The sequence below is a fragment of the Eupeodes corollae genome, chromosome 1 (genome assembly GCF_945859685.1).
Source record: "Eupeodes corollae chromosome 1, idEupCoro1.1, whole genome shotgun sequence".
In the NCBI taxonomy this organism is placed as follows: domain Eukaryota; kingdom Metazoa; phylum Arthropoda; class Insecta; order Diptera; family Syrphidae; genus Eupeodes; species Eupeodes corollae.
Window position 1 is genome coordinate 165,016,641 of NC_079147.1, and position 144,179 is coordinate 165,160,819.

The 144,179-nt window shown below is 34.6% G+C and overlaps 3 protein-coding genes and 1 non-coding gene across 5 annotated transcripts in view; 3 read left to right on the plus strand and 1 right to left on the minus strand.

The window, feature by feature from the left end:
• The first annotated feature begins 2,393 nt into the window (after positions 1 to 2,393).
• On the plus strand, positions 2,394 to 68,717 carry LOC129942552 (tachykinins). 2 transcript variants are annotated; one of them, XM_056051546.1, is made up of 6 exons: positions 2,394 to 2,577; positions 47,959 to 48,087; positions 48,157 to 48,239; positions 48,311 to 48,788; positions 48,892 to 49,147; positions 68,288 to 68,717. In XM_056051546.1, the coding sequence occupies exons 2-6, from the start codon at positions 47,971 to 47,973 to the stop codon at positions 68,308 to 68,310; spliced, it is 957 nt and encodes a 318-aa protein (XP_055907521.1). In that variant the 5' UTR covers positions 2,394 to 2,577; positions 47,959 to 47,970; the 3' UTR covers positions 68,311 to 68,717. The 2 variants fall into 2 exon arrangements, with proteins under 2 accessions (XP_055907521.1, XP_055907522.1); XM_056051547.1 differs by having other exon boundaries at positions 48,925 to 49,147; positions 68,288 to 68,706.
• A 20,661-nt stretch (positions 68,718 to 89,378) lies between these two features.
• On the plus strand, positions 89,379 to 90,944 carry LOC129940472 (uncharacterized). The gene is made up of 4 exons (XM_056048817.1): positions 89,379 to 89,487; positions 89,541 to 89,840; positions 89,896 to 90,078; positions 90,236 to 90,944. The coding sequence occupies exons 1-4, from the start codon at positions 89,407 to 89,409 to the stop codon at positions 90,761 to 90,763; spliced, it is 1,092 nt and encodes a 363-aa protein (XP_055904792.1). The 5' UTR covers positions 89,379 to 89,406; the 3' UTR covers positions 90,764 to 90,944.
• Positions 90,945 to 94,975: 4,031 nt separating this feature from the next.
• Trnal-aag (transfer RNA leucine (anticodon AAG)) lies at positions 94,976 to 95,057 on the plus strand. The gene has a single exon. It is a non-coding gene; the product is annotated as a tRNA-Leu (tRNA).
• A 6,852-nt stretch (positions 95,058 to 101,909) lies between these two features.
• The window catches only part of LOC129940731 (terminal uridylyltransferase Tailor), a 42,645-nt gene continuing 375 nt past the window's right edge, over positions 101,910 to 144,179 (minus strand). The window contains exons 2-8 of the mRNA XM_056049168.1: positions 144,018 to 144,179; positions 143,813 to 143,954; positions 118,460 to 118,684; positions 118,158 to 118,403; positions 117,919 to 118,089; positions 102,287 to 102,488; positions 101,910 to 102,218 (exon numbers count right to left, since the gene is read on the minus strand). The exon at positions 144,018 to 144,179 is cut by the window's right edge and continues 78 nt beyond it. Coding sequence (XP_055905143.1) covers positions 101,999 to 102,218; positions 102,287 to 102,488; positions 117,919 to 118,089; positions 118,158 to 118,403; positions 118,460 to 118,684; positions 143,813 to 143,954; positions 144,018 to 144,179 — 1,368 coding nt within the window. The 3' untranslated portion in view covers positions 101,910 to 101,998. The remainder of the gene's footprint in view (positions 102,219 to 102,286; positions 102,489 to 117,918; positions 118,090 to 118,157; positions 118,404 to 118,459; positions 118,685 to 143,812; positions 143,955 to 144,017) is intronic.

Here is a 144,179-nt window from a genome sequence, read left to right on the forward strand (position 1 = left end):
GGAAAAACGTTATTATGACGTTCAAGTGTAAAAACACAGTGGCTATCGCTTATGATCTGTAAAATGTTTTTTCGCTGCCGAAAGCAAATTTTTCGAGGTTCTTTTATAGGCGTAAATATGTATATAATTTGACTAGATTATGCCAAAATAATAAAACTACCTACTCCGGAATTTGGCACGAAACGCTAAGCGGCCGGTCTGGAAATGACATAGCATCTGATCTCACTATTATTTTGGAAAAAGTTCTGGAAGATCTTCTGGAAACAAAAAGCATTATTTTGTGGTCCGATGTTTCTGCAAAATAAGAACAGAATATTATCCTTAGCCATTGTAATACCAGTATTGAGTACTATAAGACAAAACAAAGTGAGGTTTTTCAAACGGTTAGAATCGCTAAAACTATGAGAGGTTCAAAGTGTAATATCGTTCCTTCTGTCGTACAAAGTGTTTTCAACATAAAGCTAACAAAGAAAAAGAAAGAAATTTTATTTCTATTATTTATTTTTATATTATCGCCTTAAGCTAATATTAATTTTTATATTTAAAACGAAACAAATTACAGACTGTTTCTTATTAAGTTAATATAATAATACATACAAATATAAAATAATTTCTCCTTTATTTTTTGTTTAAAAAAATTATTCAACGCTTTGTTGAGAAATAAATCTTTTATTTGTGAAATAAAGTGTTTCAAAATTTTGTTGTCTCCTTTTATAGTACCCTTCAAAGAACCTAATGAAATCTGGTTTGAGTAGTGAAATTTTTATTGTTCAATTTAATACAAAATACCTCTGGTTTCCTTTAATATCCTTGTTAATTTCTATCTTGTTCAATATTAGGTTTTTTTGTTCAATATCCACCAATTTTATCAACTTATCTTCACTTCATATAACTTTGTTCAATATCCAAAATGACATCTGTTTGGATTTTTATTTATCGTTATTTTAGAACAGAAGAAACTATAAATTTGTAAATTGTTTTTAAAACAAAATTGTTAAGACTTCAGAAAAACATCACTTCTAAAAACAAATTTGGTAAAATAAACAGAAGTTTTCGATATGGACTTTAAAAATCGATATCCCAACATTTTGAAATATAGACATAGAACAAGATAGAACTCAGGTGACGAATAGTCCAATTGAACACCCATGTATTTCACAACAGTCTTTGATTCGATGGGGAGATCATCCGAGGATATTATTTGTAAGTTTTTTAAATTTCGTCTTACATTTGAATTTCCGCGTCTTATTGGGCTGTGTAACATTATGGTTTCACACTTAGTGTTGTTTATTTTAAGCTTCCAAGGAAGAAGGATTGCAGCTGGAAATTTAATGGTCTATATTTGAAAGAGACTTATTTTTATTATTCGAAGTACATTCTAAGCTTTCTAATAACTCGAGATATTATTTGAGCAAGTTATTGGATATAACGCAATATTGGTTTATGATTTCGATAGGAATATGTTTTAAGACAATTTTGGGATTGCTATCTAAACCACTCGTCAATTTTGGTGCTAGGAAGTTCTCTAGCATAAATTGACTCAAAGCAAGATCCTATAAGATTGAGTTTATCTACTTCAACATCTACGATAAAAGGTTCAAACTAGTGGTTGCGATGATAATAGTATTTTACCAATGTTGCATGGTTTAAGACTTTTACATTTCTCAAGTTAGATTTTAACCTTACCAGCTCTGCACTTTGGAAATTTTCTTGAAACTGGCGACGTATTCTGTTTATTTAAGTAATTAAAAAGGTTTTATGTTTTTGTAGTGTATTCACGGCTTAAATAACATTCCATGCTGTTCTTTGATTTAATTTTCGAAATTCACGACTCCCATAGCTTGTCCCACTCAGCCCTGATTGTGTTGTAGAGCATAACCAAAAACATTGCATTAATAATTTTTAATCCAAGTAAATTTTCCAAAATTTAAGATTTGAATACTTTTCAAATGTTCACTGTACCAGTACCTACTCTTCCTTTCAACAGGTGTTTCACTAAGTAAGTGGGCGCAAAGAAAACCTTAAAATCCATCAATAACAAAGAAATACTTCAATCGTAGTGAGTAATAAGTCTTCAATGAAAAATTAAATAATGTTTAGTTGATTTTTCTTCTACTGCGCAAGTCAAAACTCATTCATATCTTATTTTTACTATGTGCAGGATTCTGGATGTAAAGCACTAATATAAAAGCCCATTCTTGGTTATCTTTCCCCAAAAAAGCATAGGTTTTTAGTTTTCAGAAAAAACTGCAGCATTTTGTGCCGTATTTATCCCGTGTCAAATTGGTTCCAATAGTCAGTTGTTGCATTGAAACCGGCATATCAACATCTCCTTAAGAAAAGTTGGAAATATAAAATAAAATAAAACGTATCAAACGAAATTAAGTTAAAGTTAATACAATGAATAATTGAAAAGAAAAGTGAATATAATATTGAAAATACAAATATTGTGTTGTATTTAAGTTGTAGAAAAATAAAATTTTATAAGTTGGTGTTAAAAGTTCAAATTTTCAACTTAAAGTGAAGACATTATTTTATTCAATTAAAATAACGATCTGTTTTATTTGTTTGTATAAGGTGAGTTAAGATTATTTTAATTTGAAAGTAATATAAGCTCAGAATCTTTCAAAATAGAAATGTTCAGTGCTATTTATTTTTTTAAATATTCTAATTTTGTAAGGCTTTAACAATTTTTTTTAGAAATTATTTTTTCTTTACTGCGAAACATTTTCAAAATGCAAAAAATCATTTCAAAACCGTTGTTTTCTGAATCTGAATTATACGTACAAATGGAAGATTAGTGATGTCAAAAAACTACAAAATTTAATTGATAGAAAAATGACTTTGTTCATATTATTCGTTGGAAATATTTGAACAACATCCCATAGGATGTTATTGTAATGTGTGCGATTTGTCAAATTAAAAATTTTGAAATTTCTCGACGTCCCTAGAGTCGAAATAAAAGATTTTTAGAAAGATGTCTGTGCGTGCGTGTGTACGTATGTTCGTACGTCCGTCCGTACGTACGTTTGCGACGTTTTTTCTTCCTTCAAGAACAAAAACAGATATCGACTTCAAATAAATTTCCTTATAGAGATAATAAGGTAAAAAGATGCAGAAAGGGCTCTCAAGAAAATTTGGTGGGTGGTTTTTTTATCACAGCAGTTTAAAAAAAAGGTGAACATTTTGGTTAACCCAAAATATCTCACGAATCAATGACGTTAGAGACTTGAATTAAATTTTATATTATACCAAACCAGTATATTTTTGGAAAAAAATCCACTTAACTGTTTTTTTATTAAATCGGAAAACTGAAAAAAATGTCACCTCTTAAATTCTACGAATAAAAATGATTTCATCTCCAAAACAATTTGGTGCAACGAAAAAAACTGTTTTTTACATCTCGTAATACGTCGAGAAAAATCATATTAATAGTGTTTTTAGAAAAAAAATAAAAACCTAATACAAATTATTAAAAGTTGGTAAAAATTGATTTTCAGCTCAAATATCTTTTCCAAACTTTCAGATATTGGCCTTAAACTACTTTTATCTTTTTAAAAATGTTGTTTTCAACAATCAATAAAATTTTGAGAAAAATCTACTAGACAATTTTTGTACAAAAAATAAAAAACTAAACAAAAAAAAACAATACTAAAACTTGGTAAAAATTTACTTGCGACTCAAATAGCTTTTCATAAATTAAAAATATTGTCTTCAAACTTTAAAAATATTGTCTTCAAACTTATTTTATTTCACAGAAAATACTGTTTGCGATATTCAGTATTTTTTTTATAAAAATCCAACAGTCCGTTTTTTCATAAGAAAAATAAAATCTACAAAAAATAGTACACAAATTTGGTAAAAATTGATGTTCGGTTCTTGATATCTCCCAAATTAATTAGATTCGTCTAATTTGTAATAATTTACGAAATGCTACTTTTATTGGTAAAAATTTGTCTATTTAACAAATATATATTTTCATTTTTCTTTATATGAAAAATATTGTTGGTAATTTTAAATTTTTAAGAACAATTCAACTTACAACTTTTTTAACCCAACACGAAAACCTCCAAACTTTTAAACAAGACAAATCGACAGACGGGATGGGCAGTTATCAGTGTGGGTCGCATCCCAGCCTCTTTTTTAACTATAAATACTTTTATTTTTAATTTAATTTAGGACTAATTGGTGCACAATATTTTTGGTTGACTTGTCTTTTGCTAACACAAATAGGTTCGACGGTTTTCCTACACGTGAACATGCCTCATAAAGCTGTCCATTAAAAAAGCATGGATTTTCCAAATCTTAGCCACAAATCGACATTGTTTGGCTTTATTATTATTTATAGACCTGGAAAAAGTTGAACAAATTGGGAATTGTAACCTTCTGAAGGGTATGGTAGAATCTGACGGTTTAATTTGAATACGTGACAACAGGACCACTTTTCTTTTAAACTTTCTAGTTAAAGTGGTTGCTTCGAGAATATTTCCGGCGAGCTTTTTTATGAACGAACGTGTAATCGAGGTGAATTTAAATTACGCAGGAAAATTAAAGGTGAACCAATATTTAATCGAATGATTATGTGATGGCATTCCAATTAGAACTAGTGAATTTAAAAACTCAATTGGAAAATTTACTGTCGACTGATTTAAAAACATCAAATCGTCTAGTAACAATTGTTGTATCTGGAAGTTAATTGCACCAATATCCACTTTTTTGGCTCCAAAATAGCATGATGACTAACCCAATTATGATTCAAGTAATAACTCTGTACAAATAGATGTGAGCTATCCTATCTTTCAATTTGGATCAAACTGCACACGGTGTAAAAATTTAATGAAAATCGGTTAAGTAAGTTAGGAATCCAAAACATTTCTAAAATTTGGTAAAATTGATTTTCGATTTAAATAACTTTTCAAAAACAAAAATACATCCTCTTCAGTAAAATTTGTATAAATATCCAATCCAAATAGGAAGTGAAAAACATATTTTATTGTTTTTGAGACGTTAAGACATTCCTTTAAATAAAGAAAAAGGGAAACGAAGGAGTTTGATACAATGATTTATTTTTATTATATCGAAAAATATACCTGCAAACAATGTCTTTCTATAATATCCTTCAATCGTAATGTATAATTTTGTGGAGGTGTGCGTAATTCCAAAATCATCAATGAAACTCTGCAACTCTTCTTTTTTAAATCCTTCAGAATAATATATTGCTTTCTTAAACAATAAATATGCTGTATTGGAATTTAGAACGAAAAGCCTTTTTGATAACCAAAAAGAATGTTTACTTCCATCAATATAACTGGAAGATATTGTTTTATTCAAAAAATCAAGAAACAGAAAGAATCGAGGGTATAAGTTAAGAATTTCATGAAATAAATAAGCCCACTACCAGCATAACTAGAGGTTTAGTGCTTAAGGTATTTTTCCCAAAAAAAACAAATGTATAAAGAAGCACTGGGCTTCATTGCTAAAGATGATTTTTGATAAACATTACGGCCAGTTTCAAGGTTTCATCTGCAATTGGGTGAGGTTTCGAGCTGGTAGGCTGGCTACCAGATGTCATTTTAAGTGTTATAATATTAGTTGCATATTTGGAAATAACGTACAACGCTTTAAAATTGTTAATTTGTATGCTTACGCTTTTAGAACTTCTTATAAAACAACTATTTCCTTTCCCAATTGAATTGAATGCTTAACTTGAAGCTAACATGGTTTTCTTAGACTAGAGATTGACCGAGGAATCAATACATTTTGTACATACATATGTGGGTTATACGAAATCATTCGATCTAGCAAACCGCTAGCAGGTACATGTAAATTACGGTACAAGAATTACAAATTAAATATGCTTAAAGGAATGCTTGTAGAAAGTAAAATCTCTATAACTTAAACAAGCTTTAATAATATTGTTCTCCAAAATTAACTTCAAAATTGTTAATTCAAAAGCAGCCACTTGACCTGCATTAAGCGATGATAAAATTTGAAAAGTACGTGGAAGAGTTAAATTTCTTGATGCTTCTACATCGTCCAACAAAGCTGCTGAAGCTGATGGCTTCGCTGCTGATTGTTTTAAAGTAGCTGGCAATGACTTGCGCCAACTGCAGCGGCATGAGCAGTCTCCTAAACATCGCATATAAGATCCTTTCTGCCGTATTATGCGAAAGGTCTCACAGATGCATTTCATGACAAACAAAGACAAAGCACAATCTTTCAAAAGTGCATCCAATTACACGGATACGCTAATGATACTGACATAATTGGAAGATCAAAGCGTGATGTCAGTGGATCGTTCTTGAGCATTGCGACAATTACACGCTGCCATCAAAAACGAACAATGAACGACAACTTCTTGGACAAAACATCGCTATAGGCAGCTATAACTTTGAATTATTTAAGGACTTTGTCTATTTAGGAACCGCTATAAATTGAGATTACGGCAGCAGCATTAAAATCAAACAAAGAATAACTCTTGCAAATCGCTGCTTCCTTGTCCTCCTTCGAGCAACTAGAATCACCATCTATAAGATGCTCACCATCCCTGTTCTTATTTATGGCCCTGAGACCTGGTGCCTGGACTCTATCAAAAAAGATGAAAGCCCCCTACGAGGCTTCGAAAGAAAAATTCTTCATGAGATTTTTGACGATGAGGAGAAGATACAATGACAAACTGACCTGGTTAAAAGAATAAATGTCCAACGACTTAAATGTAGGTCGAATGTACACGAAAATGAGGTTGATCAACTATAAAACAATTTCCTTTCAACAATGAATATAAAAATGAAAATAATATAATATATTTTACATAGTGTAAACACTAGAAGACGAGCGCTAGGTTTACTTCATATACCGATGATGTACAACAACTACGAAAAAAGACGACTAAAACTATACAACTATTAACCACTTACTTCTAGGTGATTTTAATTTACCACACATTGACTGGATTCCATCCGAAGACGTAACCTGCCTTGAAGCCTCTCCTTCTTCTTCACAAATGGAAGTATCTCTTCTCGATAAAGTCCTTCTTACTGACTTAAGCCTAGTACATACTTCCTCGTGAAGTGAACGTTCGCCAGTGGAGAAAGTGAACTTTTGACATTGCTCACTGGTACACACTTGTGAGTACACGTTGTGAACATGAACAAACCAAATGTCAAAGCTTCACTAACAGTTCCCGTACATTTTGCACGTGAATTGCCCGTGAACGAAAACTCTCCACTTTGTTCTCCACTCAGCTTCACGAGCAAGTTCACGGGTGAACCAAAAACTGAAATTTGTATGGGTTCACGAGATGGTTCACAAGTATGTACTAGGCTTTACAGCAAACAAGCTGTATTAAAAACTCAAAAAATCGAATTCTCCTTTTAAGTCTTTTCTTCTGACGTTATTAGTACTCTTGTTCTAGAATATAGATCAGTAATTACTAAAATTGACAAATATCACCCCCCTTTGGACATTTTTTTTGACTTAAGTAATCACCTTACTAATCACAGTAATTCTTTTGATTGCTTATATAATTTTGATTTCAGAAGAGCCAATTTCCAGCAGTTATCTGAAGATTTAACCATTTCTGGAATTGCTGATACACTAGCATTTTCTAACATTGACGAAGCAGTTTCAACTTTTTATAGGATCCTTAATTATTGTTTTGAAAAAAATGTACCGATAAAAAATAAAGAAATACAAACTTTAGCCATCCTTGGTACAGGAAAGAATTGCGTTTACTACGTAACAAAAGAAATAAAGCATAGAAAACGTATCTCAAAACTGTGTCTCAAGTCCAACTTCTCTTTTTATGTTGAACTCTTTAACCAATTTAAATCTCTTTTTATTTTTTATATGCTTGCACCTCTTTGAAAGAGAATCTTAAAAAACTTTGGAATTTTGTAAACTCAAAGAAAAAATCAGATGGCTTTCCAGTTAACTTCATTTACAAGAACCTTTCGTTAGATAAAACTTTTGATATCTGTAACGCTTTCACAACGAATTTCCGTCAGTCATTTGTTAATAGCCCTCAAGAAGTTGATGAAGTATATTTTCATAATCTTCACACTTTTTTGCAAACTAGCTGTAGTCACATACCTGTGCTACAGAGTACGGCCCTTGATCTTTTATCTGCGTTGAATGATGACTGCTCAGCTGGTCCTGATGGTATTCCCCCGATAGTACTAAAAAAGTGTAGTAATGCTTTAGTTGAACCCCTTACGTTTTTATTCAAACTTTCTCTAAAAACAGGCAAATTTCCCAGTATGTGGAAGAAGTCATTTCTAACACCAATTTTAAAGAAAGGTAACAAGTCGGATATAAGCAACTACAGGCCCATTGCAAAGCTTTCTTGCATTCCTAAAGTATTTGAACAAATTGTTTGTGAAAGCGTAGCATATTTTAGTAAAAATATCATTTGCGAACAGCAACATGGTTTTGTGAAAAAAGATCAACCGTTACTACTCTCCTTACATTCTTAAACATATGTTAAATCGCCTAAGAACAAGGTTATGAAGTTGACTGTGTATACACTGACTTTTCTAAAGCTTTTGACCAACTTAGCCACGGAATTATTTTATTTAAACTTAAGACTCTTGGTTCACCATTTTTCTTAGCTTGGATTAAGTCATACCCTAAAAACAGATCCTACGAGGTAAAATTTAGAAATTGTCATTCTGAACCTTTTGTTGCTCAATCTGGTGTTCGCCAGGGAAGCCATCTTGGCCCTTTTCTGTTCATCCTGTCTATTAACGATGTATCGTCATGTATACGCTCAAGTGAACTTCTCATTTTTGCTGACGATATGAAGATTTTCAAAATAATAAAGTCCACCCATGATCGTATTCTTTTACAAGCCGTGTGGGAAAAATAGCCTTTTACTCAACCCTTTAAATGCCAGACTATAACTTTCACTAAAAAACTAATCAGTAACGTATTTGACTACTGTATATCACAGCAAAAATCTGTCGTGTCTCCACATTTAAAGATTTAGGTGTACATTTCTGTTCCAACTTAGAGTTTACACATCACATTAATTTTATTGTTAATAGGCAAGTTCTATGCTTGGTTTTATAAAACGCTGGACAAAGGAGTTCAATGATCCATATGTCACCCTTTCTTTTTATGATTGCCTTGTTCGTCCTCATCTTGAATATGCTTCGCAGGTATGGACTCCCTATTACGAAATTCATAGAAAACGTATTGAATCAATTCAGCATAATTTCATTCGCTTTGCCCTAAAAGGTCTTCCTTGGGAAGACCCCTATGATCTGCCTCTCTATGAACATCGTATTCTTCTTCTCCAAATGCAATCTCTCCATCAAAGGCGTGTTAATAATGACTTAGTATTTTTTCATCAACTCATTAATGGTGAAATTGATGCACCTTATTTGCTATCTTGTGTACATTTGAATTACCGGGGCGGAACTCATCACCTGCGCACATTTGATTTTATACATATTGACTTCCATACAACTAACTATGGGAAGAATGAAGTTTTAAGTCGAATGAGCAATTTATATAACTTAAACTGTTCATCGATGGATTTAAATTCAAATAAGGTGGGATACAATCGTTTCTGATCGTAGTTTGACGCTTGCTATAAGCTTACTACTTTCTGAAATTCTGAACCGTATACAAAAAACAACTACCTACAAGCCTTACATTCATATATTCGCAACTTTAAAAAATGTGAAATGAAATTAAAATTGTTTTATTTGAATTAATTTTAAACACCATGCACTAAAGAAGTAAATTAAAAATGTTTAACATATCATTTTCTATTAAATTACATTTAACATTTTTTACATGTACTGTCTCTTGTGAAAAATTGACAAATCCTCCAAGAGTAGTTCTTGTCATGAAAAGTGTTTTTTCAAATTAGCCGTGCGAATTTTGCTTAAAATAATAGGTCTTCTCCATCCCTGACAACAGTACCCGCAAATAGGAATGGTCGAGAGTTGTATGTCAATAGGCCCTAGTTCTCAACGGACTGTAGCGCCACCTTATTTATTAATTTTTAACTGTTTACCCACCTTCAGATAAGCAGGAGCTTCGTAGATAACACAAATTTTCTTGTAAAATTTTTAAACATGAGTAAATACGTATTTCAAAAAAAAAATCTGTATCAAACTCAAGAGTCCTCACAGCAGGACGATTATAACAGCGACTCTAAAAAATCGTCGAAGCGCTCGAAACTTTTCCCGGACTTCCGTCCCATCCATCATTTCGCCAAGACGAACAATTTTACCATTTGCAAATGTTGTGCTATAACGGTCCAAGATGCGTTGAAAGAAAAGACTGTAAAATCACAGCCAATTTGATAGTAAAAAAGTTCAGATGTCCCTTTGAATGTTATCCTAAATGATATCAAGTTTAATTTATTAAATTTTTTTTTATTTTGCTAATTTGAAAAAAGTTATGGACCATTTTTAGAGTTTGATCGAGTCCGATTTGTTTGTAATTTTAAGTATTTTCTGGTTGTTCATCAACATTTTCGAGTGATATTGATTTTTCTGGCTTTTTTGAAGTCCTTCCAAGTAAGATTTGAAACAGATAGCAGTAAACCTTTCAATGAAAAATAATAAAACAAATCTTTTCCAGCTCTATTTTTCAGTTGCAATTGCAAAGTTTTGAAAAAAGTTTATGATAAGACATCCAAAGAACATGTATTCAAAAATTGTTGTTATGTTTTATTATTTCAATTAAAGCATTTTATTTTACATTCACAAAACAATATGTAATATGATTTATGAATTGTTTTCAATTTGGTTTCATTATGAACAACTTCTGAATTGTTTTTGTTTAGGCATCTTAATACGAGTAACTTATGACTTGCAATTAAAACATAAACCATTTACGATTAAAACTTTATTTGAAAGTGGCTGAATCTTACTCTTGAATTTAACCTGTGAGACAAAGTTTTTTTTTTAATTGAAAACAAAAACAAAAATTAAGGACCTATTTTTGTACCTGATTAAAGTTAATGATGATGTGAACGTTATTCATTTAAATAATTGCATAATTTCACGAACACAGCCACCGTTTAAGGCAAAAGACAAGGAAATGTAAATATAAAGATTATAATTTTGGAAATCTGCTCAAATGCACTAATACTGAAAATAATTTTTCAAATAATGACAGCTTTCATTTAATTCCTAAATTTTTATAAACACTCATAAAAAGAGCCTGAAAAGCCTTTTTGAAATCAATATCTTTGCTCGTTCAACTTACACTTGAGTCAAAAACAATTTCTTATCAGGTTTTAGGTTGATTTTCGAATTTTGTTAAAAATGATGTCAGTTGATTTTTTCTAAAAAAAATCAACTAAAAATTACCAACAATATTTTGCATATGATGAAATAGTTTGAATTCAAAATCTATTTTTGATAACGAGATTTTTAATAAAAAAAAAATTAACACATAATAAAGTAATTTTTTGTCAATACCTTTTTTCACAAGATATCGAGAATCGACTATCAATTTTTACCAATTTTGCGTACTTTTGTAGATCTTTGGTAGGTAGAAATGGCGATCTCAAGGCAACCTAGCCTGAGATCCAATTAGCGCTGTAGTGCGCCGTTTTGATACTAAAAACTCGTTTGACCTTTGATTGAAAGGGAAAGATTTATAGAGAAGCTTCATAGCGATTATGTTAGAGCCATTTTGTCACATTGAGAAAAAAGATTGGGTCTCTAATCTTTGTCTTAGATTGCTCATCAAGTTCTTGAAAAAATGCTTTTCCAAAGTATTTCACTCTAGTGTTTGCCAAAGCAGGACATTTGCAGAGGAAATGGATTATCGTTTCACTTTCTCTTTGGTCACTGGCTATGTCTTGGGTTGGCCTGCAAAGAAGATCGTTTGTACGGGTTTTATTATAGGTGGCCCATATCTTCCTAGATATAATGCAGTTGGGTAAATTGCTCCACCTTCGGTTTGATTCAGTTTGGTAGATAGAAAAGATTTTACCCTTCATATCACCAAGAGGAATGTTAACCATTTCCGCAAATGAGCTATGAAGGGCCGATCCTTGCCTGACTAGCTCGTCAGCCCGTTCATTTCCTGCGATACCACTATGACACGGAACCCAGATCAGGGTGACACCGAGGTTAATATTCAGGCTCGCAAGCTCATCGCGACATTGCTGGACCAATTAAGATGAGGATATGGCCGAGTTAATGGCTTTGACAACTGCTTGACTGTCTGTAAAGATAGCTACATTTCGGTTTTGGTTTGGGTTTTGTTTAAGTTTCTTATATACCTCTCTTATTCCCAGCAGTTCAGCCTGAAAAACGCTAGCAAAGTCAGGAAGCCTAAAGGATTTGGCTACATTTAGGGACTCAGAAAAGATCCCAGAACCAACTCCGCACTTCATCTTTAAGCCGTCAGTAAAGATGGTTGTGTCGAACCTATCGACACGACGCATCCTCCCAATCTTCTCTCGATGGGAAAATAACCTTAAAACCCTTACTAAGGTTCAAAGTAGGAGCGCAGTAGTCAGTGTCTAGCGAGATAATATCTGAGGGAATTAATTTGGTAGTGTCGCTGTGACCATAAGGTTTTGACAACCAGCTATTTGATTCCTTCAGCCTAATAGCGCTGCAGGAAACTATGTATTTAATAAAAAGGGTGATTGGTAGAAGATCCAAAATAACGTTTAAGGCGTCCGTTGGGCAAGTACGCATGGCCCCTGTGGTGCCCACGCAAGCTGTTCTCTGAACCTTCTTTAGCTTATTAATGTTATAGGCTTTGCTAAGAGCAGGCCACCACATAATCGAACCATATGTTAAGATAGGGCGTACTACAGGCCTTTTTAACCCGTACTTCAATATTTAGTTTCCAGTTTAGTTTAGGGTCGAGTATAACTCCCAAATATTTTGCATTGGAAGACAATGATAGGATTTGACCATTGAGTCGAGGTAGCGTAAAGGGCGGTACTTTAGTTTTGGTGGTAAAGAGCAACAGTTCAGATTTACTTTGGTTAACTCCTAGTCCACAACTCGTGGCCTAGTTGCTAATTTTCTTCAAAGCTGACTCCGTGATTTCACTTATCACAGAGGTGTTCTTTCCTGACACCGAAAGCACCAAATCATCCATAATTTAACGAGAATTGTATCCATGACCAGAAGCCATAGAAGAGGCGAAAGAACACCACCCTGGGGTGTTTCCCTACTCAAGTGTTTTGTTGCGATTGTATTGCCTAGAGAGGCTCGAATCTTCCTACCACTGAGCATGGAAATAATCCATTCTCGAATGAAGTCTTCTACACCGAACTCAAAGAGCGATTCTTCTACGGATTCGGTAAGAACATTGTTAAAAGCACCTTCTATGTCTAGGAAGGTGAAGAGTAAATTCTTGATAATGGATTGTTTGTTCTACAGTACGCACTACCTCATGGAGGGCAGTCTCCGTAGATTAGTCCTTAAGATAAGCATGCTGAGAGCTTTCGAGAGGTTGTCCAAATAGGATTTCTCTAATATGGTAATCAAGAATGCGCTCCAAGGTTTTAGGCACAAAAGATGTTTAACTTATTGGTCTGAAATCCTTCGCGGATTCGTGACCTCGCCTACCCACTTTCGGGATAAAAACTACTTTGACCTGTCTCCACGACATGGGCACATGTTTGAGAAGGAGACATCCTTTGAAAATTTGTTCCAGTAATGGAGCTGCCACAAACCATAAAAATTGTCAAAACCTACTACGAAAATGATGCAACAGCCAAATATTGTGCTTAAGGGGAGATTACGGTTTAAATGATCGTCCAACTACGCAAGCAATTGGCAAAATTATGAAGAAATTTAAAGAGACTGGATTGGTTACAGATATTGTAAGGCCTGTGCACCGTTTTGATCGCAACACTGAAAATATCGTTGGTGTGTCGATTCCTCGTCTTTCTTAGGAATTACTCGTAGAGCTGTCTTACTCAAATAAAGCCAGCTGACCATTCATAACGTCGTTAATATGTCGAATAGGTGCTTAACAACCAAGCGGTAGACTGCTATTTTCCGAACAAAATTTTATAGCGACGAAGCAAATTTCTCACTCGGTGTATATTAATAAACAAAATGTTCGTTTTAGGAATTCTTAGAATCTCCAAGTAATTGAAGAGGTCATTACATCCACTAGAAGACACTGTTTGGTCCGGAGGTCCTAGAACTTCTTCGAAAACGACGATGGTCACCATCAATTCGGAGAGCTATGGTCATATGACAATCAATTTTTTTTTTTGCCTGTTAATTGCTGGACTGTTTTGGTGGGACTACGCGAAAGACCGTGTTTATGCAGATAAAAATTAAATTCTTAAGCACAATATAGAAACAAATAATAATAATTTTTTAAGAGCTTGAGAATTTAAAAAAAAAAAAACGCATAAAATTTGCTAAATCTCATCGATTCTTTATTTGAAACGTTAGATTGGTCCATGACATTTACTTTTTGAAGATAATTTCATTTAAATGTTGACCGCGGCTGTGTCTTAATCCAATTTTGGGTAACTTTTTCGAGCATTTCGGCCGGAATAGCCCGAATTTCTTCGGAAATGTTGTCTTCCAAAGCTGGAATAGTTGCTGGCTAATTTGTGTAGACTTTAGACTTTACGTAGCCCCACAAAAAATAGTCTAAAGGCGTGAAATCGCATGCTCTTGGTGGCCAACTTACCGGTCCATTCCTTGAGATGAATTGTTCTCCGAAGTTTTCCCTCAAAATGGCCATAGAATCGCGAGCTGTGTGGCATGTAGTGCCATCTTGTTGAAACCACATGTCAACCAAGTTCAGTTCTTCCATTTTTGGCAACAAAAAGTTTGTTAGCATTGAACGATAGCGATCGCCATTCACCGTAACGTTGCGTCCAACAGCATCTTTGAAAAAATACGGTCCAATGATTCCACCAGCGTACAAACCACACCAAACAGTGCATTTTTCGGGATGCATGGGCAGTTCTTGAACGGCTTCTGGTTGCTCTTCACTCCAAATGCGGCAATTTTGCTTATTTACGTAGCCATTTAACCAGAAATGAGCCTCATCGCTGAACAAAATTTGTCGATAAAAAAGCGGATTTTCTGTCAACTTTTCTAGGGCCCATTCACTGAAAATTCGACGTTGTGGCAGATCGCTCGGCTTCAGTTCTTGCACGAGCTGTATTTATATGGTTTCACACCAAGATCTTTGCGTAAAATCTTCCATGTGGTCGAATAACACAAACCCAATTGCTGCGAACGGCGACGAATCGACATTTCACGGTCTTCAGCAACACTCTCAGAAACAGACGCAATATTCTCTTCTGTACGCACTGTACGCATTCGTGTGGTTGGTTTAATGTCCAATAAAGTAAACTGAGTGCGAAACTTGGTCACAATCGCATTAATTGTTTGCTCACTTGGTCAATTATGTAGACCATAAATCGGACGTAAAGCGCGAAACACATTTCGAACCGAACACTGATTTTGGTAATAAAATTCAATGATTTGCAAGCGTTGCTCGTTAGTATGTAAGTCTATTCATGATGAAATGTCAAAGCATACTGAGCATCTTTCTCTTTGACACCATGTCTGAAATCCCGCGTGATCTGTCAAATACTAATGCATGAAAATCCTAACCTCAAAAAAATCACCCTTTATAAAAAGCTGAATGTACTGTTGTCGGCGAAACAGTTTAATGGATTAGAAGTGGCAGACAAAAGATCATTTGTGAATATAAAGAAGAGAGTAGGAGACAACACGGAACCCTGGGGACACAAGCATTTATTTTATGAATTTCAGACTTGAACCATCCAATACAACTTGTATTGAACGGTTAGAAAGGTAGTTTCTAATCCAACGAAGAAAAGAATCATCAATACCAAAAGCACGTATTTTCAATAAGAGAGCTTGGTGCCAAACTCGAATGCAATAATCTTACTTTCTCCAAAACAATGTAAAGATTTGTTCCACTGTTTGGTGGACCTATTGCTATGAAAACCATACTGCCGGTCATTAAGGAGCTTCAGTTCTTTGAGATATTTCTTAAGCTGATAATTAATCAGCGTTTTCATGACCTTTGGAAGAAGGGACGTGAGTGCTACTGGACGGTAGTTAGAGGGGGGGGAGGTTTCGCCTTTTTTAGGGACAGGCTGTACAAATGCTGTTTTCCATCCGCTCGGAAAGAGACCTGTAGAGTAGAAAAGATGGAAAAGCTTACGTAGTGCGTTTGCAAGCGTTGAAGAACACCTTTTCAGAACAATAGGGGGAATACTGTCCGGGCCAGCAGGCTTGTGTTTTTCAAGGTCTTTCAGTACTCTTGCAACTGCACGAGTGCCAAATAAGATTCGTCCCATAGAATCGTTTACGCTCTCAAGAACAGGAGTACTCCTGACACTCTACGGTAGCGTCGAATTAACAGTAAACTGTGCTGCAAGCAAATTGGCTTTATCAATCGAGTTTACTTAGGGAGTAATTTAAAGCCAATATCTCAAAGTGTTGAAAGGATATTTGAGTGGAAAGTCAATTTTTACCAACTTTTGTTAATTTTTTTTTGGATTTATAAAAAAAAACGTTAGTTAGATTTTTTTCCAAAAATATATTTGTTTGGTATCACGTTACAATATATAATATAAATTTTAATTCAAGTCTCTAGACTAATTGGTTCTTGAGGTATTTAGGGTTAACCAAACTTTTCATTTTTTTTTTTTAATTGCTTAGGTAAAAAAACACTCACTTAATTTTTATGAGAGTCCTTTCTGCATTATTATTTGCATACCAACATTTATTTGAACATTTATGGGAAGTTAATAAAATACTTGACAGTTAAAATAGTGTTGCCAACTTAAAGCTCTATTCCTATAAAAACTTTTTGTAATTTGTCAAATAAGAAAATACATATTATAAATATATACATGTGTTGTTCTTATTTATACACACATTCTAGAAAGTTAATCTAGAAAGTGATAATCTGAATTATATATATGCATAACATATATGTTTATCGAATCTTTCTTATACTTATTATGAATTTCGTAACATAAAACACTTAAGTTTTAAAATATGCTAATTTTATTTTATTTCTTTAAAGTAATCAATTTCTTCTTATTCATCCTGAATTCGTCTCAAATTTATCCCACCTGCACAACTAATTATTCATGTATTTTGTCTATGAGATTGGTTTCCGATTCCGACCAACTCGTCCACATGACATCATTGACAAAAATACGCGACGACTCGACGACTTGACGACTTGACGACGAACGTGATTATGCGACAACGACAACCAAGGTCTATAAGGTTTTGAGGATGGCACATATACAATATTATATCCATTTTCTGTCTTATTTCCATTCGTTCATTCTAATTCTGTTCCCACCAATTTTTTCGAAAAAAATCTTCCCTTTGATCCTTTCTTTTGCATCGTAATTTGAGTCTGATATAAACATTTATTTTCAATTCCTTCCAATTGGTGGTTTTATTACATACCCATAGCTTTTTGCTATAGTTTGAGTAAAGGAAACCGATTTGAAGACCTCCGAGTTGCGGTTGAATACTTTATTAGAGCTTCTTAAGGTTTGACTTTTAATTTAGATATTCATACAGTATGGATGGATTAGTTAGATACACTTTTTAAACAGTAGAATTGCCCCTGTAAAATAAATCTATTCCCTTTAAGAATGTGAGGATAAGATGATGTAAATCATCGTGAACTTAAACATACTTTTATTTTATGTTCAAACAGTTTTAAGTATATTTTTATAAAGCAACCCTTTGACTCTCTAAAATCCGAAATACGTAGAAGGACATGGTTTAAGTAGCTACATATGTGTGTACTTGTGCACACCCTAAATATGAAACTCAATTGAAAACCTAGGTAATAATTGTCACTATAGGTTTGAAATATGTGTACTCGTATATAGGTATCAACAAGTATGAAGTTGATATGAATTATTATACCTGCATCTGAAACATCTGCGAATTGTCGTAAAATATTGATTCATTCAAATGGGTTTTGCTACCTTAAAATCCAATCCGACTATTGAAACTTTTTTTCACGCATCCGGAGCGATGGTCCAACTAATAAAATATTAAAACATTTATAAATTCAAATGATGATCATAGTCTAGAAAGTAAAATTGTGTTCATAGTTTATTGATTCGGGGATTCATGTTTAAAGGGACTATGAATACCCTTTTTATGATTGGGAGCATTTAAGAAAGAAAGATAGGATTAGAAAAATGAAAGCTATGTACATTAGTTTTGAATGTATGTCACATTCGTATAGTTCGGCTAAAGAAAGAATTTCTATACTTAAATTGGGCTCAGTATGGGTATTACGGTTAAATTGTTTGAAGGGAGGAATGTAACTGGCTATTTCACTAGGGCATTATTTATAAAAATATAGAGACCTTGCGGCGGAGGCCGTGTTCAAGAGAAGAGAACGATCTCCTATCATTTTTAAAAGGTCTCTTTTCAATTCAATCCAGAAGACCCAAGTGCTATTGAGTTATACTCCGCTCTAAAAACTACAGCCAGATTATAAGGGCTTAAAAACGTCTTGCATCGTTGGAGAGAACCTTAACACTTAGCTGCATTTTTAACGATGTCGAATATGTGATCACTGCATAACATTTAGTTTGTAATGCACATAGCTAGAACTGAAAGCTGTTAATTCTCTTCGATGCAAGTATTCGCCACTCACAGATATTGATATTGGGAGAGGGTTACGCGTTTTCAACAGTAGAAAAACATTGAGCTTTCGAATCACACGGTTTTTGATTCCCGCCAAGATCGCAATTAAGTGAGCTTATCATACGCCGCCCGTTGGTTGTCCACATCCGAAAAAGAAGAGAATCTAAAAACGAATATGAAAAGCTGAGATTACTGTTATCAGCGAAACAATTTAGTGGGTTAGAAGTTCAAGACAAAAGGTCGTTTACCAAAATATAGAAGAGTATCGAAGACTAAACGGCGTTTAATTTTTGGTTATCAGATTTGAACCCATCCAAGAAAAAGATTCATCAATCCCAAATGCACGCTTTTTCGATAAGAGAGCTTGATACCAAACTCTATCAAATGCCTTTAAAATATCAAGTGCAATAATCTTACTGTGTCCAAAACGATGTAAAGATTCGTCCAACTGCTCGGTGAGATAATCTATGAGATCACCAGTGGACCTATTGCTACGAAAACCATAATGCCGGTCATAAATAAGCTTTCGTTCTTCAAGATATTTGTTAAGCTGAAAATTGATCATTGTTTTCTTGGTCTTGGAAAGAAGGAAGTAAGAAATAGAAATTTTTATTCAGATTTTATTTATTTTACTATTTTTAAAATATAATTTAGTTTTTTTTTTTAAATTCACTTAAGAAAAAGTTTTTTATTTTGTTATTAACTTCCCATAATAAGTTATTGTAATCGGCCCGATTTGTCAAGGTCTCTAGATTCTAATTCAATTATTTTTAGAGAGGTGCCTGTACGTTCGTTCGGAATCTTTTTTCGGCGTCCATATCTCAAAAACCAGATGAGACTTCAAATAAGATTAATATTTTTTTAGATTTAGATTTTTATTTCCAAGATAAATAATATAAAATTTCTAGTAAATAATGAAATAAATAAAAGTAAATCACTTCATTTGTAAAATAAGTGTAGATATAATAATTCCTAATACGAGTATATGTATAACATAATTTACAGAGTGATTATACAAATTTATTAGTGGAAATAGTAAAGGATGCATCCTGTAGTAGAAGGCTAGTAACTAATGCATATAAATTAACAAATTAAAAAATATATTTAAATGTTCAACAATTGACAATTGTGCGTGTCATTATGATTAAATATATTTTGACATTTTTGCTTTTATTTTTTTCTACTAAAAATGAATAACTTTAAAGTATCTATGAGGACAAAAATTTTCTGTTTAACAATATTTTTTTTAAGTAAATTCGCTTCTTTTAATTTTAAAGGTATTAATTTTGTATTAGATTTGTATATTAAGTAGACTCTTAATTTCACAAAGATTAAAATTAAACAGCCATCATTTTATTTTTTGTATTAAATACAAATGAAGAACGGATGCTACGAATCTCAAGATATAGCTTGTTAAAAATTCTGGATGCTGCTGAGGAATAAAAGTTTAGAAAGCAACGATTGTTGTGAGGTGGTACTTGAGCAAGGAAACTTTCCTGACTTCGAAGCCTGTAAGAAGTTATGTTCTGATTAAGAAGGTAACCACTTTAAAAAAAAATAATCAATTATCAATCAATAAGCCGAGATACTTATACCATGTTCGATCGAAAGCAATTAGAAGAGCAGTTAAGACTCACATTGAAACACAGGTCACTGTTAGATAATGTGCATACATATATGCTAACTCCAAACTTTTTACAAACCGAGCTAAGGAATATGAATTTAGGGAAGGAAAGAGAAAAATACGATTCATTAAACAACATTAGCTTAGTTTTATCACTTATAACTAGCTTATGCATACCGAACCAATCCCTAAGAACCTTTTTAATCGTTTTTTATGAAAGCTATACTATCTTTTTTGCTTCCGTACATAACTCGCATTATCAATACAATCTTTTTGACCTGTGATTTTCCTTGTCAGTGGAAAAATGCAAAAATTATTCCAATACCTAAAAACTCATCGGGCGAGGAATTTAGGCCGATTTCAATTCTTCCATTTTTGTCCAAAATGTGCGAACGAATTATGCATAAGCAAGTTAATGATTATCTCGTACGTAATGATCTTCTCGTCTCAGTTCAGTCTGGTTTTCGTGCCAAACATAGCTGTACCACAGCAATTTTGAAAGTAGTTGAAGACATAAGAGCGCAACTAGATGAAGACCAGGTTACTTTTCTTGTCTTACTGGACTTCTCCAAGGCATTTGATATGGTTGACCACTCTATTCTTATTGATAATATGAGCCACCGTTTCAATATGTCTTCTTCTGCTGTAAAATTGTTTTCATCGTATCTTAGTAACAGAAAACAGGCTGTCTTTTTAGAGACTGCCTTATCAAATATCAATATCAAGGATCGATTTTGGGCCGTCTGTTATATTTCCATGTACATAAATGACATACAACATACAATCTTGAATTCATCGAAACATTTTTATGCTGATGATATTCAAATCTATAAAAGCTGCCCTCTTAGGCTCATAGAAAACTGTGCCAATGATCTGAACGATGATCTAGAAAAAATTATGAGGTGGTCGACAAAAAAAACAATGGTCTCTCGCTCAATCCGAAGAAATGTAAATGCCTTGTTATCTCGAAAAAGAAGCTAGATCTGTCTTATGTTCCCTCAATTATGCTTGGTTCTTCAAAAATTGAATTCGTGGATAAGTCAAAAAACTTAGGGTTGCTATTCAACCGAACTTTGACATGGAATGACCATATTAATGAAGTTATGGGTAAAATATATGGGGTTCTTCGAACTTTATGGACTGCTCAAAAGTTTACACCACCAAAGACAAGATTAGTTCTCGTTAAGACTTTGGTTATACCAGTTCTCGTGTATGGTTGTGAAATATTTTATAACTGTGATATTGAAAGCAAAAGAAAACATCAAGTAGTATTCAATAGTGTTTTGCGCTATATTTACAATCTGAGGAGATTCCACCATACTTCACATTTGGAAACAAATTTATTAGCCATGTCATTTTTTAATTATATGAAGTTTCGTACCATGTGTTTGTTATTTTCAATTCTAAAAACTATGCAGCCGACATATCTTTTTGATAAAATCCGGCTTTCGACATCCAACAGATCTGCTTGTTTAATTTTACCACATTACACCTGCCTTACATCCGAGAAACAATTCTTTATCTCAGCTATACGCCTTTGGAATACAATTCCGCAAAACTTGAGAGAACTAAGTGAAAAGCAACAATTTAATCAGTGAGAAATTTCCAACAAAGCTATTAAGTCTGCAATGGAATTATTCGAATATGAACAACCAATATCATCAGCGGAACCTGTTACATAACCCTTCAAGTCGAGGTAAAGATAGAATTCATATATATTAAGAATGCAATGGGACATAGAACCGAGCCTTGGGGAACGCCAATAGCTATATATAAAGGTCCACTGAACGAATCTCTTATTTTAACACTTTGTCTTCTACTCTCAAGATATGAACAAAACAATTTGATAATGAATCCTTTTAACCCAAGTTTTTTTTCAAATGCCTTTGATATATTAATATAGATAGCAGCTGTGACTTTTCTACTGTTAAGACTGGTATAGATCTGCAGGGTGCAAAATTGAAGAAGTGTGTCTTCCGTTGATCTGCCACATCTGAACCCAAACTGATTGCTACTAAAAAAGTTAACTTTATCTAAGTACTGTACAATTCTGACTTTCATCACTTTTTTGTTTAAAAAAAAAGAAAGGAGAGATATTGGCCCATAACTATTAAAATTTTTAGAATAACCTTTCTTAAAAATTGGTATAACCTCAGCCATTTTTAAGCTGTTTGGAAAAATTCCACTATAAATACAATTATTTTTAACTTTTCAAAAAATTGTTTGAAAAACTGTTTTGGGTTGCAGAATTTGAGCTATCCAGGGAATTAATACATTACATTACATTACACACTACTCAGTACATAAATGTACAGGGTAGATACAGGGTAATGATTTTATATAACTCCTAAGAATCGATGAGCTGAAATAAAAAGCTCTGTCTTGAACAGAAACTTTCGCTTAAGGTTGTAAAGCCAGCAGTCTTAAGCATATCGAGGGAAAATTGTTAAATATGTTAGACATATCTAAAGAAGAGTGAATTTCTTGTACCATATATTAATTAATATTGGGTGAGCAAAAAGAAAAATTTCTTGAAAAAATTTCAATAATGATGCCCTATTCTTTTGTTTTGTTATACAGATAATAAAGCAAAAATATGCAGAAAGGACTTTTAAAAAAATGAGTAGGTTGTTTCTTACTTGCGACATAAAAAAACTATATTGCAAGCTTTGTATTCGTAAGTGATTTCGAACTAGAGATTTTAGTCAAACGATGGCAAAGAAGTCGAAAGGAGTAAAAAAGTAGGTTCACCGATTCCGTCTGTCTGTTTTTTCTGGGCACTACAGCCCAAAGCTTTGGATCGACTGATTTCAATTTTGTAAATACATTTTTGAGCCGATACGCGGTACGTTCTTTTTTTTAACTGTAAACAACTATGGTCCCATATAATTTTTTTAAATTTTGTTCGAAAATTTATTTTCTTAATTTATCTTCTTTCAATATAAAAAATATTTTTGTATTGCTCCAGAAGGGTACCCCCATAGAACCGTTCTTTTGTTTTAAAGTTTTATTAAAAACAAAATCAACCAATTTCAATAAATGTTCTAAGCCCACTCGTTTACTATCTCATTACTATTTCATGATCAATAATGTCATTGTTTTTATTTTTTGTTTTAAAAAATATATTCAATTTTTTTTGTTTCATAGTTTGATTTCTTAAAAATGAGTCATTTTAGCTTTTAATAACTGCATGCCAAAAAATTATTTTCAAACTGAAATTTAAAAATTTAATACATACAAAATTAATAAAAAAAAACGCTCTAACGATTTTTAAATAATAAATTTGAAAAACATAGTTTCTTTTGAGACATCAAATATTTGAATGGCGTTTAAATTTATGAAAATAAAATTTTTTGCAGGTACATTTAAAATCTTAAAATGCAAGAAATATTTGAAAACAGATTCATACAAGTAGGAATCTTATGCCAAACGTCTTGGATACAATACCTGCCAGTGCCTACTTTTTGAAAAATCCTCCAGAAAAAAAGTCGCACAAAGGAATTAATTACAGTTGTAAGTCACAAGGCCTTAGCCCTCTTCGGAAAGTTTGCTCAGTTTGCTTACTTACTAAAATAACGATTTCATCCACTTTATCGATGATTTTGCTAAGGCATGGTTTGTGGGATTAAAAATTGAAGCCGATCGACATCAAATGCTACGCAATTTTGGCGAACGGGCCCTTAACCTTACGTTAACATATTTCAAGGGCTAAAGTGACAAATTTTATTATTAGATTATTTTAGAACACTGTTGTCCAGGAAGATATATAGACCTATAGTTTTAAGCCGATTCCGAACGGCTAATTTAAGAAAGCGCTTTTCATGACAAGAATTACTCTTGGAGGATTTGTCCATTCCACGCAAGAGCAAGTACCCGTGAAAATAATGGCGTAGGCAGGGTTTGATTTATATCATTTTTCAAATAGCCATTAGTTTAACGCAATTGTCACTTGTGCTGTTTTTGGCACATTTGTATTCTTGGAATTGGTGTTTAAATCTTAGTTCTAGAGCATTCAAAGCATATTCACTTCAAAAAGTAGATTTCTTAAATTTTTTAAGATCCTAAAAGTCTTGTATTTGCAAACACTTTAAGAAAGTCTAGTACAATTTATGTAGATGCCTATCTAAATAAATCCTAAGCCAAAAAAGGCCAGAATACAGATGGATGAAAACTGTCACCTCGAAATCAAAATATAATAATAGTAATACATACTCGTATATGTATGTAAATATAATATTTATTTTGGGACATCTTTGGCATTGATACTTTGGCTTACATGTAACAAAAAACATTTACAGTTTATTAGTTCCATCATTTTTGAGATCAGACAACAATTCCTCACAGACTATAACGCATACAGTTTTTAAACTGAGTACTAAAAAATATGACCGATAAATATTTTCGTAAAAAAAACAAACTAGATAGATATTTCAAAATATTTTTGTCTATGTATATTTTTGCAATGAAATCAATAAATAATTAAAATTGCGGAAACACCTATCGGAAGAAAAAACCTCTATGTGTAAATTAAACGTTGACAACAAGGTAAAATATATGCAAAATATTTTCGATTATGAAGTAATAAATTATATCATTATTTTTATTATCATCACTTTTTATATTAATATTTAAAAGAATACATATTATAAACTAATTACTTATATTAAATTGAAGTTTGAACACATCTACAAAAATATATTTTTAATGTTTTTTTACTTCTTTTAAATTCTTAAGGTTTTATCTGACTCAAGGTAAATTATACATGTAATGCACTTAAAAGGCGTGTTTTTTTGAACACTTATAATTCGAAAACTGCTGGGACGATTTTAATGGTGTTTTGATTAGTTGTATTTGTCTCCGTCCTGAAAAGAATAACCTTGAACAAAATCGGGGGTCTACATCTCCCAACAGAAAAAAAATCTTATCACACTTACAGAGCATTTTGAAAAGCCAGAAACTAATTCGTGAATATTATTTTTATATAAAGGTCATTGAGTGGTACTAGGTTTTAAGAAAATACGTTTATAATTTGAAATTAATACACAATTTGATACAAACTTTTTTAATTACTTTTTTTATGAAAAACGCTTTTTTTGATTTTCCCAAGCTTGATCTACTCAGTCTAAATATTAAAAAAGCAGGTTTTTCTCTTTTCATTTTTAACTTTATACAATACTGTTTTTGGCGTGAAAGGAAACCAGTTGATATTAAAGTTGTAGGTAGTCTTAGTAAAAGTGATAACAGAAACGTTCGTCCCAAATCAAAAGTACACTTATTCCGAAAATTGAAACAGGGAGGGAAACCACTTTAAATGCATTGCATCTTTACGGCTACGAATCGCTGATCTCAAATATGGTTCCCACAGGCGAAACCAAATCATCCGGAAGGCCTCAACTCCCTGCTTGCGAATATTTACATGACAGACGTGTAGGTGGCCCCATTCTCCATACACATGCCTCTTTTGTTCAGCAAATCTTTGGATAACAGAATTAGTCTAGTAAAATTTTTCGACTACAGAGTCTTTCAAAATTAAAGATAATGGCTTCAAACTAATTTGATCTTTTAAAAAAATATAGTTTTAACAGTACGACCGAAGAGCTCGAGGGTATACTGATGAGCATTCCTAGATGAGCGAGTATAACGGTTGAACTGTTTAAGTTGGAGAATTGCCTCTGGCTATTTCTCTATAGCATAAACCGTTAAAGTAACGGTAAAAGAGATTGAGACAAAAAACTGTTCGACGATTTTCAAGCGACGTAAATGATCAAACTTATTTACGATAAATTACCCCATTAAAACTTTAAAAAGAATTGCTGATAAGCAACTTCATTCCTAATGTATATGGCGAGGGCATGTTGGGAAAAGAATAATGGCACCAAGTTATACCCTTGAAAGTAAAATTGAGTGGGATCATATTCCTCACCTACTTGGGTTTCACTTAGTGCCAATACAGTTGGTCTGTTAAAAAAAAAGTGTAGGAGTACGCCGAAAGAAAATTCGCTCTAAGCGAACGCATTCAAAACAAACGCTACAGGCCTGGATTCAATGGAACCTTAGTTCTTTAAATTGTTGCTACCATATTTACTACGCTATAATACTCATTTATTTAATAGTATACTTACTACATCCAAGTTTCCATTAGAATGGGAGAAGGCCAAAATTATTCCCTAAAAAGCAAACAGTTACTGCTACAGAATATCGGCCCATTGCTATTCTCCCGTTTCTTTCAAAAGCGTTCGAAGACTATTTTGAAGCAGATACAAAAATACCTAACAATCAACAACCTGTTAAGTTCCTGTTAATCTGGTTTTACTTTTCGTGACTGATGAAATAAGAATCGCAATGGACAATGATTATATAAAAAGCTGAGAAGAAGTTTTGGTTTTTCCTTAAAATCCTGTAAGCTTGTTCATTCGTATCTTAGCGGAAGACAACAATGCGTGGTGACAAGTGAACGTTCTTCTTCCTTACTGAATGTCTTAGCTGTCATTGGACCAATTTTTTCTCACTACATGTAAACGAGCTTCCGCATGTTGTTAAAAATTGTCTAATTCATCTTTATGCTGATGATGTACATCTCCTTATAAGTCGACCCTTTGTAGCAAAAAATGGTGCCGTAGATGGACCTGGTCCTCATTCTACAATGGTCCAAAAAGAACTATCTTTGCCTAAATTCTCTCAAATCAACAGCTCTTCCGATCTATTGCAAAACCTTTGATTTTTCGGTCCTAAACCCTTAAAGCTTAAAGACAAAGTCATTGACTGTGTCACTAATAAATTTGGGAATAATTTTCAGTCGTACCCTTACATGGAAGGAACTCCTTAATATTGCCATTGGAAAATCTATGGTATTCTTCGTGCCTTCCAGTTCACTCGAAGTTTCATTTCAAAAACTAAATTGCTACTTGCTAAAAAACTATTTTACTGCCTGTTATGTTATATGCATGTGTCACTAGCTGCAAATTAAATGTTGCCCGCTTCGTCTATTATCTGCAACAATATGACCACATATCGATCTTTGCACAACGTATATCTGGCTGTAGTCTTGACAGTTTACTAGACTTCCGATGTGTGAGCTATCAACTGATCATGACATGCGCTGACATTCATCAACGTCTGACTCCATAAGTCCATAAGTAATAAATGAACATTCCTTGAATGGAGATCCGTTTGTTTGGAAAAGTCTTACATGATATAAAGACTGATTCCACTTCTTTTCGTAACCCTTATAAAACATTAAAGTTGTCTTTTAAATGTTTTATGTACAGAGGCATTATACCACATTCCACATGGATGGCATAGTTTTGCGTTGAATTAGGCAGCCTGAATAAGCATTTGAAGAAATAGCGTTTCAAACACCTCAAAGAACACATAACTAAAAACCTTTCCGTTGCATGGAAAACACGTTATTTTGAGGCGAGTTTAGGCCAGTTTAGCCTCACAGACCAATTTTCTTTGAACTGCCTTCTTTTTGAACTCGGTTCAAAGGTCATCACCTTGCCTTGTTTGTATTAATGACTAACCATTTTTCACAAAAGGTGTACCAATGTTTAAAATAAACTAATCTTAACAAATTGAATAACAACACAAGATCTGGGAGAAAAACTACCTGACGCTTACTTTCAGAAAATCGGGGACTGAGTATATTAGGTAAAAGTTCAATTTGACGTCTTTTTTCGAAAAGAACATTCCCATAATATCAAAAAAACAATCTTATTCAACATCCTGCATTTTTGTTCCATAGATTGAAAGGTCAAAGTGGTGTCCAATTCTTATTCCATATGAACAGCATCATCCCTCTAACGAAGCTCTTATCTATTATCAAACAAAATATTATAATTTCCGAATAAATCATGGAACATTAAAAATGCGAACTTAATAAGGTCGCTAAAGAGCATTCAGCCTTTGGCGATTGTTTTTTATTTTTCTGCTATGGTGTTGATGGGGTATATTGAGTGGTTTCATTCGAAGTTCCTATGCATATATATTGAACTGGTTTATTCATCCAAGAATAGAACCAAGACGTCGTTGGTTAAATTGTTTTGGACCTTCTCCCACACCCAAATAAAGTGCTATTGGCATTTTATTTATTAGCATATTAGTTCAACAATAACAATCCTTATTTTTCTTTCTATGTATATTTAGGACTTTTGATATACTTTTACGCATAGACCTGATGGTCGGTCTTATGGGACTTTCTTTTGTTTTAGCATTTCTTCACTTTTGATTCGAATCAAGCTGGCCTTTCTAACTTAGTTTGTATGTTATTTCTGTTATATGTATGCCTGTGCCATATAACTATACATATTGAATCGATGAATGATAAAGAATTCATATGAATTTTAGGGTCATGTGCCGCTGTGCAAGCTTCATATGTTTAGTAGATGGAAAATAAGTCTAGGCTTCGGATTACTTTAGGCATACAAACAACGCATGGGAAGGGATGGAATAAGTTTAAATTTTTCGTTTTACGAATATGGGGTATGAGTTGAGGTTTGAGACAGGTTTACCAGTATATTGGTTGATGTTTTGATATCTCCCTTTAGGTAATAGTTCAAGTTTGTTTGATATTGATATTCCATCCGTAGACTTACCGATAGAATGTTACATTATATCAGATACTCTTTAAAAAATGCATTACCTTTGTGATAATGTTATCAATATTTCTCTTCACACTCTATTTAAACCTTTAAAGAATGGATTTTATTTTATTCATTGAAATAACTTACAAATAAATTAATCGTGTTTTTTTGGCATTCTATACACTAGCAAATTCCCAAGAAAACGCATCGGCTACTGCCGATTGTATTTAAAAATTGGTACAACTGAAAGAAGACCTGTCAGAATTATAATACAAACAAAACACAAATATAAGAAAGTTTTGTGAAAATCAAAACTTAAGATTAACTTCAGCAAAAAAAAAATTAACTAAAACATGAAGAAATTGTAAGAAAACATCTGGAAATTGAGATTCTATAAAAATAGTTCATTTTACAATTGCAACTTTGACATAAAATAAAAACTTCAAGAAGGGGGTTTGTTCGTAGAATACTACATTAACATGTGGTATTAAAGCGAGCTTAAAGCTCGTCCCAATTCTTTATATAACTGAATCGAGTTGAAATTAGCTGGATTTGACTCAATTCCGGTTGGGGATCGGAGTCGATTCAAAATTTGTGAAAAAAAACATGTGTGGAGAAGTTTGTTTTACAGATATGTAATGTATTGTGGCCTGTTTATTTGGATGTTTGTGTACAAAAAATAAAGTTTTGATTTTATCAAATTTAAAAAAAATGCACTATTCAGTTCTTCATTGTTTAAACCGAATCAAACTATGTCACTTGCACTTCATAAGACACATCGAAACACCATTTGCATTTTAGAAAGTGCTGTCAAACTTAATCATTTTTAAATCTTTTTGTACTGTGGAAACACCTAAAAGATTTATTTAATCTAAACTGAGACAAACTTTTAGTGGAAACATAGCAAAACTTAATTATCTTTTCTATTCTTACAATATAAGCCCATTTTCATTAACAAAACTATTATATATATTAACATACCATACAATGTCGTTTTTAATAAATAGGTATTAAATTAATACATTAGTCGTAATGATGCTTCCAAAAAGTTATTTATTTTGCGGATTCAAAAGTATGGAACTAGAATTTGACATCTGTCAAGCTAAGTTGTTAAACAATTTTTTTTTTCAGTTGAAAGCCTAACATTTACAAAAATGGATCGCTTAACTATCGCACAATGCATACAAATTTGTTAAAACCTACTTACACAACGGAGATTCTGCTACAGGCACATATCGTGCTTTAAAGTTTACATAATCATCCAATTACATAAGCAATTTGCAAAATTATAGCTGCTGTAAGTAAAAGTGATGCCATTTTTTTTAAATTAATTTTTAACATATTCATAAATTTACAAAATCACAATAATTAGCATGGCAATGCCGTCAGCTAGGTTGAAAAGATTAATTTAATGTAATATAAAGCTTTAAATCAAAAATCAAATGGGGTGGCGCAACAGTCCGTTGTGAACCAGGGCCTAGTGACTTACAACTCTCAACCATTCCTGTGTGCGAGTACTGTTGTCAGGAATGGAAGGGACCTACAATTTAAGGCCGAATCCGAACGGCTAGTTTGAGAAAGCACTTTTTCATGACAAGAATTACTCTTGGAGAATTTGTCAATTCCTCGCAAGAGGCAATACCCGCGAAAATTATTTTTTTTTTTTTTTTTTTTTTTTAAATTAAGGTGGCACAGGCAGGGATTGAACCCTAGACCCCTTGCATGACAGTCCAACGCACTAACCATCATGCCACGGGTACTAGCTAAAGCTTTAAATGGTTGAATTAAAAATCAAGAGTTGTTGAACAAAAAGAATCCGTACGGTAATTAGATCCATGAAAGGCTCTTCTTCTTTCTACAGGGAATTTTCCTAAGAAGTAAAAGACATCTTCTATTTCTCTTCGGTTACATAAAATGCATTTCCCGGGTCGATCCTAGCTATACGGTATATATTTGAGATGCAATAGCTCCTCTCGAAGTCTCAGCATCATAGAAATAACCTCCACTCTGTTCTCATCTCTAAAATAGTTATTTGGGCCAAGATTATGACAGAGATGTTTGTAAATTGATCTATGTTAAATTTGAAGCTTCTTCTATGCATCGACTACGTAGTTTTTCATCAACCCTTGCAATTAATTTATACAGTTTAACCCTGCAATCATCAACGTTACCAAAATCCAGATCCAGTGACATTTCACACCAAAAAACCAGCTCGGGGTTCTGCGAATCCTCAAGTAATTGAAGAGAGGCCATTACATCCACAAAAGTCGCTGTCTTTATTGCAGATCTCCCCCTTGGGAGATATTTTTTGTATATTTTGTTATACAGATAATAAGGCAGAAAGATGCAGAAAGGGCTCTCAAGGAAATTGCGTGGGTTGTTTTTTTACCATAGCAGTAAAATATGAACATTTTGGTTAATCCTAAATATCTCACGAACCAAAACCGCTAGAGACTTGAATTAAATTTTGTATTATGTATTATATTATATTTCATAGCTTAACATGATTTAAGATATAGGCTTTAAATTAATTTGATTTTATAAGAAATATTGTTTTCAACATTCAGTAATCTTTTTATAAAAATCTATAAGTCGTTTTTTTCATAAAATCTATAAAAATTAGTACCCAAATTGGTAAAAATTGATGTTCGATCCTCGATATCTCGTGAATAATAGAGACATTAACTTTAAATTAATTTAATATCCTATTGTATATAAACAAATACAATAGGATATTAAATTAATTTGAAACAAATTATTAATTAGAAACAAAAACTTTTAAGAAATGCTACTAAAATTGGTAAAATAGATTTTCGAATAAAAATCTCGTCAACCAAAATAGATTTTGACATCAAACTCTTTTATCATATGCAAAATAGCAAGACAAATCGACAGACAGGATGGGAAGTTATCAGTGTGAGTCGCATCCCAGCCTCTTTTTTTAAAGAAACATTTTTAAATCTTAAAATAAAATAAATATTTTTAATCAGGCTTTTTGGAAGACAAGTTCTAGTGACCCATTGGTGCATTTTATTTCTTTTAAAATTGATTTTTTATTGAATACAAAAACTTTTAAAATCTGAAAAAATTAAGTAAATTTACTTTTTGAAGTAAATTTGCTTTGAATGCTCAAAAACAGCAAAAGCTACATTTTTGTTAAACTAATGAAAAATTAAAAAACACATCTATTGATATAAAGGTTTCGAATCTCTTGGAGTTTGAAGTGAAAAGAGATTCTGAATCGTGTAATTTGTGAGTGCCATACACAAGTTTCTTCCCAACTTATTTATTTGCTTCAATTTGTTTTTATTTAATTTTTAGAGAAATAATGTACTTAAATGCATCTATATCCTTAAATTCAAGAACCAAACATTTTTTTCTCAACAATTTTTAAGTTTCGTTGACTCCATTAAAATATTGGGCAGGTTCAGGCGACATAAGGGAATTGAAAGTTAGGCAAGTTTCTAGTATCTGATTGATAGTTGCCTTCCAGTTAAAGCAACTTTATTGGAAAGTTGACTGGAATATTAGTCAACAAGAATCTTCCTATAACTATCAAGTGAATTTATGTCACATTGACAATTGATGATGTTTTTTAATTCAACTAAAAGCTGAACATTATAACTCCATAAATTATTTATTTTCTGAACAATTCCATTTAACCTTTTGTGTAAAAGGTTTCCTTGTCAAATTGAAAGAGAAATAAGTAATATTTCTCTACAATGCAAAATATAAGTCGTGATGCATTTGTAGCTTGCCCGAGGAGTGTTTTGTAGACAATAATGTTTTTGATAGTTTTTCTACAATGAACTGAAGGTAGAGGTTAGTGAAGTAAAGTTCCAAGTTTGAAGTTTATGACAGGTGAAAAAGTAACTAGTTGCCTTGGTCAAAAGTACGTTCAGAGAATGCAGTTGACTGCAAATAAAGTCCATAATGTTGTCTGAACCTGCCCATTTTCTATCATCTATTCGGGTAAATTGAATTCGAAAATCTACGTCAAAAATCAAGACAATTTTTCATATCAGATCCTCTTTCATTTTCTGGGTTTTTAAGTTTATATTACTTTTAAAATGCACCAAAAGCTCTTCAATATGGCATATTTAGAAAACTGTTGGAATCTTAGAATGCTTGTGTATGTAGTGAGTCGTCCAAATTAAATTATTTGACAATAGCTTTATTTAATTTTATAACTAAAGTTGTCACTTTAGTCCTTGAAATGTGTAAATGTAAGGTTAAGATGCACATTATGTTATTTTAATTTGGTTAGCCTCCTTTACAGAACATTAAAAAACATTTTTAAGTGGCGAGTAAAAACTCATCTATATGTTAAGTGTGTGACACGCTAACCCCCTCCCCCCTCCTGATTGAAGATACCGTACAATATGTGTCAAAAGTAGTCGAAAATTACCTCAAAAGAATTGATGCTTGCAACAATTCGCGTGCTATTCATTTAAAGGATTTAGTGTTTCACGCATAATGTCCACGTTCAAACTTTATAATCAAAAAGAAATTGACATTTATTTTTGATAACCCTGCATATCAGAGGCTGAAAGGTCTTTTCTAAAATATTTTTTTTCACCTAGATTTAAATATTTAAAGTTTTATATGTATATAGCCCTAGAGGTAGGCTCCCTAGCCTTATAGATATGCATCAGATACCTCTGTTCGTCTACTTTTCCAAAGCACTCATAAACAATATTTTGAAATTCTGCTACATTGATTGTATTTAAGTTAAAATGGACACAATATTCCAAAGCCAGTTCTTGACAATTCTTAAAAGGAGTAAAATCACATCGAACAGATAGAGGGAGTATTATTTTGTGTAAGTAATTGTCAGTTCTATATAATTTTGGTTAAAAAGTCAGCCTAAGATTCATAGGATCTGTTTTCAAGGTATGATTTGATCCAATCTAAGAAAAATGGTGGAAAACCAAGAGCTTTGAATTTAAACAAAATAATTCCGTGGCTAAGTTGGTCAAAAGCTTTAGAAAAGTCAGTGTATACACAGTCAACTTCATAACCTTGTTCTAAAGCGTTGCCGTTCGCAAAAAAGCTTTGCAATGGGCCTGTAGTTTGTTATATCCGCCTTGTTACCTTTCTTAAAAATTGGTGTTAGAAATGACTTCTTCCATATACTGGGAAATTTGCCTGTTTTTAGAGAAAGTTTGAATAAGAACGTAAGGGGTTCACTTTTTTTGTACTATCGGGGGAATACCATCGGGACCGGCTGAGCAGTCATCATTTAACGCGAATAATACTCTGTAGCACAGGGATGTGACTACAGCTAGTTTGCGAAAAGGAGTGAAGATTATGAAAATATACTTCATCAACTTCTTGAGGGCTATTAACAAATGACTCACGAAAATTTGTTGCGAAAGCGTTACAGATATCAACAGTTTTATCTAACGAAAGGTTCTTGTAAGTGAAGTTCACTGGAAAGCCATCTGATTTTTTCTTTAAGTTAACATAACAAGCGTATACAAAATTAGAAAGAGACTTAAATTCATTACAGAATTTAGCATAAACAGAGAAGTTGTTTGGAGACAGAGTTTTACGATAAGTTTTCCATGCCTTATTTCTTTTGTTACGAAGTAAACGCAATTCTTTCGTGTACCAAGGGTGGTTTAAGTTAGTATTTCTTGATTTTTTAAAAGGAAGATTTTTGTCTAAACAATTATTAAGGATCTTATAAAAAATGAAACTGCTTCGTCAATATTAGAAAATGCTAAAAGATCAGCAATTCCAGAAATGGTAAAATCTTCAGACAACAACTGGAAATTAGCTCTTCTGAAACCAAAATTATATAAGCAATCAAAAGAATTACTGTGTTCAGTAAGGTGAGTACTTAAGTCAAGAAAAATTTCCCACGGGGTGTGATATTTGTCACTATTAGTAATTTCTGATCTAGAAACTAGAAAAAGAGTACTAATAGCGTCAGAAGAAAATACTACATCGAGAATTCGATATATTCGTGGTAAATTAAAATCACCTAGAAGTAAAATGTTGGTGTCAGAGCAGGACAAACTAATAACAAAGTCTTATGCTAAGAAGAGTTCGCTATAAACAGAGTCTAAACTTTTTGGAGGAATATAAACGTTTAAAATGAAAATAGTCTTAGTCTGTACCATTATGTTTACACATACCAGTTCAATTGATAATTCAAATGGAAAATGTACAGAAGAAGAAAAATATGTATTTTTTACCGCTATGAGAACACCTGCACCTAAATCCTTTGCATTACCAACATGACGATCATTTCTGTAAACTTCGAACTCTTGGCTGAATAGTTCTGTGTCGGAAAAGCTTGAATTAAGCCAAGTTTCTTTCAAAATGAATACGTCATGTGGAAATGATTGGGAGTTGAGAAAAATGTTAGCAGTCTTACTACGAAGTCCTCTTACGTTTTGGTAAAAGAGCGCAAGCCTGTTGAGTTTTTTGGCTTGGTTTTCAAAGAAACACCTCGTTTTGGCTTTATGTAAATTCTGGGGGCCATATATTTCTATTGCAAATTGAATTGAAGAACGTGGGATTCGTTACTTATTTAAAAGAAGAAACAAAGCTATTTGGTTTATTGATCTTAGTACATCTAATGGATGAGCTACAAGGTATGCTCTTGGTAAAAACTAGTGGGCCTAGACGAGATGTAAAAATTATTTTTGGTTTCAATACAGCTTTGATATGAATGGAATTGTTTATTACTGTTCCAGTAACGGGAATCGCTATTGGGAGCTGAATTTAAGTCAAGAATTGGAGTTATATGAGGAGTTCCAGTGGGATCTGAAAGTATTGGGGTGATGTTAACATTAGTTCGTTTTGAGGGAGGGGTAGAATTTCTAGCAAGCACAGAGTCATCGGTCGAAGTGGAACTATCAACCATGATGTTGGTTGCAGAATATGCATTTAATTTGCAAACGGCAGTATTAAATGAATTCAGTAGCACTTCAAAATCTTTAGAAAGTTTTAAAATGTCAGCCTTAAAAGAAGACAATTTAAAAGCTAGTTGGGATACAAACTGCTTACGGCAGTCGTGACAGTACCAGTAAGAAAATTTCGAGTTGGCTATTTTTTCTGTAGCAATCCATTTTTGCAAAGGAGTGTTAAATAAAATATATAATTTTAAAAAAAAGTATATTTAAATTGAGAAAGTAATCACTGTGGCGGGATTTATTCCAAATTGTTTAAACAGGAATCTCAGTTAAATCATGCTCTTGTTATCTGACCTACGCAAGGTCTTAAAATAATAATGTGTTGAAAAAAACCAAACATCTTTATCTTTACAAATACATCGCCAAAAGAAACTCCTCCTGGTATATGATTCTCGATAACGTTTATAAACAAGGCGAACATTAACGGGCCTGAGACATATCCCTGTGGGATACCAGTTTTTGAACAAAATGAATTTGACTCATTTGTGTGCATCGCATACCACTTTAGACATATTCAAAAGTAACAGTGCTCATAGACCCTAATAAACTTTGTGGACACTATGATTACTACGAGTTTTAATAATAAAGACCTCTTAAAAAAAGTCTTGCCACTGTAGTTGTGGCAAATATTTGGTCCACCGTCGAAAGGTTTAACCTGCCTAAAATGTACAATGTAATCCAGTTCTGTAGGATGGCATACTAGATCCCTTGATCTAGACTGATGGAAGTAGAATTTATTAAACTTGTTCTCATCGAGTTTAGTTCACAGCAAACATTATCATTAATTTGTTTCCTTTTAACCTTTTCAATATGCATTTTAAGCCAGCCTTAACTTAAGCTCATTGAAAACTGGATATTATCTTCAAAGTTTTAGTAAACTACACTAAAATCCAATTTCTACACTTTTTCAACTAAATATATTTTCTCTGTGCATATCCCAGTCCCTATCGTGCTTTTTATTTTAAGTTGTAACCCCTTTCTGGAGTTTTGTTTAAAGTGTTATAAAAATATCTATGTACCTTTGCGTAATTCGTATCTGGAATGCTTTTTTAATTACAACCACGATGTGTTAATGAGGTAACTAAAGGGATTTTCATGTCGTTTTCATGTTAAAAAGGATAATTTTAGTATACATTGGAGAGAGCTTTCCTGGTGTGCATGTAAGTAAATGGCTGTTTTTTAAGTCAGAATTCCTCTTTCAAGGTATATAAAATGATAAATAAAGGTTAATTTAGGAAATTATGGTCATTATAAGTATAAATAGAGTAAAATTTTGAATGCCATATACCACAAGAGCTATTCTTCAACTATATTCTAGATACTACTTAACGATTCTTATATCTATTTGAGATAAGATGTTTTCAGATTTTTTTATAGTTCTTTTGATAACATTATCAATAAAAATATAATGCTCCTTGGTGTTAAAATAATGAATAATTAAAAAAGACAGTGATATGAGTTGAAATGGAGTTTTGATTACCTTGAAATTATATAACTAGCATTGATAAATATTAAAGGATAAACATAAAACTTTTGTACCTGTTTTTTCTTTCTCTATCAATAAATACCCATAAATATTTTAATGTGAAGGTCAAGTCAAAGAAAGATTTTTTTTTAAACTAAAATACAAAAAATATGCTGGGATGTGATTAACACTAAAAGCTTCCTATCTCTGTGGTCAATAACAATATAGTGTGTAAGATAATAAATATTATATCCCTGACAACATTACCCGCACTGTTCGAGCGGTCTTGTTTACGACGCTCTACCAGCTTAAATCGATCTTCTGATGTTCTTTACTATTCCAACGAGGTCCTATACAACGTGGCTCGAATCAACAATTGACAATTTCGTGATAAAACCCCGTTCGAGGTCACATTAAAAGAGCTATGTCGTCGACCAACAATTTAATTTTCGGGGCGTTCTATCCGAACGACGAATATTTAGAGAGTGCACGCTTGAGTGGCTTCATTCCACCAGAGGCATTCCTCTTTTTAGAGATATGCGGTCTGATACAGGATAGATTGGCAGTTCCGCTAATCTACCACGTCAGACGACGAACGGCGGATAGGCGACTCCTGTACAATCGGCACGTCCATGGCACAAGGCGGAGCAGAGCTCCCTGGGTTCAGTAGGGCTGTGTCCGAACGGGACCGATCTGATAGGGTAAAGCAGAAGAACCAGTTTTGGCAGGTTCAATCAGCACTTGATAGTGGGTAGTCGAGATGAGGCTTTAAGCCTTGCCCAGCTTATATACTTGTTTTATAGTTTTAGGGTTTAGTTTAAAGTAGAATAGACATGGTGGAACGAACAAAAAATACAAAAAAAACATATACAAAAATATAAAAAATTTAAATATACCTAATTAAAAAAAAACATGGATGGAATTCATGATATTGCTGAATAAAATATTCCCTTTCCGAATCACACTTGGTATAGGCATTAACACATTCCAACAATCTAGATCGTGTAAGAGTTTACTTTAGCTAGCAAACAAACTGCATCCCTTATGTTAAAGGCTTTGGTATTGTTGTCTAAGTATGTGTTCTCACTTGTCCACCAATAAATTTTTTTGTAGTGGACCTTTGTTATGTTGATAACATTTTGATCTATAGGTTGAATGATTGTAGTGCAATTTGCTGGAAACATCATAACAATCATCAGCCCATCATCACTCTGAAATTCGTTTTCTTAGGATGACATTGTCAAAAAAAAGTAGTGCCATTTCAAGCCCTTTTGATTCAAGAACAATTTTTATCTGAAAAAGATACAAACATACTCGTAAATACAAACAAAGCAGTTTGCATTTTTTTTTTACTTCGGAAATAATTGTGGGACCTTTGTTTAAATAAAAGGAATGTCATCCATGCATTTTTAGTTGCTTTATAAAAAGCAGGCTTATTTTAAAAGTTTTAAAATACTATTGGATTGGTTGCTTTACTATTGACGAAGAGTTTTACTTTGTGTTTCCATGATGAATTCGTGCATTCAAGGAATGTTATTACGTCTTGTACGTACATCCGTATGTTCGCGACGTTTTTATCGTCGTCCATAGCTCAAGAACCAGAACAGATATCGACTTTAAATAAATATTGTTGTACAGATAATAATGCAAAAAGGGGTCTCAAGAAAATTGCATAATAAATATCTAACGTGATATCAAACAAATACATATTTGGAAAAAAATCCAATTGAAGGTTTTTTATAAATTAAAAAAATGAAAAAAAAAATGTTCACCTCGAAAATTTTGGGAACAAAAAATGATTTTATCTTCAAAACAAATGTTTGCAACGAAGAATAACGATATCAACATCTAAAAACCTTTAACAAAAGCTGGCAAAAATTGATTTTCGACTCAAATACCTTTTCAAGACTTTGAGACATGGGCTTCAAACTAATTTTGTCTTTTAAAAAATATTGTTATCATTATCAACATTTAGTAAAATTTTGAGAAAAATCGAATTTATGTTTTTTTTTTTAATTTTATTCTTATTACCCAAATAAAATATTAAATATTTAAGACATTTTAAATTTAAACATAACAAAATTAACTTAATACGATTTATAATATAATTTATTTAACTAATATTAAATTATCATATTTAAGTGTTTTCCATTTGGTTAATAACAAAAAGGTACAACCTGTTGCCAAAGACAAGAACCGAAGGTACCGAAAGAAATTCAAGATATAAAATGATTTGAAATAATTTTACATTAGGAAGTGTTTAGGGATAAACACTTGAAGAGATAAAAAAAAACATATTTAAATTAATGAAGGGAAAAAGGTTAAACTTAACTTTAGTTAAGAATCCTGATAATTATATTGATTTAATTGAGATCAAAGCTAAAAAGCCATTTTTTATGTTTTTATTTAAGTGCAACTATACTATTAATATAAATAGGAAAAAATATTGCCACCTATTTTGAAAATTTCTTTTTTGTTTTTAAGGTAGGTTAGGTTGGAGTGGCTTTCCAGATGTCATTGACGCAGATGGACCTCAAGGGTCTATTGTGATACCACTAATGAAGTTACTCATGGGAGAGTAATGAACTTAGACAAACCATTTCGTACTTTTAATAAAGTTAGAGAGACGTTTTGTGTCAATCGTTGCCAGTTCACTGGTGTTATCGAAGAAGGGATTACCGAGAAAGTTATTCCTTCTAATGGAGAGTGCTGGGCATGTACATAGAAGGTGTTGGACTGTTTCCTCTTCCTCCTCGTCCATGCAGCTTCTACAGAAGTCATTTGTGTAGACCCCTAGCCTCAGAGCATGTCTTCCTATGAGGCAGTGTCCTGTCATTACTCCAATTGTAGAGCTTATACTTTGTCTGCTCAGTGGTATTAAGCCGTTTAACCGGCCTTTTTAAGTCTATACTTGGCCATATTTGCTTGGTTGCTAGGCAGGTGGTACTCTGTGACCATCTAGCATTTGTCGTTTCTAGATCATATTGCTTGAGAAGATATTTGCATGTAGCAAGTGGTGTTCCTATGTTATGTTTTTGTCTAACATTAGGCAGAAGTGTTCCGTTTTAAGTGAGCTCATCGGCTTTGCAATTTCCCGGAATGTCTCTGTGGCTCGGCACCCAAATGAGGTGAATGTTAAACTGTTCCGTCATCTCATTCAGAGATGATCGACAATCGTGGACAGAGAGACAAAACTAATCAAGAGAGCCAAATTTCCTCGTCTCCGTTCCTTCGAAAACGCTTACTCTCATTTTTTATAGCGTGTTGAATTCGTATCGGTGTATACATGTTTTCACCTCGGAGAGCAGAAAGAGAATGAGGCATTTAATATTTCTTTCTCTCTCTGGTTTTCACAAATTAATTCTAGCAACAACATTTTCGTTTGTCAATAAATTAAGGTAAACCTTATAACGGTAGATCGTGGTGAATTTGCTTTTCCCTTCTCTTTCTCTGAGTTACAGATAGATGGCATTAACAACCAAAACAAGAAAAGATGTGTTCAGAAAGAATGTAACAAGGTTAATGTTTTTTAGACTGTAATTTTGAGTAATTTTGATTGTATTTCTCACACACATATTTCAATGGAAGTTAATTATTTGCCAAATTATGTTAGAAATACAATTAAAATTACTCAAAACTACACTTTGTTGAAGACTTTTTGGTCACATCCCACAAGTTGCATTTTTTGAGTTAGGTTGGGAATGTATGCTATGTTTATTTCAATAGTAGTACCTTCACTAATAACTTAACTACTTTATTATCTAAAATATACTGCATTGAATTATTTTACATTGAATTATAAATGGAACTTAGTGTTAGCGTAATTATATAACTCAAAGATTAGATATAAAAAGTTAGAACTGGAAAAATTATAAAAATGCTGCATAGGACTTCAATTTTGGTTGAAGAACAAATTTGTATATTCATTTCACAAAATCACTGACCTAGAGCGAGAATAAAAATATTTTTACTTTTGTGCAAAAGTACTTTTTAGCTTAAGCCTTTAAAAGCAACATACTAGCTTAGTGGAAAGCAGTAAGAATAGCTTATCACCTATTCACAAAGCTTATGCGATGAAAATTGGCAACAGAAGTAACAAGTTGACGGTTTTTTTATTTAGTCTCTTATGATTAATGATCCATGTTTACATTCTTTAACTCTCGTTTTCAATGTTCCAGCAACTTTCGCAGCCAAGATTAAGTCGATGAACTCTGAAAACTGAAACAAATCTGAGTTTTTTTGCATTTTTCAACGGTCTGAGCGAAAATTAAACGCATAAACGCAGCTAATAATACAAAAAATAATAGTTTGTAGTGCTTTCAGAATTTTGAATTTTCTTTGGACACCTCTGAACAGCTGACTGCATCCGCCATTTTTCAAAGGTGGACGCCATTTTTGTTCAATGTGGGGAGTATGCACATCTTCTTGCATAAGTATTCGTTGCCCACATTTTTTTTATATGGAGTTTATACATATGCAAGTTTATGTGCAAATCGCAGCTTTTAGGCAAAAAGAGAGCAACCGTCGAAGTGGGTTCTCTCGTTTAGTTTTTTTCTCTCTGATCGTGGACTGTTTGAGAGTTTGTAGAGACAGACGCAAGAGATTTAAGAGCGGCTTGGCTGTCTGAGAAGATTCGTATATCCTTACAAGATATAACGTTTTCTTTGAGCCAGGATAGTGCTTCTTTAATCGCCATTACTACGGCCTGGAATATACTGCATTGATTGGGAAGTCTATAGAATAGTCTGAAATTCAGTTTTTCAAAAGATACCACTTCCAACTCCATGATCGGTCTTTGAACCGTCTGTATAGAAGTGTACCGCATCGTTTTCCAGGGGTCTCTCTTCTTCCCAGGAGGATCTTGATGGGATGGTCACATGGAAGCTTTTACCGAATACCATTTTTGGGGTGGTATAGTCTAAGCGATCTGGGATAGATCTGAAACTGTCTAGAATAGTAGTATGTCCAGTATTGTTACTGGTCCATTGAGAGGTGGCTCTAAGCCTTACACATGAGTTGGCAGCCGCTATTTTGGAGAAGATGTCGAGAGGTGTTAGGTTTAAAAGCACTTCTAGTGCTACGGTTGGTGTTGAGCGAAGCGCTCCTGTGATTCACATTTATTTAGATTTACCATCTTGTCCAGTGCCGTCGACCATACGACAGCTCCATAAATGAGTATCGGTCTAATTACCGAAGTGTATAGCCAGTGGGTTATTTTTGGGGAGAAACCCCATTTGCATTTGGATCCTATGGCCTTTTTACAAGTAAAAAGCGCTACAGTAGGTAGGTCGTTTACTAACATGTTCCATAAAAGAGGCGAAAGGACCCCACCTTGGGGAGTGCCTCGATTCACTGATCTGGTGGTAGTAAAACTTCTTATGTTAGAAGTTACTGTCCTGCTTTTGAGCATGAGACTTATAAGATCTATGAGTGATTTCTCTAATTTCAGCTTATTAATTACTGTTGTGGTAACTGACGTTGTTAAAAGCTACCTTCTTTGAATTCGAGGGAATGTTCAATAATATGTACCAGCGAGTGAAGTGCTGATTCTACTGATTTCCCTTAGAGTACCCATGTTGAGCTGTGGAAATGAGACATGGTTTTATGTTATGTCTGATGTAAATTTTAATCAATCTTTCCAAGGTTTTAAGAAGGAAGGATGATAGGCTGATTGGTCGTAGATCTTTAGGGTTAACGTGTGCGGGTTTTCCTGCTTTAGGAATGAAAACAACTTTTGCCATTCTCCGGGCTTTGGGAATATATCTCAACCTTACACAGCTTGTTAGAATGATTTCTAATGGTGGAATGATCATGTCTGAGCATTTTTGTAGTTCGGTCGGAATGATTTCGTCTGGTCCTAGAGATTTATATGGATCAAAGCTGTCTATGGCCCATTGCAGTTTTTCCCGCGTTATTAGATCAACTTAATATCTTGTAGAAGCTAGAGACTCTGATGTTAAGTCGTTGAGTATGTTAGAGCTACCTGGAAAGTGGGTGTCTAATAACAGATTAAGAGATTCTCCATCTGTGATGGTCCACCTGCCTGCTTCTGTCTTTAAGCACTGGGTATTGTTGGACTTTTTGTTTTTAAGGTAAGAACAAAATCAATTTAGCATGAAGCCTCGGAATCCAGCTTTCTCTTACTTTCTTAATAATATTTCATGGTGGACTGTATCGAAAGCTTTTTTATGTCGATATATAGAGCACATGTTAATTTGTATTGGTTCAAAGTCTAAACCCAAAATGCTTATCATTGAAAAACGAAATACTCTCTTAAAAGCTCAGAACTCTTGATTTCACAACTTTTCAAAAATGTTTGAAATAACCGGTAAAATAGAAATAGGTCTATATTTAAAATTACTTTTTTATCCAATTTTTTAAAAACTGGAGTAATCTCAGCTAATTTTAAACTATCCAGAAAAATGCCTTGATATAAAAACTCTTGTTAAATAAGGGTACTCCCTATATTAAAACTTATTTTTTAACAAAATTATTTAAATAACCGTTAGATGTAGTTTAAATGGAACTATTTAGATTTTGAATAGCTTTTTTTACAAAAAATTAAAAACCTGAAAACAAATTAACAAAAGTTGGTAAGAAATAATTTTCGACTCTTTTGAAAGATATAATTAAATACAAATATTGGCTTCAACTAATTTGTCTTATAAAAAATATTGTTTTCAACATTCGGCAACTATTTTTATCTCACAGAAAATATTGTTTTTTTACGTTCTTCCATAAATCTACAAAAAAATAGTACATACATTTTGTAAAATTTTTATGTTTGGTTCATGATATATCGCGAGCAATTATTGACAAAGAGAGGTTCGCTCTGCTTTTATGGCTAAAAAAAAATGCTACCTATTCAATTAAACAGAGTCCGGGTCCGGGTAATGTGTCCGGTTTGTCGAATTGAAAATTTTGACATTTCTCGACGTTTCAATGTCCATAGAGTCGAAATAAAAGATTTTAAGAAAGAAGTCTGTGCGTGCGTGTGTACGTACGTTCGCGACGTTTTTTTCGTTGTCCATAGCTCAAGAACCAGAGGAGATATCGAATCGACTTCAAATAAATTTAATTATACAGTTAATAATGCAGAGGGATGCCGAAAGGGTTCTCAAGAAAATTGCGTAAGTGGTATTTTATCATAGCAGTTTAAAAAAAGTCGATAACGCTAGAGACTCAAATTCAATTTTATATTATATATCGTAACGTTATACCAAATATTTTTATTTTTTCACTTTTTTTTTAAATTAAAAAAAAACTGAAAAACAAATTGTCACCTCGAAAATTTTACGAACAAAAAAACAGTAATCAAAGTTGGTAAAAATTGAATTTCGACTTGAATATCTTTTCAAAAATTTGTTTTGTTTCAACGTTCTGAAATATTTTGAGAAAAATCGAATTGACAGTTAAAAAAAAAAAAAAACCTAAACAAAAAAATTAATAAAAGTTGGTAAAAATTGATTTTTGACTCAAATTAAGTAATATTGTTTTTAACATTCTTAAAAATTTTGAGAAAAACCCTAATTGACATCTTTTTACAAAAAGAAAAAACCTAAAAAAACAATACTAAAACCGGGTAAAAATTTACTTTCGACTCAAATAGCTTTTTAAAAATTAAAAATACTGTCTTCAAACTTTGTTTATTTCATAGAAAATATTGTTTTCGATATTCAGTATTTTTTTTAAAAATCCAACAGTTCGTTTTTTCATAAAAAAAATAAAATCTACAAAAAAATAGTACGCAAATTTGGTAGAATTGATGTTTGGTTCATCCAATTTGTAAAAATTTAAGGAATGCTACTAAAATTGGTAAAAATTTGTTTTCGACTAAAGATCAATTTTACAAAACTAGATTTTTAAACTAAACTATTTCTTTATATAAAAAATATTGTTGGTAATTTTTAAATTTTAAAGAATAATTCAATTGACAACTTTTTCAACCCAAAACGAAAGCCTACAACCTTTTAAGAAAGACAAATTGTTAGACGGGATGGGAAATTATCAGTGTGGTTCGCATCCCAGCCTCTTTTTTATCATACCTTGAAAAGGCTTCACTTAAAAAAAAAATGCCACATATGTTGCTGCAGTAGAAGGCTAATACAAAAGTGCAATATAATTCAAAAATAAATGTTTATTGCTTTCAAACAAAAAAGGAACATATTTTATACTTAAATCCAACTTTCACTATAAGACTGCAGTATAAAAATGTCTAAGGAAACAGCGAGGATTATAGTTACCTGAAAGTTACGCAGAACACACACAAGACCAGGTAGTTGTTAAATAATTCCAAAGATTTAACAGCTCAAGGGATTTATAAACATCACAGAGATCCCCTGACATAGAAAGAATATCTATATCTAGGCGTGTACAGCATCCCACTGGGAAAAATATAAACTTTCTCGAAAAGTCGCTGGTAATTGTGAGTTTTCTTTTCTCTCACAACAAAAATATAATTGCAAAAATTTGATTTCAATAAATATGACTTAACGCAGCTTATTCCCAAGCATTTAATTTTATTTTCTTGCTATAATCAACCCACAGCCGCAGTACAGCCGTAGGCACAGGAACAGGCACAGCCAAGGTAAGGCGTCCGCTTTTACTTTGCGTTTGCTCGACTTGGTCGTTCAGTCGTATTATCCGATGCGATGCCACGTTTACCTTGTTGGGGTTTTACAACCCAAGCCAATCAATTGATTCAATTGACAAGTTGTCTCTTATTTTGTTTATATCAAAGTATAATTCAGTTGTGGTGTTGTCTTGTCTATCTATCGATTCCCAGGTCTAGCGATGACGATATTGCCTTATCAAAGATCTAAAAGGTACATGTTTTGTTTTGGATTTTTATTCGTAAGAGAAATTTAATTTAATGGAAAGATGTTTGAAGCCGGTTAAGTATATTTTGATGTGTGCCTTCGAGTATAGATAAACTAAATCAATCTTATTTTCATTTTTATTTTCTTCAAAATTTTGTATCTTTTCAAAGCTAGAAAACACTTTGCCTTTTAACCGTTTTTACTTTATGTAACTAAAAGTTATTTATTTGTTCAGTTTCTTTTTTAAAGTCGCAAGCAAACTGAAGACATGATGCGAAATGCCTTAGGTGATGGTTTTGAATATAGAAACATCGGTCGGTGGGTAAAGTGGATATCGATATATGCAATATATTTATTCCATTTTCCAATACTTGTTCTATGCAAAATAAGTATTGGGAATCTAGAACCTAGAATGAACAAAATGTGGGTAGTGTTTGTACTTCCGTGGTTCCAAGGTTATTTTAACTAAACGCTTCCACATATTGTTGACATTTTGAAACGCATATTTTTATTCATTTCATACTCCCATGCGGTGTAATATTTGTTGTACTTTTATTAATGACCAAATTTTAGAAAACTAAAATGTGGATGATAATAAAGTAACGGAAAATCAAGATTTTGTCGGCGTTGTACTCCTTCAAATTCTTCAACAAACCTGTGCCCAGGCCATAGACCTGGTTTCGAGTCAATTCAAAAATCATCATTTTTGACTTATCAGTGTTAGTTTGTAGATACCATACGTCGCAATAGTTTTAAGGTCTATTAATAAGAAGCTGAAGTAAGGAAGGGGATTCACCAATTAACACCAAATCGTCCCTCGTATTCGTTTTTTTTGTTGTTTGGTATGGAAGGTTTGGATAGGAGGTGTAGGTGTGCATTATTTTTGAATTCCTGAACATTGCAATGATAGGGAAAGATAGAGCGTGGCAAGGCGTTCCACATTCGCGTAGTACGGCAAAAAAAATGAATCTCTGTACTTTATAGTACGGCCGAAGTTGGGCTAAAGGGTAAACTGATGGGCATTCCTAGAAGAGCGGGTATTATGGTTAAATTGTTTAAGGGGAGGAATGCAACTGGCTATTTTACTAGAGCATATTCCGTTAAAATAACGGTAAAAAAGGGTGAGACAAGAAACTTTGCGTCGATGAGTGACGTATTCGAATTGATAATGTTAATGTCACCAATCATTTTATAAAACTCATCTCTAAATACTGTCCAAGAGGCTTTAAAAGGTTACTGGAGCACCAGCCTAGGGATGAAAATTATCTTCAAGTTTCGGAGGTTTTGTAGATTGTAGCCATATCAGACGGAGAGACACATTTCTTGCAACGTCTCTTTTGGCGACATAGCGTATGTGATCGCTCCACCAAAGGTGGTTGCTGATGCACATTGCGAGGATGTCGAGATTTTCCGTTTCGTTGATGCAAAGAAAGTTTATCTCGCTTGAACTATACTATACAGGGTGGCTAAAGTTTTATTTCTTGGTTTCTTAAAATGTACATTTTTTTTTTAAAACAATTATTAAAAATTTGAAACTGCTTCGTTAATATTAGAAAATGCAGAAGTATCAGCAATATCAGAAATTGTTAAATCGTCAGGCTACAACTTCAAATTAGCTCTTCTGAAGTCAAAATTATATAAGCAATGAAAGGAATTACTGTGTTCATTAAGGTGATTACTTAAGTCAAGAAAAATGTCCCAGGGGGTGATATTTATCAATATTAGTAATTCCTGATCTAGATTCCAGAACAAGAGTGCTAATAGCGTCAGAAGAAAATACTAAATCGAGAATCCGATGTTTTGAGTTTTTATTAGCCGTAATGGCCCAAATTTGAAAAAGCCTTATACTATCTATGTACCATACTTGTGTTAATTTCTTAAAACATCTGTTATTTTTTCAGATAAAACTTAAGATGGCGAAAAACTATCTTGCTCTTGTTATGTTTTTGTCTTCGACTTTTTTTCTTGTTTTGGATGTAAACGGGGATGAAGTTTTCAGCGATGTTGTCAATAAGACAAGCACAGGAATTGTTAGTTAATTTTTATACCTGTAACATTTTTATAAATACTTATAATTTTCCTCAAAATAATTATTTCAGTCAAAAAAATCAAAACGTGCAATCGGAATGGATAATGAAGAAACCCGAGAATCAAATGAACTGACTTCAAGAGATGATTTAGGGTATTTAATTTATAGATAATTAAAAATAATATTAGTAACAAATTATAATATATTTATTATTTGTAATAAAGGTCATTTGCAAAACGTGCTCCGTCTGGCTTCACCGGAATGCGGGGCAAAAAATATTACGAATACAGTGACCCTAGTCCCAACGCCCTGGATTGGAGTTTTGATGACGACTTTAGTGTAAATGACATTCGTAACAAAAAAGCACCCTCGGGATTCAATGGAGTTCGAGGCAAAAAGATGGATCAATTGGAATATGAGAAAAGCTTATTGGATCAACTATTTCGCCGACTCTATCAGGAAAATAATGATTTTAACGACTTGAGTGTCTATCGATCAGACACACCTCTCTATTCACATGGTTATTCAGAAAATGATGGATGGGCAGAAAATGCATTGGATAAACGTGCTCCTTCTGGATTCACGGGAATGAGGGGGAAGCGTCCTTTGGATTTTCCTTTTGATGGTGGAAAACGTGCTCCCAATGCATTCTTTGGCGTTCGCGGCAAAAGAGACTACAAACGATCAACTGCAGAACAGTTTGTGAGTATAATATTTTTATTTGAAGATTATATTTATACAAAATATTAAATGTAGATATTTGTAAGTTTAGTAATATATTTGAAAAATAATTAATTAAATTAAGAAATTCAAACATTTCACCATGCGTGGCAAAAAGCAACCGGAATTTTTAGGTTTTCGCAATAAATTCGTTGGAGTACGTGGAAAGAAAGACTCGAATGCAGCAAAACTACAAAGGCTTGAATCACAAATGCTTGGATTACCTCTGAATAGCTACCGTTCTGTATCAAGGTTTTTGATTGATTCTCCAGAACCCATGTCCTTTAAACGGGCTCCCTCTGGTTTCGTGGGAATGCGTGGAAAGAGAGAAGTTAGCAGAGGTAAGAAATTTAAAAATGTTTGTTTAAATTTATTTATTTATTTAATTCGTTAAAATCTAACGTTAACAATATTTAAAAAAATTCTTATAATCTAATAATATCTAATATCATAATTTATATTTATTATACAATATTGTTGAAAAACATAAGTTTAAATTGTTTACATTTTATATTATCATTTACAGATTCTAAACAAAAATGAAATTCGTTATAAATTGTTATTAACTGATTGAGAGGGCTACATACACCATAGTTTGATCTGCTAAATATTTGAATAATAGGTTGCTGTCGCCTTAAACTTGCACGACTGAAACTGAAATTTAATTTACTTAGAACTGATGGTAATGATATCGAACCATTAATAATCCCAACAATAAAACAAAATTGTAAATACTTTCTGTGGTTAGTCAAAGAAGGGAGGCTGATCAAAGCTAGTCTTTGAGAATAAGGAGGAAATAGATTTTCCCTTGCCCATGGAAGAGACCGAAGACAGAAACGCAGAAACCTTTTTTGGATCGCTTCAATTCTTGAAACATGTATTGAGTAATAAGGTGACCATACCACACAGCCGTATTCTAAAATTGGTCTAACAAACGAAATAAATAGAAGTTTAAGAACATAAGGATCCCGAAAATCACGACCGAATCTTTTAATGAATCCAAGAACCCTATTGGCTTTCTTAATTATATAACTTAAATGATCATTAAATGATAATTTGGGATCTAGAATAATACCTAAGTCAGAAAACATAGAAACTTTACATACCGGACAAGAATCAAACATATAGTCGTACAAAAACGGAATTTTTTTACGTGTAAAACTCATAGTTTTACATTTGTCAACATTTAAAACAAGTCGGTTTTTATTGCACCATTCCCTAAATATTGTTAAGTCTTCTTGTAATAATAAACAGTCAGAGGAGGATTTTATACTTTTGAAAAGCTTAATGTCATCAGCATAAATAAGGACAGACGAGTTTTTTAAGTTTGAAACCAAGTCGTTAATAAATAAAACAAATAAAATAGGACCTAGGTGGCTGCCCTGAGGGACGCCAGAATTGACAACAAATTGAATTGAACTTTCATTACGAAACAAAACAGAATAACGACGATTTTTTAAGTATGAAGAAATCCAATTTATAAAATTGTTGTTAAATCCTAGATGGTATAATTTTAGAATTAGTGTATTGTGACATAACTTGTCAAAGGCTTTACTAAAGTCAGTAAATACGCAATCAACTTGCCCGCGTTTTTCAAATACATCTAGACAAAAGGACACGAAGTTAAATAAATTAGTTACAGTGGATCTCTTTTTGACAAAGCCATGCTGGCTATCACAAATAAGAGAACTACAATGAAAAGAAAGAACATTACTCACAATTGACTCAAACAGTTTAGGTATCACAGATAGTTTCGCAATGGGCCTATAGTTCATTATTTCATTCTTTGGGCCTTTTTTGTGTATGGGAATAATAAATGAACTTTTCCAGATAACAGGAAAAATTGAACTTTTTAAGGATGCATTGAAGAGAACACATAACGGATATGACAAATAAGAAGCACATTTTTTTAATATATAAGATGGAACACCATCGGGGCCTGGAGTAAAGCACTCATCGAGTTTTAAAATATGTTGAGCAACTGTGTCTTCACTTATTTCAAAATTAATTGCGTTTAAATGAGTAAAGCTGTCAGAAGAAGAAGAAAAAGAAGAGGAATTATTAAAGTCTGATTCTTCAAATGCTACTTTGAATTGATTAGCAAACATGTTTGCAATAATCTTTGGATCATGACTAGTTGACGAATTATTTGACATCGAATTCGGATAGCCACATGTTTTCCTTTTATTATTAACGAAATTCCAGAAACTATCTGGATTAGATTTAATACCATGTTCTATTTTACAAATGTAATCGTCATATAGAATGTTAGAATAATCAGAAAAGAGTTGTTTTAGAATTAAGAAAGTTCTGTAATCATCGTCAGTTCTAGTTATGTTATATTTTACCCAAGCTTTGTTCCTTTTATTTTTTAAGTTTTTAATACGCGTATCAAACCATGGTGGTGCATTTGAAGCAAAACGTGATCTTTTTAAAGGAATAGTTTCGTAAAAGCAGTTAAAAAGAGTTCTATAAAAATTATTACACATATCCTCAATATTACAATTACAAAATAATTGATTCCAATTTACAGTTATTAACATATCAAAAAGATCTACAAAATTACATTTAGAAAAGTCAAATTCAAGTTTGTTGTTATTATTGTTATTGTAAGGAGAAGACATGTTTAAACCTAGTGAAATATCTAATGCAGGATGATGTCGATCTTCGTCTATTAGTTTTACAGTAGCAGGTAAAACAGCAATTTCGTTGTTAATTGTATCGACGAAAAACACTAAGTCAAGAATTTTTCCAAAACGATTTCTCATTCCATTGAATTGACTTAAACCACACGATGACATACCATCTATACATGTTAGTTCATTAAGGCTGGACGCATTTATTGGAACATGGAAGTTGTCGTCATCAATTTTTGTCCAGTTAAGGTTTGGTAGATTAAAGTCACCTACGATCAAAATTTCATCTTCGGGTTCCATAAGTACATAAATATTTTCTATGCAGTCATTAATCTTTTCATAAGCCTCATTGTTTGAACTTGGAGGAATATACGCAGAGATAATAAATAAATGGCCAGATTTCAACTTGATTTTGATACATAGAGCTTCGACACCTGTGGCTCGAAAGTCATCTATCAGGTAACACGTAAGTGAGGTCTTGATCGCAAAAAGAATTCCTCCTCCGACAACATTAGAGTCTTTTTCATCATGTCGATCACGTCTGAATGTGTTTTTATTTTTGGTTAGAAACAAAAAGTGAAATTTGAACTACCAAAAATTTAATGGTTTTTAAGGGTTGAAACTTATACAGTGGCTCCACGAGTATCGGACAAAGAGTAAATTTTCGCAATGCAATTTCTCCAAGATAATGTATAGAAGAAGAAGAACTTATTTTGTAACAAATTCAATTGAAAATTAAGTTTTAATAAAAAACTGCATTTCAAATTATTAATTAGCAAATACATTAAAAAAAAAAAACATTCCTAAATTTAATCTCTCACACATAACTGGACTCTAGCTGCATTTGCTCAATGATAATGTTGTTATTAACCTTTTAGGAAAATTTGTACTAACATTTAAAGAAGTTTCTTGCTTTTTGTCGAAATGACATCAAAATTAAAACAAACGTCTTTGTAAATTCAAAAACTAGTTTTGGTGCATAGCCACAAAACGACGATGACGGTAAATCAGTACAAGAAACAGTAGAAATTTTACATGCCCTTCCATAGTTTCATAATTTCAGCATAAAAGTAAAAGGAAAGAAGATGGAATCGTGCGATTAGAATCTGCGTTTTTGGCTAATCAACTAAAATTCCTTTTCATCTTCGGAATCTCTAAAGATTTTTTTGAAAGAGACCCCGAGTAAAGAAGTCAGCAATGAAACTTTTACCATAGAAGTAATGGCCAAAATGGCCATGCAGCCATTAAAAAGTTATTTATCAGTGAAAAAATAGAAATGAAAGACTTAAGTGTGCTTAGGAACATAAACAACATTGGGCAGGTTCAGGCGACATAAGGGAATTGAAAGTAAGGCAAGTTTCTAGTATCTTTATTGGCAACTTTATTGGAAAGTTGACTGGAAAGTTAGCCAAGAAAAATCTCCCTTACTATCAAGTGAACTTATGTCACAATGACAATTGATGAACTGAAAGCTGAACTTTATTACTCCATGAATTATTTATTTTCTTCACAATTACATTTAATATTTTGAGTAAAACGGTTCCTTGTCAAATTGGAAGAGAAATAAGTAATATTTCTCTACAATACAAAATACAAATCGTGATGGATTTGTAGTTTGTCTGAGGAGCGTTTTGTAGACAATAATGTTTTTGATAGTTTTTGTACAATGCACTGAAGGTAAAGGTTCGTCAAGTAAAGTTCCAAGTTTGAAGATTATGACAGTTGAAATACTAGCTAGATGCCTTGGTCAAAATGTACGATTAGAGAATGCAGTTGACTGCTAATGAAGTCCCTAATGGTATCTGCACCTGCCCATTGCCTGTCTTGTTGGAAATGGGCGAAACTACATATCTTTGCATTCTAAGTTAACCATTAGATATAAGACAATATTATAAATTATAGGTTTTTTTTCACGAAACAAAAGCAAATGAAGAATTTACTCATAAGTAAACTCGGGCTCCTCTAAGGCGGTACTACTGGCGGTTGATTAGTCAAGATATGAGAATGTGCTGCAAGTTCTAGTGATCGGAACTAACATTTTGGGGAGGGTAATGCATCAAATGAATTAAATGACTAACATCAATATTAAACTCAGAATGCAAGACCTTCTACTAGGACTACTATCAAAAGCAGGCATTATGTACAGCAAGGTCGCTGTCGTGGTTATTGTATTTCTACCCTTAACTGTCCTAAGGTGCTTAAAACACAGATAAAGTAACCTGACATTAATGCAATCGACCAGTATTTTAAAAACTTGTCTCTTCAATACCTCGACGCCTTGAGAAATCGGTTTTATTAAATGTCTGATTAGGTGTGAGGTGTTGAGTAATAGAGTTGTTTTTGTTTTTAATATTAATTTGCTGTTTAATGGCTTACATTATAATTTCACTCATTTAAAATAAAAAATGTTTTTAATTGTAATATAAAATGTTTATAATGACACTCTCCATACATTTGCTTGTAGAAAATGCATTGCAAACATTTACATATATTTCATGTGTCCGATTAGTAGGAGCCACAGTACATAAATTTACTGGTATTCAAACTTTTTGCAACTAACAGTACCTGTAGCAAAGTAAGCCAAATATTGAAACTAAAATGGCTCTGAGATCAAAAGTAGTCTTTTTGTTCATACAAATGTTTTATAAATCGTTATTATACTACAAGTAAACTTTTAGAGACGCTTAAAAATGATTAACCTTTACACCCAATTCTATGTTTTTTTGGAAAATATTTAAAAAATGCCCGGGTCTTGTATGAACACAGGAAGCAATAAGGAAATAGCATCCGTTTAAGGTAGATGCAGGGTGTTTAGTGGCCGATTTATGTTTTTAAACAATATTTTTTCCGTTCGGATTCGGCTTAAAATTGTAAGTCCTCTCCATCACTGGCAACATTACTCGCACACAGGAATGGTTGAGAGTTGTAAGTCAATAGGCCCTGGTTCTCTAGAAACTTCTATGCCACCTAATTTAGTGGTGGATTAGGTCATTTGAATCAGTGATCGTGGGAATTTCTCAATCAAGATGTCACACAGAGCGTCGATTGTATGGGGATGGTGTACAAAAATCAGAATGCTAGGGAATTTGTTGTTTTTGCATAGAATGAGCTTGGGAAACACAAATCAGAAATTAATTATATTAAATTAAAGTAATAAATGCTTTAAAAACAAAATTCTGACACATTAATAGAAAATCTTACAACTTAAAAAAAGTCCCCCTATTTTCTATTTTTATTTTAATATTTAATAAAGAACACTTTTGTTTATAATCTTTCCTTTTTGCGAGTACAATATAAAAATTAAAAATACAAATATATTTTCCAAAAATTACAGTTGTTATTTTTCATTTTATTAGTTTCATCGCTGTCTTCAATCACAGTTTCTTGATAATCTTGTCCTAAATTTTTGGATTACAAGAAATAGAAATTGAGTTCATCATCGTGTACTGCAATTTTTTTCGAAACTGTGGATGGAAGGCAAAACTTTTAGCCTGGTCTTAATTCTCATTATTCTGAGCTTATGCTAGGTTTGAAATATTAACCTCATTTCGTTTTGAATTACCAACTCATAAAAATCAGATTTAAGACTGAGTTAAAGTATTTTGAATACTTACCTGGGTGACTATGTTGCGAAAGTTTAGGATCGGACTTATCTTAGTTCGTATTATGAGTTGCATCGCCTATGTAACATTTTGCTGCAGCATTTGTCTTCGATTAAATGTTACAAACACTTCCATCGATCATTGTAAATTACATTTTAAAAGAAATATCTATGCTAAACCCATTCTTTTGAAAATAATGCTTAGAGAGCTGAACTATCATTTCATTCAATTTGGCTCCTTCTTCTTGAACAAGAATACATTTTTGTTTGATGTATGTTCGAAATTTTAACTTTGCTTTCACCACTTATATTAAGAATCTCTTGGAGATCAACAGATGCTGTTGTTTCTGTTGCCTTTTGGTTAACAGGAAGCAATTTTTCCACTTCTTTAGTTTATATAAACTGGGAAAAAGATCGTTGTGCATTATAACGACTGTTTTTAATAGTTTATAATTTCTTTCCAAAAATCTAAATACAAAGCCAGAGCCTTTACAGGAGTTAAAGTGGAAATTCGATTTGAGCTTGGGCCCGCTCCACCTGCATCAGATAAACGCTTAGAAAGCTCAGCTCCATATTGTAGGCTTTCACCGAATGTCTTTTTAGGTGGTCCTCGATTATTTCCTTCAAAGTTGGTTTCAAGCCTTGAGGAAGTAAAAATTCACAGTTTAGCGTGGTTTCGGGAGCATTGTTTCCATCGCCTAGCCATATTGCAATCAAAATTTCTAATTTTTTTAGTTAAATCATTTCTAATTAAATTTGAGCAGCATTCAATTTTTACTATATCTACTAAAACATAGTCAATTAGATACTCAATCTTGGGACCTTTTCCAATTGAAGAACATTTTTCGAAAATTTGTTTATTTTTTAATATGGGACTTGGTGATAAAAGGTTAAATGTTTGAACGTTAACAAGTATTAGCAAACAAAACTGAACACTTTTGGAAAGTAAAAAAATTAAAAATTATAAAAAAAAATTGCTACAGCTTCTACAGTCTAATTTAAACAACACCAAAAGAGAGTTTTTACGTCTCAAAAAGGTAAACATTTGAATTTAATTTTTTTAACACTTTTTTCACTTAAAAATAAATAAAAAAAACATACGCACCAGATCTAAAAGTATACATTTTTATAATTCATCAAAAATAATTTACTTGTATTCACACGCTGAAAGATTCATCAGTTTAATCTGGTTAGAAGGAGAACTGAAACTCAAATGACCTTAACATCTGAAAAAAAAACCGCTAATCCATACAAACTGGAATGTAAACAATGCAAAAATAGGTCATAATATATTTCTAATATAAGCATTTAAATCAGCACAAAATCACGCTTCACAACAAGACTGACAATAATTACCTTATTATGTCTTAAACAAGTTCGCTATCTATCAGGAAACATTAATAAAAAACTATAAATACCTAATAGTTATTCAGCTTATTAGTTAATGAATTCATGAAAATGGTTAAAGAGAAAATCCACGACTTTCGATTTGATAGGGAAAAGGTCAGCCTCCCTGAGACTTCCAAGAGCGATTATTTTGATTATTATGAAATTTAAAAAAAGGATTTAAAGTTATATCCATTCAAAATTCACAAGTGATTTTTTTCACGCAAACACTTTTGTGAAGATTCCATTTTTAAGGAGCGGCTTCTCAGTTATTAACGATTAGGTTAATAAACAAAAGTACTGTTACTGGGCTCTAAGAGCCCTCTACTGAAACACCAAAAGCCATTGCATTGCCTCAAAGTAACTGTTTGGTGTGCCTTATCTACACACGGGATAATTGGAACATTATTTTTGGGAATGCTCGGGGCCAGACGACAAATGTTAATAGTCTTAATTACAGACATGCATGATAACCGATTTCTTTTCGCCGAACCTGCATGCCCATCCATTGCACATGTGGTTTTAACAGGATGGTGCGACCGCACACACGGCTAGAAGTTCGATGAGTAAGCGAGAAAGTTTCTTATCAGCTGGAGACAGGTTCCATTTAGCTATAAGAGTTCTGCTCATTTTGCATTCAGCGACATTCTCTCATTGCTCGGAGAGTATATTAAATGGCCAACTGTTCAACATTACACCAATATTTCTCAAGTAAAATCACATCTTCAATATCACTTAATCAAATTGTTAAGTCTGAAGATATTATTTTCCAAAATAGGCATTCCAAAAAAAAAGAGGATGGCAAAAGAGAACTTATTGCTTCCGTGTCACTAACTTGTGCCTCTTTGAGGTAAATTTCAGCCATCATCTCAAAGTATGTTATTTCATAGTTTTAAATTTTATTTCTAATTCCTTCTCATAAAAAATTGACCCGTGTTCTTTAAGAACTTTTGCAATTTCTTCAAAAATTGTTCTTCGCCGGGTTTTTAGGGTCTCGGAGCTGGTCCTTTCTCTTTCTGCTCTCCTCCAAGAAAAGCAGAATTGATTTATGTTCCCAACCTTAAAAAAGGAAATAGAGTGGTTCATCTGAAAGAATAACTTACTTTTCCTTTTAGCGACCTTGTTTGCTTGTAGCTCCACAAGCTGTCTGCTTTTATACATAAAAACAAAAGAGTTAGATTTATTTATTTCCACAAGATTAATATGTTTATATTTACCTGTATTTTGTTCTACTTCTGGAACAGGATGAGGTTCATCAACTTTAGAATGCTGGACACTAGACTGGAGGTAAGACCTAGCAAATTGGTCATCTACAAAACAAGAACAAAATAAGTCAGTTTTGAAGTTTAAAAAATAAATCGTAATTACCTTCTAAAATTCGGATGCAAATAGCTTCTTCATCGTCTATTATCCACAGAACATCCTCAAATAAAACTTCAACTAACACTTTGTATCTTTTTGTTTACCAACAAATACAAAAAGCAGAAATCAATTTCAAGTTTCTTGAAATTTAACCATGTGTTGAATCAGATGCTTTGTCAGATACCTGCATACCCCAGAAATTCTTGGATACCTTTGGATTCCTTTTTTGACAGCTATTTTTTGGTCAGCTGTTATTGTACTCGTAAAACACGAATCCGGATACCCCTGAAAAACGTTTCCAAATTCTGCAAAAATTGTTCCATTCGCGCTACAGCGGACAGAACAACCAAGAACGTGGACTATGGACTATTTTATATGAGGATATGTGAAGTCGCTTGTTTACGCAGATAAACCCAAGACGGTTGACAATTTGGAAGAGAATATTTAGGCCCAATTTCCGCAAAAACTGGATCTACCGATTGGAATTTATAGGAGACAGCAACTTGAACGAAATCATTTTAAAAGATAATAGCAAACCCTTATCTTTATAATAAAGCTTAATTCGTTTAAATGACTAATATGCATTTTATTTTTTCTTGAAAAACAAGCTTATACAAAAAAACACCCTTTACAATAATTATACATCTCTCGATGTAGACATTACCCATATTTTTTGGGATTCTATAAATAGTATAGTAGAAAATTAGCAAGAAAACGCATCGTAGGCAGATTTTTGTATTACAACTGAAAGACCTGTTAGAATAATAATTTAAAAAAACACCAATAGAAGAAAGTTTTATGAAAATCAAAAGTTAAAATTAACTTCAGCAAAAAAACTAATAAAATGGACAATTTTCAAGAGGAAATGGTAAGAAAACATATGGAAATTGAGATTCTATAAAAAAAAGTTAATTTAACAACTACAGCTTTGACATAAAATAAAAACTTCAAGAAGGGGGTTTGTTCGTAGACTACTACATTAACATGTGGTGCTTCAAACTCGCTTTAATTCTTTAAGTATATAACTGAATCTAGTTGAAATGAGCTTGATCTGACTCGATTCCAGTCGGGGATTGGAGTCGAGTAAAAGATTGTGAAGAAAAAAATGTGTAGAGGAGTTGGTATTACAGAAAATGCTTTATGGTCTGTTTATTTGCATGTTTGTGTACAAAAATTATAGTTTTGTTTTAATCAAATTAAAAAAAATTGCACATGGAGTAGGAGCATATTCTTATATGGTGCTGAACTATTCAGTTCTTTATTGTTTAACACGAATCAAACTATCTCACTTGCACTTCATAAGAAACAACATTTACATATTAGAAAGTGCTGTCAAACTTGATCATTTTTAAATCTTCTTGTGCGGTAAAAAGATTTATTTAATCTAAACTGAGATAAACCTTTGGTGAAAACATAGCAAAACTTAATAATCTTTTCTATTGTTTTCTCTTGCAAATAAGCCCAGTCAGTCCATTTTTATCAACAAAACTAAATAATATCAACAGTAACAGATTGATTTTTTTTTCCAAAGAGTAACACATGATCCCAAATGCACAACTACTCAACGAACACAGCCATAGAGATACAAATGCAATGTCAATCGTACCAACATTTGAACGAAATCACATGAGATCCATTCGAGACTCGTATTTATCGGTAGTATTCATCGTACGGATATTGTTTTTGTTATTACGTTCGTTTTGTTCGCATTTCATATATAGTAAAGTGAGAAATTCCCAACAAAACGATCCGCAGTGGCCAGATTTTTGTATTTAAAAATTGGTACAACTGAAGGAAGATCTGTCAAAATAATAATTAAAAACTTCAAAAAGGGGGTTTGTTCGTAGACCATTACATTAACATGTGGTGTTGAAAAGAGGTTTAAGCTCGCCTCAATTCTTTATATACCTGAATCGAGTTGAGATTTATCTATTCTAAACTGAGATAAAGCTTTTTTGGAAACATAGCAAAACATAAGTATCTTTTCTATTGTTTTTTCTTGCAAAATAAGCCCAGTTAGTCCATTTTCACTAACAAAACTTAATAATATCAACAGTAATAGATTCGTTTTTTTCCGCAATGGAAAACACACATGATTCCAAATGCAGAACTACTCAACAAACACCAGCCATCGAGATACAAATGCAATATCAATCGTACCAACATTTGAGAACGAAATCACATAAGATCCATTCTATAGTGAGATTCTACTCTAACTTTTATCGGTGTTATTCTCACTATTGATATTGTTTTTGTTATTCGTGTAAAATCCTACTTTACTATGGATAGATTTCCCAACAAAACACTGATATTCTTGTAAAATCCCACTATTGATAGATTTTCCAACAAAACACGGGTATTATTGCTTATTCTATGAATTAATTGCGAAAAAATTATCTTTTTGTAAAAGAAATCAAATAACCACAAAACTGTAAGTGCAATATGATAAAATCTGAGTGTCTTAAACCGTCGACCTTGAAAAATTGCAACACTTACCACAAATGCATTTCTTCGTCCCTTTCCTATGTAGGCATATTACGCATGTAAAAAAAAGAAAACTTTGTTCCCCATTGCACTCTTAAAAGTGTATTTAGTTCTTAAACGTTTTTGTATTTTGAGTTAAGTTTTTCTACAGCCCTCTGTATCCCTCTAATTTCCTTTTCTTATGAATATAATTTTCCAGGACAGATGAAGAAATACCTCATACGTATAGTCTGAACTAAAACCTAAACAAGTATGCATATAGGGGCTATAGGGCTATAGGCAAGAAGGTACATTTTTTTGTGCTACTTGTAACTCTTCAAACAGTATACTATACCCCTACCGACTTTACAGAAAAACATAGTTAAAAAGTGTAAATGAGTTCCATACAAACATTTAAGATTTTGTGTGTAGGGATTTAGAGTTGCCACTTGACAGAGAAGTGCTCGTTAACCTTTTTGGTTAAGTGGTGTGGTTGAACGGCTAACGTTTTTCTTTCTTTAAAATAACTGCAGGCGATTTTTTTTGGAGTAGATTCAAAACGACGATGTTGTTGCGGAAATTATTTATAAAACTACTGTTCATTCATTTTGAAACACATACGGTGTGTGTAGATATGTTTAAATATGTAACTTGCTAAATGAAAAACGTGATTTGATTGAAATTAAACGTTTTTATACTCAACTTGATTGATGTATACACAACATACATATATGCAGTGGAGGTCAAATAACAAAATAATGATTTTAGTTTAAATTTATACAAATATTTCAACCTTAGTTTTGTACCCGTGGTAATTGGTTAGTGTGTAGGACTGCTAGAGATCATGGGTTCAATCCCTGTACTGGGTCACTTGAAGTTTTTTCACGGATACTGCCTCTTGCGGGGTGTTTCTGATTCAGCATGATACTGTAGATCCCCTCTATCCCTGACGTGATGTGACGAGCACACAGAAATGGCTAAGAGTTGTAAGTCACTAGGCCCTAATTCTCTCTCTGTTGCGCCACCTAATTTATCATATATTTATTCCAATGTTAATTTCGATTTTGGTTTAAATTAGATTTTATTAATTAATTTCATTAAAGATTAGTTACAATTTAAAATGTATACAAACAATCATTTTAGCATTTTATTTGGCTTTGCGTCTGCCAGATTGACAATCCAATTAATGAATCCTTAATTTAATAATTATAACATTTTTTTTTTAAACAAATCTCTGTTGACCTTGATCCGGCATGTGCATAACACGAAGAACATAATCGTTTTGATGTTAAACTGTCTTCATGAACAGTGGTGACATCTTAGTTTCCAACATTATCCTATATTTTGGCGGAAGATGAAAAGTTATTTTGTTAAAGAACATATAAAACGTTTTTCAACTGCTTCGTATTCTTTCCCGCCCCATGTCTGTGCAGCATAGAAAATAATAGACTCCACATAATGGTTCATTTATATAAAGAGCAAAAAGATCTGGATTACGGGTGCAGCCTTGTCGGACTCCGAATAGAGTTGGAAACGAAACCACTCTATTCCAAACTGCTGACTTTGTGTCTTTGTATATGTTTTATATTATTTCTCAAATCATTTAAGTGTTACCAAGTCCGTATGGTTTGTAAATAAGAGCTCGGCGATATACAGTATTAAAAGCCGCTCTGAAGTCTCCAAAAAGAACATACAATTTTGTATTTCTTGCTAGAAATAACTCAAAAATACATGTTCAGTTAAGAGATGCTTGCAGTTAAATATGTTAATATTGTAAGCATATGCTTTTAAATTTTTAATTTACTAGCATACAGCTACAGTCCTGTGTGAACTAGGGCCTCACCCAACAAACTTTTCCATCTAGCTTGGTCCCTAGCTAAATGTCTGCAGTTTCGCGCTCCATGTTGGGTGAGATCACTTTCCACCTGTGCGCGCCACCTGATCCGCGGTCTTCCTCTACTGCGCTGTCCTGTAGGTGTGGATTCATAGACTTTCCAGGCCGGAGCATTGGTGTCCATGCGCTCTACGTGATCCAGCCATCTCAGTCGTTGGACTTTTACCCTTCTGGCTAAGTCTATGTCGCTGTACAGCCCGTACAGCACGTGCGTCGTTCCATCTTCTCCTCCACTCCCCTTCGATGCATACGGGACCGTAGATCACACGAAGAACTTTTCTCTCATAGTCCATGCTTTTGCACCGTATAGCAGGACGGGGATGATAAGGGTCTTATATAGCAACACTTTGGTCCCTCGAGAGAGGACATTACCACTCAATTGCTTTCTTAGTCCAAAGAAACAGCGGTTAGCAAGAGTTATTCTGCGTTTGATCTCAGTGCTGGTGTTGTTTTCTGCGTTTACAGCGGAGCCTAGGTAGACGAAGTCCTTGACTACCTCAAAGTTACGTCTGTCGATGGTGATGTTTTGACCAAGACAGCGCATCACCTTGTCTAAAACCTTTTTTGACATCGAAATGTTCTGTTAAGGTGTTCCAACTTTTATGCAACAGCGTGAGTTTGGGATGCCAAAACTAGACATGGCTTTATACAGCTCGTCCCTGTAGACGCTGTCATATGCTGCCTTGAAATCGATTAAGAAATGGTGGGTGTCGATTTGGTGTTCTTGGGTTTTTTCCAGGATCTGCCGTAATGTAAATTTGTGATCGACTTTAGACTTTCCTGGTCTAAAACCACACTGATAAGGACCTATCAGGTTGTTGACGATGGGCTTTAGATGTTCACATATTACGGCAGAGAAGATTTTATGGGCGATGTTAAGTAGCCTGATTCCTCTATAGTTGGTGCAGTTTAGAGGGTCTCCTTTTTTCATAATCGGGCAAACAATACTGAGGTTCCATTCATTGGGCATGCTTTCTTCCGACCATATCTTACGGATAAGTTGGTGCATGCTCCTAGCCAACTTATCTTCATTATTAAGACTTTATATTAGATATGGCAATCTTTACTTCGTCTAAGTCGGGAGGAGAGGATTGTTGGCTTTCGTCGTCTATGTTGAATGGATCATCCAGCCTGACAGCGGAATTCAGTTCTTCGTCGCCGTTATACATTCTAAGCCTGAATCCGCTTACGGAAGTGTTGTCGAGCAGGCTGTTTTTCCCGATTATTCCACCAAAGATGTCTTCCCTTCATAGCTTGGCATTAAAATCGCCCAGGACAATTTTAATATCGTAGCTAGGACACTGCTAATATGTTTTGACTAGAGCTCGAAGAACATATCTTTGGGGTTGTCATCTTTAAAATCAACTTAGATGTTTTTAATTCGAACATTGAAGTCGCTTGGAAGGCTTTACTCTTCATCTGGGCAAGTTCTTGAATCCGAAGAGCGAAGATGGCACGAAATTGTTAAACAACAAAGTACTAACCTAATTTTGAAGTAATGATATCTTAAAATTAAGAAATGTTAGGAGCAGAAACAAAAAGCAAATTCACTGTAAAAAGAAGATTTCTTTGATCTAGATCTTTCAAATTTTTGAATTTAATAGAAAACTAGTTTTGAAAGAAAAAAATGCTTTACTATTTATGTGCTTCAAAAAAGATAAGATGGAATTAAAGTCGAATTTCAGGAATTAAAGACAATTTAATATCAAATTTGCGATCTCTTACTCAAGGTTTTTGCTTAAGAACCTGAATATTTGTCTTTCTCCCAGAAATGATCTTATGAATATAATTTAAACCATTACTAAAGTTTTTGAAATTTTTCCGAATTCTAAATTGTGTAAAAACAAAAATTTTAGTTGTTTTAGTTAAAGAAGTTGTGCTGCGCGATTGGAATAGGACTGGATTTCCGGTTCATTTTATGTTCTTGGTCTGCCGAAAGTATTAGTTTTAGCAACAAAGTAAAATAAAAATTTTGTGTTCATATAAATACAAAAAATAAATATTTAAAAAGAGGCTGAGATGCGACCCACACTGATAACTACCCATCCCGTCAGTCGATTCGTCTTGCTTAAAAGTTTGTAGGATTTCGTGTTGAGTTAATAAAGTTGTCAGTTGACTTATTCATAAACATTTTAAAATTACCAACAATATTTTTTATATAAAGAAATAGTTTAGTTTGAAAAACTAGTTTTGTTAAATAAATTTTTGGTCGAAAACAAATTTTTACCAATTTTAGTAGCATTTCTTAAATTTTTACAAATCAGATAAATGAAATTGATTTGAGAGATATCAAGTAACGAACATTAATTTTTACAAAATTTGCGTACTATTTTTTGTACATTTTATTTTTGTATGGAAAAACGGACTCTTAGATTTTTATAAAAAAAAAATACTGAATATAGAAAACAATATTTTCTATGAAATAAAAAAAGTGTGAAGACAATATTTTAAATTTTTGAAAAGCTTTTTGATTCGAAAATAAATGTTTACCAAGTTTAAGTATTGTTTGTTTTAAGTTTTTATTTTTTGTAAAATAAATAACTATTAGATTTTGCTCAAAATTTTACTGAATGTTACAACAGTATTTTTTAAAAGACGGAATTAGTTTTTAGCAAATATCTCAAAGTTATGAATAGATATTTGAGTCAAAAATCAATGTTTACCAATTCTTATTATTTTTTTTGTTTAGGGTTTTATTTTTTGTAAAAAAAACTGTCAATTCGATTTTTCTCAACATTTTAGGGAATGTTAACAATATTTTTAAAAAGATATTAGTAGATCAAAGCCAATATTTCAAAGTTACGAAAAGATATTTGAGTCGAAAATCAATTTTTACCAACTTTGAGTAATGTTTTTTTTATTTTTTATAAAAAAATTGTCAATTTGATTTTTCTCAAAATTTTACCAGATGGAAATCATTTTTTATTCGTAAAATTTTTGAGGTGCAAATAGTTTTCTTTGATTTATAAAAAAAAACATTAATTGGATTTTTTTCCAAAAATATGTTTATACGTTAGAATACATAATATAAAATTTCTAAAAATATTTTATTTCAACTCTTGAAACGTCGAGAAATGTCAACAATTTGACAAATCGGACCCATCGCAATAACTTCCTATGGGAAGTTAAAACTATGAAAGGCATAATATCCATTCAACGAAATACGATAAGTTTTTAATTGAAGGAAATTCCTACGACAATTAAAAAAAAATAACGGCCAGGGCGGGAGGGATCGTAGGGCTCATGATCCTCCATTGACTCATAATAAGTTCCAATCTAGACAGCATTGTTAAATGGAAAACTATTGGTCTTCCTTAAATGAATGCCTTAAAAACTCCATGCCGTCTTTTGACGTTACTCAGTACTCGATAAGTGTATCACATTTTGACATTGCCAAAAATTCTTACAGGGCGTTTTGGTTTGAGTGTAATTTACAAAGTCTTCATTCGTTCAAATCGGTGCTGTTGAGAACATTGATGGCAATACCTGCGTTTTGTTGGGAAATCTATCCATAGTAAAGTAGGATTTAACACGAATAACAAAAACAATATCCATAGTGAGAATAACACCGATAAAAGTTAGAGTAGAATCTCACTATGGATAGGTTTTTGGCATTTATACGAGCCTCGAATGGATCTTATGTGATTCCGTTCTCAAATGTTGGTACGATTGATATTGCATTTCTATCTCGATGGTTATGTTCGTTGAGTAGTTCTGCATTTAGAATCATGTGTGTTTTCTACTGCGGAAAAAACGAATCTATCACTGTTGATATGTGAAATGGACTAACTGGGCTTATTTTGCATGAAAAAACAATAGACAAGATATTTATGTTTTGCAATGTTTCCAAAAAAGGTTTATCTCAGTTTAGAATAGATAAATCTCAACTCGATTCAGGTATATAAAGAATTTAGGCGAGCTTCAAGCTCGCTTCAACACCACATGTTAATGTAGTAGTCTACGAACAAACCCCCTTTTTGAAGTTTTTTATTATTATTTTGACAGATCTTCTTTCAGTTGCACAGGTCCCACAAATACGGCCTTCAATTTCTTTTACTGGCCAACGCGACAGTAATGGTTTTGAATTTTCTGCAGTACATAGTGCTGATATAGTCGAAACTGTTATTTCTATTAAGTCAAAAGCTGTTGGTCTCGATGATATAAATCCTACCTTTTTGTGTATGATATTGATAGTGGTTTTGCCAAGAGAGATGAATTTAGACCTATTTTGGTATTGCCATTTTTGTCAAAAGTTTTGGAAATGATTCTTCAAATTAACGTCTTTCTATCTACAAACGCACTGCTCAGCCCTTATCAATCTGGTTTTCGAAAGAAACACAGCTGTCTTACCGCACTTTTTAACGTTACTGCTGACATCAGAAATGCACTAGATAAATATAAGGGTACGTTCCTAGTTTTGTGGGATTTTTCGAAGACTTTTGATTTCGTTAATCATCTAGTGCAACTAAATTAGTTTTGTCTTATTTAACTGATAGGAAGCAAGCAGTGCAGGTTGGTGACACCCTGTACATTTTTTTGCCGAATGCCACTGATGTACCACAAGGTTCCATACTGGGTACTCTCTTTTTTTCTGCTTATGTAAATAAAGTTCCATCTTCATTAGTTAATTGCAGCTCTCACTTGTATGCTGATGACGTTCAGCTTTACTTCAGCTGTCCACTTAGCCTTATCGAACATGGAGCTTTCTGCGTCAATGAAGACCTGAAGAGAGTGGCAAATTGGTCTTTGTCAAACGGGCTTATGTTGAACCGTAAAAATCGAAATGTCTTGTAATTAATAGAAAATCTACTGACGTTTCTTATTTTCCACTGATTGTTCTGAGCAATGCTCTAATTGAATATGTGGTTACAGCAAAGAATCTTGGTGTGAGTTTTAATTGTCTTTTGACTTGGAATGATCATATAAATGGACTCGTTAGTCGTTGGTAAGGTTTAAGGAGTACTTCGTACGTAATGGATTACACAATCTTTCACTTCATTAAAAACGCGTTTGCTTCTCGCTAGAACCTTGATAATTTCTATCCTGGTTTATGGTTGTGAAATCTTTTGTAACTGCAGTTTCATGAGCAGGCGAAAACTTAATGTAGATTTGAACTCAATCTTTCGTTTTGTTTTTGGATTACGTAGATATGATAGGCTATCTGATTTTGCCTCGTGCTTACTAGACATGCCTTTCAAAAAATATATAGAACTTGGTAGTTTGATTTTGCTTTGCGACATTCTTATCGCACACCAACCACAATATTGTTTTGACAGAGAAGAAGGGCGACCCTCCTTACTCATATTTAACACCGGAACGTCAATTTTGTGTAAATTCGGTTAAGCTTTGGAACACTTTACCTTAAAGTATTAAACAAAATCTGAACGCAACAAGCATAAAAATGGTGCTTAGATCTCACTTTTCAATATAAACATTTTTAATAATCATTGAATTTTTGTATCTTATGATAGTTTTAATAATTAAAGTATTTTTTTTATTATCTCGCCTTAAATCTTACTGTTGCTTACCAATTATGATACTTAAATAAATAAATAAAAAGTAAATCGCTCGAACGTCGCAACCTTCCGTAATGAGTCTTGACTTTCATTGCTTTACCGACATTTTTTCAAAAAATGTTCTGTTAAATTAGCCAGATCCATTGCTCCATTGCTGTCTAACCCCCAACCTGAAATAATGCAGCCAATTCAGCACTTCCAGGAATGCTCGCTCGTCAGTTTAGACTTGAGCTTAATATCGGAAGTACTGTCAAGTATATAGATACTTTTTTAACCGCACACCGAGAATGTGGAGTTCTGTGATCAAGTCTGTTTTTCCCTTTCATTTTGATATTCAAAACATCAAGGCCAATGCGCTGTGCAATATTTTCCCAACACTTGCGTTATTGTTATTAAAATACAATCAAAATATTAATAAGCTTTTTGATAACTTTAAACGAGTTTAATAAATTAATTAATTAATTACATAAACGTATTTCATATAAATTCCTTTATCCAAAACATCTAGCGATCTTAAATGAAATTTGTAGATCACCATTTATTAGCGATATATAAAATTTAAAATATGTATTTAAGAATTAAACAATATTTTATTTAATAATGTAAACTTTATTCATTTTCAGACGACCTGGATACAAACTTGTAAGATTTTACTGATCACCAATGAAAACAATCTTTATTTCATTATTAAAAATAATCTTTCGAAAATATTATGTTTCTAAATAATTATAATTAATTAAAAATTGTATAATCCATGGCTGGAGGATTATATGATTTTTAATTATGTTTTTTTTTTCATATTAGCAAAATATATTCTAATAATTACTATTTATGTATATGAACTATATTTATATAACACCAAATTCTGTCACAAAAGTACAATTATTAAAATTTTAAATGTATTAAGTTTGTAAAAAAAAAGACATACACATAACAACTGTACCTATTTATAATAAGACACATCTGTAAAATATATATAAATATAAACATATTTAAATAACTGATTTTATTATTAATAAACAAAAAAACATGTATACTTCACCATAAATTTATATGGGTGTTAAACTATAATTAAATTATTGTGTGTATGTACTTATGTATTTTAATAAATCTTAAAATTAGTTTATAGAATCAAAAAGAATTACATATGTATTATTTTGTTTTACTAAGCATACATATCAACAAAAAATATTGAAAGAAATAAAATTTAAAACTAAAATCTGTTTGATTTATGGTATTTTGTTTCTATTTGCCTTAAATTTAAATTTTATTTATTATAAATATATTACTGTTTTAAATGCATTAATATTGTTGATGCATGGAAACTATTAAAAATCTATTCCGTCTATACTTCATTTGGCTAAAGTCCTCACAGCTTCGATATCTTAATTGCTTTAATTGCTGAACAATATTTTGAGAGATATTCAAAGTATAGCGGATGCAATTCGAACCTTTCGAATGTATAAAGTGTGGTCAGGACGAGATAGGATCGACAAAAGAGTGTACCTACAAGCGGGACCGTTGAAGTCTTTAAATGTATCCGTTTTTAATTACATTTCTCTAATTATATGTACTTTATGATTCAATAAAAGAGTAATTAAAATCTAATAAAAAATTGTCGTTTCAATTTTCGATTTACTGCGAATATTAAACGTACAATTTGGATTGTCTAACATTGTTATATATTCTATTCAATCCTCTTAAACCTGTTGGTAAATGAAACCCTAATGGCCCAACTATAACAGACTTGACCGAAAGTAAGCTCATGTCAAAACCGAACGAAAAGTTATCAGAAGTTATCGTCAAAACAAAAAGTAACCATAATGGATTCAAGTAACTTAAGCAAATATGACATTTGCTTAAGCTCGAGCCATTTAAATGACTCTTGCGAAAGTTAACGAAACTGAGCAAAACGTCTATTATGGTAAGTGAAATACCTAAAATGCTGCGTATTGGTTCGTTCCCTTAAGCTGGCTATAGTTGGGCCTTATCTATTCTGGATGCGGAGGGTTTCAGAGTGATTGCCTAGATAGATAGATACTTTATTTTTTCATAGATAAGGCTTTACAAAAATTTGCGTAGTACGCAGCTTTGAAATATATGTATCTTACAACTGAAAAATGTTATGAAAGTTAATAAATATAAAATACATTTCAATTAAGAAAAACTACATTTGAAGGAAAACTATGATAAAAAAACTTTATTCGATATACTTTATAACATAAAGAAAAATGACTAGATTAAACTTACAAACTTAAGGAACTGCCAAGTTGGTATATATAGGTATTTTATGATTGAATAATACAATAATAATATTTAGAAAAAACGGTCAAACAAAAACAAGTTAACTAGTTATTATAATTAATATTAATTTAATAATTTAATAAATAAATAAATAAATAAATGAATAAATAAATAAAAAATATAAATACATAAATAAATAAATGAATAAATAAACAAATAAATACAGGAATAAGTACTTAGATAAATAAATAAACAAATAAATTATTATAGTTTCGATTTTACAAACATTGATATTACTGACTTACTAAATTTTGTATTAACATATTAGTTGAAGCACTACATCTTAGATAAAATCTTTGGTTGAGAGCTTCAATTTTTCTTGCAACTAGATGAACTCCAGTCTGATATAGTGTAAAAGTTGGATGGAAAAATGCCAAGTTAAATTGCCATAATTTTTAATGTTCTGTTTTGAGAAACTTGTAATTGTTTTAAGTGCGTTTTTGCACAAGTTCCCCTGGGCATGCAAAAAAATAATAGATTGGAAAATGACTTTACAGATAATAATCTTATTGCACTTACTCAGCTGTGATTTCCTAAATATAAATGGGTATAGCATTTTAGTGGCAATACTTTTTTTGCTAATGGTATTTGTAATATGGTCCCGAAAAGTTAATGTCTTGTCTAAATATACACCAAGATATTTGACAGAGTCAACCCACGGGATATCACAGTTATTTATCTTTAGCTGATTAAGTGGTTAAGAGCAGGCTTTTCTTTTCCTGGTGAAAAAGATTGCCTGTGTTTTTGCAGCATTTAGCCTTACTTTCCATTTTATGAAATAATCATGAATTTTATTTAGAGCATGTTGCAAGTCATTTTCAATTTCATACCTAACTTTAACTTAAATGTAAATAGCAGTATAATCGGCAAAACCTTGCTATTTCACAGTTCCATATTTCTGGAAAATCAGCAACATACGTAATGTATAATAATGGTCCTAATACTGACCCTTGACGTACCCCCGATGTTAAATTTTTAACGGGAGAGTGTTTTCTATTTAAATTAACTTGAAATTGACTGTTTCTTAGGAAGCTTTGTATTAGTTTTATTACATATGTATAAAGAACAACCTAATAATTTTAGTTTATGAAGTAGACCACCATGCCATATGCTATCAAAAGCTTTTTCAATAACCAGAAGGACAAGACCCATTGATTCTTTTGCTTTCATTTTGTCTTTAACATGTTTACAAATTCTAACGACTTGATGTGTCGTACTAGGATCTTGCTTGAATTCAAACTGTTGGTTTTGCGCAACATTGGAAGACTCGAAAAAATCAAGAAGTTTAATTTTAATAATTCTTTCCATTAGGCTTATTGGTCGATAACTATTAGGTATGTTTGGTGGTTTTCCTGCCTTGAGGATAGGTACGATTTTCGCAGTTTTCTATTTGCTTGGAAAGTATTTTATCTTTAGACAATCGTTAACAATAGAACATATAAAAGATACACCAATTGAGCCGTAACCTGAGTTGGTTCCATTTACTAACGGATTGTTAAATTTTTTTCAAACAATCCCGCAAAGATGCCAAGTTTTTCTTAACAGGTTATCAACAAGGAATCATTGTGTTCTAAGTGAGGAATAAATTTGTTTTTTGCTTGAAGAACCTTGGCTATTTTCCAAAAGGGTTTGGAATTCGTTTCAAGAGAGTTAAGTTTGGCAATCCATATTTCCATTTCATTGAAGTCATATACCTGTCTATATCTTTGCCACTGGCTTCTTAATTTATTTCTTTGCTTGATTAGATTCAAGATATAATGTGGAAGAATAGTTGTTCTTTTCGTTTTTGTTTTTTTTTGGAACAGACCCATTAACACTTTCCAATAATGAATTGGTAAAATAATCAATTTTTTCATCAATTTGATGTGGAACTACTTATACTTTCTATATCACAGGTTGTATTTCTGAGGCGTTTATTCATTGCTGTTCTAAATCTATGCCAACCCTATTTTTAAGAAATCTAATTGAAGTTCTCAGACGAGGCTAAGTACCTGGATCTTATTTTGGACAAACAACTAAATAGAAAACATAATGTACAAGAAAAAGTCTAAAAAGCTACATTAACTCTCTTTTCTTGTAAAAAAGCTATTGGTAATAAATGGGGCTTACAACCCCGAATCACGCATTGGCTATACACATCGGTAATCAGGCCAATTTAAATGTACGCTGTGGCAGTATGGTAGACTGCTTTAGAAAATGTTATAAACGGCAACAAACCAAATAAAGTCTAACGTTCAGCTTGTCTATATATAAGCGGATCACTTCGCACCCCCCCCCCCCCATCTGCAGCACTGGATAACCTACTCTACCTAACACCCCTTGATACACTTAGCAAACAAATAGCTGCAAGCTTTGCTATTCGCCTCAAAACTTTATCGTAGTGGGTTCAGAACAATTCTAAAGCACACAGACTACATCATTCCCCACCCCAACTGCAATTCGACAGAAACGTCCAGATTTCTATAAATTACAGATCTTTCTGGGTGGACAGGATATTCCTGGAAGATGAGTCAATTCACTTTTACACAGGTAGATCACAAACAAATGAAGGGGTTGGTAGAGGTGTGTACTCTGAACGTCTGAAATTAAGTCTCTCATACCGCCCAATCATTGTAGAGTGTTCCAGAAGGAACTTTTGGCGATAAAATAAGTCTCGCCCTGGCTTAATGAAAACGTGATATCAACATCTGACATCAGTATTTTCTCAGATAGTCAGACCGACAGACAAATCTATGGACAATGTCTCTACAAACTCTGTAACATTCCATGATAACTGAAACACAAACACGCTTCAGCTTCGGCTTCGCCTGACGTTTATGACTTGAGCCATATGAATTCAATGCATGCTATCACAATGAAGCTTTGACCTCACGTTTCGTTTCATAATGGCAAGGAAAAAAACGTAATGTGACTCCAAACGGAAGATCAAGTTCAAATTTGTTGAACATTTGCTTTGTCTAACAGCTCCACAGCTGTAAAAGAAAATCAACAAACAAAATACATTTGCTTTTGTAGGGTTCCCATTCAAAACAGTTTAGTATTCACCTTTGCTATATGTGCCGGGTCATGAACTCACCAGAAATGAACAGCACAACCCATTCTACCACGATTGGCTTTTGCTGACAGACAAAACGCTACATAAAAACTATTGCTTATGCAAGACGCTATGAAGAAAGCAAACATGCGGAATAACATCACCATGTGTCAGGTCACAAAAACCATCTGTTCTACACTAGATTTAAAGCGGTTAAGGTCCTTGCTATCTCTTAGCAGATCAAATGACTTTTGCAGAAGCTGTATGGATGAGGACGAGTAGGAAACAGTTCTTCACCACCTCTGTACATGCACTGCTTTAGCTCAAAAGCGCAAGAACTTCCTAGGAAAATATTTCAATAACGATCTAAACTATCTCAATCATATTAACACCATCTGTCTTTCACGTTTCGTAAGGGACTCAAACTGGTTTCATTTAGCTTAGAATAAAGCTGCAAGATTAATATGGTATCACAAGTACGTGTCCTACTCAATCGCGGAGTAACCTAACCTAATCTTTAGCACATTGCATAAACCTACTAAGAAGATTTCACAGTTGCCATAATCTATTCCAAAATATAAACTTTAACAGTTTGTTTTTATTATGAAAGTTTTCACGCCCTATTTTGTTATATATAATATATATGATTTAACAATTACCTCACCTTATTACCTCATTTTTTGTTGAAAGATTTAAATGATAGAAAATGGAAAAGTAAAACTTTCCCTCAGCCTCCACAAGTTTGTTGGTAAAATTAATTCATTAAATCGACATAAATGCCTATTTTAAGCTTAATTTTATGTTTGCAGCTGCATCGATGCTGATTGAATTTTATGCAACACACATATGGGGTATTTGTGGTGTAGACCATTTTACATATGATTTATTTTCAACAAAACTCTTTGTTCTTTCTAAATGAAATTAAAGCTTTTACTGCTATTGAATCTATGATTACGATATGCGACCAAGCGACGCGACGACCGACGACCAGAATGGCTTGGTTCCTACATTTTTGAAATTTAATATGATTTTCATAATAATTATCATCATACAATTTTTTTTAGACCAAATTAGTTCATAATGAGGTCAATGGAAAATTAGTAGAAGGATTGAGCAATGCTAAAGGTTGTTTGCACTACTAGGTTAAGCGGTGGTATTCATTTGATTTTGGTGTCAAATGAAAGGTAATTTAACTCAAATTTGAACAATATAGGGTTGTCTAACCAAAACCTGGCTTAACCCAGGGTTGCATCGACTCCAATATGATTTCCTCATGTTGGATATCACTCAAAGAAAACATTTTACGCACAATTTTTGTAAGCTCTATGTTGCTTCATGCAAATGATGCATGCTGCGTCAATTTTAGATCGTACGTTTGTAGTTGGGGTTTTGATGGCCATTTGAAACCTGCCTGCTTCGAAGGGAACACAACTCCTTTAGAAGTTAGTGACATTATCTCTGAGTCAAATAAAATGGAAAGTAAAGACGTTGCCTTGAATTAAATTATGGTTCAAATTCTTCTGACGAGTCAGAGTCGGAATAGAATATAGTACTTACGGTGGCGCTACAGTCCCGGCGGACCTGGGCCTTAACCAACTTGTGTCTCCAGCCAGCTCGGTCCCTAGCTAGCTGTCTCCAGTTTCACACCTCAAGTTGGTTGCGGTCTTCACCCACCTGCGTGCGTCACCTGATTCGCGGTCTTTCTCTTCTATGCCCGTCCCTCGGGATTGGATTCGAAGACCTTCCGGGCTGGAGCGTTGATGTTCGCTCTACATGACCTATCCATCTAAGCCGTTGGACTTTAATTCTATTAACTAGGTCAGTGTCGCTGTAATACCCGTACAGTTCGTCGTTATATCTTCTCCTCTATTCTCCATCTATGCGTAAATATCTATGACCGAAAATCACTCGAAGAATTTTTCTCTCCGAGCATCCTAAGACGCTCTCATGTTTTTTTTGACAAGGTCCAAGCCTCAGCGCCATAAATGAGAACCGGGATGATGAGTGTCTTATCGATGGCGATTTTAGATGCTCGAGAGAGGACTTTACTTCTTAATTGCCTTCGAAGTCCAAAGAAGCAGCGATTTGCAAGATTTATTCTTCATTTGATTTCAGCGCTGGTGTCCTTGTCTGTATTAATAGCGGTACCTAGGTAGACAAAGTCCTTAATAGTTCTGTCAATTGACTTACCTCAAAGTTATAGCTGTCCATGTTGACGTTTTGACGAAGATGTCTTTGTTCAATGTCCTTTTTTGATGACAGCATATACTTGGTCTTGCCCTCATTGACCACTAAACCCATCTTTTTCGCTACCGTGCTCGAAAACGCTCCACTGACATCAAGCTTTGATCTTCAAATTATGTCAATATCATCTGCGTATCCGAGTAATTGGATGGACCTTTGAAAGATTGTGCCTCTAATGTTGACGGTTGAATTTTGCACAATTCTTTCCAGAACTATGTTGAAGAAGTCGCGTGACAGTGCATCGCCTTGTCTAAAACCTTTTTTGACATCAAATGCACCGGTAAGATCTTTCCGACCTTGATAGAGCAGTGTGCATTTTCCATCGTCATTCTGCACAAACGGATAAGTTTGACAGGGATGCCAAAACTAGACATTGTAAAGTGTGATCTGAAGCCACACTGATAAGGACCAATCAGGTTGGAACGGCTTCAGACGTTCACATAATACGGCAGAGAAGATCTTATATGCATGTTAAGGACACTGATGTATCTGTAGTTGGTGCAATTTAGAGTGTCTCATTTCTTATGTAAAGGGCACACTATGCTGTCATTCCACTTATCGACCATATTTTGTAGATGAGTTGGTGCATGTTCACTATGAAGCCATCGCCAGCTGCCTTAAATAGTTCGGCAGATATGCCGTCAGCTCCAGCAGCTTTGTTTAACTTCAGTTAAGATATAGCTATTTTTACTTCGTCGAGGTCGGGTAGGTGGAATTTTTCATCTACGTCGCCTAGGTTGAGTGGTTCTATCTCCTTTACAGCGGAATTCAGTTCGTCATCACCGTTATATAATCTGGAGAAGTAGTCTATCCATTTTCTCAACATAGACTTCGGTTCTACTACGATGTTCCCCTGATCGGTCTTACAGGCTTCGGTTCGTGGCTTTTAATACAATTTACGAACCTAATTCCTGTTGTGACATCCCTCTATCTCGTCGATCGCACGCTTCTCATGCTCTCTTTTTTAAATCTAAGAAGCCGATGTTCTTCTCTCCTCTTCTACTAGTAGAGCTCGCTGTGGTGGCCGTGTGAAACCTAGCACTTCAAAAGGCGGCATCTCTGATGGCTGCAAGGCAATGTTGCCACTGGTTTTCAATGCTTAATGCAGGCAGCAGGTTATTAGAGACTCGATCGGAAAATGACATGGCAGTCTCTTGCGATTATAGCCGTCTAACGTCGAATCTTCTCAAAGTACTTCCTTGTTTTGGCTTGGATCGGGATAGCCGTAGCCGTACCTTGGCTACAACGAGGTAGTGGTCCGAGTCAATGAAAGCCCCTCGGAATGTTCGGACATCCTGTATACTGAAGAAGTATCGTGCGTCCATCGCAATGTGGTCAATCTGGTTGCAAGTTGATTGATCAGGAGATTTCCATGTCGATGTGGATAGAGGGCACTGCTCATATGTCTTGTCCAAGAGCTCGAAGAATAAGTCTTTGGTGCCTTAATTTTTCTCCTTTGTTGGGGCATGCGCACATATTAGGCTAATGTTGGCGAATTTAGCCTTGATGCAGATTGTCGTGATGGGCTCGCTCACACTGTTGAAACTCAAGACTTTTTGCCTGAGTCTAGTTTCAACTACAAAACCACACCCAAATTCTTGGATGGCGGTAATATCTGCCTTGCAACAGTTTAGGGCTTCCGCTAGTTGGTCGGCTGCACGTGGTCTGTTGAAGGACCTAACATTCCACGTACAAATCCGAAGTTCGTTCGTATCCGAGGCTTGTTGGTGCTTCGCAACTAAGGTGTTTTTACGTGTCCAGGAAGTCATCCCGACGGCACAGCCCCCAACTTATAGTTCCAGATCCTTAGTATAACTCCAAGGACGGGGAACCGGATAAACAGTTCTTTACAGGCCTGGGCTCCGAATATGTCGAAGAAGCCCTATAAGGTGTTCACTAAGTAGTTCAACCTTACTAGAACTGTAGACGCCACCGTTGATTTCATCTCGAGAATTCATCCGCTGCCGTCTGGATCATCTACCTGTACATCTACATCTACCTCCTCTCTCGTTTGCTGCCCCCAACAACTTTCCACTGGGGTTGGAACCCAATCTCCAGTTGAGGTACTAGGCAACCGATGTTCACCGCGGGGAGGTGAGAGTAGGAGTTGATAGACAGAGGTGGGCTTTGAGAAAAACCTATGCACGCTTGTGTCCTCTTGAATGCACATGTCTACCATTTGAACATCCACTCTGTTACCATATCCAAGAAACATTGTGTCAAAAAACTGTAATCTGATAATCACATTTTTTGATTTATTATTTTCTTATCATATGTATTTTATATGTATGTATATAACATATAAACAAGTTATAGTTAAAAGCTTATAATAGTTGATGCAGAAGCATAAATGAATGCAAACAATTTATTAATACTTCACGATGATTTCCTTCCGTGACTTCCATATAATCTTCAAAGAAAAAATCGATTCTTCCATTCTTCCGTAATCGAGCTTGATGAAAATTCGTACTCTTTATATTTTACACCATGTTTTTTATAACCAAATACCACACAACACCAACATTTAACGCTCAAGGGAAAACAATCAGATTTACATACAGGATTTTCGGTTTTCGAACGAAGTATTATAAAATAAAAACCAAAATGCTATAGATCACGAAGGTCACGACTTAACACCAATGAGTTAATCTCATCATTTTTCCAATCACGTCCAGATCTCGAATAATTTTGTATAAATATTTGACAAAACCAAAGTGTTTTCGGTTATATAACCTCAGAGTATTCTGAAATTCCCATATGATTTGTTGTAATTTGTGTATATCAACAGCAACACTTCACTGGAACATGAACTGAGCAGTCCTCTTATTTGCTTTTAGGTAACTCTGATTTTATTCTGATTCTGGGATGAATGGCCTAGGAGCAATGAATGAAGGATACATTTTGTTTGAATACAAACAATAAACAATAAGTAAATTCCCTGCCTATACCTTAGTTAGAGAAACTTTTAAATTATTTGAACAGGCACAGTTTGAAAAATCGAAGTTAAATGTAAATGGTATCGATGAGATGGATATTAGGAGAAGAACGATTAATAATAATTGTGTAAACTAAGAGTTTGTGAGAAGCTTGAATGGCTGCACAAGTTCCACCACAGATATGGTTTCAAATTTAGTTCTTTTTAGAATGAGGTTATAAGGATTAGAGATGTTAGTTTCCGTTTTTATAAAGTTAACTCCACAAAGGAAAACCGAAATAAGTTCAAACAACCTAGAAATATATGTAACGGACATATTCGACGTATTAAGTTTTTGCATGAACAGAAATTACGGCAAAAAATACTACGATGTTCCAAAGGTCTAGAAAACATTTCTGGTCATTTGTACTAAATGCGCTCGACAGTCAACTCTAGATCTTCGTCGGTTCCTTCGCTTGTTGTTAATGACTCTCCTTTTATAAGCTCAATGGATAAAACCAACTTACTTGCAGCACAGTTTGCTTTTAATTCGATGCTGCCAATGAGTGACATGAGTGCTCTTGTTCTTGAGAGCGTAAACGATTTTATGGGACGAATCTTCTTTCGCACTCGTGAAGTTCCAAGAGTAGTAAAAGACCTTTACACAAACAGTTTCGTATTCTTTAAGGCTGGGAAAACTACTGTGTAAGTTTTTTCATTTTTCCTATGCTACAGGTCTCTTCTAAAGTAAATCAAAAACAGCATCTCCCTCTCTAACTATCGTCTTATTTCACTAACGACCAATGTCGCTTCTTTCCAAGGTCAGGTAAACGCTGATTAATTATCAGCTTATAAAATATCTCGAAGATTTTATGGTTTATCTAACCATATACTGAAACAAATCCTTACATATAGTTTTGGAGAAAGAAAGATTTTTACACTTTATATTTCAAAAACATTTGATAGAGTTTGGTGCCAGACTGTCTTATCTCTTTTGCTATTTATTTTCTGCACAGCTTTATTGAATGCATGTTTAAAAGGCTTCCTTTTTAATTTGCAAATGTAATACGTAATATTTCTTTCCAGTGCAAAATACAAATCGTGGTTGATTTGTAGCTCCACTGAGGAGTTTTTTTTTCCATATATAGTACAGTGAGAAATTGCCAACAAAACGATCCGCAGTAGCCAGAGTTTTGTGTTTAAAAATTGGTACAACTGAAAGGAGATCTGTCGAAATAATAATTAAAAAAAAAAAACTAACACATAGAAGAAAGTTTTGTGAAAATCAAATGTTAAAATAACAAGAAAATACCTGGAAATTGAGATTCCATAAAAAAAAGTTAATTTAACAATTGCTTCAGAAAAGGGGCTTGTTCGTAGACTACTACATTAACATGTGGTGTTGAAGCGAGATTGAAGATCGGCTCAATTCTTTATAAACCTGAATCGAGTTGAAATGAGCTTGATTTGACTCGATTTCCGTCGGAAATCGGAATCGAGTAAAAATTTAAGAAGAAAAACCTGTGTGGAAGAGTTGTTTTAACAGATAATACATTATGGTCTGTTTATTTGCATGTTTGTGTACAAAAAATATTGTTTTGTTTTAATCAAATTACAAAAAAAATGGACATGGAGTAGGTAGCATATGGTGCTGAACTAATCAGTTCTTCATTGTTTAGCACGAATCAAACTATCTCACTCGCACTTCACACATCGAAACACCATTTGCATTTTGGAAAGCGCTGTCATACTTAATCATTTTTAAATCTTCTTGTGCGGTGGAAACACCAAAAAGATTTATTTTCTATTGTTTTCTCTTGCAAACTAAGCCCAGTTAGTCCATTTTCATTAACAAAACTAAATAATATCAACAGTAACAGATTGATTTTTTCCCCAATGGAAAGCACATACATAATTCCAAATGTACAACTACAACTACTTAACGAACACAGCCATAGAGATACAATACTTACAACTAAATTTAACACATTTTTTTAAAGCCAACACTTTTGTCTATTAGCTTGTTTTTAAATCAATTGATATTAATTGAAAAAAATAATTCTAAACTCAAAATTTGGGGAAACAAAGTTTAAAAAAAAGGTTTACAGTGTAATTTTTCAAAACTTTAATACTATATCTTTTTTTAGAATTCTTTACTTTTATTTGTTTTTAATCAAAAACTGAAAACTAGATGATTTTATGATAGTTCTTGAGAAGATTGAAAGTTACCAACAAAAATATTTTAATTAAATTATTTTTTCGTTACTTGAGTATTTACAGTTGTGTTCATTTTATTAGATTGTCAATCATTTTAAGAACGGAAATTCTTACAAAATAAATTAACATGTTGCTTTCATCTAACGGTCTTTCGTTTTCATATTAGAGACGTTTAGCCTTAAGTTACTCGTATACCTACTCTACTTTCGCCGATGAACACACAATATTTCAAACTCTCTGGATATAGAGTGTTCATAAAAATAGTAGTGCTTTTGATTTTATAATTAAGAAGGTTAAAAATTCATTTTTTTTTATTTTCGGTAAGTAAATATTTTATTATTTTATTTATTAATCTTCATCACGCCATCATGGCCACGAAAAACCTGATACTCCGACTGCATATGAACAAGGAAGACAACGTCTTAATACAGGAGCCGTGGGTCTCAAACTCCATCATCAGAGGTCTCAGGACTCCTGGCTATAAAATATTGTATGCATCGGAGAAAGGTGAACCAAGGTCATGCATGTTAGTAAAAAATGACTTAAACATATTTTTACTCCCCAATTACAGCGACAAGGACACCACCACCGCTGTCCTTACAACGGATAAAGCCACCTACTGGCTTATATCCTCCTACCTTGGCCACGACAGCCCAATTCCAGGAAACACCTTGAGGAAGTCAATTGCGGACGCGCAATCGAAAAAAGTTGGTCTCCTAATTGTTTCAGACGCTAACGCCCATCACACGGTATGGGGTAGCTCTGATATAAATGAGAGAGGTGAGTACTTATTTGATTATTTACTAAGCACTAACCTACTCATAAGTAATATTGGTAATGAACCCACTTTTGTAACCAAAAATAGGAAAGAGGTACTTGATATTACACTTACCTCTGACTCGATCCACAATATGATTTTAAACTGGCATGTCTCAAAAGAGAATTCCTTCTCTGACCACAAATACATTCAGTTTGAGCTCAAAGATGTAGCAAATACATCTACGGGATTTCGAAATCACCGGAATACAAACTGGGAGCGTTATAGGGAAGTACTAGCACAACTGCTTAATCACAACCTTCTTAAAAGCTCCTCCAGTAAAGATGAACTAGACCTTTCTGTAAATGATCTCACCGAAGCCTTAAATGAATCAATGAGATCTTCATGCCCTGTAACCATTTTAAAGGTTAAAAAGAAACCTTATTGGTGGCGTAAAGAACTATAACCATTCAGAAAGAGCTGTCGCAAACTCTTCAACAGATCTAAGTACACTAGATCTCCTTCTGACTGGGACTTATACAAACAAGCTCTAAAGCAATATAAAAAAGAATTAAGAAAGAGTAAGAGGTCTTCTTGGAGAAATTTTTGTGGTAAAATAGAAAATACTTCAGAAGCCTCAAGAAAATTCTCCCAAAAAGTCCAACAATACCCAGTGCTTTAAAGACAGAAGCAGGCACGTGGACTATCGTAGATGAAGAATCTCTTAATCTGTTATTAGACACCCACTTTCCAGGTAGTTCTAACATACTCAACGACTTAACATCAGAGTCTCAAGTTTCTACAAGCGATTTAGTTGATCTAATAACGCGGGAAAAACTGTAATGGGCCATAGACAGCTTTGATCCATATAAATCTCCAGGACCAGATGGAATCATTCCGGCCGAACTATAAAAATGCTCAGACATGATTATTTCACCATTGGAAATCATTCTGACATGCTGTGTAAGGTTGAGATATATTCCCAAAGCCTGGAGAATGGCAAAAGTAGTCTTCATTCCCAAAGCAGCGAAACCCTCACACGTTAACCCTAAAGATCTACGACCAATCAGCCTATCATCCTTCCTTCTTAAAACCTTGCAAAGATTGATTGAAATTTATATCAGACATAATTTAAAACCATGTCTCATTTCCACAGCTCAACATGCTTACTCTAAGGGAAAATCAGTAAAATCAGCACTTCACTCACTGGTACGTACTATTGAACATTCCCTCGAATACAAAGAATATAACCTGGTAGCGTTCCTAGATATTGAAGGAGCTTTCAACAACGTCAGCTACCAGGCGATCACAACAGCAATGGATAAGCTGAAATTAGAGAAGTCACTCATAGATCTTATAAGTCTCAAGCTCAAAAGCAGGACAATAATTTCTAACATGAGAAGTTTTACTACCACCAGATCGGTGAATCGAGGTACTCCCCAAGGTGGAGTCCTTTCGCCTCTTTTATGGAACATGGTAGTAAATGACCTACTTACTGCATTGGAGGCAGAGGGTTTTAAGGTGATTGCCTACGCCGACGACGTTGCGATATCCGTATCTGGAAAGCACCCCCAAGTTCTCTCGGAACTCCTACAAAATGCCCTAAACAGGCTTATTAAATGGGCTAAGCAATGTGGATTGGACGTCAACCCACACAAAACAGAATTAATACTCTTTTCGAGAAGATATAAAATTCCTCAGAGACTTCACTAACTTTGAAGTGTGTTTAGGGTCGTTGTCGTGCATAAAGCGCCATAATAACGCAAAATTGTCTTCTGCGTAGGGTATCATATGATCCAACAGGATATCTCTGTACACGTTCTGTACATTTTAGTGTCAAGCAGCCCAGACCATAACGTTGCCTCCACCGTGTTTCACCGTCTTAATGGTGTACCTTGGATTATATTCCGTTTTTTGGACGCCATACATATTTTTTCCCATCCGATCCGAGCAGGCATAATTTGGATTCATCGCTCCAGAACACGTTTTTCCAAAAACTAATTGGTTTTCCAAGTTGAGCTTTGACAAACTGTAACCTAGATTTTAGATGTTTTTGATACAAGCGGTTTTCGCTGAGCCACGCACCCACGTAGATTGTTTTCATTTATTCAGAGTCTTATGGTCCTTGGGGAAACATTTACCATACTTCGTTGAAAGTTCATTTCGAATAGCACTGGAGGTCTTAAATGGATCCTTGGTCGATACTTACTTACTTACTTAAGGTGGCGCTACAGTCCTGTGTGAACTAGGGCCTCACCCAACAAACTTCTCAATCTAGCTCGGTCCCTAGCTAGATGTCTCCAGTTTCGCGCTCCAAGTTGGGTGAAGTCACCTTCCACTTGTGCGCGCCACCTGATCAGCGGTCTTCCTCTACTGCGCTGTCCTGTGGGTGCGGATTCGAAGACTTTCCGGGCCGGAGCATTGGTTTCCATGCGCTCTACGTGACCCAGCCATCTTAGTCGTTGGACTTTTACTCTTCTGGCTAAGTCTACGTCGCTGTACAGCCCGTACAGTTCGTCGTTCCATCTTCTCCTCCACTCCCCTTCGATGCATACCGGACTGTAGATCGCACGAAGAAGTTTTCTCTCGAACCGACCCCAGGCGCTTTCATCCGCTTTTGTCAAAGTCCATGCTTCCGCACCGTATAGCAGGACGGGGATAAAGGGTTTTATAGTGATACTTTGGTCCCTCAAGAGAGAACTTTACCACTCAATTGCTTTCTGCGTTTACAGCAGAACCTAGGTAGACGAAGTCCTTGACTACCTCAAAGTTATGTCTGTCGATGGTGACGTTTTGACTAAGACAGCGCATCACCTTGTCTAAAACCTTTTTTGACATCGAAAGGTTCTGTTAAGGTGTTCCAACTTTTATGCAACAGCGTGAATTCTTGATGGTCATCCTGCACAAACGGCCGAGCTTACCAAGGATGCCAAAACTAGACATGGCTTTATACAGCTCGTCCCTGTAGATGCTGTCATATGCGGCCTTGAAATCGATTAAGAAATGGTGGGTGTCGATTTGGTGTTCCTGGGTTTTTTCCAGGATCTGCCGTAATGTGAATATTTGATCGACTGTGGACTTTCCTGGTCTAAAACCACACTGATAAGGACCTATCAGGTTGTTGACGATGGACTTTAGACGTTCACATATTACGGCTGAGAAGATTTTATGGGCGATGTTAAGTAAACTGATTCCTCTATAGTTGGTGCAGTTTAGAGGGTCTCCTTTTTCATAATCGGGCAAACAATACTGAGGTTCCATTCATTGGGCATGCTTTCTTCCGACCATATCTTACAGATAAGTTGGTGCATGCTCCTAGCCAACTTATCTGCATTATTCAGACTTTATCTTAGATATGCCAATCTTTGCCTCGTCTAAGTCGGGAGGACGGGACTGTTGGCTTTCGTCGTCTATGTTGAATGGATCATCCTGCCTGACAGCGGAATTGGGTTCGTCGTCGCCGTTATACAGTCTGCAGAAGTGGTCCTTCCATATCCTCAGCATTGACTGCTGTTCCTTTATGATGTTTCCACTTTCGTCCTTTCAGCCTTCGGTTCTAGGTTTATGTACCTGTAAATTTCGTTTCACCTGTTCATAAAACTTTCGAACCTCATTCCTGCTTTTAAACCACTCAACATCTTCGACCGCAAGCTTCTCATGCCCTCTCTTTTTCCTTTTGAGAAGTTGGTGCTCCTCTCGCCTCTTCTGCAGCTCTCGTCCTTTTATGTAGCGCCGGTTTGCGTGCCTCTTGTTTGGCTGCATTTGCCTGCCGACATTCCTCATCAAACCAGGGGTGCCTTGTTGGTGGCTGTTTGAAACCTAGCACATCAGAGGCGGCTTCTCTGATTGCATCTTGGCAATGTTGCCACTGGTTTTCGATACATTGTGTTGGCGGCAGAGAACTTCGAGAGAGGTTACTTGTAACTCGGTCGGAAAATTATTTGGCGATCTCTGGCGATTGTAGCCGTTCGACGTTGTATCTTCTCCCAGCACCTCCCTGTCTTGCCTTGGGTCTGGAAATCCGAAGAGCTACCTTGGCTACAACGAGGTAGTGGTCCGAGTCGATGTTAGCTCCTCGGAAAGTTCGTACATCCATAATGCTGGAAGCGTGTCTGGCGTCGATCGCAATATGGTCAATCTGGTTGACGGTAGATTGATCTGGAGAAGTCCAAGTTCCTTTGTGGATGTTGAGGTGTGGAAAACGCGTACTGGCTACCATGACGTTTCGCCCCGCAGCAAAATCTATGAGCCTGAATCCATTGTCGGAAGTGTTGTCGTGCAGGCTGTTCTTCCCGATTATTCCACCAAAGATGTCTTCCCTTCCTAGCTTGGCATTAAAATCGCCCAGGACTATTTTAATATCGTAGCTAGGGCACTGCTCATATGTTTTGTCTAAGAGCTCGAAGAACATATCTTTGGTGTTGTCGTCTTTCTCTTCTGTGGGGGCGTGCGCGCATATCAAGCTTATGTTGCCGAATTTAGCCTCGATGCGTATGGTCATGAGGCGCTCATTGATGCACCTATAGCTCAAGACTTCTTGCCTAAGTCTGGCTCCGATGACGAATCCGCATCCAAATAAGCGCTGGTGGTTTTCGTGGTAGCAGTCACCGTAGTAAATGTCTCAGTTTTTCATCCTTTTTTTGCCCGGCCCATCCCATCGTATTTCCTGGATGGCGGTGATATCTGTTTTATATCGTTCTAGCGCCTCCGCTAATTCTCCGGCCGCACGTGGTCTGTTAAGGGACCTAACATTCCACGTGCATATCCGAAGTTCGTTGTCCTTTATTCGTTTGCGTTGGTTGTCAACAGTAAATCCATCCGTATCCGAGGCTTGTTGGTGCTTCGCAACTATGAAATCTTTTACGTGGCCAGGAAGTCACCCCGACGCACAACCTCCAACCTGGAGGGCCAGATCCTAAGTATAACTCCAAGGATGGGGAGCCGGATAAAACCGCTTCTTACAGGCCTGGGCTCCGAATAAGTCGAAGAAGCCCTATAAGGTGTTCACTAAGTAGTTCAACCTTATTGGAACTGTAGACGCCACCGTTGATTCCATCTGGGGAATTCCTCCGCTGCCGTCTGGATAAGGAGAGGTGCCTTAGTGGAAACACCTCTCCCCACCTCTCTCGTTTGCTGCCCCCAACAACTTTCCACTGGGGTTGGAACCCAATCTCCAGTTGAGGTACTAGGCACCCGATGTTCACCACGTGGAGGTGAGAATAGGAGTTGATAGACAGAGGTTTTAAGAAAAACCTGTGGACGCTTGAGTCCTCTTGAATGCACATGTCTACCATTTGAACATCCTTGGTCGATAACCTATAAATAATTCTATCTTTATTTTTGTAGTTGTCTTTCTGGCCCAGAGTTTTTTTTTAACGTGTTCAATCACTCCAAACTTTTTGAAATGACGAAGGGCATTATAACCCAGCTTCCTGGAGCATTTTAACAAATTAGAAATGTATGTTACCGTCCGGTTTTTTTACTTTATTTTCAAGATCAGACTTCTTTTTCCTTTGAGTACCATTTTCCTTTTGCCACGACTAATTATTTGTTTTAATATAGATCATTAAAGGAATACTTAATTACCTTAAAAATTATTATTTTCTTTAAAAAAAAAACACAAAAATTTAAAATACACTCTTTCATTGCAAAACGGGCTAAATATATGTCCAGCTAAAAACTACGCAAGTCACAAACAATCTTAATTTTTCGCAAAACGTTATTTTACTTTTCGATCATTTACACATTTTTATTACCATATACACTACCGGTAAAAAGTTTGAGACCACCTTCAAAGGGTTGCTTTATTGGTACCTGGCGCTTGGGTTTATGAATGAATATAGGATTTTTTACCTGCATTGTTACTTCGACCATTCATAAAAGGTGCAAGTGAAAAATTCCCAGATATTAATCCTTTTCTGTAAATTATGAGGAATTTTGTTAAAAAAGGTTAAAAAAATAAACAGTATTGGGTTTTTGGCATCTATTTGGATTTCCCATATTTATTTTTATTTTGTATGACTTTTTATATTCAATTTGAAATTTTTTTATGACTGCGGTAATATTATTATATTAACCTCATTGAGCTCTTATGGGAAGAGCTTGACAGAAATGTCCGGAATCACCACATAATATCGGAATCTGCTCTTTGGGAAACTCTACAAAAAATCTGTAAGAAGATTGCCCAGAATTCTAAAAAAAATTATTGAATTTAAAGCCTAGTACATACTTCCTCGTGAAGTGAACGTTCGCCAGTGGAGAAAGTGAACTTTTGACATTGCTCACTGGTACACACTTGTGAGTACACGTTGTGAACATTTGACTTCAGCTTCACCAACAGTTCCCGTACATTTTGCACGTGAATTGCCCGTGAACGAAAACTCTCCACTTTGTTCTCCACTCAGCTTCACGAGCAAGTTCACGGGTGAACCAAAAACTGAAATTTGTATGGGTTCACGAGATGGTTCACAAGTACTAGTACTTTGTCATGCACTGCTATTTTTATGAACAGCCATATATTTAAAAAATGGATTTTACTGTGACAAAGCTAACGGTAAAAAATCGATATTACTTATTTTCTGTTATTATGAATAAAATATTTTAGTTTGTTGTTAAAAGTTTAATGAAATATATTATAACGTTGATATTGAAGGACTTTTTGTTTTATTTGGAGAGCATTGCTATTTTTATGAACACAACTGTACGTAGTCATATTTTGATAGTAATAATCGAGCATGGATTAAGTTATACAGTGGTGGACAAGAATTTAGCACACTTGTTAAAGAAAATAAAAACCATTTATACATAGCACTATGTTTTCATAGTACTTCATCAAATATGTTTAATCCTGGAAAAATAACCTACGTCGAATTGACGCATAAATCATGTGTATCACTTATTCTATGAAATATGGTTATCTTTCTAGGGTTAACATCTGTAAGAAGAAAAAAGAATGGAATGTAGAAAGTTTCTACTGGAAACATCAATTTCAGGAAAAAACTCTTTGACTCGAATTTAGCACATTCAACAGTTTCTTGATAAAATGTTACTTACCGTTATCGATTCTAATTTATTCTTAGTATTTGGTAGGGAACCCTTTATTTTGCAGTACAGAAGCAAATATTCTTGGCAAACTTTTAACCAAAGCCTCACATCGTGACTATGGAACTGCATACCAGGCATTTTGAATCTCCTACCACAATTGTGTTAAATTGGTTTGTTTATTTTGCTCAATATGATGTTCAACATCATTCCACAAATTCTCGATCGGTTTAAGATCGGGTGATTGTGCTGGCCACTTCAAAACGTCGATTTTATTCACCTCTAAGGCACACTTCACTAACCTTGAAGTGTGTTTAGGGTCGTTGTCGTGCATTTAGCGCCATAATAACGCAAAATTGTCTTCTGCGTAGGGTATCATATGATCCAACAGGATATCTCTGTACACATTCTGTACATTTTGGTGTCAAGCAGCTCAGACCATAACGTTGCCTCCACCGTGTTTCACCGTCTTAATGGTGTACCTTGGATCATATTCCGTTTTTTGGACGCCATACATATTTTTCCCATCCGATCCGAACAGGCATAATTTGGATTCATCGCTCCAGAACACGTTTTTCCAAAAACTAATTGGTTTGTCAAGTTGAGCTTTGGCAAACTGTAACCTAGATTTTAGATGTTTTTGATACAAGCGGTTTTCGCTGAGCCACGCACCCACGTAGATTGTTTTCATTTATTCAGAGTCTTATGGTCCTTGGGGAAACATTTACCATAATTCGTTGAAAGTTCGTTTCGAATAGCACTGGAGGTCTTAAATGGATCCTTGGTCGATAACCTTTAAATAATTCTATCTTTATTTTTGTAGTTGTCTTTCTGGCCCAGGGTTTTTTTAACGTGTTCAATCACTCCAAACTTTTTAAAATGACGAAGGGCATTATAAACCAGCTTCCTAGAGCATTTTAACAAATTAGAAATGTATGTTACCGTCCGGTTTTTTTACTTCATTTTCAAGATCAGACTTCTTTTTCCTTTGAGTACCATTTTCCTTTTGCCACGACTAATTATTTGTTTTAATATAGATCATTAAAGGAATACTTAATTACCTTAAAAATTATTATTTTCTTTAAAAAAAACACACAAATTTAAAATACATTCTTTGATTGCAAAACGGGCTAAATTTATGTCCAGCTAAAAACAGCGCAAATCACAAACAATCTTCATTTTTCGCAAAACGTTATTTTTCTTTTCAATAGAGCTCTATACCTTTTGACAGATGCCAAATCTGAAACGTCATAAATCGAACGTGGAGGGCAAACAAAAGGCGCGCTTAATTTGTTTTGGCTGCTATTTCAAAGTAAGTTTTTAATATTTTTAAATAAATAATATTTAATACAGTTTTTTTTTCAGAAAATGGAGATTTCAAACTACGCCAAAGGATTGGATGAACGAAGAAAGAAGGAGTATGTCAGTAAGATCGCCGCGATTGCGGCCAAAGATCCGTACCTCCTCAAGTGCACGGAGCAGTGTCTGCCGAAAAATGTAAACTACGTAAAGATTATTAATTATCTTCTACAAGGAAGGAACACGGTAACAGGAGGCAAACTCGAGTCCAATAAGGCCCTTAGTGCTGGCAAGCTTTACCAAAGTGGATGGGTTCAATCCATGGAAGGATTCCAACACAGTGAATTGTGCTTCATTCTGTCAAAGGTTTTTGTTTTGTACTGTATGTTATATATGCCTCCTACTAACTGAAATTGTTTAGGTGCTTCATACCCAATCACTGAACCTTCCAGCGCTGCGTGTTTGGATTGCAGTGGACAAAGATGGCTTCATCAAAACTGCACATTGCACTTGTGTTGCCGGGCTTGGTGAGTGCTGTACTCACATTGGCGGAACTTTGTTTGCTCTGGAGTCCATAGCAAGAAAATTCGAAGAGGATAATCTAGTAATTAAATTTAAAATTTGTATTTAAAGAAAATTAAATATTGAACAACACAACACTACACAATCTCATAACAAGCATATGAACACAAACATATTGAAAAACAAATAAACTTTTCTAGCAAATGTAAATTGTTTTGTTATTATTAAATTGATTCCAGATATCGGTCACTGATATGAAAGCTTATTGGAAAGTTCCTTCATGTAAGCTCAAACTCCAGGTGCCATGTGAAAAGATTAAATGGAACAAAAGTAGTCAGTCTGCACAGAAAGGCAAAAGACAAGTTCAACCTGCTTCATGTGCCCAAGTGGTAGAGTTTTTAAAATCTTTGAGGGACAAGGGATGTGAGGTTTCAGCAATGAGCAGTTTTGAAGCGCTAGTTCCGGAGCAAGACTTGTGTCTGAGTATAGAAGAACGAGAATTGATTCCAATGTACATGGCCAACGTCTTCAAAATTGAATATGAGGGGTTAGACAAAAGGGAAATTGAAAAAATTTCAGGGATGCTTGTTTTCAGACTAACAACGGAACAAGTCAACTTCGCTGCTTCCATTACCAAACAGCAGTCCAAATGTCACTATTGGCACAAACTAAGAATTGGACGAATAACTGCATCCATATTTAAGCAGGCTGCTAGAACAAATTTAAAAATTTTTTACCTAACACAAACAACAAACAGAGAAGATTAAAGAAATCCACAGAACAACACACTGAAGGTATTTACTTTAATAAATGATAACTTTTGATTATTATTACACAGTACGTTTTATATTTGTCACTTCTTTAAAGAAATAAATGCAAAGTTTTTCTTGTTTGCCCTCCACGCATAAATGACAGACAAGACGTCATTTCGTTTGACGTTTCTCTCCGGTTCTCTATCATTTACACATTTTTATTACCATATACACTACCGGTTAAAAGTTTGAGACCACCTTCAAAGGGTTGCTTTATTGGTACCTGGCGCTTGGGTTTATGAATGAATATAGGATTTTTTACCTGCATTGTTACTTCGACCATTCATAAAAGGTGCAAGTGAAAAATTCCCAGATATTAATCCTTTTCTGTAAATTATGAGGAATTTTGTTAAAAAAGGTTAAAAAAAATAAACAGTATTGGGTTTTTGGCATCTATTTGGATTTCCCATATTTATTTTTATTTTGTAGGACTTTTTATATTCAATTTGAATTTTTTTTTATGACTGCGGTAATATTATTATAAATTAACCTCATTGAGCTCTTATGGGAAGAGCTTGACAGAAATGTCCGGAATCACCACACATAATATCGGAATCTGCTCTTTGGGAAACTCTACAAAAAATCTGTAAGAAGATTGCCCAGAATTCTAAAAAAAGGTATTGAATTTAAAGGAGGGTTTTTTGATGAAAACTCAATTTAGAGCTTTTATTGGTTTTTTAAATAAATAATTTATGTTTAGTACAAAACTAGTTTATATTTTTCTATCATTTACAACTAGACATGCTCTTCACTTTTTTCACGTATTAACTTTTTTCCTAAAACGTCAGTTTAGGGGTTAAAAATCGATATTTCTCTAATTTCGGAGGTGGTCTCAAACTTTTGACCGGTAGTGTAAGGTAGTCATAGTAACAACATAAAAATGTACCGTTACTTGCAAGAAACAAAGAATTGAAATTAGAAAATACTTGTACTCTTTTTAATGTTCTAAATTCGTGTCCACCACAGTATCTAGGATAAATTAATTTTTCTTAAACCCAGCTTATTTAAATGCAAAAGAAACTTTGCATACACCCCATGTTGCACCCACCGCACCTTCCACCCACCCCAAATCCTTTAGTGTGCCCAAGCAGGGGGGCAGTATGCCGCCCATACACATCCCACTGTTGCATACACCCATACTCGCACCTACCGTTATTACTATCAAAATACGACTACTCAAGCATAATTAATTTAAAATAATAGTTGTGTTTTTTTTTTTCAATCATACTTAATTGTAAGTGAGGTTTTTATTTTTTGTAAAAAAAACTGTTGATTAGATTTTTCTCAAAAATTTACTGAATATTTATAACAATATTTTTTAAAAGATAAAAGTGGTGTAGGGTCAATATCTCAAAGTGTCAAAAAGATATTTGAATCGAAATCAATTTTTACCCATTTTCATTAAATTTTCTTTTAAATTTCATTAAAAAAAAAAATGTCAATTCGATTTTTCTCAAAATTGTACTGAATAATGACAAAAATATATTAAAAAAGATAATAGTAGTTTAAAGCCAATATCTCAAAGTTTTGAAAAGATATTTGAGTCGAAAATCAATTTTTATTAACTTTTATTAATTTTTTGTTTAGGTTTTTATTTTTTGTAAGAAAATTGTAAATTAGATTTTTCTCAAAAAGTTGAAAACCATATTTTTTTATAAGTAAACGCCATAATCTTAAATTTTTGAATAGATATTTGTGTCGAAAATTAATTTCTACCAACTTTTGTTAAATTTTCCTTTAAGTTTTTATTTTTTGTAAAAAACAACTGTCAATTTGATTTTTCTCAAAATTTTACCAGATGTTAAAAACGTTATTTTTCATTGCACAAAATTGTTTTGGAGATAAAATAATTTTGTATTCGTAAAATTTTCGAGGTGAAACATTTTTTTCAGTTTTTTTTTTGTATTTATAAAAAAACCGTTAATTGGATTTGTTGTCAAAAAATATGCTTGTTTGGTAACACGTTACAATATATTATATAAAATTTAAATTAAGTCTCTAGCGTTTTTGGTTCGTAAGATATTTAGGTTTAACCACCATTTTTACCTTTTTTTAAACTGCTGTGGTTAAAAAAAAACACCCACTCTTGAGAGCCCTTTCCGCATCTTTCTGCCTTAAGGCCCAACAATAATAGACATAAGCAAACGTAAGCTTATGTCGAAAACCCAACGAAAATTCACTTAAGTTTGCGAAATTACTGCATAGCCATAATACAATTTTGCTCACGTATCTAAACGGTGAATTTTTAAGAGCTTGAGAACTTTTAAAAAAAAAAAACGCATAAAATTTGCAAAATCTCATCGATTCTTTATTTGAAACGTTAGATTGGTCCATGACATTTACTTTTTGAAGATAATTTCATTTAAATGTTGACCGCCGCTGCGTCTTAGGTGGTCCATTCGGAAAGACCAATTTTGGGTAACTTTTTCGAGCATTTCGGCCGGAATAGCCCGAATTTCTTCGGAAATGTTGTCTTCCAAAGCTGGAATAGTTGCTAGCTTATTTGTGTAGACTTTAGACTTGACGTAGCCCCACAAAAATAGTCTAAAGGCGTCAAATCGCATGATCTTGGTGGCCAACTTACCGGTCCATTCCTTGAGGTGAAGTTTTCCCTCAAAATGGCCATAGAATCGCGAGCTGTGTGGCATGTAGCGCCATCTTGTTGAAACCACATGTCAACCAAGTTCAGTTCTTTCATTTTTGGCAACAAACGATAGCGATCGCCATTCACCGTAACGTTGCGTCCAACAGCATCTTTGAAAAAATACGGTCCAATGATTCCACCAGCGTACAAACCACACCAAACATTTTTCGGGATGCATGGGCAGTTCTTGAACGGCTTCTGGTTGCACTTCACTCCAAATGCGGCAATTTTGCTTATTTACGTAGCCATTCAACCAGAAATTTGTCGATAAAAAAGCGGATTTTCTGCCAACTTTTCTAGGGCCCATTCACTGAAAATTCGACGTTGTGGCAGATCGCCAAGATCTTTGCGTAAAATCTTCCATGTGGTCGAATAACACAAACCCAATTGCTGCGAACGGCGACGAATCGACATTTCACGGTCTTCAGCAACACTCTCAGAAACAGACGCAATATTCTCTTCTGTACGCACTGTACGCATTCGTGTGGTTGGTTTAATGTCCAATAAAGTAAACTGAGTGCGAAACTTGGTCACAATCGCATTAATTGTTTGCTCACTTGGTCGATTATGTAGACCATAAATCGGACGTAAAGCGCGAAACACATTTCGAACCGAACACTGATTTTGGTAATAAAATTCAATGATTTGCAAGCGTTGCTCGTTAGTAAGTCTATTCATGATGAAATGTCAAAGCATACTGAGCACTTTTCTCTTTGACACCATGTCTGAAATCCCGCGTGATCTGTCAAATACTAATGCATGAAAATCCTAACCTCAAAAAAATCACCCTTTACATGTCAGATTTTACTTATGCGGCGAGCGACTGGGATCGCTCTTGCTTAAGTGTGCTTAAGTTAACGAAACTGAGAAAAATTTAAAGAAACGGAGCTAGACTCAATTATGTTCACTCGTATTGAGATTCTTTGTATTCGCACGTTTACTTATGCGCGCATATGCTAGCTTATGCCTATAATAGTTGGTCCTTATCTGTATAACAAAATTTATTTGAAGTCGATATCTCTTCTGGTTCTTGAGCTATGGACGACGAAAAAAAGACGCGAACCTACGGACGTTCGAACGTACGTACACACGCACGCACAGTCATCTTTCTATCTATCTTTTATTTCGACTCTAGGGACCATGAAATGTCGAGAAATGTCAAAATTTTCAATTTGACAAATCGGACCCATTACAATAACTTCCTAAGGGAAGTTAATAATGCTTGTTTTTCTTTTTAACTGTTCTTACAAAATCCATTAGAATATATTGTCGTCTGAGTTATCGTACTCTTGTCTATATTCAACATAGTAAATTCCATATTTTACTTTAACTGTCGAAGAAACATAAAAGCTACATATTTTTGAGAAACTCTTTTGGTTTCCTAATGTAGTGGGTCTACAGATAAAGTGCTTGAGTAATTTTTCGATTTCACTACTAGTAATAGTTTTACTCGCTGTAATGTTGATCGACTTCTTATAATTAGTAAATTTGAAATAGCACTTTAGCCTATTACCCGACATGAAGGTAGCGTGGCCGAGCGGTCTAAGGCGCTGGTTTAAGGCACCAGTCTCCTCGGAGGCGTGGGTTCGAATCCCACCGCTGCCAAGATAGTTTTTTGTGTATTTTTGAAAAATATATTGAATGTGTATAAATATTTTTGATCTACTATGAAGAATAACTTCACAAAATTCTAACGTAATAAATGACAATGTTAAAAAACAAAAATACGTTTAACTCAAATGGAAGTTGACTTCTCCTCAAGTCAAGTCGAATAAAATGATGATTTCGGATAAAATGATGATTTACTTAATTCAGTGGAAAATTATTTATTTTTATTATTCCATCGTTTGGTTGTTTTTGAAATTCAAAATGTTTTATTTTTTGTATTTGTGTTTATTTTCTCATGCAGCCATTCAATTTGTTTTGCAAGTAAATAAGAACAAGAAAGGATTTAAGGTGCTTATAGCGGTGGAAAAATAATTAAAAACCATGAAAATACAACTTATTGTTTTTCAGTCCCAAATGTTGGCCAAATTAACTATTCAATACTAATGCTTTGTTAAATTTAAAGAAAGAAAAACAATTACCACAAATTTTTAAGACAGATTTATATGGACAAAATTAGCGATTTTAGAGCCATTTCGTCGTATTCGGAAAGGAAATCAGGAATGCCCTTCTGAAGCATAACATTCTAGAACTGACAAGGGCGTTACATTAACAGAGAAAGGTTATCATAGTTTCTTTTTCATGTTGATCTACGCGGAACTACAGTGAGTATTGCAAGGAATACCCAAATTTTCTGCATGCTCTCATATCGGAAAATGTCCGGTTGATATTGCAGTGACCCAGCCTCCCAGCATACAAAATTGATAAAAAGGTTTTGGTTATAGATAGGCCATATCTTTCTGGATATGGTATACAAAATTAAGAAAATGTTGCGCTTCTCTGAAAACTTTGGATGCCACTCTGATTGCTAGTAATTCCTCTTGAAATACATTGGCACATTCGAATCGGATATTCGACTCGTTTATGGATTCCTACTCTGTAAAATGTTCGAATCGAATAAAACAATCATGTAGTACTTGTACTTTTCTATTTATAGAATAGATTTGCCGAACTCGAAGTATTTCTTATGAGATTAATTTGTCAAAGCAAATATGCAAAACAAATCACAAAGAAGACGATAAATAATTTAAATTAAAATTCAGTCATTATTATCACTCGAAAATTATCGTAATGACTTTTTTTAAACTTCACTGCTTGCAATTGCCACATCTCTCTTTTTAATTCAAGCTTAGAAAGTTTGAGCTGATTTTTCTAATAGTCATTTATTTATTTATTTATTTAATTCGTTAAAATCTAACGTTAACAATATTTAAAAAAATTCTTATAATCTAATAATATCTAATATCATAATTTATATTTATTATACAATATTGTTGAAAAACATAAGTTTAAATTGTTTACATTTTATATTATCATTTACAGATTCTAAACAAAAATGATATTCGTTATAAATTGTTATTAACTGATTGAGAGGGCTACATACACCATAGTTTGATCTGCTAAATATTTGAATAATAGGTTGCTGTCGCCTTAAACTTGCACGACTGAAACTGAAATTTAATTTACTTAGAACTGATGGTAATGATATCGAACCATTAATAATCCCAACAATAAAACAAAATTGTAAATACTTTCTGTGGTTAGTCAAAGAAGGGAGGCTGATCAAAGCTAGTCTTTGAGAATAAGGAGGAAATAGATTTTCCCTTGCCCATGGAAGAGACCGAAGACAGAAGCGCAGAAACCTTTTTTGGATCGCTTCAATTCTTGAAACATGTATTGAGTAATAAGGTGACCATACCACACAGCCGTATTCTAAAATTGGTCTAACAAACGAAATAAATAGAAGTTTAAGAACATAAGGATCCCGAAAATCACGACCGAATCTTTTAATGAATCCAAGAACCCTATTGGCTTTTTTAATTATATAACTTAAATGATCATTAAATGATAATTTGGGATCTAGAATAATACCTAAGTCAGAAAACATAGAAACTTTACATAACGGACAAGAATCAAACATATAGTCGTACAAAATCGGAATTTTTTTACGTGTAAAACTCATAGTTTTACATTTGTCAACATTTAAAACAAGTTGGTTTTTATTGCACCATTCCCTAAATATTGTTAAGTCTTCTTGTAATAATAAACAGTCAGAGGAGGATTTTATACTTTTGAAAAGCTTAATGTCATCAGCATAAATAAGGACAGACGAGTTTTTTAAGTTTGAAACCAAGTCGTTAATAAATAAAACAAATAAAATAGGACCTAGGTGGCTGCCCTGAGGGACGCCAGAATTGACAACAAATTGAATTGAACTTTCATTACGAAACAAGACAGAATAACGACGATTTTTTAAGTATGAAGAAATCCAATTTATAAAATTGTTGTTAAATCCTAGATGGTATAATTTTAGAATTAGTGTATTGTGACATAACTTGTCAAAGGCTTTACTAAAGTCAGTAAATACGCAATCAACTTGCCCGCGTTTTTCAAATACATCTAGACACGAAGTTAAATAAATTAGTTACAGTGGATCTCTTTTTGACAAAGCCATGCTGGCTATCACAAATAAGAGAACTACAATGAAAAGAAAGAACATTACTCACAATTGACTCAAATAGTTTAGGTATCACAGATAGTTTCGCAATGGGCCTATAGTTCATTATTTCATTCTTTGGGCCTTTTTTGTGTATGGGAATAATAAATGAACTTTTCCAGATAACAGGAAAAATTGAACTTTTTAAGGATGCATTGAAGAGAACACATAACGGATATGACAAATAAGAAGCACATTTTTTTAATATATAAGATGGAACACCATCGGGGCCTGGAGTAAAGCACTCATCGAGTTTTAAAATATGTTGAGCAACTGTGTCTTCACTTATTTCAAAATTAATTGCGTTTAAATGAGTAAAGCTGTCAGAAGAAGAAGAAAAAGAAGAGGAATTATTAAAGTCTGATTCTTCAAATGCTACTTTGAATTGATTAGCAAACATGTTTGCAATAATCTTTGGATCATAACTAGTTGACGAATTATTTGACATCGAATTCGGATAGCCACACGTTTTCCTTTTATTATTAACGAAATTCCAGAAACTATCTGGATTAGATTTAATACCATGTTCTATTTTACAAATGTAATCGTCATATAGAATGTTAGAATAATCAGAAAAGAGTTGTTTTAGAATTAAGAAAGTTCTGTAATCATCGTCAGTTCTAGTTATGTTATATTTTACCCAAGCTTTGTTCCTTTTATTTTTTAAGTTTTTAATACGCGTATCAAACCATGGTGGTGCATTTGAAGCAAAACGTGATCTTTTTAAAGGAATAGTTTCGTAAAAGCAGTTAAAAAGAGTTCTATAAAAATTATTACACATATCCTCAATATTACAATTACAAAATAATTGATTCCAATTTACAGTTATTAACACATTTCGTTTTTTGTGTTGAAATTTGTCTTTTGCCAAGGTAAACTTTTTTCATTCTAGCCATACGAATTCCACCATAATTTCAAATTGCTGCCTGTAATGGGATTAATTTGCTTAAATTTTGAATAAAATTATTATTTTATTTATTATTAATATTTTATCTATTTCACACAACTTAACACAATTTCCCTTTTGTGTCCTTTAAAAACGACCTTCGAATTGCATTTCGTTACTTCTCTTGGTGTAGAAACAAAATTTTCGTTTTCCAATGCTAATGACATTCGGAAACGCATTGCCAGGTACGAAAAATTTCGAATGCGGATTTGTCATTCCGTAAGTACTCGATTTTTATCCTCTGAAATGAGAGGCAATAGGGCAGGTTAATAAGGAAGGGATTTAGGATAGGTTAGGAGCGCGGAGGATTCATTGACCAGCGCATAATGGTAGGCCACAACTTGGATGGGATAAGGGGGTATGGGAGTTGGCATAGAATGTCCACTACGAAGGCGATGGCATGCTTGGCTAAGCTCGCCGGATGAGGGGGGGATCTTACCTTCGTAAATGGAACTCACCTCTTTCCAAAACTACAATTTCATGCCATTAATAAAAAACTTAAACGATCCCAAAACATTACATTAACACATAACTCTAAAAGATGAAACACATTTTTACCGACTTGCAGACTACAACCACAGATAATAAATTTATTATCCGTGCTACAACCAAAACACGACTTCCAAACTAGCACTACACGTAAAGAACACCAAACACAGGACAACCTACACACCGCCACCAGACACAGAACTATCGACGCACTACGACCGACACACCATCACCAGACAACACTACATTCACGCCGGACCTGACACACCTCGGGAACGCTGCGGCTGTTGTTGCAGCATGGCCGTGCCCACCCAACCTGGAGTTCGACTGGCCTTTACTTTCGAACTCCCCACTAGTCTGTGAAGCTGAAGTTTACGTTGTAGGACCCGGTTCACTGCAGAGCATTATCTAGCCCTACCACACCTTCTCTGAAAATTGTAAACAGCACTCCATAATAACTAAGTACTGAACGCCAAAAGTTGATAAAATAAAAAACGCAACAAATCGACTACACTGTAACGTGACTTACAATTTATTTACACTGACTTATAACAACAAAAATGGAATATATAAAAAGCTAAATAATTAAATCGTAATTTGAAAGTTTGAACATTAAAAAAAATTGAAAATTTAAAATAACTTAAATTAAAAAAAAAAAAAAACAGAGGAAAATACAAAATTTCTCATTAGAAGTATATATGTACCTAGTGCACCTAATCCAAAAGCAAAAAAAACAGGGACTTTTTCCGTATGGAGGAGACTTAAGTTCCCTCGTTCTCCCCGGAAATCTACGCCGTCTTCCTTTTATGGAGCGGCTGTATAAATTCCTCTTTTATCCTACCCACCAAGAGCTCTCTTTAGATAGCTAAGGGGATGCAAAATGTTGCCTCTACTTCGACAGGGGGGGGGAGTATGGGGAACCTACGCCACCCCGACGAACTTTACCCGTAACGCTTATTCGACACAAAAAAATAACGACGTACTCTAGACACATATACATATAATGATAAAAGGAGTTACAAAATAAGTCGTTAAAAATATGAATAATTGTTTTTTCTGATGTCACGTTACTAAATTTTTCTTTGTTATATGTATATATCTATATATATGTAAAAGCGAATCCTTGAATCGATTCGCCAGGAATACTTTTCTCCTATCCCACCGGATTGGCGTTAATATTAACGAGAGCGCACGAATATAAATATATGCAAATAACACTTATATAAATATATAACACTTATATAAATAGGGATCCGGGTCTATCGACGGATCATTCCTGGGTTAAGCACAACCTCCACATCACCTTGGGGATGAAATTTGCTTTCTCTAGGACCGTCGCTCGCTCCTACGCCAACCACCGCTCCGGCAGCCAAAACTCAATCTCACTGTAATATGTATTTTTGATTTCTTATTTGTTCCGATTATACGATAACTAAAAGTAAAATAAAAATTTAATTTAAGTTCTTAACGCGTTAGACGAACAATGAACCTATTTCCTTTTTTTTTATGTTTTTTTTTAATTCACTCATATTGTTTTGTGCCACTTTTAAATTTGAATTGATGTTTTCGTCAACCACTCTGAACTACAAGTGACTTCTAGTCAAGTTTCTTTAGCGGTTACGATCTTCAATTACCGCATAGTTTATTATTATTTCCCGCAATGTTCACCTAACTACTCTTTCTGCATTGCTTGGACCCTTGCTTTAAAGCTCAATTTTTACTCCTATCTAATCCTTTCATATTTTCCCCACCTTCCCGAATTCGCATAAACTTTTAATTAAATATTTAATTTTGTGGGTATTGTTGTTCCTTTCATACCTATTAACATAAATCAGTCGCACCTGCAATTCCTTCGTCCTCCTTTTATACCATATTCTCTTTCCCTATTCTTTACTTCGGTCTCTTTCTTATCACATATGTCTATTTCTTGCCTAATTGTCATGTCAGATTAGAATTATTAGGAAATAGAAGTTGCGTGCGCCGGAAAATAAATAAACATACAAAAAACAACTCAACGCAAAAACACAAAAGTAAATATAAAATAACTAATTGGACTGGATGCAAACCAGAGTCCCTAGGTAAGTTATTACTTCTGCCTATTCTGACACCTGGGTCTTACCCAGTCCATGTTCCGGTCAGCATTGTAGGTATTCTCTATAATTTGTTCTAATATTTTTGAGTTTTCCTTGCAGGGATGGAGTCTCCACCTCGGACGACTCTGGTCTATCGGTGGCCACAACACCGCATTAAAAATAGAGAGTACAAAATATTCGTTTTCGAAAACGCATTACAGAGTAGGTCCCCAGGTATCCGAAAAAAAAACTTAAAGACATATAAGGACTCAAAGAAGATTCCGGACCCAACTCCACACTTCGTCTTTGACTCGTCAGTAAAGATAATGGTATGAAAACAAACATCGTTTCTGGCAGGAAACATCCGAAACTAGCCATTCTTTAAACCTTCCTTAGTTTCTCGATACTTCTTGTTAAACTTATTTCACCACAATGGATGCATAAGACAAAAAAGGGCATACAACTGCTGTGTATGTTCACAAATTTGGATAGATCCTTTATGTGTACATCTATGTATGTACCTACATTTTGTTTCCTTATTTTACAGTCGCTTATTCATATAATTCCTTCTTTTCCAAGCGGCGCTACACGGTCTTCTTTTTGTGCCACTCTCTGGTCCACGAACGTAGAGTCGATTCATTAAATCAAAAGTTAATTAAATTTTCTATGGCTGGTGTCTTTCTTCGTGTGCGTTCTGTGAAAGGAAATATTATTTAAAACTAAAAAAAAAGTTATATAAATAATTTTTCTCGGAAGTAAAATAATCTATTAGAAAATAATCCCGCTAATCTATTATGTGCTTTGTTAAGTCAATTTTATTAAAAAGAAAATAAGGTATAATACAAGAAGCACAAAACAAACATACAAAAGGCTACGGCTATTTCTTAACACTGCCCTTATTTATTACTTGTGGAATTTCACCATCCCCCATTGCTTCGGCAGACAATTGAAAATATTGTTTCAGCAACAACACCACAGTTGAAGGAACAGCTTTAGTAACGTTGTGATTAAGTTGGAAAGGATCCTGCACATTCATGTGTGAAATGTTCAGCAATGCATCTTTATTCTCTTTTTCAGATTCGATGTAGTTACAATACCTAAAAAGAGAGTTTGAATATTTTGTTTATAATTTAAGTATTTAGTATGGTAATAAATAAAGGCTTACCTAGGCAACAATGGAGAGGTTTCTAGATCTTTGGCTTTTAAAACTTGCCCCAAATATGGACAAAGGAGATAACGTTTAAAATCGAATGTAGAGTAGTATAAGAAGAATGATTTCAGTTCTCGGTTAAAATGTTCCAACAAATACGGCGCTAGTGGTATTTTTAAATCTTCCAGACTTTTTTCCGCAAAAACTGCCAACCAAGCTGTTGAAATAGATTAGAGAGTTTTATTGACTTTATCAAACATAACATATATATTGGCACAACAGTCCGCTAATACTTTGTGGTATTTTATCGATTGTATTGTTAAGGTAATTTCTTGAAATGTATGTACATAAGTTAAAAAGGGTTTCACTGCTAAAAATTAATTGTAAATGATGGTTAGTGAGTACACGAAAAGAAATACTATATGGCCTAGAAGATTTCCATTAGATAAAAAGTTGTAAGCATTGTTAATTTGGCCATAGGTAGGTAGAAATGGCGATCTCAAGGCAACCTAGCCTGAGATCCAATTAGCGCTGTATTGCGCCGTTTTGATACCAAAAACTCGTTTGACCTTTGATTGAAAGCGATAGATTTATAGAGATGCTTCATAGCGATTATGTTAGAGCCATTTTGTCGCATTGAGAAAAAAGATTGGGTCTCTAATCTTTGTCTCAGATAGCTCATCAAGTTGTTGAAAGAATGCTTTTCCAAAGTATTTCATTCTAGTGTTTGCCAAAGCAGGACATTTGCAGAGGAAAAGGATTATCCTGGCTATGTCTTGCCTTGGCCTGCATAGAAGATCGTTTGTACGGGTTTTATTATAGGTGGGCCGTATCTTCCTAGATATAATGCAGTTGGGTGAATTGCTCCAACTTCGGTTTGATTCAGTTTGGTAGATAGAAGTGAGCTATGAAGGGCCGATCCTTGCCTGGCTAGCTCGTCAGCCCGTTCATTTCGCACTATGGACCGGAACCCAGATCAGGGTGACACCGAGGTTAATATTCAGGCTCACAAGCTCATCGCGACATTGCTGGACCAATTTAGATGAGGATATGGCCAAGTAATGGCTTTGACAGCTGCCTGACTGTCTGTAAAGATAGCCGCATTTCGGTTTTGGTCTGGGTTTTGTTTAAGTATCTTACATGCCTCCCTTATTGCCAGCAGTTCAGCCTGAAAAATGCTAGCAAAGTCAGGATGCCTAAAGGATTTGGCTACATTTAGGGACTCAGAAAAGATCCCAGAACCAACTCCGCACTTCATCTTTGAGCCGTCAGTAAAGATGGTTGTATCGAAACCTATCGACACGATGTCATCCTCCCAATCTTCTCTCGATGGGAAAATAACCTTAAAACCCTTACTAAGGCTCAAAGTAGGAGTGCATTAGTCAGTGTCTACCGAGATAATATCTGAGGGAATCAATTTCGTTGTGTTTCTGTGACCATAAGGTTTTGACAACCAGCTGTTTGATTCCTTCAGCCTAATAGCGCTACAGGAAACTATGTATTTAATAAAAAGGTCGATTGGTAGAAGATCCAAAATAACGTTTAAGGCGTCCGTTGGGCAAGTACGCATGGCCCCTGTGGTGCACACGCAAGCTGTTCTCTGAACCTTCTTTGGCTTATTAGTATTATAGGCTTTGCTAAGAGCAGGCCACCACACAATCGAACCATATGTTAAGATTGGACGTACTACGACTGTGTACGTCCATAAAATCATCTTCGACTGAAGTACCAAGGCAGGCGTAGAAGGCAACACAGGCCTTCTTAACCAGTACTCCAATATTTAGTTCCCAGTTTAGTTTAGGTCGAGTATAACTCCCAAATATATTGCACTGGAAGACAATGATAGGATTTGACCGTTGAGTCGAGGTAGCGTGAAGGGCGGTACTTTAGTTTTGGTGGTAAAGAGCAACAGTTCAGTTTTACTTTGGTTAACTCCTAGTCCACAACTCGTGTACTGAGGTGTACTTTCCTGACACCAATAGCACCAAATCATTAGCATAGGCTACCGCCTTCACTCCACATCTCTCTAATTTAACGAGAATTGTATCCATGACCAGAAGCCATAGAAGAGGCGAAAGGACACCACCCTGGGGTGTTCCCCTACTCACATGTTTTGTTGCGATTGTATTGCCTAGAGTGGTTCGAATCTTCCTACCACTGAGCATGGAAATAATCCATTCTCGAATGAAGTCTTCTAAACCTAACTTAACGAGCGATTCCCCTATGGATTCTGTAAGGACGTTGTTAAAAGCACCTTATATGTCTAGGAAGGTGGCAAGAGTAAATTCTTTACAATGGATTGTTTGTTCTACAGTACGCACTACCTCATGGAGGGCAGTCTCCGTAGATTTGCCCTTAGGATAAGCATACTGAGAGCTTTCGAGAGGTCGTCCAACTAGGATTTCTCTAATATGGTAATCAAGAATGCTCTCCAAGGTTTTAAGCACAAAAGATGTTAAGCTTATTGGTCTGAAATCCTTCGCGGATTCGTGACCTCGCCTACCCACTTTCAGGATAAAAACTACTTTGACCTGTCTCCACGACATGGGCACATGTTTGAAAACGAGACATCCTTTAAAATTTGTTCCAGCCATGGAGCTGCCACATCATGCAACTTTTGAAGCATAACTGGCAATATGCCATCCATGCCTGGGGATTTATATGGAGAAAAAGTTTTGATGGCCCACAAAATATTGCTCCACATGACCTACGTTTAGCTCTGTTGTTTCAAGCGATTCGGGGTTATCACTCTCGCAACCCGGAAAGTGCGTCTTCATCAGTAGCTAAAGAGATTCGGCTGGAGAGGCTGTCCAGGTTCCATCAGGCTTTTTTAGAAATGAAGGATTACAATGTTACTTCGATAAAGCTTTGGTGAGCCTTGCGGAGTCCTTGATTTTGGCCATATTGAGAATAGTAACGTCGACAATAGTTATAGCCGATACGCCAATGCCAGTATGAGAGTCAGGCCCATACTACATAATCCCATACTTATAGGAGTTGTAGCAATACAATTTAGGAATATCACCGATACTTTTTTAGTATGGGACTACAGACAATACTTCCATTGTCATAAATGCCATACACTTCTTTCCGTGTAGAACTGTAAGTCTTCAATAAAAATATCAATCTGAATATTAAGTATAACTACAGATTACCAATTTACAAGTACTATGGTCCACAAGGTTCATAAAATCAACAAGATATTTAGGAAATAGAATGATAATGAGCTACCGTGTTTGAAACTCCAAAGAACTGAACATAACACTATCTGCGACTTGGAAAGCAGAGCCTTACTTCATCTCTTTTAGCTTCGAAATGAAATGACGCAATGGCGATCTGAAAACCGCGGTTTCATGTGGTTCAATCACGATTTCTTGACAACGTCCGTTGTTAATAACGAAGATTGAACTCTAGCTCTACTTTAACTCTATAGAAAACAAAAAGTCAGCAGGTGTCGATGGTATATCCAACGTTATGCAAAAACATTTACCGATGGAGGCAATCGACATATCAAATTCTTTAAAAATGCACTGAATAATGCTCTGATTCATCCTTTCCCGAAAAAGGGAAATTAAAACTCCTCCCGAGCTGCAGACAACAAAGTAATGCGGATTCAAGGCGGGTCATGATACAATTCATGCTGCGTGTAAACTCGTTTCGGATATCAAATTGAATATATACAAAAAAACTATGCACAGGTGCGGTTCAGGTTGATTTGGAAAAGGCATTTGACACCGTATGGTTGGGCAATCTTTATCTAAAACTGAGCAGACTTAGCATTAACAAACTTTTGTTGTATATACTTAATGATATGCTTAACGGTAGAAAGTTTGTTATCAAAAGTGGTAATTTAACTTTTACCACAACATTCCAAATTAAAACTGGTCTTCAACAGGGAGCGGTGAATTCGCCGATTCTCTTCAGCATTTACACCATCGAACTGATAGATAGTCTAACTAAGGCAATTGCCTACGCCAACGATCTACTTGCGTACAGAACGGCATGTACCGTGATTTCTACAAGACTCAGCGATATTGCAACGAATGGAAACTGAAAATAAACATCCAGAAATCGGAGACAATTCTGTTCCGGACTCAAGATGACCATCGTTGATCTTCGCGGGGGGCGATTAACGACCAAAAGTGTATTGAAGTACGCTTTTCCATTTACTTTTCGAAACTATCGGAAAACTAATTGGGGTTTATACAGGAACTTATTACAGAGTTTACTAAAACCTGGACTATCTAGTCTTTCCTCTAACATTAACGAACTTGACAAAAAAGTCAATGACCTCACATCAGCTATCAACAGATCGCTAGAAATTGCTTGTCCACTTATACTCATACGTGATACGTGATATCAACATCTGATATCCGTATTTTCTCAGGTAAACAGTGTTATATTCACCTTTGCTGGGTGCCGCGCCATAGAGACATTCCAGGTAACTGTAAGGCAGATGAACTTGCCAGGAACTGTACAGTGCAGCAAGCAAGCATCCTACCAAGGTGCTTGTTGCTATCTTAGCAGATCGCATATAAGCTCGATAATAGGTGTTTTAAACGGGCACTGTCTAATAGGAAAGCACGCCACGAGACTAGGCGCATTCTCAAATGACTTTTGCAGACGCTGTATGGACGAGGAAGAGGAGGAAACAGTAATTCACCTTCTCTGTACATGCCCTGCTCTAGCTATGTCTTTGAAAAACGGTTTTATTTTCGGGCGTTCTATCCGAACGACGAATACTTTGAAAGTGCACGCTTGAGCGGCTTCATTCCACCAGAAGCATTTCTCTTAAATAGATGCGGTCTGACACAGGATAGAGTGGCAGTTCCGTTAATCTCCCACGTCAGGCGAAGAACCATAGACAGGCGAATCCTTTACAATAGAGACGTCATGGCAAAAGGCGGTGCAGAGCTCCTTCTGTTCAGTGGGGCTCCAAACGGGTAAAGCAGGAGAACCAGTTTTAGTGACTTCAATCGGCACTTCATAGTGGTCATTTGGGTTAGGGTTTTAAGGGTTTATTTTTAAGTAAATTTGGTGGCACAAAAATATAAGTATACAAACGACTTTTTTGCAGTAGTAGAACTCAATTTTCGGGAGTCTATTATTACTATCACTATCAGTCTGCTTACTCGCACTTTGATCTCAGTCAACAAAACTTAAAAATTGTAGGTAGAAAAACGTTTGGTTCTTGAATTTAGCCATTAGTTTAACAAAAGTGCCACTTTTGCTGTTTTTGGCGCATTTATATTATTGAAATTCGTGTTTAAATTTCAGTTCTTTCAAAGCAAATTCACTTCAGAACTAGATTTATTTAATTTTTTAAGATCTTTTGTATTCAACAGCAAATCAATTTTGAAATAAATAAAATGCCCGACTGGGCCGCTAGAACTTGCTAATTTCTTTTAAAAAAGTCTGTTTATAAATAATATTTCCTATATTTTAAGATTTAAAAATGTAGGTTAGGTTAGGTTATAGTGGCTGTCCAAGATGGAAACGGACACACTTAGGCCAGTTTAATGGCTAATTGTGATACCACATGAATCTTGAGGCTTCCTCCTAAGCTCAATGGAACCAGTTTGAATCCGGTTTAGATCGTTAAAGAAGAATTCTCCTAGGTAATTCTTGCGTTTTCGAGCTAGAGCAGGGCATGGGCATATAAGGTGAAGAACTGTTTCTTCCTCTTCCTCGTCCATGCAGCTTCTGCAAAAGTCATTTAAGAATACGCCTAGTCTCGTAGCGTGCTTTCCTATTAGACAGTGTTCGGTTATGACACCTATTATTGAGCTTATATGCGATCTGCTTAGAGAGAGCAAGCACCTTGAAAGTTTTAAATCCATTTGTGACTTGACACGTGGTGATGTTGTTGCACCTGGTGCCTGCCCTTATCACAGCGTCTTGCATTAGCAGCAGTTTACAAGTAGCGATTGGTATGCCAGTACTTGCCAAACGCGGTAGGATGGGCTGTACTGTACCGTTCCTAGCGAGTTTATCTGCCTTACAGTTACCTGGAATGTCTCTATGGCCCGGCACCCAGCAAAGGTGAATATTAAACTGTTGTGCCATCTCCATTAGAGATGATCGACAGTTATGGATTGTTATAGAGTTTGTAGAGACAGAGTCCAGAGATTTGATAGCAGCCTGGCTGTCAGAGAAAATACGGATATCAGATGTTGATATCACGTTTTCTTTGAGCCAAGACAAGACTTCCTTAATGGCCAAAAGTTCCGCCTGGAACACGCTACAATGATTGGGAAGGCGGAATGAGAGACTTAATTTCAGTCGCTCACAGTACACACCTCCACCAACCCCTTCTTTGGTTTTTGAGCCATCTGTGTAAAAGTGGATAGACTCATCCTCCAAGAATGTCCTATCCTCCCTATCCTGTGTGCTATGGAATTGATTCTAAGTACTTAAGATTTACGGAGTGGCCAATGTTGTTGTTAGTCCACTGCGACGAAGCATTGAGACGAATAGCAGAGCTTTCAGCTATTTGTTTGCTAAATATGTCAAGAGGTGTAAGAAAGAGCAAAGTGTCCAGTGCCGCAGACGGGGTCGTGCGAAGCGATCCGCTTATAGATAGGCAGGCTGAACGTTGGACTTTATTTAACTTATCCCTGTTTATACCTTTCTCTTGGTGAATGTCGTTAAATTACTAACAAATTTTGAGATGAAATCTTTATTTATACAACTTAACTTTATAAGCTTTATATCTCATATGACCCCCCCTTGGATCGTCCATTGGTCAAAAGTTAATGAATTTTTGCTGTGTTTTTGGAATAGGGCTAAATATCCGATTCATATTATGTTCTTGGTCCAGTCTGCAGTTGAAAGTAGCACTTTTAGCAACAAAGTTTAAGAAAGTAATATACAAATTTTGTTTCCACACAATATAAATAATTCAAAAAATAATGGGGGCCCCATAAAATAAATTATACTCGTTGGAGCCACGTCGCACAAAAACGTACGACAGTAGTTTCTTCGTGTTGTCTCGTATTATCTCCTGTGTTTTTAGTAAGTGTTGCATAAGTGATTGCGCAAGTTGTCAATAATATTCGTACAGTTATAGGTTTCTGAAAAATAAGCATTTGAAATGGAAAGACAAAATTTGAATGAAAATGAGGTGGAGAGGGAACCAGAAATGGAAGAAAGTGACGAAGATTTTTCAAGCGACGATTTGGACTTTGATGATAATTGGCTACCAAACGATGATCCTAACTCAGATACCAACTCGGAACATGAAGATTTGAACGCGGTTGATGCGGAAATTCTAGAGGGTGATGAGGAAGAGATGCTTGAAGAAACCGAGGACACACCAACCCTGATTGATACAAGTGACAATGTACGCTGGATGGAGTTTTCTTCCCGCCAAAAAACCTTTACTTTCACTGGAAAGTCCGGTTTCCTAATAGACGTGCCTTAAACTATAAGCTGCCTTGAAACCTTTTACCTTTTTGTTGATGAGGAGGTTATACAACTTATAGTTTTGGAAACAAATAGGTATGCAGAGCAGCAAATACATCGCGTTCCAATAACTCGTGCATCAAGAAAGAAGAAATGGGTTCCCACAAACGCCACAGAGATAAGAAAATTCCTCGGGATTTTACTGTGGATGGGCCTCGTAAAGGTGGGATTGTTGGAAGACTATTGGTCGAAGAAAAATCTTTACAATTTTGGCATTCCTGCTAAAACTATGTCCAGAAATCGGTTTCAACTTCTTCTAAACTTCATTCATTTTACTGACAACACGTCCATAGCGGCAGGAGATAGAATTGGAAAACTAAAACCTCTTCTGGACATGCTGCGGACGAAGTTTCAGAGGGTGATTATACCCGGAGAAAATATGGTCATAGATGAAACGGTAATTCCTTGGAGAGGCAGGCTAGTCTTCCGACAATATATACCAAACAAAGCTCATCCTTATGGTATTAAGTTATTCAAACTTTGCTCGACAGAAGGATTCACTTGGTCTACTAAAATTTACTCCGGCAAAAGCTCAACAGGTGTTCGTGAAGTTGGTTTGGCAAAAAATGTTTGTGAAGAACTAAGTTCTTTATTGAAAGGAGAAGGTCGCACTCTATTTGTTGACAATTTTTATACGAGCTACGAACTGGCACGCTCCATGCTTGACCAAAAAACGCATGTAGTTCGGACACTTCGAGCGAACAAAAAATCCGGCCCAAAAGAGGTTATGAATGCACAGCTAAAGAGAGGAGAAATGGTAGCACGTGAGGAAGAAAACAGCATTGTTGTTCTAAAGTGGAAGGACACCCGACATATCAGGATGCTATCGACAAAACATGCTCCAAATATTCCATTCACCAGTAGAGGCAGGATGATGTTCAAATGGTAGACATGTGCATTCAAGAGGACACAAGCGTCCACAGGTTTTTCTCAAAACCCACCTCTGTCTATCAACTCCTACTCTCACCTCCCCGCGGTGAACATCGGGTGCCTAGTACCTCAACTGGAGATTGGATTCCAACCCCAGTGGAAAGTTGTTGGGGGCAGCAAACGAGAGAGGGGGGGGAGAGGTGTTTCCACTAAGGCACCTCTCCTTATCCAGGCGGCAGCGGACGAATTCTCGAGATAGAATCAACGGTGGCGTCTACAGTTCCAGTAAGGTCGAACTACTTAGTGACATATTCGGAGCCCAGGCCTATAAGGAGCGGTTCATCCGGCTCCCCTTCCTTGGAGTTATACTAAGGATCTGGCCCTCCAGGTTGGGGGTTGTGCCGTCGGGGTGACTTCCTGGCCACGTAAAAACATCATAGTTTCGAAGCAACAACAAGCCTCGGATACGGACGGATTCACTGTTGACAACCCACGCAAACGAAATAAGGACAACGAACTTCGGATATGTACGTGGAATGTTAGGTCCCTTAACAGACCACGTGCAGCCGAACAATTAGCGGAAGCCCTAAACTGCTGCAAGGCAGATATTACAGCCATCCAAGAAGTGCGATGGGATGGACCGGGTAAACGCAAACTAAAAGACTGCGATATCTACTACGGCGACTGCTACCGAGAACAAAGACAGCGTCTATTTGGGTGTGGATTTGTTGTTGGAACTAGGCTCAGGCAAAAAGTCTTGAGTTTCAACAGTGTGAGCGAGCGCATCACGACAATCCGCATCAAGGCTAAATTCGCCAACATAAGCCTAATATGCGCGCATGCCCCAACAGAGGAGAAAGATGAAGACACCAAAGATATGTTCTTCGAGCTCTTGGACAAGACATATGAGCAGTGCCCTGGCTATGACATTAAAATTGTCTTAGGAGATTTTAATGCCAAGCTAGGAAGAGAAGACATCTTTGGTGGCATAATCGGGAGATACAGCCTGCACGACACCACCTCCGACAACGGATTCAGGCTGGTCGATTTCGCTGCGGGGCGAGACGTTCTGGTAGCTAGTACGCAGTTCACGCATCTTAATATCCACAAGGGGACATGGAAATCTCCTGATCAATCAACCGTCAACCAGATTGACCACATTGCGATCGACGCACGACACTTCTCCAGTATCCAGGATATCCGAACATTCCGAGAGGCCAACATTGACTCGGACCACTACCTCGTTGTAGCCAAGGTACGGCTACGGATATCCCGATCCAAGCCAAAACAAGGAGGTACTGTGAGAAGATTCGACGTTAGACGGCTACAATCGCAAGAGACTGCCATGTCCTTTTCCGATCGAGTCTCTAGTAACCTCCTAAGGAGTCCTATGCTTCCTGCATTAAGCATTGAAAACCAGTGGCAACATTGCCTTGCAGCCATCAGAGATGCCGCCTCTGAAGTGCTAGGTTTCACACGGCCACCACAGCGAAACCCCTGGTTTGACGACGAATGCCGGCAAGCGCACGCAGCGAAACAAGAGGCATACAAAACGGCGCTGCACAAAAGGACTAGAGCTGCTCGCGAGCTCTACGAGCAGAAGAGGAGAGAGGAACACCGGCTTCTTAGACGGAAAAAAAGAGAGCATGAGAAGCGCGCGATCGAGGAGATAGAGGGATGTCACAACAGGAATGAGGTTCGTAAATTTTACCAAAAGGTAAAAAAAACCTCCCAAGGGTACCAGCCACGAACCGAAGCCTGTAAAGACGATCAAGGGAACATCGTAGTAGAACCACAGTCGATGCTGAGAATATGGAAAGATCACTTCTCCAAATTATATAACGGCGATGACGAACCGAACTCCGCTGTAAGGGAGAACCACTCAACCTAGGCGACGCAGATCAACAATTCCGCCTACCCGACCTTGACGAAGTGAAGATAGCTATATCTAAACTTAAGTCAAACAAAGCTGCTGGAGCTGACGGCATCACCGCCGAACTATTCAAAGCAGCAGGCGATGACTTGGTAGGGAGCATGCACCAACTCATCTGCAAAATTTGGTCGGAAGAAAGCATGCCCGATGAGTGGAATCTCAGCATAGTGTGCCCGATACATAAGAAAGGAGACCCTCTAAACTGCGCCAACTACAGAGGCATCAGTCTTCTTAACATTGCGTATAAGATCCTCTCTGCCGTATTATGTGAACGTCTGAAGCCATTCGTCAACAACCTGATTGGTCCTTATCAGTGTGGCTTCAGACCAGGAAAGTCCACTATCGACCAAATATTCACACTACGGCAGATCTTGGAAAAAACCCAGGAGCTTCAAATCGATACCCACCATCTCTTTATCGATTTTAAAGCCGCGTATGACAGCATCTATAGGGAAGAGCTCTACCGAGCAATGTCTAGTTTTGGCATCCCTGTCAAACTTATCCGTTTGTGCAGAATGACGATGGAGAATGCACGCTGCTCTATCAAGGTCGGAAAAGATCTTACCGATGCATTTGATGTCAAAAAAGGTTTTAGACAAGGCGATGCACTGTCATGCGACTTCTTCAACATCGTTCTGGAAAGAATTGTGCAAAACTCAACCGTAAACACTAGAGGCACAATCTTCCAAAGATCCATCCAATTACTCGGATACGCAGATGATATTGACATAATTGGAAGATCAAAGCGTGATGTCAGTGGAGCGTTTTTGAGCATTGCGAAGGAAGCGAAGAAGATGGGTTTAGTGGTCAATGAGGGCAAGACCAAGTATATGCTGTCATCAAAAAAGGACACTGAACGACGACGTCTTGGACAAAACGTCACCATGGACAGCTATAACTTTGAGGTAGTTAAGGACTTTGTCTACCTAGGCACCGCTATTAATGCAGACAACGACACCAGCGCTGAAATCAAACGAAGAATAACTCTTGCAAATCGCTGCTTCTTTGGACTTAGAAGGCAATTGAGAAGTAAAGTCCTCTCTCGAGCATGTAAAATCACCATCTATAAGACACTCATCATCCCGGTTCTCATTTATGGCGCTGAGGCCTGGACCCTGTCAAAGAAAGATGAGAGCGTCTTAGGATGCTTCGAGAGAAAAATTCTTCGGGCGATTTTTGGTCCCGTACGCATAGATGGAGAATGGAGGAGAAGATATAACGACGAGCTGTACGGGCTGTACAGCGACACTGACCTAGTTAGCAGAATTAAAGTCCAACGGCTTAGATGGCTGGGTCATGTAGAGCGGATGGACATCAACGCTCCAGCCCGGAAGGTCTTCGAATCCAATCCCGAGGGACGGCGCAGTAGAGGAAGACCGCGACTCAGGTGGCGCACCCAGGTGGGAGAGGACCTCAACCAACTTGGCGTGCGAAACTGGAGACAGCTAGCTAGGGACCGAGCTGGCTGGAGACGCTTGTTGGTTGAGGCCCAGGTCCGCCCCGGACTGTAGCGCCACCTTAAGTAAGTAAGTAAGTAAGTAGAGGCAGGAGAATAGGGAAATCGTGAAAAGCCTCTTGCTATTATTGAATATAACAAAGGCAAGTCGGGCATTGATCTATCAGATCAAATGGCTCCATATGCTACGACACTGAGAAGAGGGCTCAAGTGGTACAGAAAAGTTGCCATTGAATTTTTGCTGGGAATGGCAGTTGTAAATGCTTTTTTAGTTTACAAAAAAGCCACGAAAAGTGTTATGCAAATTAGAAAATTTCGAGAGCAGGTTGCTAAAGGATTATTGGACCTTTTTTCTCCACAACCCGTTGCTTCAAAGAAACATTATATTGAAAAAAGAAAGGATGCAAATGGTAAAACCATAAGACGGGCTTGCGTTTTGTGTTATGCCCAAACAAAAAAATCCTCTGATAGAAAAACTGCTAGGAACAGCATAAAAAGAATTAGTTTTTTCAACTGATTTCTTTTTAGACAGTAAACCTGAATCTTTGGAAATTTTGAAACAAATTTTAGAATAAGTAATAGTGAACTAATTAATTTTTAACTTAATTTTTTGAGTGTTTTTTCTGAATAATAAAAAGTTATAAAAATGAAGTATATGAACAAACACGAAGAAGAAATTTCACTCCTATTTATTTTCCTCAAAAGTTATCCTTCAGCCACGAAATTTAGACCAAAATATATTAAATATATTGGGAAAGTTAATATAATTTAATTCTTTCATTTCAAAAATTACGGTGAGGTATGTAAGCCCCCTGCTTGGGCACAATATAGCATTTGGGGTAGGTGCGAGTTTGAGTGTTTGTAAAGTTTCTTAGTATATATGGCAAATCAAACTGTTGAAAGTGAAATAAAACTACATAATTTTTTGAAAATACAAAGAGTGTGCTATTTCTCTGTCGACAGCTGTATATGCCCGATTTTATTCGTTTTTTTTTTTAGTGTAGCTAAACATCGAAGTCTGAGAACCAAAATTTCATTTTTATAATTCAAGTTCTATAAATTGCCATAAATAATAAAAAACAGTCTTCTAGGCTTGTGACGCCGTTAAAAGAAAAACTATTATGAATATCTTCTTCATAACGTCCCTAATAGTAGAGTGCGATAGAAAAGAGACTTCACCATTAATTAAATTGGCTAAACATTGTTATATTTAAGCATATCAAAGTTATTTTCAAATAACCTAGCCCCATTAACAAGTTCACCTACCTTTGTTGTTGAAACTGAGACTATAAAGAACTTATAAATTTGTTAGGACATACCCAATTGAGATCTAGGCTTATAAGTTATAACGAAAAGGGTAAAATATTATACCAAGCAGACTGCACATTTTCGACTTTTATTTTTTGGTTCGACTTTCTTAAGAGAACAAACTGGAACTAGAGGAATCCAGATATAAACGTTTTATAAACCTTAGATCTGTCATGCAATGGAATAAATTCATGATGAAGTCGAACACTTTATTGCTGCTGTGGAACAGGCTACGAAAGAAAATACTTTACTATGTATTTCGAACTTGAAAGGAACAGAAATAAAATATTCTCACAAAAAAAGAAGCAGATTTTGGACAAAAAAAAGGCAAGCCACGAGATTTCCAGATGATAAAACAATCTTTAACCGTCTGAACAACGAACTAAAAATAGACCCAGTGAGTTTAAAAATGATTTAATAAGTAGATTTCAGAAAAGTCTGAGCAAAGATGCTTTTAACGAATACTCCAGATAGAAACCAGCTAATAAATTCTCAAACCCGTAAAAAAACTGAACTTTTTACATAACTGAACATCTTGCATTCCCAGCAAATACGGCTACAGATCCTGCACAGTTTGTTTTTTTTTTTTTTTATAGGAAGTTAGAAGCATGACTTAACTAAAAAAAATTACCAGGGTACGATCTTATATTTTTTAATTTTATATGGGGCTTAACCTCCATTTATTTCGGTTAATTCAAGCTATGTATAAGTGTTACTTAAAAACTAACTTAAAACCATGAGTGGGGGTATGTCAAAAGGAGTTTGAAGTTATATATGCTTATGTTAAAATCTAATGTATTTGGATTTGAATTGGGCAACCGAAGCATAAGTTACAGAGGTTCCCTAAGAGCCCGTTCACACTATCCCGAATCGGCGGTTTTGCCGTATCGTCGATTTTACCGTATAAGCCAGTGTCAATGTAATTTAAATGAGTATATTCGGACGATACGGCATTTAACTGCATACGGTAAAATTACTTATTTGGTCGATTTTGTCATTCGGTTTTGGCTCTGCGAATTGTTTTCGTTCGTACGGTAAAAAAAACCGATTCGATTATAGTGGCAATGTATTTCTGTGGGTTTCTCAGGTTGCGGGTGTTAGTGTTAAAAAAATGGAATTATAGAGAGAGGGTCAGTCACCTGAGCAAGAGAGAAGTCGATGTATGAATAGTATGTCAGGAATTTCTCTCCGTTCCTGTATTGAGATGAGGTTCAATAGACGGAGGCGATCACAATAAGGCGGTAAGATCAAAGGATTTTCCCAAGGAAGCTATTGAAATGCAAAACAAAGAAATCTTCGTTGGGTACTTTCTATTCTTGATAAAGAGACCAAACCTGCAAAGCATATTCAAGTAGAGATCGTAGAAACGTCATGTTAAGCAATCGGGTCACGTAAGAGTTAGAAAATTCTTTGGACCATCTTTTAACAAAACCTAATGCACAGTTGACCTTGCGAATTATTTCGTCAATGTGAAGTAGAAATTTCAGTTCACGTTGAATGAAAAGACCGAGATCCCTTATGTTTTCTACTATGTGTGTGGGATGATTATAACGGGGAGCTGTTTTAATGCGTTTACGAGGAAAGTTCTTTTTCTGGCATTCGTTCAGATCTAGGCAATTATTTCGTACACTAGATTAAGAAATTGTCGAGTTCTGTTTGAAAGAGAAATACGTCCTCATAAGTTGCAATGATTTTGAAAACTTTCATATAATCGAAAGGGATATTTGACAATGTTAAATGACCATGTCAATATGTCAATTTCATTAATTGTAAGGATAAAGAGGAACGGACTACCTTGGGGAAAACCAGTGGCTAGAATAGGATTGAAATGAGCGGATCTAAATCGGGCATAATATTCACGACTTTCAAGGTAAGAAGTAATCCATTTCGGGAAGAGGTTCAAACCTAAGAAGGATAGTTTGAAGACTATAAGATTATGATAAATTTTGACAAACGATTTTTTGAAGTCAGTGGAGACCATAGACGAGTTGTATAGAGTCATGTATAGTTTTGGCATCCCTCCCAAACTTGTCATATTGTGCAGAATAACCATGGAGAATTTGCGCTGCTCCATAAAGGTTGAAAACAACTTAACAAAAAAGGCTTTCTTTAACAACGTCTTTGAAAAAATAGTTCAGAGCTTCCTCGTCAACACTAGAAGCACTATCTTTCAAAATTCTGTCTAATTATTAGCTTATGCTGATGAAATTGACAAAGTGTCGCTATATAAGACCCTCATCACCCCCGTTCTTCTATACCATGCAGAAGCATGAACATCGCGTCATCTTCGATTCCGTATGCATAGAAGGTAAGTGGAGGAGAAGATAGAACGACGGGCTGTATGGGATGTACAGCGACGTAGACTTAACCAGAAGGAAAATAATCCAACGGCTGAGATGTCTGGGTAACGTAGATCCGCGTCCACAGAACAGTTCAGTAGAGGAAGACGGCGAATCACACAGGACTGTAGCGCCATTTTAAGTGCACAATTCTTTATAACAACCAAAGAACTATTCTAACTTTATCTTAACAAACGATTTTTCTCCGTTCCTTAAATTTTCTACAAAACAACTTGAAGCATACTGTTAACTTAAAGAAAAAAGATTGTATACTCACGTCCAATCATAGCTTGGTCTTCTATATTCTCTTGTAAGACTTTAATGGGTGGCAGTAGTTTTTTGGTCTGCAGGTAGCATACAACCAAGAGAACAGCGCTGTAAGTTGTAAGGTGATCATTGAGCTTCGATCGTTCTAACCATTTTTTCAAAAAGAAAGCTAGCGCCTTGGCTGTAAAACAAAATAATCAAAAAACAATTAACAACATTAAATGTATTTAGTTTATTTTTTAATCATACCAATGGGCTGAAGCTCCAGCAGATACTTTGTGAGTTTTGTATTACAGAATCCTAAGCTATTTGAAAATCCAATGTCACAATTCGTATACTTTGGTCTGTATAAGATCTTCAAAATCGGAACACGTGCATTTTCAATAGCAATCAGTTGCGACCATTGAGAGTTTTTACTGAGAATGCCTTGGACTCTTTGTAGCTTTCGTTTAGTCTGTGCAGAAGGTCTATTTTCAAAATTGTTGAAAACTTCACCTATTAAAAAAAAAAACATTGAATGAAAAATCACACTCAAAAAGAGCATTGGTTACCTATGTCAATGAATATATCTAAATCAGAGTATTTCGTTCCAATTCCAGATAAACGTGAACCAAAGAAGTAGATTTTTACAGTCTGACCAGGAAAGGCAGGACGGATTAGAGTTGATAATTCTTTTTCAATTTCATCGTAGTCTGGCAAATGCATCAATTTTTTTGCAACAGTAAGATGCTCCGTGAAGAAACTTTGGAGATCCCCTAGAAGTAAAGCTTTCGCTTCTGAAAATAAAATAAATATACATTTTAGTTGAATATTTAAATTCTTAAAATGGAGAAGAAGGTAGATTCATTTTCAGTTACAGACAAAACTGATATCCTTTTGAGAAAAATTAATCATTCGCTGTTAAAAGTTAAAAAATATGGACTGCGACTGACTCAGTATTGCAGGATACGATTCTATAATGAATATCAGAGGAGTAAAATAGAGGAGCTCATAAATATAAACCAATTTTATGGTGACACAAAATGTATACAAGTTAAAATATATCATAAAGACTACTGCATAAGAAACACTATTGGAGTTAAGTTCAAGAAAAACTGTAAAGCTATTAATTGAAACTGAAGAACTCATCAACTAACAAGAAATTTTTAGAAAAACAAACAATCGTTCAGAAAAAGAAAAACAGGAGTTGAAAAATTTAAGATAAATTTTCAAGATCAAAACAAAATATGATGCACAAAAATTTAATTCTAAATTCTTAGAAATACAAAATCAATAAAAAAACAAAGAATTTCATAAGTAATGAAATGGATAGTAACACTTAAACAAAACACTAAAACCAAATCAAGGATTGACATTAACAGGACAGCTACGAATTTCTTTGAATCACTATGAGATTAGTTTAGACTTTAAAAACTTTGATAATGATAACGATAATATATTTTTATTGACGTATGATCTTCGATTGACAGTTTAAAAACTGAAAAAAAGTGCAGGCAGTAATGGAATCGAATCAGAAATGCTTAAATATGAAAAGGAGGCTCTGACACCAGTAATAACAAAATTTTTTAATTCTAATGGCAAAAAAGTATTATTATACTTCTCCATAAGAAGATGACAGATGACAGGAATAATTACAGAGCTATAAGCCTCATATCGACAATCTACAAACTTTTCTCGAAGTCTATATATGCAAGATCCAAACAAGCAATGAAGGATAATCAACCACGAAAGCAAGCAGGATTCAGAGAAGGCTTCTCAACCACTGACCAGCTTCAGACAATCAACCAGCTAATTGAAATTCAAAACGAATTCCATTAATCGACTTCGCAACTTTTGACACAGACGTTCAGAAACATATACAAGAATAATACCGCTGAAGTAAAAACTTACAAAATAGTAAAAGAATTGAATTTGAAATAAAGAGAGTTCGACAAGGTGACCCCATACACCGCCAATGTTTTCTGCCGTACTAGAATGTATTTTTCAAAGACTGCATTTGTAAAATAAATATTATTATAATATTATATAAAAATAAAAATACTTAGGGACTGCTTTAATAATCTTAGGTTTGCAGAGGAAGTTGTTCTTTTTTCAAATATCAAATTCAGACAATATTGATTTAAGTCTCGTTGACTTGCAGACAGAATGGACTATATTTGAACTTGACAAAAACAAAAGTGATGACTAATCATATAAAACTGGTCAACTTGATGCAAAATAATAAAACACACTACGTTGAAGGCTTCGTTTACCTAGGACAAATTAAATCTTTTAAAAACCAAGACAAAAAGAAATAAATAGACGAATCGATAACGTATGGAAACAGTTTTGGAGCTTAAAAGAAATATTGAACTCTAACCTAACTAGTATTACAAGAAAATACGTATTGGGCTCTACAATTCTACTGCTTTGACACAAGGGCTTTACATTGAACAGCCAAACTAAAATGGAACGAAAACTTTTAAATATACAACAAATACAGAGCACATTTACCAAGGACTGTTTAGAAGAAACTAATCAAAAGGCCAACTCTCAATATAAAACCAGTGGTGTTCCCTTGGTATGAACATCATTTGTTCCTTTAATTTTTTTATTTTCTCAACAGAAAGCTGCTTTATCTTTTTTTCTCGAACGAAAAAGTCTTGGTTTTTGTCTGGAACTATTGATGTTTTTTGCTATAACAGCTTCATCCCTTATAAAAATAGGATCCGTATTTATTTATTCTAAGCCATTTAAAGTTATCACGGAAATTGATTTTTTCATTCGATATGTTTTTTGTAACGTTTTTAACGTTTAATTTAGCTGGGAGATTTTTTAATGATCGAAAGTTGTTCTCTATGTCAATTATAACGATATTTTTTTTTTTGCTGGCACTTTTTATTATACGTCAGTATTGCTCAGCAGTGTTAATGGTTTCGTTTTTTCGTAACTCGTTTTCGATTCTTCCAAAATCCCTGTCACTGTCAAGATAGGTATGGCCAACTTCACAAAATTTGTGGTCAATCAGATCAAAATATTCCGTCAAAAAAAGGACTTGGTATAGACACAATAAAAAGAAGTTTTTGTTTTGTCCAGGGCAAGAATCGGTCCATCCAATCAAATGTTTCCTCTTTTTGACAATTTCACATTCTTGGAAGAATGTATAAAATGCACTTATTACCTCGATGCTTCATCTGTCTGCAACATCTTCGGTTAAGGTATATATATACGACATCTTCACATCGAAAGTAATGACATAGATTCGTAGATTATAAAACCACATTTTGGTAATGATTTTGTTCATGACCAAATGAATAATAATAATCAAAACTATTATCAACCCTTGCAAAGCCTTATGGCTGATGCAGATGATATGGATGAAATATCCGAAAACAATAATAATGAACGTTTCAACGTCATTAAAGAAAGTGTTCCTCCTATAGTGGTTCTCAAATCTACAAGTGAACGAGTGCGTAAAATGCTTAGTGATTTAAAGATCGACAAATATCTTATCAAAAATATCTCTTTCGGTCAAAAAATCATCTCTCCATCGAATGAAATCTTCGAAAAAATTAAAACAAAACTTGTAAAATCTGACATTCAAATTTTTCCATACTCGCTCAAAGAGATGCGACCCCTTATAGTGGTATTATCTGGGCTTGATTTCATAGCCGAAAAATTAGTAAAAGATGAACTTATTTCATCTGGAATAAAGTGCATCGATGTATCAGTGATCACTAACAAACTTAAACAAATACCCAAACTAAAAGCTACATTTACATCTCTCTTTTGAGTGAAGTTTTAGCTAAACTTAGAGTCTGTCATACCAAAAGTGATCAGTTCAATGTAATTACATCTCTTGCTATTAAGTATATTTACTCAAATGAACATTATTACTTGGAATGCCAGAAGCATTACAAAAAAACAATTAAATTTTTTTAATTTTATTATTGATAAAAAAGTTGACATTGCTTTAATTTCTGAAACCTGGTTAAATGTTAAAAAAAAACTTTTTTACACCCAAACTTTAAATGTTATCGTCTTGACAGGAGAAACGAAATAGGCGGAGGTGTTGCTGTTGTCATAAGAAAAGATATCCGTCACTCGGTCTCCAATCTGCAACTAAGATGTAATGAGTCAATAGGAATAGATGTATTTTTGGAAAGTGAGTATTTTTTCTGTCTACTTCCCGGGTGGAAATAGAACTCTTGATAAAATTACTCTATTTAAAAGCGATTTACAAAAGATATTCAGAAGCCGAGACAAAGTCATTTTTGGTGGTGACTTAAACTGTAGCCATCGACTATGGAATTGTCTCAGGGCAAATTGCTGGGGCAACGAATTGTATGATGTCAACGAAACACATCCAAATTTTTCTTTACTATACCCACCCAATTATACATATTATGTTCCTACATCTAAATCTAAAAGTCCTTCTACTTTAGACTTTTTTATTACAAATATACCAACTTACTGTTCCATGCCATTTACTTTTAATAAACTAGGGTCTGACCATCTCCCTGTAAATATGAATATGAGTCTCCGACCACAAGTTAAACAAATCAGATTAGGCCATACATTTTCTGCAGCAAATCGGGACTTATTTTCATCCTTTATTAACAGAAGCTGCAATAATATTTCTACTACCGCGGTAAACAGCACAACTCAAATTGATTCAATGTGCAGTAATTTTGTTTCCCTATTAAATAGGGCTTCTGACTTTGCAATACCTAAGTGCCTTGTAAAAGATGATCATTCAGCTCGACTGCCTAGCAATATTTTACTTTTAATAAGACTTAGAAACTCGGAAAGAAGGAAATGGCGTCGCTATCGTTATGACAGCTTCCTAAAAAGTACAAACATTTTAAACTCAGCAATAGCAAATGAAATTAATAATTATAGAAACTCTCGTTGGAATAATCTCCTTTCCTCCTTCGAAAAATCAAGTGAACCTTTTTGGAAAGTTGCCAAAGTTATAAAGAAAAAAGGTTCAAGTATTCCACCTCTCAAATCGAATAACGAATTGCTAATAACGGCAAAAGATAAAGCAAACCTATTAGCTTCAAATTTTTCAAGAAATCATGAAATAACTGCTCGTTTTAGTGACGACAGTACTTCTACTGATGTATCAAATACAATTATTTTTTTCTCGCAATCAAATATCGAACAAACTGATTTGAATTCTGTTAATCCTAGAAGGTAAGAAAATTGATTCAAAGATTAAAAAATAAAAAGTGCCCTGGCATTGACGGTATAAGCAATATCCTTTTGAAATCTGCCCCCCTCTCAGGCTTACGATACCTTAAAATTTTCAATGCTTGTCTTAAATTAAGTTACTTCCCAGATTGCTGGAAAACTGCCATGGTGATACCAATTGCAAAGCCTGGTAAACGAAGAGATGATGATGCCAGCTATAGACCTATAAGCTTACTGAGCTCTATAAGCAAGTTACTTGAAAAAATAATCAAGGAAAATCTTGATAATCACTTCATTGCGAATAATATTCTGCCTGATTATCAATTTTTCGATACGGTCTGGCACGACGCATTAATTCACAAACTTGTTAAATTTAACTTTCCAATGGCGACAGTAAAAATTATTCAAAGCTTTTTAAGTGGGAGAAAATTTTTAGTAAAAGTACAAGATTCGTCAGTACATAATATTCCATATGGAATTCCTCAAGGCACAGTACTTGGTCCCATCCTCTTTAATATATTTGTCTCCGATTTACCAAATCTTGGAAATAATATTGGTATTGCAATGTTTGCTGATGACACGGTTATTTTTACATCGGGCACTTACTTTCGGGACGTCTGCAATACGTTGCAAGTGAGTCTTTCTTCAATAGAAAAAATACTTTTTTTAAATGGAAGATTAAAGTAAATCCTTTGAAAACGCAAGCTATTTGGTTTAAAAGGCGTCGAAAATCTTGTTTTCTCCCAAATAATGTACAACTTCGAATGGGCTCTGCTAATATTGACTGGTCCGAACATTGTCGATATCTAGGGGTTATTATAGACAAAAAATTCAATTTTCACAAACATATATCTACAACTATTGACAAGATAAATCTATATAAAAGAATTTTGTATTTTTATATGTAGAAGTTTTAAACTTAGCAAAGAAAATAAAATTTTAATGTACAAAACAATTTTCCATTCTATCTCCTATACGGTGCTCCTGTTTGGTGCGATTGTGCCAAAACTCACAAACTTAAGCTTGTAACATGTCAAAACAAAGTTCTTAAAATGATGCTTGATTTACCATGGTGCTATTCAACTAACAGGCTTCATGAACAAAGCAATGTCAATCTTTTGGACTCCCTTATCGAAAATTTGACACACAAATTTTATGTAAAATGTTCCTTCTCTGATAACGAACTGATTAAATGTTTATCTCCACCATAAATTTATATATTCATATTATGTAATTTGTATGTATATGTTTTCGATAGAATCTTTGAAATTGGGCTAAATGAATTTGCCAAAAAAAATGTATTTAAGAATGTATAATTCATAAACTTAACGTGGGAGTTTTGCAATATTAGTTTGAAAGAGTTGAATAAGGGTTTTAATTGTAGCTTTCCATTGAATAATTAATATTAAAATTCATTTACAACTTATTATTATGATATGTTAGTTTGAATCTATAGCTGAAAAGGAAAATGTTAATCCTAAATCTCTAAAAAAATAGCATGTTCTAACTAAAGGTAAGAAATAATGTATATTGCTACTTAAATAAATAAATAAATAAATAATATTGGGCATTTTTCTCTTGTTCGGTGCATTTTTCAATGTAACGGCTATATAATTTAGATATATTTAACAAAGGTGAGATATAAAGTTTATTTGGGTTTTTGTTCCTTGAGTAGTGCGATTCTTTAGCTGGAAATTTGTTAATATGCTCCAAAATATAGTCGACTATATAACATATAAACGCATAACATTGGAATCAATATTAAATACTTAATCGCGGCGTTCTTTTTTTTGTCTTCATTGCCTTTGAAACATCTGTACATCATTTTTCCTCGCTCCACATTGTAAATAATAACTTTGTAAACTCCAAATTGATTTCAAGTGATAATCAGAAAATAATCAATCACACAAAACACTGAAACTGAGTAAATTAAAATTCGACAAAAGGCGGTTACTAAGAGTGTATTTTTGTCATAGCCTACTTCGAATAGCGTTAGCATAAAAGGAATATCAAACAAAAAACCCTCGCTTAGAACCTTCATCGTTACTATAACCACTTTAAATATGGGTTTTAATTTGTCTGCAAGAAGGAGGTAAGTAAGCACTTAACCCCTTCATGCAAAATACATTTTTTCAATTTTTTTTTATTTTACCCTAAAAGGAGTTAAGTGCTCTTAGCCCAGTCTTCCACTCATATTATACGATTTTTAGCTAAAAATGAAAATACCTACGAATCGTAGCGCAACGTAGATTGAACATAAATTTAAGTTTTTGCAGAAGAACTGCAGGCATCTAAACTAAACAACCTTGAAAACCGCCACCGATTTTTGGAAACTTGCGTGGGAATTGAACAGTAAACAATTCGCAGTGCATAAGAAACTATGTGCAAACATTCTATCCACTCATTTCATAGAATTACTGAACCCAAGCAGCATACAAACTAATTGGCACTATGCAATACCTGGATTCAACAACGAAATTCTAGATACGGAAAAGAACCTTCAAGAAGTAGAATTAACTCTAGGATCTCTTAAAGGTGAAAAGCGGCGGGTGCAAATGATATTCCTGTTGAGTTCTTTAATTACGAAAAAGTTATGTTAAAGGAACTTCTGGTAATACTTTTTAATGGAGTATTTGATGGACATATTTCTGTAAATGAATTTCGAGACACTATAATCTTCCCGATATACAAAAAAGGATCCTTGTTGGATGCAGCGAACCATCGTGGAATTTCTTTTCTTGATTCGACCTATAAGATTTTTACAACCTTGTTTCAGAAGAGACTCACAACGTGGATTGCATATCAGAACCTGTTAAAAGAAACTCAAGTGGGCTTTAGATCAAGGTACTCTACAATAGATAACATTTTCATTGTCAGGAGGCTAGCTGAAAGCTTTATTAAACTGGGAAGAAAATTGTAGGCTTCTTTATTGACTTCAAAGCAGCATTCGACTCAATCAACCGAGTTGCTTTATTATACAAGCTATATGGTCTTGTCTCTGAAGTTCGGACGCGTTCTCGAAGAGCTGTATAGAGGAATACAGGCTGCAGTGTGCAACGAAGCTGAGCTCTCTGATTGGTTCATAACCACCTCGGGAGTAAGACAGGGGTGTACATCTTGTTATCGCTCTTCATAGATGACCTTGTAGATTATCTTTCAGGTGGTGTTGATTTAGCAGTATGTCGTATTAAGACTTTAATGTTTTCTGATGATATATGAATTTTTGCGTTCTCCAGAAACACTATAACTTATGATAAATGAGTATACCACTACTGATGTCTTTGGAACCTTACAGTCAATACTCAAAAATCTAAGGTGATGATCTTTAAGAAAGGTGGTGGACGAAAAGATATAGAACGTGTTAACGAATACAAATACTTAGGAGTAATTTTTTCAAGAAACCTGAATTTGGAGAAACATTTTAGCGAGAAACTACAAAAGGCACAAACTGCAATTGATATTTCATGGAAAAGATGTTTTATGAACAAAAACATATCTCACAGTATTAAATATAAGATATTTGAAGCAGTTGCAAAAAGTAGCCTTTTGTATGGCTCACAGTATGGGGATACAAAAAGTTTCACACGATGGAGAAACTCTTAACACAATATGTGAAAGAATATTTCGTCTGCCAAATTACGTGAATATGCTGCAAACCGGATAATCACCTCTATTTATAAAGACCCTTTAGATCCAAGCGGATTATCTCTTCCACGTTTTTAGTATGAGCGAATACCGACTTGTTGACTCACTACAGTGAGTGGTCGAGTCTTGCAGAAGGATGCAATTTAAATGTGGAAGATGTATCGCACAAAAGCTCGTATGTACACGGTTATAGCAGCAGTAGATGAGAAGTGTACAGTAGAATATTCAGCTGAATCAGTTGGGTTCTTGTTCAGAACAACTTGCAGTAGGCTCAACCATAATCTCGCAGAAAGGAACTACTTCCAGGATGCAAATAATGTAAACTTCATTGCTACAATGGTCAAGCTAAGAAGCGAACTACTCAACCTGAACTTCATACCGCACAGACCCGATTTACCACTGGAGTGTACTATTCTTAATTTAGCAGAAAGGGAGAACGTATGCATTTCGTCGGAACGTGTCTAACTTAAAAGGAAACTAGAAGCAATATTCTGGGAAGTGACTTTTTACCAGAGGAATAAGTTCGTAATATGCTCTTGAGATGGATGTCTCCAAGCTCTATAACTATTGCAAATTTGCGTTACGATATATTTTTATCGAGAATTATGAATGAAGATATCTGACGCTTTAAATTATTATTATTATTATTATTATTATTATTATTATTATTATTATTATTATTATTATTATTATTATTATTATTATTATTATTATTATTATTATTATTATTATTATCATTATTATTATTATTATTGTTATTATTATTATTATTATTATTATTATTATTATTATTATTATTATTATTATTATTATTATTATTATTATTATTATTATTATTATCTTTATTTTTTCTTCACAAAAAAATACAGGCTCACTTACATTTTAAAGATTTACAAGCATGGCTATTAAGCCGTTTGCCGGTTATATCTAAATTTAAAACATTGAGAGAGAAGTTATTTTTTAGCTGTTATATAATAAAAATTAACAATTTACAAAATAATTTAAGATTAAGATACTGATTATGATTAAGTATGCCAGATTGAACGATTTATTTGATTTATAACTTGAAATAAATATTAGTTTGGTATAGTTGAGCTTATTGGTAACTTTTAAGTTTTAATCATTGATATTTAGATACATACAAAGTACATAAAAAAAAATGGAAGAGCAGTAAAAGACTTTCAATATCAACATTGAAACGGGCTTTAAGTTTAGCTAAAACAAAATTATATTAGAATGAACATTACATTAGAGGTCCACGAATGAATTTCTATACGCAACAGCTTCAGAGAAAAAACGGATAAGAAGTTTCCAACCACCCTCACCATTCAAAACTCCAAGACAGTCCTCAAACGAAAGGAAGCTCTTATTGAAGTAGAAATGCCGGATCTCTTCTAAGATCAGACATAACGCTAGGAAGTGGAAAACATTTTCAATTTGATTGAGGTTACATAATGTACAGTTAGGATTTATATCATTTCTGTGAGGTCTATAGTTAAGCTCAAGCATCTCCGTGCGAACCTTAAATATCAGACTTATCTCAACAAAAGTGAACTCGGTTCGAAAATATTTTGCTTCCCCAAAGAGAAATTAAGTTTACTGTATAATGATCTAGATTCGGACTCCCTTGCCCGATTGAGAAATGTCTGAAAAATGTTGTCATCTATAACAGAAATACAATCGTAGATTATCCAAACAAAACGTCGAAGGAAAGTTATGTTCTGAGGCCAAATCACTCCAATCTTTAAAAGGTGTGTATCTGTAGCGTAACGCTGTTAGGAGAATCCTTTTCTGCAAATTGTTGTTAGATCTTTGCATGACTTTGATTATATAATCTGCATTCGCTTTTAGATTATTTAAAAAAATTGGTGGTAGACCCGACTCAACGTGTATGACAAAATTGGGGGTATTAGATGGGAGTCTAAAGATTCGCTCGAAGAAATATCTTTGGATAGTTTCTATTTCGTCTAATTGCATGTAGCCATAAACTTCATTTCCATAGCAAAGGCAGCTTTTAACGGTTGAATCAAACACTTTAAATTTCGAAGCCGGATCTATATTGTTGTTATTGAAAAAATTTGACCACATACAGTTAATAGCTGCTTATATGACTTCGAAAGTTCAGATTGTGTGTTATTGTGAAACCTAGATATTTGAAGTGCTTCACTACTTCTATATTTGAACCGCTCAAATTCCAAGAACGGTCATTACGTGCACTGCGATTATGGTGTCTGAATATCATGATCTTAGACTTCGCAGTATTTATTTGAAAGTCCCACAAATCACAATATTGTTTTAACTTGTTAATTTGGAGTTGAAGCGTCACAGGATTATCAGTTAAAATAACAAGGTCATCCGCATAAAGGAGCACCTTGATAACTAGATCACCAAAAACAACACCAACTGGTATATTATCTTCAATTGCATTTATAAAGAGCGAGAAAACCAAGGAACTCAAAATGCAACCCTGGAGACACCTGTTTCTGACCTAAATTGTTTCGACGTGTTCATGCCATTTTTAACCACAGCTGTCGTATTTGAGAGAAGATGTTCATAAACTTTTATAAATTTTGTTGATAAACCCATAAATGAAAGTTTAAATAATAATGTTGATGGTATCGAAGGCTGCTTTAAAATCAACGAAAAATGCATAAAGATTTGTTTTCTTCTCTATAAAGCGACACTAGTGAGAGTAAAGATTTGGTCCACTGTGGAGAGATTAGCACGAAACCCCGCTTGGAAACAGCTTATTTTATTATTTCTTTCAGCCCAACTAGCAAGTCTTAAGTAAAGAATTTGAGTGAATAGCTTCCGCAGTGAACTAAGGACAGAAATTCCCCTGTAGTTTTCAGGAAGGTTTGGGGTAAAAAATTGCAGAGATGGATGAAGACCGGAAAGAATTTGTGATATCTACCTTATCAAAAATTCTGTTAAACAAAACTAAAATATGTTCAAGAAATATTTATATATGTACCTATCTAGCAACGAGGAAATAAAAAAAGAACCAACACAGCTGATGTGATAACTCTAACACATATCAAGAATCGAAGACCAAAGATGGACAAAACTAGTTAAAATAATGAAAAGAAACCAATAGGACGGCCAAAAAAGAGATATGGACTGATGATCTTAATCAACCAAAACTGGTATTCGAATCAAAAATGAAAACTTTGTATTTAGGTTTAATTTATTTAAGAATTTGTAATTAGTTGAACAATAATATTGGCAAGTAAAGATTTACATAATAATAATAGAGAAAAGATTATACCTACATACTCTCCTTTCTTAATTCTTTTGCCCTTTTTTTAACAGGCAATGGAAAACAATAAAAAAAGAATCGAGTTATAATTGTTTAGTCAGTCAATAAAATATGTTTAAAATGGTTGGTTCATATAAAATGAATGAAAATCAATGCCACTTCACGACAAACCAGTCCAAACAACCAGCTACTACCTTTTACTAGAAGTAAAAGTACCTCTTCACCGACTTATTGATCGAAATTGAAGACTAAATCAATATTTTGTAATGGAGTGACATTTAAAATAGTTTTCCTATTGATTTACTTTAAGAGCATTTGAAAAAAAAAAATACAATAATAAACATTTAAGAATAAAGAAAACTGTTTCAAAACAAATAAATAATTTCACTTTAAGAATCTTTTTGAAGTGTTAAATAAGTGGTTTTTAACTACAATTACACAACTGCTAAAAGCTGTAAATAGCGATTTAAAAAATCAACTTTTGAAATTTGTGTCGTTTCGTTAGAATAACAAACAAAATGTCATAGTTTTCATTTTCAGGTTTTAGGCAAAACTTTTATGGAAACAAAACTTGCTTAAGCAGATAAACTAAATTGTATACTGATAAGTAAATTGGAGTTAGATCTGTTTTTCACTAACAGCAGTGTAATACGCAAGTAACTATAATTTTTCATAAATCAATAACACAGCCACTTTTTTGCAACTCTACTGTATTTTGGTACTCAGAGTAATTATGTTTACAGGTGCAAGTGATTATTTAACGGTAAATTCTCATTGCTTTGTTTAAATGGCGCTTTGTGTAGTGTTATTCATTTTTTTAGGCGAGCAAAATCATAGCAGTGATTGACAAATTTAATTTAAATAATTGTGTTTAAATTTAACTTTTGATTTCAAAAGTGATAAAAAGTAAGTCCTGTTATTCTATTTTATATTTACATTAAAATTGTAATAAAATTATTGAATTTATGAATTTAAAGTGGGTCGAGACAAGCACTACATACTGGAGAAGCGGGAAATTATAAAAAAGTTTGTTTTGGAAAGCAAAAAAACCTATAAAAAGATTCAAGAACTTCTTGGCTGTTCGGCGAAGATGATATGGAACGTCTAAACCTTCGAAGGAAACGCAGAAACGAGGGGACGGAAGCAATCTCTTACACCATATTTTAAAAAACGTGTGGTTCGCTTTTCAAGAAATAATCCTACAGCAGCAGAGAGAAAAAACTAATCGAGAGAGCCAAATTTCCTCGTCTCCGTCCCTTCGAAACCGCTTACTCTCATTTTTTATAGCGTGTTGAATTCGTATCGGTGTATACATGTTTTCACCTCGAAGAGCAAGAGAATCGAGACATTTGATATTTCTTTCTCTCTCTGGTTTTCACAAATTAATTCTAGCAAACAATTTTCGTTTGTCAATGAATTACGGTAAACGTTAAAATGGTAGATTGTGGTGAATTTATTTTTCTTTTCTCTTTCTTTGAGTTACAGGTAGATGGCATTAACAACCAAAACAAGAAAAGATGTGTTCAGAAGGAGTGTATAACAAGGTTAAGGTTTTTTAGTCTTGACTTTATTTGTTATGAACAAGTACATGTTTTTTTATAAATGTATGTTATGTTTATTTCAATAGTAATACCTTAACTAATAACTTAACTGCTGTTTTATCTACAATATACTGCATTGAATTATTCTACATCGAATTAATTATAATAGGTAGAAATAATAAAGGTCTACAGTTTACCGGGAATATTTATATAAAATATCCATATCTTCTGTAATTGCGGTATCAATCGATATTTTCTGGAACTTAGTGTTAACGTAACGTTTATTTGTCATGAATTAGTCTTTTAGCTGTTTTATACACCAACAAAATTAATTATGAAATTTGGCTGCGATAATAATTACTTAAACACAGCATTTTCTATGTTTATAGTTATTCAGGGTTAGTCCTTAACTTAGATTTGCATTTATTTATGAATGGCCTAAAAAGTTTAGCAAACATCTATGAATAACCCACAATGCACTTTCAGAAAAACTGTAGTTAGAACTTTCCCTCACAGATTTTTCCTTGTCGCTATATAACTGAAAGATAAGATATAAATAAATAGTAGAACTGGAAAACGTATAAAAATGATGCATAAGACTTAAAATTTTGGTTGAAGAACAAATTTGTATATTCTCTTCACAAAACCACTGACCTAGCGAGAATACAAATACTTTTACTTTTGTACAAAAGTACTTTTCGGCTTACATATGTATTTAAGCCTTTAAAAACAGCACACTAGCTTAGTGGAAAGCATAGCTTATCGCCAATTCACAAATTTTATGCGATGAAAATTGGCAACAAAAGTTCACGATTTTTTATTTAGTCTCTACTTAAATCACTTATTTTCAGCATTTTGGAAATGTCGGTAACATAAAGAAAATAAACAACGAGTACACACAAATACAATAGGAATGTAAAAAAGAGATGAGTATATAAAAATGTTTTCAATGTTTCTGCGTTGTTTTATTTTAATGATCCATGTTTACATTCTTTAACTCTCGTTGTCAATGTTCCTGCAACTCTCGCAGCCAAAATTAAGTCGATGAACTCTGAAAATTGAACTAAATCTGAGTTTTTTTTGCATTTGTCAACGGTCTGAGCGAATATTAAACGCATAAACGCAGCTAATAATAAAACAAATAATAGTTGTAGTGCTTTCAGAGTTTTATGTTTCTAGGTCCTAATTCTTATTGTAGGTACCACCTAATTTATTTTACTAACTTAATAATTAAAACTGGCTTGAAATAACTAACTAATATTTCTTTAAATGCGTAATTTACAATTGTTGCTAAATCTTCATTGTTCTGGCACCTAACAAGAGTAATTAATTTCACTTCATATTCGAATGATATTACTCCCAAAGTAACACAATGAGAATACCAAAAAATTGTTCATCCACAATTTTGAATTTTCTTTGAACACCTCTAAACAGCATGGCATCCGCCATTTTTCGAAGGTGGACGCCATTTTTGTTTAATGTGGGGAGTATGCACATCTTCTTGCATAAGTATTCGTTCCCCACATTTTTTTTATATGGAGTTAATACATATGCAAGTTTATGTGCAAATCGCAGCTTGTAGGCAAAAAGAGAGCAACCGTCGAAGTTGGTTCTCTCGTTTAGTTTTTTTTCTCTCTGACAGCAGCAGCTACAGAGATTGCAGACGAGCTTGAGGTTCCGTGTGGTGTGCATACGGTGAGGAGAATACTGAGCGAGTATAACCTAAATGCTCGCAGTCCAAGAAAGGTTCCACTCTTAACGAAGAACCATATAGTTTAAAGGATGAAGTTTGCGAGCGAGCATTTAGGATGGGATCCTGAAAAGTGGCGAAACATTCTCTGGACCGATGAGAGCAAGGTGGTTCTCTATGGTGGTAAAGGATCTCTGCAGTTTGTGAGAAGACCCCCGCACATGGAATATAACCCCAAACACACCACAAACACAATTAAACATGGGGGATCCAGTATAATGGTTTGGAGATACGTCTCTTATTATGGAGTTGGCCCAATATACTGGATCAAAAGCATTATGAATCAGCGCTCTTACATGGATATCCTTAAAAACACCATGATACCATATGCCGAATTAGAAATGCAGCTCAAATGGGTCTTTCAACAGGATAACGACCCAAAGCATACCAGCAGAGAAGCCAGTCAATGGTTCCAAGATAATAGGACTGAGGTCATGGAGTGGCCTGCACAGTCTCCTGACCTCAATCCCATCGAGAATCTTTGGGCAAAAATGTTTCCTATAAGGTATAACCAAAAGAATGACAAACCAAAATATCAGAAAACTTACCCTGATTACAAAAATGTGTGTCCAACATGTTTTAAATTGATGCATTGAGAAGACAATTCATTACAAAGAATTTTCTCTAGACGTAAAAGCTGCTTTCAATAATCTCCCTAATGAATCACTCAACGAATTGCTTACTCACTTCGTGGTAGAGGTTTGTTATAAGCATTTATAATTTCTATGTTAAGTGATAGAAGGATTCAAGCTTCGTTTGGTAACACAATCTTTTTGCAAACATGTGGGTATAGGAATACCTCAGGGCTGTGTTCTATCCCCGCTCTTATGGATTTTAGTCATAAATACAATTTTTATAGAGTTAAAAAGTTATGGGGTGAACACAGTAGCTTATGCTGATGATTTGGTTTTACTGGTTTTAGGAAAGTTCGTCACTGTCATTAGCGAAATCACGGACCACGAGCAGTAGACTAGGTGTTAATCAAAGCAAAACTGAACTGATGTTATCTACGACCAAAGCTAAAATATCTGGCATCATTCTTCTCCGACTAAACGGTCAAATCCTGTGTTTAACCTCCAGCTCGAAATATCTAGGAGTCATTCTAGATCCTAAACTAAACTGGAAAGTAAACATTGAAGAACGTGGTAAGAAGGCATGCATTACCTTTTACGACTGTAGAAAAACGTTTGCTTAAAAGTGGGGCCTTCAATAAAACAACATTTTGTGGAAGTACACAACCGTTGTACGTCGTATTTTGTCGTATTAATCTATTGTGTGGTGGTCTGCGCTTAATAAGAAATACAATATCGACAAACTAAGGACGGTCCAAATAATAGCTATTGTTGACATTACAGTGGCCCTTCGTTCCTGCCCAACAGATGCATTATATGTTATTCTGTAGACCTACTAATTAAATATTTTGTATTGTGCAGCAAGCTAAGGCTAAAAGATTCAAGGTGTTGGTTTTCCAGACGCTATGGGCATAACAATTGACTGTTACGGAAGACTTCGATATCACTATCTAATACTAACGGGTCAAGCTGGCTGAAAAAAAAAGAAAGTCTATGCTTTTTTCGTGGACTTAAAGGCGGCTTTTAATAAAATCTCCAGGCAACTATTAATGCTCAAGTTACGTGAAATGAGAGTCTCAACTAAAGTTGTAACCTCTGATACTCAATCATCAGTGTGGACAGGAATGGAGTTATCTGAGTACTTCGAAGCATTATATGGGTTAAAACAAGGATGTCTTTTATCACCTTTACTTTTTGCTTTATATATAAATGATCTACATGCGATTATTGAAGGAGGTCTTAATATCGACAGTTTTAATTTAAGGTTGTTGCCGTATGCTGGCGACATGGTGATCTTAGCAGAGGATGTGGAGGTTTTGCAACGCATGATAGAACGTTTTAAGAGTACTGCGCCAATTGGAATCTCGAAGTGAATCTCTCAAAATCGGAAATCAAATAGGGAAAAGTGGATTTTCAACGGAGAAGAAATTCGGATAGTACCTCAATACACGATGCAGCGATGAAAAATTGCCTTTCTGAGGTCAAACACGAACAGCGTGGCAAAATTCTTCAATAAAACCAAAGGACAGCTTTTGTAAATTTGAATGTCATCGGCATAAAAATGTTTTCATACTTCATTTATAATGAAACCGATTTCATTCACATATAATGAGAATAGAAGGGGGGATAAAATTGATCCTTGAGGAACTCCTTGTTGAACCGGAAGAAAATCGGAGAGATTTCCATTTTTAGAAAACGGCTTGCTTTCTATCATTCAAAAAGGAAGAAAGTAGTTTAATAGCTTCTGAAGATATGTTGAATCTGCGACGCAGTTTATTCAGAAGTATCGAGTGATTCACCATGTCGAATGCTTTTGAAAAGTCTAATAGGACTAAAAAAGTTACATTATCAATATCGATTTCAGTCCTTACGTCTTCAATTATTTTAGTTAGTGCCGTTATACAGCTATGGTGCGAACGAAAACCTGATTGAACATCGACTAAAAGGTTATTGCGACTGACGAAGTTGCTTAATTGTTTTTGCATTATCCTTTCACAGACCATAGACAGGAATGGAAGTATTGAAATTGGTCTAAGTTCATTGCAGAGCGAGTTTTTGGGGATGGGAATTATTTTTGCTTTTTTCCATTGATGTGGGAAAATGCCAGTCGTAAGGATTGAATTTATTACATGTGTAAAATAGGATAGAAGCAAAGGAAGAAAAGCTTTAATGAAAATAGGATTCAAATCATCAGCACCAGTGGCATTGGACTTTATACTTATACAACTTTCAACTATGTCTAAGGCGTTCACACAATCGAAATTGAACAAAGTGTCTGTAGAAGCTGGAGGTATGGTATTGAGAGATACATGGATTCTTAGAGTTATTATAGGTGTAGAAAAAAATTTACTGTTTAGCTCATTAATATTCAATTCAGCTGGAAAATTATTTCTTTGTCTGCCTACTCCTAGCTTGCGGAGGTTGTTCCATATTTTACGACTATCCGATTTTAGATCTAGGCGGTTAGAGTAGAACTGTCCTTTTGTGCGTCTTACCTCTTGAACTACTTTATTTCGCAATGATTTATACAAATCACCGAGCTCGTAAACACGGAACCGTTTCCAGCGTGCGTCGGTATACTAGATCACGCTGATTTATAAGTTCTTTAATTCTACTAGTAAACCATTGTTTATTTTCGCGGATTCTAGTTTGTGCTTTCATTGGAACGTGTCGATCAAATAAAATATTAATATTTGTGTTTAGAAACTCGACTTGGTCATTTGGTGAAGGCATTAGGAAGATGTCATTCCATGCTATCATGTCTATATCATTTTCAAGATGTGTTTTATTGATATTCTTTCTCTTTCGGGAGAGGATATTTTAGTTCAGGGAGTAGTTTTTTTTGTATTTTCGATTTTTTTGGAGGTGGCAGGGGTAACAGCTTTTGCATTCTCTTTATCAGAGGCGCGAGTCTTAACACCAGACATAATTTTAAAGAGAGGGGAATACAAATATACGAATTGATCTAGTTAATGTACAGAAAAAAAAGACGCGTGACACTTGTGAAATTTAATTATTTTTACTTTGTTTACTAAGCACACTTTGATTTCTGGACAGATTTGTTTGTTTAAATGCACTAAGATCGTTTTCCTCACACACTTGGACTTTTATAGAGTAATGATACAAAATATGGGTATAAATTAAGCTGTTTTGCCGGACATTACTATCAAACACGTCTATTTACTCATGCAGTCACCGTCTGACATTCAAGCCGTTAACTTGTTTCTCAGTTTAGCTCGCTCTATTTTCTTAAAATCCACCGTTACCTTTGTAAAACCTATTGTTTTATTTTTCTTTTCTTCTTATCTCTTTCCACAATAATATATATATACATACATATGTATATATAACGTGATCAATCGTGTAATCAAACATGGCCCCTGGGCCAAATGTGCTCTCGGGCAACAGATTTGAGTTGCTTGATAAAGAGCAGCAATCTGTGCCTGATAAAGTGAAAAAAAGAAAAAAAAATAATAACCTTACCTACTTTGACCTATACAAATCACTGCAAATAAATTCCACCCTTCCTGATCCTAAGTTTATAACAATTTCTTCAAGTGATGAAAAAATAACTTTGTCGTCTATAAGCATATTCTTAGTTAAAAAAGCTATTGATGGTATAAGCACCGCGTACGAAAATATAACGGAATTACGTGACGGCACCCTTCTTCTCCTTGTAAAATCCACAAAAATAGCCAATCTATTCCTCGCTCAGAAACAACTAGCAAACCTGTGCCCAATCTCAGTTAAACTTCATTCTAACCTAAACTCCTGCAAGGGTACAGCATATGCCCCATGCCTTATCAATATGCCTGAAAATGAAATTATTAATGAAATGAAATCCCAAGTAATTGATGTATATAAATTCAAAAAAAATACAACGGAGAAAAATCTTCGAGCCACTGGATTGGTACTAAATATTTACTTTCGATCGCTTCCGCCCCCCTTCCACTTTAAACATAGGCTGGTATAATGTTAAAATTCAAGAATACTACCCAAATGCGCTGTCGCAAGTGTCAACTCCTTGGCCACACCGCCAAAAGATGCACTTCTTCAGAATCTTGTGAGACCTGCAACCTCCCTCCCCACCAACCGGTAAACTGTACAAGAACTTCGTGCGCAAACTGCCTTGAAGAACATCCATCATCTTTCAAAAATTGCAAAGAATACATCAAAGCCAAGGAAATCCTCAATACAAGAACTTCGTGCGCAAACTGCCTTGAAGAACATCCATCATCTTTCAAAAATTGCAAAGAATACATCAAAGCCAAGGAAATCCTCAAAATTAAAACTATACATAAATGTTCCATGCCGGATGCAAAAAAATGTATAAAGAAAAAAATCCCATCCCCCTCTTCACCACAACATACTCTTAAGCTGCACAAAGCAAATCAGTGTCAAACAAACAATCAACTACTTCAGCTCCGCCAAATTCTACCTGCTCCCCGCTTGTATCGCTCCCATCCACTTCTTTCACTTCACAAAACAACACATTTAAACCAGTTCCTATCACACCATCTACCAAGGTAATTAATCCTCTTCCACCAACTATTAATAGTACAAACCCACCTATAACATCAGCCCATACTGTAAAAATCAAATACTCTATTATCCCCTCATCCTCCTCTCAAATTAATTCTCTTTTTTCCATACACACTCATTTGAAAAAACACAATCACACACACCCATAAAGATCTCCTCCCCTTTAACAAATTTAACAAACGATCTTCTTTCACAAAACAAATACTACCTAACTGACAACCAAATGGATCACGAAAATGATGAATCCATATAAAAATAAACCTATTTGCCAAAATGACGACTCCGCGGCGGGGGTGCTGAATCGGAGGGGCTATCAGTGTAGCCCGCCCGCTTCAGTATCCACGTCGCGGAGTCATAATGAACACCCAAACAAAAACACCACAATCAATACCCCCAAGCTAAATATCTTTACCCGAAATAAAAATAGCCAACGCTTCACTGTTCTACAATGGAACCTCAATGGCTACTTGAATAATATACACGAATTACAAATACTAATGAAAGAACTCCAACCAAAAGTCATCTGCCTACAAGAAACCCATTTCGCAGCCGATCGCCATCCTTTTCCTCCCAAACAATATTCGATATACTTGCACAATGTTGACTCTGTGTCGACGTCTAAGCAGGGAGTTGGAATTCTCGTCCATAACTCAATTCCACATTCATGTGTGTCCAAATCAACCTTAACCTTCAATTTACAATTATTTCCCTTTACATCCACCCCGATCAAACCTTTTCAACAAGTGACCTGGAAGATATCATCAATGGTATTAATAATCCAGTCTTAATAACAGGTGATTTTAATGCATGGAGTCCATCTTGGGGCTCTGAGAAACTAAGTAAACGCGGCAAAACTGTCGAGCATTTTATTGCTAGCTCTGGGCTAGCAATACTTAATGACGGTCGACCCACCCACTTTTCCACCCATGGGACATTTACACACATTGATCTATCACTTAATTCTCCCTCTCTCCTCAATAAAACCACCTGGGATATATCCGACAACCTCCACGGAAGCGATCACTTTCCAATTTTCATTAACCTAACTACCAGCCAGAACAATAAGCCTATAAAAAAAAAACCAAAAAATTCATACTCGACAAGGCAAACTGGGTCTCATTCCGATCTATCGTTTCAAGTGAATTGGACAAAAGAGAAATTTCTTCAAAAATCAACAAATAATCTGCTTTGGTTCATAAATCGATAACTACTGCAGCAAATCTATCTATCCCTCAAACCAGGTAGGTAACAATACCTACAAAAAAAACAACTCCTTGGTAGAATAAAGAAATAAGTTCTCAGCGAACACAAAAGCAAACAGCTTGGTACAATTTTAAAAATCACCTACTGAACCAAACCTTATTCTTTATCGCAAACTAAATGCGAAATTTCGTAAAACAGTGAAATTGGAAAAAAGCCTGTTTTGAAAAATTTACTTCAAACATAAACCCTAGCTCAACTTCCCAAAAACTTTGGGCGGATATAAAAACATTGACAGGTACATATTTTCCACACAAAATAGAGACAGGAACCACAACGCTTACATGCCCTTCTAATATTGTCGAACACTTCGCCCAAACTTGGGAACAATTCTCAGAAGACTCCAATTTCAAACCCACCTACATTAACGAAAAATTAAAAATCTTAAACGACACAAACATATCCTTTCGACCCAGTCCTTCAGCTATCTCTATTGATTCTGAAATCAACATGTCGGAACTCATTTCCTCTTTACACACCGAAAAAGGAAAATCGCCGGGTTTCGACCGCATTTCCTACAGCATGTTGAAAAACTCTCCCCAGGTTCTAAAAGCACGTCATCTTAAACTATATAACGAAATCTTTGACACAGGAATAATTCCCCACGCTTGGAAAACTGCAAGTTTCCTTCCATTACCTAAACAGAACGCTGACTGTACTTCCACCTCTGGATATCGCCCTATATCTCTCTTCCCATGCACAGGAAAAACTTTGGAAAAGATCATAACCAAACGTCTATTTTGGTTTCTCGAAAAAGACAAACTCATTGACAACCGACAAGTCGCGTTTAAAAAGGGTAAATCCACACTTGATTCACTTCTGTATATCGACCATTTTGTCTGCTCAACATTGTCTGAGCGAAATCATGCCACTATTTTAAGCCTTGACTTTCAAAAAGCCTTTGACAGAATCGGAGCACACGTTGTTCTCAATCAACTCTTAAAATGGAATATCGGACCAAAAATGTTCAAATACATAAAATCCTTCCTTTCAAACAGAAATTTCCGGATTAAATATTTTAACATCTACTCCAATGTACACAGATTAAAGAATGGCATTCCCCAAGGGTCACCACTTTCAGTGGCATTATTTATCATTGCTTTTAACGAAGTTAATAACATAATACAAAGTTTTCATAATGTCGAGCATTCACTCTACGCCGACGACTTAATCATTTTCTCTAAACATAAAAACCTTGACGAACTAAGTGACATTACATTTTTTCTCTGATTATAGATGCTCTCCTAAAATGGTGTAAATACTCCGGCTCAATAATTTCATACCAACAATCTGAAATACTGCATATATGTAAAAATATAGTTGTACAAAATACATTCAAATTAATTTAAACAATAACTTGATAAAAAATGTTAATACTTTGAAATTGCTTGGCATTGTATTTGATTCTAAGTTCAACTTTAAAAACCACTGTATCTATCTTAGAAAAAGTTTAATTGCCAGGGTTAATATAATTAAATATTTAAGTTCAAAAAACAGCTTAGCTAATATTAACACCCTTATCAATTTAATCAAATCCGTAATATTATCGAAAATTGACTATGGTTTATCAATTTATGGTAAATGATCCAAATCGACTTTGAGTCTTGTCACAACACCATACCACGCTGCCGCCAGAAGCTGCCTCAGAGCCATACGTTCAACACCAATTTTAAACATACTAACGGAAACTGGACTTCCCCAACTAGTAGACAGAATCGACTTTCTTACGTCCAAAGTAATCACAAAAATTTACTCCCCACATAAAACATCCATCCATACCGCAGTTACAAAAATTTTAAATCGGAAAAGAAATCCAAAAATGCTATCAACACTATGCCGAGCAATCTTGTTCGCAAAGGATTTAGGGATAACAATTTCTCTTCAAAATCACACAAGGTTGAACAAACCACCCTGGAAGCTCCCTAGCCAAACAATTAACACCCATGCTTGCAAATATCCAAAAACCTCAACCACCGACAACGTCTACAAATCCATCTTTCTTGAAATCTCCAACAGCTACAAATCAATTGGATGGAAACTACTATTAACGGATGCGTCCAAAGCCAAAACATACACATCGTTTGCTGTAGTTGATGAAACAGGTTCCGTTGTTTCTAAAGGCCTATTACCAACATACACATCAACCTTCACTGCTGAAGCTTTTGCTATCTACAAAGCGATAACATTCTCTCAAAACAAAAAAAAAACACAAAACATCTCAAACTCGATTGAAAAAGTAGACACGATTCGCAACCATCTCATCCTCAAACCTGAAACCTTAAAAATTGTATGGATCCCCGGGCACTTGGCATTAGGGGCAACGAGGCTGCAGACGGGGAAGCCAAATCAGCAATTAAAGAACCACTTATAGCATTCATCCAACACAACAGCAGACACTTCAAATTTTCTACATAATAACTGGAAATACAAAAGAAAAAACGCTTGGAATAATTATACACAATTATTATAAAATCCTACATCCAAATGGCGACAAAGTAATATATCCCAACAATACACCTTTTAAAAAACTTAAAGTATACATCAGGCTCAGACAAGGCCACTCTTACATCACTCACAAACACCTATTTAATAAAGAATCACCACCTATCTGTCACCTTTGTGAAGGCAAAAACTCTACCCTTACTATGGCTCATCTCCTAACCTGTCTCATCAACCAGCAGACAACTATCAAACCACAACATGCATTACCTATTAAGTAACATCAATATCGATAATATTAATTTAGTTTACCAAATAATGCAGAATCTAAAACTTGAAAACCTTAATTAGAATATTATATTTATATATGTATCTTCCTAGTAGAAAGCCCTGGCAGGTAACTCTAGTTTAAGAAATTATTATGTATGTAATTTATTTACTGTATAATAAAATTAATAATAATAATAATATTCACTCATGAGATCCTAGGTACGACTCTTTTTGTCATTGTCGTAAGTTTTTTAAATCTTTCAACATAACTTTCTTTCAAGTTAAACTCAAAAATGTATAAAATATTAAGTTGAAAATAAAAACATTTTACTACTACTACTGACGGGTCAAAGATGAAGTGTGGAGTTGGGTGAGGAATCTTCTCTGAGTCCTTAGATTAATTTTCGGCCAGTGTAATTACTACACTGTAATTAGAGAAACATGTATAATACCTGCTATCTGCACCGACATTTCGGCAGCTGTTATGGCTATCAACTCGGCTACAACATCCTCTATACTGGTCCAACTATATCGGGATGGACTATCCAGCCTCAACACCAACCGCCGTGTCACTCTTATGTGAGTTCCAGGTCATAGTGGCATTGATGGAAATAGACGGGCTGATGAGTTGGCCCTCTCAAGATCGGCCCATTCATAGCTCACTTGCGGATAGGGTAAATAGTCTTCTTGGAGCTATGAAGGACAAAATTTTCTCAATTTTTCTGATAGAATCCAACCGCAGGGGGAACAGTCTACCGGACTGTATCATATCCAGGACGATATAGCCTACCTTAACGAAAAAACCGTTCTATCGAACTTTTATGCTATAGCCAGGGTCACTGCAATACGTATTGGACATTGGCCGATTGGAGAACATGCAGCAAAGCTGGGTATCTATCACAACACTCACTGCCGTAATTGTGGAGGCCAACATGAAAGAGAAATTGTGATGCACTTTCTCTGTAAATGTTCTGTCCTGGACGGTTCTAGAATTTTAAGCTTTGGAATGGTATCTTGATGAAATTACCGGGATAAAATACAAAGACCTTAATTCCTTTCTGAATGCGATAACATGGCTCTAGGGTCGCTAATTTTGTTAATATTCTTGTGACTGCCATCTACCCCAGGGCCAGCCCATGGTCCTTGTCTTTACGATGATTCAAACAGATCACAACTTTGCGGTAGACTTGGGTTGTGATCTGTAAAATGTCCATTCAAACTTTTGTATTTCAAAAAGAAAGTCTAATAAATCGAGTTCTATCTCAAACTGAGATCTATTTCAGAGTTCTAACATTAAAAAACTTGATAAGTAACAGTTTAAGAGATAGATTAGAACTTTGGCAAGAGCTTGACCATTAATGTACCTAACAAGTCATTTTAAATCAATTAACAAAGAAAATTAGTATTCAATTAGTTATTTACCTATGAATCAACCTGCATGGTTTACTTACTTTTAGGAAGAATTTTGTTTTCCAACTTAGCTTTTCGCGAAATACTAGAAGGTGATTCTTTCTTGTGATTATTCTTGGGAGCATCATGATTAAAAAAATTCATGTGATTCGAAACATCAATGAATGTATTTCCATGTATGTTCTAGTATTAAAGAAATATTTTCAACTTAGCGCATAATAAATATTATTTGTTTGTTTTACTCACCCGATCACACTTATTACAAAAGAACGATTTCCGAATACCAAATTTCTTAACATCGGCACAAGTTATTTGGTCTTTGCGTTGAAATTCGATTTCATTCGGTTTGCTTTCAAGGAAACTATCAATTTCGGACACAATTTGATGCAGTTGTGTACAGAGTGATTC

Excerpts from the sequence above, each read along its gene's own strand:
- LOC129942552 (XM_056051546.1), top strand. The coding sequence starts at position 47,971 with ATGGCGAAAAACTATCTTGCTCTTGTTATGTTTTTGTCTTCGACTTTT. Across the intron at positions 48,240-48,310 it reads ACTTCAAGAGATGATTTAGG|GTCATTTGCAAAACGTGCTC; the intron begins GTATTTAATTTA and ends TTTGTAATAAAG. Across the intron at positions 49,148-68,287 it reads AAAGAGAGAAGTTAGCAGAG|ACGACCTGGATACAAACTTG; the intron begins GTAAGAAATTTA and ends ATTCATTTTCAG.
- LOC129940472 (XM_056048817.1), top strand. The coding sequence starts at position 89,407 with ATGCCAAATCTGAAACGTCATAAATCGAACGTGGAGGGCAAACAAAAG. Across the intron at positions 89,488-89,540 it reads GTTTTGGCTGCTATTTCAAA|AAAATGGAGATTTCAAACTA; the intron begins GTAAGTTTTTAA and ends TTTTTTTTTCAG. Across the intron at positions 90,079-90,235 it reads AATTCGAAGAGGATAATCTA|ATATCGGTCACTGATATGAA; the intron begins GTAATTAAATTT and ends AATTGATTCCAG.